Source organism: Aristolochia californica, unplaced genomic scaffold, assembly GCF_029961685.1.
Source record: "Aristolochia californica isolate CCGP_79_NKW_82.1479 unplaced genomic scaffold, dmAriCali1.0.hap1 SCAF_5, whole genome shotgun sequence".
In the NCBI taxonomy this organism is placed as follows: Eukaryota; Viridiplantae; Streptophyta; class Magnoliopsida; order Piperales; family Aristolochiaceae; genus Aristolochia; species Aristolochia californica.
In genome coordinates, this window is record NW_027182214.1 from 43790756 (window position 1) to 43912267 (window position 121512).

Here is a 121512-nt window from a genome sequence, read left to right on the forward strand (position 1 = left end):
TTCCCTGTGGGAAACAAGCCTCGGCGAGGACGGGGTTGATAGGGGAGGGAAGATGGCCCAGAATACTTGACGAACTCAAGTCATCCCTTATCCCTATTTAACTAGGCTAGCAATTTTTACTTGAGTGCTGTAGGTTAGGATAACAATCAGAGGCGTGCACTTACATCAGAGATAAAAGAAAAGGAATGAAATGATTTCTCTCGACTGTGCTAAAAATTTGAGTATTTCTCAACTTTATCAGAAGCTGTCTGTGGTTACCATGAAGAGCTCGAGCTCAACCCAGATCTTTCATGGAAGATGGTTTTTTCCTGGTTCCTGGTGAACAGATCTTTCATGGAAGATGTTTTTTTTCCAACGTAACCGAGATCATTTCATGGCTCAACGTAATCATAACAACTAACATTTTCAGATAAGTAATAAGAAACCATACTTTTCGAAGGATTTGCGAATTATAGAAATCTGCTATACTCAGAAAACAGGTTATTCCACCCATTTCCACCGATACAACATGAGTGCGACGCTTCAACTTTAGAAACTCTACGGCACAACGAGAAATCTCTGCTCTCTTTTCCATCATCTCATCCATGGCCATTTAGCTTCGGGACAAGTTTCAGATAGCCATTTCGGCTATAACTTCAATTTCAGAATTTCTTACGTAAGACGTCTCAGAAGCAACTACTGAAGAGTTTCCCTCCAAATGATCCCTGTTTCTCTTTCTTGAAGAAAGCCAAAAATTGCTAGCCAAGAAAAAAACCCTTATGATCACATCAAAATAGAGAAGAAGGCACATTGAAAAGGAATACAAGCCCATGTCTTTTACTGGGTGCAGAGAACATTTCCCACCCATTTAAGCTATTAAACAGCGCAAAGAGAAGCAATTCACTAACAGCAGCAAACATATAACAGAAGTAATTACTCTCTTCAGAAAGAAGGTAAAAAAACTGAGAGGGCTCACTGAACAGCTTCTGTTTTTAAGTCAGTTAAGGGAAAGTCAATACCCGAACCAATACCCTTGCATGTTGGTGAACTGCAGAGAGGACCCTCGGATGCTTGCCTGGTCAAGCCCCTCAAACAAACACCACATTGCAAGGAGCATCTGAGGTGCGTTCTTGACTTCCCACTCTCAAAATTCACTCCAATTCAGTCTTCGATCTCTACTGCAACGAAGAAGATCAACAGAGAGGTCATCAGTATTCAATTAAGGTATAAAGATCTCCTGAGAAAGGAAGCTGCGTGCAGTTCTTGTAGTTTGAAGCTGTGATACCTGGTTCATGCGTTGTTGCATGAGACAGCAGCCTTGATCCTATCCACAGTACAGGTGATGAGACTGTTTACAGTCGCAACAGAGCCAAGGGAGAGTTTCGCAGTCGGGACAGAATCCACCAGTATCTGAAACGCCACAGTCAGGAGAGAACCGCCGGAGCCGACCTCCCCGATCTGTCCGGCATGCAGAGCCTGGTTGGGCCCGTCGGGGAGAATAGCGAACCCAGAAGGCAGAAGGGCAACATAATCCGGATCTCCGCCGTTTAAAACTACATTCATCGCAACTACGTCGACAGGAGCATAAATTACATAAGACCCAGTTGCATCTGTGCAGCTCTCCTGTAGTATCAGCATGTTGCTCTGGTTTGAATTCGAGCTCTGCGATTAACAACAAAGAGAAGAGAAGAGATCAGGATTACAGTTCAGAGCGAGATGGGTCTCCTGAGAGACACTGTTAGATAATGGGGACTTACATTTACCCGCAATAGGGAGACACAGTTGCCGGGATCTCTGCCATTTGCGATGTGAGTCATTTCTTGAACGCATCCTCCGTTGGAGAGGATGTCCCACTGCAGGAATCATAACAATTGCAACAACAGATGTATCAGTAAACTTGATTCTCAGTTCTCCATTTGAAATGAACAGTTCATTATATACCATTTGTAAAACGCTAATTCTCCTCAATAACTAATTACTACTGAATTAACTTGAAAGCCTATTTAATAAAAACATAAAAGAAAATACATCAAAAACCACACATGCACTCGAAGAGAAAATATCTGAAAATATAAACATATTTTTACCTCATTACGAGAATGTTCATCGCGAAGGAAATCAAAAACTCTCTTGGGTGGGACGGGTAGCCAGAAAGAAGTGGCAGCACTGAGAACAATACCAGGAGGCCTGCCAGGATCATCAACGCTCTTTCTGGTCATAACTCTTACTCCTTCAGCTCCACTTCCAGATAGTGTTGTCCATGTATGAGCTGTTGAAGCGCTAACGCCAGCACAGAAGCTTATAACCATCCTCTCTGCCAGCTTCAGCATACTCTTCCTTCCTTCTTGGTTGGTTATAACTGAGCAAATCAAAACATCAACGAACTCATTTATGAAATTGAGTTCATCAAGGAAACCTCTTCTGAAATTATTAGCATATGATCATTCTAATCCTCATCCATTCAAGACTATTCTTAATACTTCCCCTAAATTGTCGAACTTTAGTGGAAAATTCTTATTAGTCTATTTCTTTGATTCCATATTAAAGTTAGTTTTTAAGTCTACCTAACCGAAGTTAATGAGCTTAACATCTTTCCTCGAATTTAACTTTAACATAAATAGATTTGAGTTTTTATTAGAGGATGTTAAAGAATAGTCCCACGTGGATTAGTTAGTACAAAGATCTAATTGGCTAGTTATTTTTAAGATAGGCCTTGGACCAACTTCACAAAGGAAAGATGAGTCTTACTAGCCATATCGCCGGAAGGAATGTGGCTAGCCATTGCACTAGCAAGCCGTTCACATTGTCGATCAAGTGTTGCAACCCATCTCTGTGCTCCGAAGGCAAGGCCTGAATTCACAAGCGGCTTGTAGATGTTGTGAACAGATCTATCATCTACTTCAACGTGCTCGACCCAAGTCACCTGGCAATGGATATCAAGAAACCAAGTCAGAATGAAATCCAGGAGAAATGCAAGTAATTTGAAAGCTTCTAGTACGACTGTGATCAATCATTAATACACCTTAGAGTAGCCATTGGGCATTTCTTGAATCAAACAGCCTGATGGCCTTCTGCGACATCTCATCACAGGACTCGGGCGCAGACTGTCAAGTGAAACATCTACTACTGCCCAGGTTCCATCCGAATGCTGCTTACAGTACCTTACAAAGTAACTCTCTCGGGTTGGAACCAGTGGAGAAGCTACCTGGAACTCCGCCGTCATCTGGGGAAAACATAAAAGAAGATTTGATTAGAGTGAACAAGATCGTTTCTTGGTCCAAATTCATGTTGGGGAATTGCAGGAACCAGCGTGTAGAGAGAATCAGTTACCACTTGCAGAGCTCCGTTGTAGTTACCAGCTACTCCCGTTGATAGCACTTCCAGTGTTAGAGCTCTCGAGACAATTCCGGAGAAGATAGTTGACCATTGATTCTGAGAAATTCATGAAGAAGAGCTATTAATTTAGAGATATTATATGCTTAAGAAATGAAAAAGATGAATTGATGAGATTTATGAAGCCAGTTTATTGATCTTACCACATCCATTAAGATCTCAACCAGGTTAATATGGTTCATAATGACAACGGCTGTCTCCCGAGAAGCTTCTGATTTGAGGCCAAAAGGTTTTGGACCAATGCCCCTGGGAAATGTACGAAAATATTCTTCTTCGCTCAAGATCTCAATATTCTCGTCGAGGCCTGGAAGCCATAAAGGTTCCCCAAGCTGTGCCATCTGAATGAGCTCTTCCATGGCAGCCACAGCGAGCTCAATCACCATTGGCTTCTCTACCTCGGACTGACCACTGGATACAGATCTGAGAAGCTCGCCGGCTCCGTACAAGTCTCCTCCCATTCCCGGCTGAACTCCGAAGTTTCCTACCGCGAGGTCAAGGGATGAGCGAGAAGGAACCGAGGGGGGAACAAGAGGATAAGGCACCATTGGCTTCCCAACGTACTTAGCTGCAATCCCTGAAATTCGGTCGATCTGTAGAACCCAGCAACACAAGAAAGGTAAAGAGTACCCAAATGGAAATTAATGAACTAGAAGCAGATCGATAGCTCTGTAATACTCAACTACCTCTTCACGTAGACGAGCATTTTCAATCCTCAGGTGATGCTCATCGAAGGACATCTCTCCGAGAGCTGTTGGACCGCCGCAGTTGGGACAAGAGGCATTGCTGAGGGCATCTTTATACCGCAAGTTTTCTGCTCTGAGTTTCTCGTTCTCGGCTCTGAGCTGTGTGTTCTCATGGCGCTCGTGATGAGTCTGGCAAAGCCGAAAAAGGGGAAAACGCAGTTAGATAGAGGAAGAAGAAGCGTAGTCCAGTCACGACTGTAGAGCGGCAAACCAGAATAACATCTAAGCCATGAATTTAGGACTAGATAGCGTAACAGTACAGTAAATATTATCTTTTCGAATATCACAGAACGTGTTGAGAGGCTAATATGAAGCCAAGCACCACGGTGGAAGCGTTTTACCTTCATCTGAGTGCGCTTGTTTTGGAACCAGAACTTTACTTGCAGAGGTTCTAACCCTAACTCACGGCTCAACTCTTTCCGCTGCTTGTCGTCCGGGTGAGGACACTCTTTGAAGAAGCTACAGAAAAGGAATTAACCCATTTAGTAGAAGATGGAAAGAAGAAGAAGAAGAAGAAGATGAAAGTTGATTGGAGTTCCAATCTTACGATTCCATTTCCTGGATTTGGTGCTGGGTGTGGCGGTGGTAACGCTTCTTCCGGGGCCGTTGATTGGGATCTTGATCGTCTCCGGAGGCTCCTTCGATGTTTTCACTCCCGGATTTGCTCTCAAAATCTTCGTCTCTAATCTTCGCCATCTCGCTTTCTGGAGTTTGGCTCATCTCCAAGGGGTGGTTCTGACCGTCCAACATGTTTGGCTGGAACATTACCTACAGATCCTTAAGATTCCCAGGCTATAGATATTTCAATCTATCAACAGAAGGAAGATAACTATATTGAGAAAAAAGAAGACGGAACCAGGAGCAGATGATGATAAAAATGTAAATGAAGAGAAGGAAACGATAAAAAATCATCGAGAAAAGAATCTAAGGGAAGATTAACTCTCTGACTCTCCCTCTTCTCCTCAGACTACCCAACCGATATACTGTACACAAACAGACCGAAGACTACCCATTAATGGATCCAAAATTATTTGTTTCTTTCTCTTGTCTTTCATCAGAAAGAAAAAAGAAAGAGCGCGGAAAGGTGCAGATTGCTTAGAAATCTCTTCAGGGGAGCTGAAATTAAGAGATCCACTTACAGTAGATCAAATGATAAGCGATAAGAGGGTTGTTGGTAAGAAACTCCTCTATTGTTCAAATGGATCTCTTGCTTTATATGTCAGTAGAGAGCTCCAGCTCTGGCTCCCATGGAGTTCTCTTTTGGATCGCTCGCAATGGAGGTCAAAAGTATTCAGTATCGAGTTTATATATAAAGGGCAGCAGCGACCTCTCCTCCGCTGCACACACACCCACTTGCCAGAGAAGACCTTAACGCGCTTCCCGAATTTCGAGAAGGATTTTCCTCCAAAAGGATTAATGGTGTCCACTTATACACAAAGCCCCAGTATTTAGCCTAAAAGAAAAGAAGAATCTGAGGAGCGCAAGAGCAGAAGCATGCAAAGATGCTCAACAACTAAAAAATGGGAGAAAGTTTTCAGGGCCCTTGACGCGCTGACCTGACCAAGCGATAGCCCCGACGACCCAAATCCTGCTCCGACCTTCCCCATCATCGATGGCGCGTGTCTCGCCGGAATCACCATTCCGGCCGGCATGCTTCGGTTGACACAACCCAGAAACCCTAACAGGCTGATGGCCTCGTTCAAGTCTCACCCACTGCTGCTCTCTGTCGCTCCCCTCTTTATTTGTAGACAGATAAATTTGTCTTTTTTCTTTTACTGGAGCAGGTTTGATTAGATTCTCTGATGCATTGACCAAAGGAGAGGAAGTTTTGCCCTGTAATGAACTAGCAGAGGCGACTCAACGCCTTGTTTTCAAACGGGTCCAAGAGTTTCTCTGGTTCCCGTTACGTGCCAAGCAACGAGAGAAGGAGCAAGAGCAGAATAAGCTGGCAAAGGTTGACGAAAAGATCAAGAGAAAAAGGTCTCACAACAAACACGAAGCAAAACCCACGAAAGTCTCGGAATAATTTTCTTTTTCTTCCTCTTTAAACCTGCAAAAAGCCAGCATCAAAAGAAATGTAAGAGCTCGTTAGCAGAAGTGACGGGGAAAAAATGGTGGCTCGTCAAACTGCCACTCGCCTTACCCTTCTGAAAGCAGCGATCATTTTTCTTTTAAATACTACTTACTGATGTGAAAGTTTTGAAAAAAATTGCAACAGATCCTTTTGGAACTCTCGTCAGATCTGCTCTTTGAGCGTCGGAGTCACCGGAAAACCACCTTCTTCTTTTCTGAAGAGATCTCCGTAAAGAGCAGCGAGGTGGGTATGGTTAGAGGGAGAAAAAGACAGAAAGTCACCGGAAAAACGGAGGTGGGAGGAGGGAGAGAATAGAAAAAAAGAGGTTTTTGAGGAAGAAGAAAAGCAACAGGTGGAGAAGATGTGCCAGCGAGGAGTAATTGCAGAGCGTATTGAGAGGGTGCAATAGCATTTATTGAGAGGGAGAGGTGTTATTGCGAAGGTGAGAGAAAGAGAGTGAGAGGGGGCATCTGATGTTTAATTTCCCTCAAGGAGTCGGGTGAAACGAATGACGGCTACCAAACTCCACATTTCTCTACCATTTTTACTACATTATCAGAATCATTCTTATCATTTACCGTCTTCCTAATTCGCCTTCTTATTTCCATTACTGCACTCTTCTACAAAATCGTTTTCCTCCTAGAGCCTTCACAGTATTCTCACCATATCATCTCCACAATTAAGTTTTTTTCAAAAAAAAATTCCAATTTGCTGGTGAATTGAATGCATTTACGAATTACAACTGAGATTAAAGTTAATAAAAGTCATGTTTCAAAGTAGATTCTTTCTCCACAGATTGCATTTTAAACTTGGCAGCTCGACCGAATCATGATTTGATTCAAAGGTAACACGAACTGATCAGAGTATATTACTTAAATAGTTATTACAGCACCATGCGGGAAAATATTCAATAAAACCAGTAGCAGAACCCCAAGCTACCAGCCAAGATTCATTATTTCAAAACCAGTGCAGCCGCACTTCTGTATCTGTTGCAACTCTACGGACAAAACTTCATCATCTTCTTACCTTTAATAAACTTTAAACAAAACCCAGAAATATCCGTCCTACCCAGAATACAATCACATACGTAGCGCAGTAAAAACACGAAAAAGGGTTTCTTACTTCCGGGCTAGGGTTTCTGGGGAGAGAGAAATTGAGAGCGGAGGTAAGGGGTGACTGTATTCAGTATCGGGATTGGAATGGAGCCGAAGCAGAGGGAGAAAGCTGTATCAGCGTCTCGGCAATCTCCCATTAAATGAGCCTGACCACTCAGTGCCTGCATGGCTACTCCTCATTACTACGTTCATGCCTCCCTTGCATGTCCCAAAATTTCCTTCATTAATTACTTCCTCCGTTTAAGGCTCCCTCCATGGCCGTAAAACAACTCCTCCCCAGGAACGACGCAGGAAGCCGCCCCTTCGTCTTCGTCGTCGCCACCATTTGAAACACTTCCCACTGGGCCCCACATCATAACCATTTTCTCTTTTAGACTTTGCTTTCTCTGTATTAATGGCACTCTTATCTTAAACCTTCCCTACTTTCTTCAATGAAGGGAGAGTTTGGAATTCCAATGGGACCCTCGTTGATAGGGTTTACTCTATTCGTATCTGATACTAAATCACATAGGTTATCGAAAAAAATTATTTTCTGTTGTTTGGCATAAGAGAATCATTGAGAGAAAAGAAACATCTTTTCTTTTCTTTCTTTTCTCTTTGTCTTCCTCTTCCGTTCCTTTTCGTTTCTATCCACTTTCTCTGTTCCAAACACAGCCTAAGAAATGAGTTAAAAGCACATTTTTTAATGATGAAAAATATTTGTCCCAAATGTAACTGAATATTTTGTAATAAATATATGTAACATATCCCCGTTTCATGCTTCATCAAAACGACATTAAATAATGGTAATAGCAGGAAAAGGATTTATATCTCTTTCCAGGAAGAAATCTGCTCCGAAAGAAGCAAACTGATACTGGGTTTCTTTTTTCTTACGGTAATTAGGGTTCCCTTTTCTCGCCTAGAAAAGACTGATGGGAATGTGAGCATGTCGCCTCTCTCTCCCCCTTCTTTTGGATTCTCGCACTGAACTAAAGCTTTAACTTCGGAGGGAAATAAATGAGAGCTCTCGTGATCATAGGCTCCACTTTCCTCTTCATTCTCGCACGATCTTCAAACTTAAAACTGAAATAAATATGAGTTTTTGTCATCATGAAAGGTACTACACCCAGTACCCTCCTAGTGCTTAAAATTTTCAGCACAGGAAACCACCTGGCTTTTTTTGTGATTCAGTAATGTTCTTATTAAAGATAGAGCTCAGATTTGTCGGAAATTAATGGGAAAACCTCACTTATCCGGTTAAAAAGGATTAATGGGAAAACATTTGAGAATCAAATGAAAAACGATGTAAAAGTCATGAGGATTGGAGGAGAAAGAGGGTGCAATCACCATCCATCACACCCTGGTAGCTTGTTCTTTCAATACGGTGGGCTCCATTGAGCCACACGCATGTGTATTTCCATGAATGTTGAAATGAAGAACGAAGAAAGGGTCCTGGATCAGAGAGTCTTAGCTCGAAGCAGCTTGTTTTTTTTCCCAAGGCAAAACCCTGAAAGAGAACTGCTTTTCATGGCGGACTCCCCTCCCCTGTACTGACCTGTTCTTAATTTTCTTTTGTCCAACAGAAAACAAACCCAAGTAATTCCTGTGGGCCCCGGCTTGATGATTGATGAGGGGACGGGATTAACGGCAACCCAACTACCCGATGAGAGGTGGCGAATTCATATTCCCGTGGAATGGTTTTCTGCCGATTTTGATGTCTGGATTCTGACCGCGCTTCTCTCGACCGGTTTGACTCTGCTGAAAAGCGACTTGGTCAAGTCAAACGCGGTGGACAAAGTTCCCTTTTCCCTCTTGTTGGGGGAACGGAGTCAGGAATAAAGCGGTCCGGATTTGGTGGCGGTGAGTGACGGAACGGAAAAAGTCCAAAAATACCATCTGGTGTGGGCCTGCCTAGTAGTGGGCCCCGTAATTGAATAATAAATAATAAAGGATTAATTAACAGCCGTAAACACAAGAAAGGCAGGCTAGAAGCATCCATGTTTAATGGGCCCTATAAAGACCATCACACAACCGAGAGAGTTGGTTAGGCCCTCTAAATAAATACCCACTCTGCATCGAGCTTGTTCTTCCTTTCTATCCTGCCCTGAAGCCGGAGGACGATTAGGAGACTGCACCGGCAGGGATTCTAGCAGCCACTAAACTGTTGTTGCAGCTAGTTAGTATATCGTATTTCTCCTTCTAACTGCAACACAAGATCAAGCTCAAATTCTTGCAACGGTTCTCAAGATTTGCATATGGGCGATTGGGATAGAGAGAGTAGGAACGGACTACTTGGCCTGCTCAAGGGCAACTGGAATGAGTGAGTTGGAACGGGCAAGTAGGACCGACTCAACCCGTCCGATTCGACTTGGAAATTAAATCTCGTTACCACTTTCCATATGCTTTCAATTTTTATTTTTATTTTGATGTCATCTTCGACCTCCAACCATACACAAAGAGAGAGTACCTCGATGGCATCCACTTTGGGGTCTCCGTTAGTTGAAAAATCAATTAGCTTACTCACTGAGTTACTTCCATTGGCGACACTGGTTACAAAAATCAATTGAGATGAAGATCAAAGAGGAAAAACATCGAATAAAAAACAAAAACTTACCTCAAAGGGCAGATTGCAGTCCCATTCGCATCGCCAACACCGATTTATGTCCGATTTTCCCCAGCCCGAATCCCTAAATCTTTTCCCCGAACTTCGAAGTTGTCGCTGATGATTCCTTGATTCCCGTATCCCCAAACGCCGAAGTGTCGCTGCTGAATCCTTAATTCCCAAATCCCTGAAACTTCGTTAACGAGCCAGTTCGCGAACTTTTGAACCAAACCGTGATTCGCTTGAGCTCGGCTCGTTAACTTAAACGAGCCTCAATCTCGATCTCGAATTCAATTTGAGATCGAGATAAATCAAATCGAATCGAACTGTGCCAAGCTCGAGCTACTCGCAAACCAACTCAGTTTAATGCCACCCCTACATACATGTGAAGAGGAGTGTTAACGAATTGTTCGGCATGTATTAGTAGTGCTAAGATTTAAGTTTAAACTAACTTAGAAATAGTCTCACATGGATTATTACACATGTGAAGTTAGGTTCAAGGTCATCACAAAATGACTAGCAACTTAGTAAAAAAAAATTCTCACTAATAAACTCAATATCTTTTTACTTATTAATCTATGTAAGACTATTTCTTAACAACCATGTCTGCATCACGTACCGTCCCCAGGAGTGCCCTGTTTATCTTCTTCATGTATCTCTTTCCTCTTTTTTTTTTTTTTGTTTTTTTGTTTGCTTTCTGTTGGAATTTGTGTTTGTATCGACCGGGCCAATCCTTGTATAAGATCCGTGGGGTTGCTTTCCTAAAAGGTTCGAGCCTTTTAGCGCACTGGTTTCAACATGGTATCAGAGCAGGTTGGTCCCAAGTTCGAGTCCCGCTCCCACCGAATTTTGTCCCAGGTATTTCTGGTGAATTTGTCCTGGGTTTTTCCAGGAGTTTGTCCCGGGTTTTTCCGGTGAATTTGTCCACGGGTTTTCCCGTGCGGGGGAGTGTTGGAATTTGTGTTTGTATCGACCGGGCCAATCCTTGTATAAGATCCGTGGGGTTGCTTTCCTAAAAGGTTCGAGCCTTTTAGCGCACTGGTTTCAACACTTTCCAACGTATTTCGAACTAAAGCTTTGAATTTACTTCAATGAAAGCTATTTTTTCTGCTCAATTCTTTTGCTTGGAAATATCACAGTATCAAAAATGCGCTTTCCTCACGAGGGACTGACCGACGAGTGGCTATAGAGAGCTAACCCATACCCATATTGGATTCGAGCAGAGCGCATACCCATATTGGATTCGAGCAGAGCGGAGGGAGAAACGACAACATCAGTTAATCAATCAAGCAGAAGAGGTAATCTGCATTATCAGCATCAGAGCGACCATTTTTGGGCATTTCTTTCTTTGCAATTTATTCCTCCATTTTTTGCTTCTTCTTAACTGCTGTTTTTTGTTTCTGGAATTTGAGAAACTTTCGTGTGTCTAGGTGACTTTCTAGCAAACATGGCAAGAGCAGCAGTGTTGATCGACGTCGGAAGCCATAGAGTTGCTATCATCAACATCTCCAATCCTCCTATTAATATGTTAGCTCCGTCAAGCGAGCTCCATTTTTTGCTTCTTCTGAACTACTGTTTTTTGGTTCTTATCTTGAGACCAACTCTTCCTTCTCTTTTATGAGAACATTGAAACAAAAACAATAGGACTCAGGGTTTCTTGAGCCGCCACGGAAAAACGCGTATTAATCTTTGTTGAATTAAAAAATCGATATTGGCCATCCATTTTGGTTAACGGTCCTGACTCGTGAAATCAATCAGCTACCCAGCTGATTCCATGGTGGCATGTTACTCTTTCCTCTTCTCTCTGACTGGTAAGATATAGAAGTCAAAATCTGTTCGTATGAAGTGTCTTGATCGAATAAGATGCTTTCCACGAGCTTAAATTGTCGCTCCACAACATGTAATGTTCTATGCTCACCAGACCATTCTTCCTCCTATCAAAATCGTGTTTTGTACCTCAAAATTTATGATTTAATTGAACCACATTCATCTCTGGTTTTAATATGATTTCGTCACTCTCTGTCCCTCAAATGATAGAACTGAAGGAAGATCCAAGGATCGTTTTTGCAGACAACACCTCCATCGCTGGATGAAGAAGAGTCAGACCGGAAGTGGAACAGTGAAAGTAACATCCCTTACTTCGCCCCTCGACCAGATTCCCGGCAGTGTGAGTGTTGCCTCTGCCTCTTTAATACTCGTAGCCATCAATAACCATGCACATCCTCGACATTTCTTGCGGTCACTGCTGTCTACGGCCTTGGTCCATCAGAAGGTGAGGTTTTCACGAGGGAGAAAGAGACAGAAGCAGAAACAAAGGAACAAGAGTACCGAACGGCCTCTGTGGATTGTTGGCAGCTTATTCAACTTTATTTGAAACAGATATTAAAGAGCTGATCAGGGGAGTTCTACAGGCCTGGATAAGTTCAAACTCGTTTCATGGTTTTGCCAGTTAATTCCATGAATGGGACTTCATTTGTTCGCTAATCGAATGGTACCTCGAATCCGGTTTCAGAAATTTCCGTTTCGTGGAGATTATTAATACTTTGTGAGTTTGATGCGACGGCCATGGTTATGGAAAAGTGAAATTTATGCATTCAAACATATTCGTATCTCGAATCAAGGCAAGGAAATTGATTGTCATGTTTCATTTTGCTTTCTGAATCTCATTCCCCAGAGGCCACAGCGAGGGTGGCAATCTTATTTTATTCGTGCCTTTTTCTGTCTTCAGTCTTCCCTCACACCTTATCGTAAGTCTCGATTCTTGAAAGCCAGATACTGGACATGAGGCCGGGCTGTGGCGAGTGATTTCGAAACGACTCACCGTGTTGTGGGTCGAGAGAAGAGGCGAGGAAGTCGTATCAGAAGAGAAAGAAGGGACGGTGGACGTAGCGAGGTCAGAAAGACATAATGTCGCCGGAGGTCGGACGTTTGATATGTACCTGTGTCGGGGGTGGTTAAATGACCATCTTTTCGTCGCAGGCGCATGTGCACGCATGTGCAACTCCGATCTTTCTATTCCTCATTTCCTCTCCTCCGCCACCACGTGCACCGTATCGCCAACACCCTCCGGCCTAGCCCACCTTGATTGAGTCTCCAACCCCACCTTTCCTCCCCTCTTCAAAGACCACGGTCTTCTCTTGATTTTCCCTTTCTCTCGATTCTGGCCCGGCCAAAACAAAATATGCACAGATAATGTTTGTTTTAATTCCCCAACAAGGTTGATGGCTCCCACTTCTTTAAAAACACATGCTGACCCATCAGGTAGTTAGTTTCCGCCATTATCTCTACACTCCACTTCTGATTCTCATTCCGTCTGAGGGGTTGCTTTACCGAGTAATTTGGTGAAGCGGACGGAACCCATCTTGGATTATTGAAGCTGAAGATGTCAAAAAGGTCAGCTACTTGTGTCAATCATGGCTGGAGATATAAAAGAGGATGCTGATGTAGTCTTGTCTGTATACTAAAAGGTAAGAGGTGTAACTAGGGGACATGGTAGCTAGATAAAAAGATGACAGAGAGGATGTTTAGATGGAGCAGGGCAAGGGTGGGTCACGAAGAGACATGGATGGACACCAACCCCTCGCACTTATTGCCGCGTTTGTGAGCCTCCTGCAATGGTGACAATCGGGATCAGTCTCTGTGAGAATTAGAAGAGCTTTTGAAAGCCATTTATTGATTCAATAGAAGAAAGATTAACGAGTTTGAATAGTTGCAGTCCTGGTTTGAATATCACTAAACAACCTTAAATCATCTGCTGTCCTAATTTCTCCAGCCGAGGAATGAACTGTGCTGTCATTAATGTAAGCAAATCCCATCGTTTAATAACAGATTTCGAGAACTCCATATCCATCAAAGATTATGTTCTCAATTAGATAAACCAAAGACATGGCAACAGAAGCATTAACTAATAGTGTTGTTTCTTCAACACCTCCCATGGCCTAAGGTCTTCTCCAATCATGAACCTCAAAAGTAAAATAATATAAGAATCTCATTCCAAGTAATGTGTTTTTTCATTAGTTATTTCCTGCCCCAAGTCAATCCAAATGGATGGTGGGGGCGGAGCAGTGTTTTTCAACGGATTAGAAGAAAGAAGCCACCCTCTTCTGCTAAGAACTTTCTTTGGAATTTCTTGTGGCAGAGGAGGCTTACTTTGAGACTGAAAATAAATATATAATCACCCCTTTGTATGTTGATGGGGCAGAGTGAGTGGAGTCTCGTGTATATGGCGGGTCCCATGTTTGACATGGAAACAACTGGTGAAAGCCAAGCTTTTGGCCGTAAAGCGTGAACCAGGTTACAGTGGCTCCACAGAGTCCTTTCATGGCAGATAAACAGAAGGTGAAAATTAAAACTCAGAAAAGGCATCGTCAATGGCCGCTTAATGGGTTAATGGCCCCTCTCTTGTGCTTTCTTGTGGTACGTTTTCCTGCTTTCATCGTCAGCCTAGTCTTTTGTTTCAACTGCTGATTTTAACTTCCCCAACTCCCAGGGGACCCATGCAGTTTTCTTTATAGTTTTTTTTTTTTTTTTCTTTTTTCACGGCTTCTTCATCCTGTGTTCCTCCTGTTATAAAAGCCCAGGTCTTCTCAGAACCAGGCGAGGCCGCTTGCATATATATACCTCTTCTCTTTTCGTTCAGGGCTCTATGGATCCATCGAGAAACAGGGCTTCCCCATCTTCCATGGAGAGAGGAGCAGCTTGTTCTGAGGAGAGTGGATGGACTATGTATTTTGAAGATTTCTTGTTTTCGGGAGAGAACGATAGAGCATCAAGCGAGCGTTCTTCTGGGCTCTACGGAAGCTCTTCTTTAGTCTCTGATGCCGCTTCTTGTGCTGCATGGGAAGTATTGAATCATCAGAACGAGCCTCTGGGCCTGCAGGAGAGCTGTAAGAAGTTGAGCTTCAAGAAGAAGAGAACTAGAGGTGCGCGGAATGATGAGGATTTGGAAGACACTGCTAGTTCTCCTGCTAATAGTCCCAAGGTCAGGGAAAGAAAATAATGATTTTATTTATTTTTCATTTTGAATCGAAGCCCAAAGCTATATCTCCCGTTGATGCTTATTCATTACATCTGGTTTAATTTTTTTCTTACCAGGTCAGTATTTTGAAACAATTTGACATGAATCATAGGAAGGGAATCCATGTTTCGAAAACTTCTCAGGTCTGACTGCATGTTAGTTCTGCTTTGGGTGTTTTGATAGTGCTTATGTTCTCGCTTTCTTTCCATTGGGTAATAATTATTTTTTTGGTTCCGCAATTGCAGGAAGAGATTGGTTATGCTAAACCTTCGGAGCTGCAGATGGATGGGAGAAGCAATTTGGGTTTTGCTCAGCGAGGAAATGAATTTACAGAACTAAAGAAAAAGGGTCTTTGTCTCGTGCCCATATCAATGTTAGCAAATTATATCAGATAATCTCTATGATCTATAAAGTTTTCATTATCAAATCTCTCTCTTTTCGTGATGATCTGAAGCTCCTTCATGACTGCAAGACTGATTCCCTGTTGAAACCATCCAGAAAAAAATTCTTTTTTGATCTGGGATTGAGCCTTACCAACTGGAAAAATCAGAACCTTATCCAAATAATCATCATACGCAGGAAGCAACAGAACGCGTGGGTTCTTGTGTCATCATAAAATTTTGTTGTTCAACTCCTAACTGACTTTTTCTTCCTGAGAAAAAAAAAAAAAAAACAATAAATTAACCTCTCTTTTGTGGATCACATCAAAGTCCCTTTTTTCATCTGTTCTCTCCGTATGGAAGAAGACGAAAAACCATTCGTCTTCATACAAGTAAATAAGCATCGTCCTCTGAAACACAATGAATTTCAGTACTCCTGTACTTTTTTTTTTTTGTGAAACAAGTAAGAGCTTTTTTGGTTATTTAAATCTATCGCAGAATCAATACCAAAAGACGTAACCAGATGCTTCCATCGTTGTTTGCAAAAAGAAAACTGATTCTTTGTAGCTTAGGCGTGTTTACCAAATAAAAACTATTGCGTGATTAGAGAAGCAAAAGCTTTATCGTAAGATTAGTTCAGACAGTGCTTTCAGTTAGGTTTCTCACATAGATACTGTATTCTTTGCAGCCGAGACAAGTGGCAATAGTTTTTTCTTTTGGAAAATCCTTGTGAATTCTTCCATTCTGGTTTTGATTCCTATGTTTCTAGCCTCGCAAATTCGGCCGGTTGGTGAACAAAGAAACCGTGATCTTTACGTTAACTTGACATGAAGGAAGAAACAAAAAGTAAATCCATAAAATAAAAGACCGAATATGTATTCCTTGAAAGCGAGTATACCAAATTCAGAACTGATGCCAAAAACAGTGTTGGGTGAAAGAAGAACATCTTATTTGCTTTGCGTAAGCATGTAATCAGTACTTTTTAACTTAATTGAGCAAATGATAGTCGGTTTCTTTCCAGGAAATGAAAATGAAGAACGAGTCCATCATCCTCAGTCCCAACCGAGCACTACTGAAATCTAAACTAGGCTTTTACAAGAAAATGATATGAAAAAAATGCAACACTCAGAATTATGCGTTTAACCTAATACTTTTTTTTGTTTGTGTAAATTTTAGGCATTGGGAGAATTTTCACCCCAATTCTTTCTCTTAAAATGGGTCAAAAAAACATTTTTTGATAGAAAAACTAATTTATATTTTTACAATAACACAAACGGTCTCCTTTCTGTAATCTGATAGAAAGTAGAAAAGATATAAAAAGCACAAAAACAACCTAGTATTTTAGACAGAAACATCGTCTTCATACCATGTTTAGTCGTCTGAAAATGTCTGCTTGCACTGTAATGGAGGAGAAGAACAGGAAGGGGCGTCGTTTTTATATCATTGAAGTGCTTTTCTTATTAGCAGAAATAACTCTTCTTGATACGGAAATTCATCTGTCTGTACCAGGCCTTTTAATTTAGAGCAGGGAAGGGAAGACCCCTCCATGTGCAGAGGCATTGAGTCAGGCTTGTACGAAATTGGAATGATTTAAAATTTCAAGACATTGGGTGGGAATCCTTTTGAGTTCTCAGCTTGACTCGTCTTCCTCCCTCTTGTACCAAATTTTCTTGATTGAAGAATCATTCCATCGTCTACTTTTATTATATTGACTTATATGACTTAGCTTTCCATATTTTGCCATGTTAGAGGGTCCAACTTTGAGTTTACACTGGACCACAGTGAAACAGGGAATGGTGCCCTTATTAGCCGTTTACTATTTTTCAGGATTGACCTATTATTCTCTTAGATGTAGAGATAGTCTTCAGTTTTAATCACTCTCTATTTTGATGGTAAAAAAAAAAGGGTTTAAGGAATTGGGATCTATGATTCTCTATTGAAGAACTTCTGAATAGGCAAGACACTGAAATTTGATCGCCATGGCTAGAGGTTTCATGAGCCACAACTCAAAATGAGAAAGAATAAGATTCTTACACACATGAAAGAACAGCTTTATGTTCATCTTGAGATGCAGCTTAGGAGATGTTACAGGCCATTTTTTACCACATGAATGAACACCTCTGATTTGGTTTCTCTTCAAGGGTTATTCAGTGGACCGAATAGGTTTCTGAAGTGCACTCTTTTTTTATTTCAAAATTTCCCTGCTCTCAGTTGGGCTAGTCAAAAGGGTAATGAAGTACTAAACAAACTGGTTTTAGTCAATCAGATGATCAAAAGGGTGATTTTTTGTTTGATTTTAATTGTCTCTTGTCTGAAAAGCTATTAAAGAAGAAATCACTTGATCTAATGATGTTTAAAGAGGATCACGATAGCTAAAGTGTTTAAACGTAGGAAATTTACATCAGAGTTTGCTAATTAGTTTACGGCACCAATCTGAAGCTAAAACTGTATGATGCACTATGGAAGGAGCAGAAATAGTTTTTTAGAACTGGTATTGGCCAGGCTCCGACCACCTGTTTGAGGAAACAAATAAACAACAGAAATGAAATCAATGTTCTACTCCGATCAAATCATTGCCACACAATACATGAATATAAAGAAGAACGATTTCCAAACATGTTTTCGGGAAACCAACTCTTCAATCATACAAGATTTATTCATCCATCCATGCCGACAGCTAAATTCGGAGAAAAATAAATGGAGATACAGAATCTTAGAGCAAGCTAATACATCTGAAACCTACCCAAACCACCCAAATCCATTTATCAACATCAACAGATCGTTAATCATCATTTTCAATATTATCTGCAACTACTATCTGCTTCGAATAATTAATCTGAAAGGCGTCTTGAGTCGTTCTCTTTCATGGTGTACTTCAGTAGGACTCGCTTTTTATGCATTGAAGGCGTTCATACAAACACGAAGCTGTTTTCTTCTACGAAGCTCTTTGATCTTTAATGGTGATTGACGCCAGTAAAAGCATTGAATGCTGCACATGACTGCTTTTATATGGTTTACTTTGTTCTCATCCCGTGACATCGTAAGCAATCGGGAGTTGAAAACGAAGACATGATTGTAACAGAATGGGTTTCAACTACCCACTGAATAAACAAAGATGAGACAGAAGTCGCAGATGACTGACAGGAGTTAAATCTGATTTTCAGACTTCAACTAGCTTTGGGCACATGTGGTTCATATGGAGGAAGAAGATGATGAACTATTATATTTTTGAAGAAAGCTCCAAAATGAACTCTTCACTTTGGGGCCACTGTGATGCAAACCAGACAGGCCAGCCACCGGACCTTACCATGAACGGACCATGACGTGATTTCTATACAAATCAGGATGGTGATACCCCGCTTTAACGATATGGCCATGGCCGCACCACCCAGAGACGGTACAGAGGAAGAGGTTCCTTTCTGTTTTAGAATACTGCTGTTTTCGTCATCTTCAACATATCAAAAAATTATCTGGTGGATTGCAGGGTTCGGTAGTGGAATGATGTAAGCATGTAAGGGTGGAGGAATGATGGGCGGAGACTTCTTTTCTGGGTTCATCGGAAAATGAGAGATTTAAGGCAACGATCAAATCATCCAGCTCTCTTCGCGATTGCGGTTGTGTCTGTCCTTGTTTGGATTGCAGGCGTCGCACTGAAATCTACCATGCAGGGAAGGTTGGGGTTGCAGAATTGTAGGTATGGCAGCTAGGGAGGACGAAGCCTGTTGAAAAGGATGAGAAAGCTTGCTTGATAACAAATATATTATTAATATATAATAATAATATTACCTTTATTTTTCATTAAAAATAAAAAATAAAAGAACTCAAATCAATATGAATTCATGAACATTACAAGGGATAACAAATAATTATATAATAAGTTTAAATCAAAAGGTTTGAGTACAAGTATAAAAAATAGGGTGCACTTAGCTTAGATAAACTTAGATCTATATTCCTTTTTTTTAAATAAATATAAGTAAAAGTAAAAAAAATTAGCTCTAGAGTAGGGTGGATATGGGTCAAGTTAAATAGGAAACCAATCTAACCCCACTTAACCTAATTTTAGGTGAGTAGCCAGGTCCAAGGAGGTTGGTTTAAGAGATTCTTTCTCACCTCCTAGTGAAGGGATGGAGTGAAGAGAAAAAACTCCATGTCATATATGGACATGCTTCCTTGTCCATAACCTAAACTTGACATGAAAGGTCTAATCATAACTTATTCCTCATATTTTATGAATGATATTTGTGTTTAGAAAAAATAATATTTTTTATGTGTATATGCCCATTTAATTAATATATTTGGATGTGTTAGAAGATAGGTTCATGCCCACAAGTCCAAGGAAGAAAGCCCACACGTCCAAGAGGTTGCATATTGCTCATAAAGATGACATGAAGATGTAATTACTTGTCTATTTATGTCTTTTCTCTTGTAATGTTGTAGCCCTAAGGAAATTGTAAAAACTATAAATAGAGACACTTGGGTAAGAGGTAGAGTTTTCTCCTTACTTCTCAATCTCGTCCAAACTATCATCTCCCTTCTCTTGGAATCTGATCTCTAAACTCTCTCTCATTTATCTCTTATTCTCTTTTTCCTCTCCTTCTTCTCCTTCTCCTCTCCCTCTTTGGCTCCAGATCAATATGAAGGAGTCCTAAATTCTACACGGTATCAAAGCTAAGGATTTAGGACTCCCACGTTGAAGTCATGCTTAAGTACCTTTGAAGGTTTTATGCAAGGTGTTCTTGAAGGAAGAGATTTAACCATGGAAAGATAAGTGATTTTTGGTTATTTTTTCCATACATTCACACTATGTACTGAGTCATTAATATTTATATTACATCAAGAAATAAATGGCCTTCGTATGAAAAGTTGTGAAAGCTAATACTTGGTGTTTAAAGATATTATGACCTGATATTCTTGTACTCAAATATTGCAAATTTGATCAAGATCAGTTGCCTACAAGGTTATGAAGACTTATTGATTATGAAGTTGATGCTTATATGTTGGAAGAATTATTTGCGACTTGCACGAGACTTAGCTTGATCTCTCATTATTCAAGATCAATAGTTTATTTGATTTTTTTGGATTAAATCAAGTTGTTTTATGATTTATGGTGCTCGAATTCTCTAAACATAAAGAAATTGTTTGTGAGACTTTTCCGAGCTCAAAGAGCAATTAGTTTTGGTGATTTATGAATTTTAGAAATTTCTAATTCCTTCTCCAAGCCTTTAACACTTATGACCAATTTCATTGCCTAAAGAATTTTTGGAAATGAGTAAGGGAAAAGTATTTTTTTAAGTGATAAATATGACACCTATCATTAGGAAAAATTAAGCCAAGCTTGGGTGACGAACCAACCACGAGTTCTTGAGTTTTTTAAGGAAAAAAAATTGAATTAATATTGAATGAGTAATTGATTTACTCCACTTAAGGCATGATTTTGTGTGTGTTTGGAAGCTGGTTTAGTGGCTAATATAGTTGATAAGAAGAACTTATCTTTATTTGAAAGTGGCAAGTATTTGAAAGAAGATTAAGAACTTATCTTTATTTGAAAGTGATTGGTATTTGAAAGAAGATTGCTCAAATTTGATTAAAAGGACTATTTTCAAATTTGAACTATGGATTTTTTTGGCAAACATGAGCCTCTCGAGATTGAGGTCACAGTGGATTATAGAAATTGGTGTCATCTAAATTGGGATTTTAGTTTGATTAGATCTCAATTGGAATTACAGCTCTTCTTGTTTGTATTTTGCTAAGCATTTGTTAAATTAAGATGGTTGAAACAAATACAAGTAGTAAGAGTGACATACTCAAAATTACTACCATTCCCTTAAGAGGATGATCCAATTATCTTAATTCGTCTCAATCGATTAGAAGGTTTCTTATTACTCGAGACCTTCTCAGTCACTTAACCAAGCATTCACCACCGATTGATGAAGAAAGTCAATCCTATCTAAAAGTGGATTAAGGATGACGATTTGGTGAGTAGTTGGCTTATTAATAGTATGGGAGAGCATGTAGCTAACAATGTTGTCTACTTAGAGTCAGCTAAATAGATTTGGGATGCTTGTACTAAGTTATACTATAGTACGATAACTTTACAAAAGTTATTTGATGTATTACAAAACATATTTAATACTAAGCAAGGAGACAATATTCATAAATATTTGATACTTCTAGAGTGAAAGATCACTCAACTATACTCCACCGATATTTCAGTTCAAGAAAGGCAAAGGGAAACTTTAGCAGCAACAATTTGTTTGACAAATATCAAACCATATCTTGAAGTTGCTAAGATCCAACGTTTTAGTTCCTCTGCACTTCCGTCATTTGATGATACAAGTGTCATATTGTTGTGAATCTCCAATTTGTCTCCTAATTCAAATAATGATGCTTCATCGACTATGTATTTAGGTAATAGAAGTACATCATCCTCTAACCAAGGCCGCGACAAAAATTCTAGAGGAGGTCCAACAAGAGGTGGTAGAACTAGTTGTAGCGACTCTCGTACAGAGCCTAAAATATGCACTTATTGAGGTAGTCAAAACCACCTTATGGAAAGTTGTTGGAAACTTCATGACAAAGCAGAATGGCCACAACTACTCCAGCCTTTGTTACCATTGATAAACGGGACGAAAAGGTTGAATCAAAAATTAGGAAGATGACTCTCACTCATGAAGACTATGAAACATTTCAAAAAATGAAGTCATACATGGGGCCTTCCCTTACATCTTTACCTACGGTTGCTACCACTATTGCTTCAGGTATACTTTCTTCCACTTCCTCCTCTTCATCTTGGATAAGACTTTGAGGCCTCCGAACATCTCTTAGGTAACAAACATTTACTAATTTTTTTATCTCCATGTATTCCCGATAAGTTTGTTAATATAGCTAATGGTACCCAAACCAAAGTACTTGACAAGAAATCATCTTCTATTACACCCTCTATCCAGCTTCGAGATGCTCTATTTGTTCATCAATTCCTTTTAAACTTACTCTCGATAAGTCAGCTCACAAAACATCTAAATTGCTTTGTCACCTTTTCACCATCTTCTTGTGTATTTCAGGATCTAACAACGAAGCAGGTGATTGGTGGAGGCCATGAAAAGGAGGGTTTGTATTACTTGGATCTGGCTCCATTAGTTGCACTTTCATTATCTCCATCTCAGGAGCAGCTTTGGCACAATTGGCTTGGCCATCCTTCTACATCTTCTCTTTGGCATTCATTTCCTTCTTTAAATTATTTGTCTACTTTAAATTGTGAGGTTTGTCAATTAAGCAAACACCAGAGGAGTACATATTGTCCTCGCCCTACTAATAAAAGTATTGCTCCCTTTTCTCTTGTACACTTTGATGTATGGGAACCTTTGAGTGTCTCCAATATTTCTCATATTAAATATTTTGTTACTTTTGTTGATGATTTTACCTGAGTTACTTAGTTATATCTATTTAAAGAAAAAATTGAAATATTTACTATCTTTAAGGCCTTGCGTGATATGGTATTAATATAGTTTGGCAAAAAAAATCAAGTACTTAGGTCTGATAATGCTAAAGAGTACTTGTCTAGTGAGTTTCACTTCTTTTTGTCAAGACAGTGGCATGATCCATCAAACATCATGTGCTTACACACTTCAACAGAATGGTATTACCGAAAGAAATAACCACCATCTCCTTGAGGTTGCTCGGGGCCTCCTCTACTCCATGAAGGTACCTTACTTTTATTGGCCTCATGCCATACTTATGACCCGTTTCCTTATCAATAGGCTACCTTCATCTGTACTTGGTCATAAGACTCCATATTCTGTATTATTTCCTAGTGGAGACCCATTTTCTCTTTCGGTAAAGGTCTTTGGGTGTGCTTGTTTTGTCCATCTCACATCTCCTCAGAAAAGAAAACTTGCTTCTCTTTCTATGAAGTGGATTTTCTTGGGTTAGTCTCGTACCCAAAAAGGATATGTTTGTTACAATCCTATCCTTCGATATTTACTTGTGTCTAGTGATTCAACCTTTGTTAGGACACCTCACTCTATTCCTTGAATGATGCTTCTCCGGTTCTTTCATTCCCTCTTACCACTCCTCGTCCATTTGTTCCCTTCAATTCCAATGTCACTCCGCTCCTTGTAGCATCGGCTGACACCACACCTGTGGAGTTTTTGGATCCAACCGAGGTAAGTCCTTCCCATATTCCATTTGGTCCCTGGATTGATACTCCACCAATTGCTCTAAGAAAAGAACCTTATACATGCACCAATTCTCATTCTATCTCCAACTTTATGTCTCACCATCAGTTGTCTTCTGCATGTTATCAGTTCCTTGCATCTTTTTCTTCCATCTCTATTCCGTAATCCCATCAGGAGGCCTGAAACATCCAAGATAAAAGGCGGCTATGAATGAGGAAATGCAAGTCTTATATGAAAATCAGACATGGAACTTAGATAGGTAAGAAATCAATAGGTTGTAAATGGATTTTTACTGCCAAACATATTTTGGATGGGTTTGTTGCTCGCCTTAAAGGTTGCCTCGTTGTTAAAGGGTACACTCAATGTTATGGAGTAGATTATGAAGAGACCTTCTCTCCTATTGCCAAGTTAAATTCGGTATGTATCCTGTTATCGCTTACCACTAACTCTTCATGGCCCATCTATCAACTCGATGTAAAACATATTTTCTTAAATGGTGATCTATGTGAAAAAATTTATATGATTCAACCACTTGGTTATGTGGTTGAGGGGGAGTTCGTACGCCGCTTAAAAAATTCTTATATGGTCTTACACAGTCCCTTGATAAATTTAGCCAAACACTGCTAAGGTTTGGATTTTGTTGTACTCAGTAGATCATTCGATATTTATTAAAATACCTCGAAAGGAAATATATTATTGGTTGTGTGTGTTGACGAATTTGTCTTAATTGACAATGATATGAATATCATACAAGAAGTCAAAAACATGATATGTCATAAATTTAAAACTAAAGATCTTGGACTTCTAAATTATTTTCTGGGCATAGAAGTTCTTCGGTCCAAGTATGGGATAATATTATCTCAAAGAAAATATATCTTAGACCTCCTCGAAGAAACGAGAACAATTGGGTGCCGCCCAACTGACATACCTATGGATGCGAATATTAAATTATGTGTAAGTCCTGAAAAAGATATTGATATTAGCAAATAACAAAGAATTGTGGGCAAACTCATCTACCTCACGGTAACTAGACCAGACATATCATATGATGTAAGTGTGGTGAGTCAATACGTGCACAAACCACAACTTACCCATTGGCAGGCGTTGGAAAGGATATTACGATACTTAAAAGGAGCCCTAAGAAGAAGATTACTTTATATGAAAAATGGCCATTTCAACATAGAAGGTTTCTCATATGCAAATTGGGCTGAATCACCTGATGAAAGGAAGTCCATTTTTGTATATTGCACTATTGTTAGAGAGAACGTGGTTACATGGAGAAGCAAAAAATAAAATATGGTTGTGAGATCTAATGTAGAAGCAAAATACAGGGTTATGACTCACATAGGCAGTGAACTCCTATGGATCATGTCCCTTCTTACCAAATTAGGATTTTATAAAAAAGGTTCTATGGGTATATATTGTGATAACCAAGCAAATATTAATATCACTTCAAATCTGGTCTTCCATGAAATGACCAAACACAATGAGTTCGGCTCGCGAACGGCTCGAGTTCGGCTCGGTTCGATTCGTTACCTATCGAGCTCGAGCCGAGATCGACTGAAACCAGGTTCGATTCGTCGGCTCGCGAGAGCGAGTGGGGAAATTTTTTTTCCTCCCCTCGTCACCCCGAGCCCCTCCCGTCGGTTGTTGTCGCCGCCTCTACCATCGTCGCAGTTGTTCGCCGGCCGTCGCAGCTGGTCGTCGACCGCCTCTATGGTCATCTGTTCAATTGCTTCCTCTCCTCGTCGTCGCCTCTGTTTCCGTTGCCGCCGCTTCCTTCGCTGCCGCCTCCGTCGCAGCCGTCATCCCCGATGATAGGTCCTCCCCGGTGCCGTACCCCCCTTCCCTCCGTGTCGTCTCGGCGAAAAACCTCAACCTAAGTTCAGGGGAGAAATTAGGGGAGAAATAATCTCCCCTTCCCTAGCGCGAAGTTGATCTCGCACGTGCGAGATCATAAAGTAAACAAAAAAAAAAATTTCCTCTCAAAAAAATTAAAAATAAATTTTATAGAAATAATTTTCTATAAACTATTAGTGTCTCTTTTTTTTAAAAATATTTTTCTATTTAATTTTTTTATTCAAAATCATATAATATTCAAAGTAAGATTTTCGTACCAAGATGGGGTAGAAAACTGTGTAGAAAATTTTTGAATAAGTATTTAATAGTTGATGTTGTAATAATTTTAGCATGAAACAATTTTCATTGCAATTTTGTGTTTGATATTTTATTTAATTAAAAATTTATCGATAAGTATAATAATATATTAGATTGATTATTAATTTTTATTTATTTCCCTAGAAGAGACAATAAAAGGTCCATTTAACTTTCCTAAGAAAATTTTAAAATATTTCTTGTAATTTTCTAATAAGTCACTAATAGTAATAAGATTTTATTTAAAGGTTTTTTTGGGAATATATATCATAGGAAAAATATTTTTAGTTTTTCCTAAAATATAAATTTTCATCTAGGGCACGAAGGAGGTCATGATAAATTATGGTCAGATTCAAAACTTACAAAACAAGCTAGACAATACTTGGAGTAAAAAAGATTAATATTGGTGCATTTTAATCTATCATTGAAATTCAATAGCCACTTAAGCAATATAACTTAGACCTACAAAGGATTCATAAGTAGCTAATCTATAGCCACAAAGGTTTCTCTCAATCTAATTGAGATAAAGATCGATCTTGCCTACACAAGGATTAACCAAAACTTGTAAGGAATACTCGGTTATAGTTCAGCCGTTTATAACAACCTCTTTTACGGGGCAAATATTACAATAACAACACGAAAAAGAGAAGCATAATTGATCCTATGTGTTATTATATGTTATAGTAGTTCAAGTAGTTCTAATTTGACTAAATTCTAAAATTAAAGCTCAATACCAATTTTGGATTTGTTTTTAAATCTTTAGGGCTTTTTGTGTTGTTAAAGTATGCTACAAGTGCATTATTGGTGACTTAAAACCCTTAGATCACAAATTCCTTAAATTTGACCAGGCATAAATAATGGGAGTTGTTTCTATTTATATTATACGTGCTATAAAGCATAAGCCACGGGCCGGTATTTTTCTCCTAAATTCTTGATCCGTCCTAAAAAACTATTCGTCGACTCGCTTCTCATGCTGACCCACTTCTGAATCCTGGTTTCGTGTATAAAATGAAAAGCGGATCTAACTTTTTTTTGAGACTCGATTACGACTGTTTCGGGGGAGAAATTTATAGAACATTTGATTTTTCACATATCAAAGCGCGAAGCGGGCTCAGATTCTCTCCCCTCTGCCTCTCCTGTACCCTATTCTCCCTGCCACCATGATCTCCTCCGCCAAGCTCAAATCCGTCGATTTTTACAGGTCTGATCTCTCTCTCTCTCTCTCTTTTATTCTCTATTCCTATACGCGTTCCACTTACTGTCAAGTGTTAGAGTTTTCTTTTTGAATTATCGGAAAAGAAGCTGTTTTGGAGTTTCTACTGTATCCTTCGTTTCGTTTATGTTTTGCTATTCCAAGATTGTTGAGGTAGACTCATAGAGCTCCCAATTTTCTGCGCAGAATCGATGCATCTGACTGCTTTTAGGATGAACTTCAGGAATTTAATCCGTTTCCGTATCTGTGATTGTCATATGCTTGATACTTGTTGTGGCCATGATGTTTAGGACGGTGAAACACTTAATTTATTTCTGTAGGAGTATTAGAAACGTTAAATGGTTAAGATCGAGCCGTCATCGAAGATCTCTGAGAATGCGGTTTCACTGATGTACCTGAACTGAATTTACCTTGCAGAAGATATTATCTGTTTCAGATTTCACTGAGGTATCTAGCGGTTACATGGACCGACGCAATGGTTGTCAGGGAGAGTTAGGGATAGGGAACGAAAGACTTATGGGATAATGCGTTATGTACTGGCAAACTTAGCTGCCTGTGGTTATTGCTAATAAACTGAGGTTGGTTCAATAAGTAGCGCAAAAATGATCTTGAATAAGATCCTTTTCAAACAAAACAAAAAAATGATCTTGAATAAGATACTTGAGCTAATTATATGCCTTGACTTTTGTATTACTTAAATCTGTAAGTTGGTCATACCTTTGAACAGTGAGAGGTTTTTTGTTTTCTTTTGTTTTCTGAGCTTTATACTGGGGACTAGGAATTGGTGAAGCAGTTAAGAACAGGGATTCACTTTTCAATTCTTTGGAATTGTAAACACACTAAAACAACTTATGATTGGATGGATGGATCGAGCCTGGAAGCTCTGAGAATCCAAAGATAAAGGTTCCACTATGAATCTGCATGTCTTATCTCCTTGTACAACCCGTGCAATCATTTTTTTGGCAACAAATTTAAGGTGGTTTTCTTTATGGAGATGATCATTCTAAACATAAGACTCTCTTTATTGACCTCTGTAGAAATATGCATCTTCTGTCCATGTGAGTCCTTCATTCTTTGAGATGACATTTATAAAAATGTTCTGTGTGGACTAACGCAAGCTTTAAGTATAGTAACACTTAAAACCAATGCTCTATGTATCTATGTAGGCTTTGCTGCCAAAAGCATTATCCATGAGACAAACATGTAGAGCTTGTCCAAATACCAAATGAGCCTCATGGTGTTTTAAATAAAATGGAGGCAAGCCACATAAGTTTTTAATTTCTAGCATTAGCTTAAAATATGAACTAAGAATGGATGAACAGCCCCCCACCCCATGTAGAACTTGTTTTGATCCTAGGGAAAGGAAGCTTTATTGCTGCAATTGAAGTTCAAGCTTACTGGTTTTACTGTCCTCCTACAGATTTGAAGTGAAAATTTGACCTGTACGGTGTGTTCTTTTTCCCAGACCTACATTACTTAGGTATTTGAGTACCTGCCAAATAGCAATTCCACTGTTAGAGTGACTGAAACTGCTGTATTATAGGAACTACTTTAGCAAGTAGCAGTTAAATACGACATTCTTTTCAAACTTGCAGAATTCCATTTTCGTCTGAGATATAGGAGATCGAATTCTGGAGAGAGAAGATCTCTCTTCTCCTTTTATTTCCATTCGTCTTTCTTTCTTTCTTTTGCTTTTATGTCTTTTTATCATGGATTTTTTTTTCTGGAAAAGATTACGACAGAATGTCGTTGCTTGGATTATAGAATTGAATAACATATATCCCAGTAATGCAGTTCCATTACTCTTAACTCCCCCAAAAGTATGGGTCTTTCAGCATCCATTGTTTTGTAGAAAGTCTTCTCTGTCCCAAATAATTGTTTAAGAGGATTTTAATGCATTCTGGTTTCTGAACTCGGCTAGTTGGTCTAGGTTGAAGAGATGACCTTAGACTGGCCTGACATATAGTATATTATGTAATGATATTAGTTGCACGTGTAAACAATATACCTGAAGTTGTGAGAATCAAAACAAGCTTCCTGTTAAAATTGTTAAAACTTGATGACAACCAAGTTAAGGAAATGTTGCTCTTAAGTGTTGTTTCACTTATGACTTTGACTTACAGCGGTTAATACTTTTGAAGGGATAGTGTTGTTTTTGTTCACTAAAATGCATGATACATTTCAATCTCAATAATGTTGGTAGAGCCTATATTATATGATTACTGTCCCTCCTTTCTGTCTGAAATGCAGGAAAATACCAAGAGACTTGACTGAGGCTTCATTATCAGGTGCAGGGTTATCCATTTTAGCTGCACTTGCCATGATGTTGCTATTTGGAATGGTAAGATTTTGTTATTCCTAGGAACATTTCTTTTTAGAAGAATCTCACCATTTTCTTTCTGCGGTCATTACAATTCATGTTAAAGATTCAAGTTCAAATGGTTTTGTTTTGATTTCTGTTGATGTAACTTACAAATTAGATCTTTAATACTTGTTTGTCAGGAGCTGAGTAATTACTTGTCTGTCAGCGCAAGTACATCCATAGTTGTCGATAAAAGCTCAGATGGTGAATTCTTACGAATTGATTTTAATTTAAGGTAGAGCATGATCTCTGTTGTTACTGATGCATATCCTACTAGTTTTTTTTTTTTTCTCTCTCTCTCTCTCTCCCCTTGTGAATTCATATATTCTTGTTAAAAGCCTTGCTGAGTTTCTCCTTCTGAGTGGAGATCGAGGGGGAAAAAGCTTTTATTATTAATCAGATTTAAAAGAAAAGAAAAAAAAAGCTGCTAGTATCAGCTGGATCATATTAAATAGGACAATGATAGACAACCAAAGTGTCAAAATTTTCTTTTCTCTTGCTTCTGTCATTTATACTTTAATTTAAAACATCTTTTTTATTTTTGGACATTAATTAGGTGAGTAATGATGTACTCCCTCTCTGTTAATCTTGAATATTGACCCTTTATGTTAATGCATGCAGTTTTCCTGCTCTTTCATGTGAATTTGCATCTGTGGATGTGAATGATGTCTTGGGGACTGTAAGTTTCTTTCTATTTCTTTTGGTGCTTCTATTGCTACTACTTTTATTATTGGTGTTTCTAAAAAATGTTTGCTGTCTGTTTAGCTAATTTTAGTTTATCCAGTGAACCACTTCCATGCATATTGTTCACTCACTGTTTTTTCATCAGTCGGCTGACTGGAGAGTTAGGCTGTTCTTTATATTGTGATCGATACAAGAATTTGTTTGGAATATTTATTCTAGTTCCTTAATCTAAGTTGTACTTGTTAATGTGGCATCGGTCTTGCATTGTATTACTTTCTTAAAATTCTAAAAAACTTAATGAAAGTTTTACCTTTTCTTTGAAACTACTAATACATGGATTCTTTGGAACTTCATGGCCATAGTTTGACATCATTCTTGATGCAAACATTTTGTACCATGTCAAAAAGAGAAGTGTTGATAAATAAAAAAAATACCCTAGTCTAGAGTTGTGCATGTGCTCCATATTTCATGCTAGTTGTCTAAGAATGAAGATTGATGTGCGTGGGACAATAGCCTTGCATGAGTTGAGCTTAAAAATATCATATGTTTATTTGTTGGGAAGATACCTCCTACGACGGCTAGTTATTTATGTAGAATATTGAAGTACTTAAAAGAAGCACTAGGGAAAAGTTTATCGTATGAACCGCATGGTCATTTGCATAAACTGAGGGTTTTTTAGATGCTAACTCAGGATCCAATCTAGATAGGAAGTCAATTACTGGGTATTGTGTACTAGTTGGAGGCAATTTAATTAGTTGAAAAAACAAGAAGCAAATTGAGTGTCGATACAGAATATAGAGCTCTATGGCCCATGCAACAATGAGTGAGCTTTGATTGGATTTGTATTGCAGGAGTTAGGGTTTCCAACTAAGGGTCCTATGACCATGCCGTGAACAACTATATTCATATCGAGGGATCGTGTGTTTCATGAAAGGACCAAACACATTGAGGTAGATTGTCATTTTATGAAAGGTGCAATAATGAGTGGAGCTGTAGTCACTCCATCCATATGTTCGATCTACTAAGCAGCTTGGTGATATGTTTACAAAAGCTGTAGGAAAGTGTGTTTCTGAGAATTTTTCTAACAAGCTGGGGCTTTATGATATATATGCTTGGAGTATTGAAATATATGGAGAAGGGTATTTTGGTAATTTTATATTTTCAGATTGCCCCTCTAGGACAGCAATAAAGAGATGTATATAGGAGCTTTGTTTTCCAATTTCCATTAAATTTTGATGTATATATAGGAGTCTGGGAGATATAGGAGTTTTAGTGGAGAGGGGCATTTTTTACGTTTTTTCACCTAAGTGAGTTATTACTAGAGAGAGGTCGACCCCCAGACCTCATTGAAGTGTGTGCAAACTGCTGCACACTTTTCTTCTCTCTCCTCTCTCCTCTCTTCTATCTTCTTTCTTCTCTCTCTCTCTACTCTTTAAACTCTCAAGTTAACAAAACTGAAGGGTGTGTAAGTATGTTTTAGGGGTATGAATGCAGTTAACCTACATCTTCAGATAAGTTTCAAGTTGTGCTGACCTTTAAAATATTTGAATTTAAGGCCCTATCCTATTTTCCTGTGTTGAACTTTAGTAAAGTTTGCATCTAATTGATATGTCACTTCACTCTAGATGATTCTTAAATATTGAGTTCTCCACTACTCCTGCAACTTGTTACTAAGTTCCCATTTAAGACGTGTGTTAAGTGATCCACTGAATTTTGTTCCTCTGATCCGCAGAACAGGTTGAATATAACAAAAACAGTGAGGAAATATTCAATAGATCCCAATTTGAATCCAACTGGTGCTGAGTTTCACCCAGGCCCTATTCCCATCGTTAACAATCATGGAGATGAAGGAGAGGGGGAATTTGGTGAAGGATCTGTTCTCCTAACAGGAGCTAGTTTTGACAAATTGTCTCATCAGTAAGTTTATGCATCCAATATCCTTGTTTAATATTTTAATTTGAATTTAATCTAATAGTTATCTTGACTTGAAAAAGCTTGTGATTTTTGCTTTACCATGTTTTTATGTTTCTTGAGTTTCATTTAACAAAAAAATCTTGATTTTTTATGCCTAACTGTTTGTAAGCTTGGAGGGGGTAAATTTTGTAGTGATCTGGGTGCTAGAATCTTTTATCTCAACATCAATCATTGGGTTTCAGCTGTCAGTTGATTTTAGCATAAATCGTTTGTTTGTTTGTAAGCATGTTAAAACTAGGTTATCATCATTTTATAAACATGTTATCAATTTCTTTCCTAGGTCGTAAATTGGAAAAAATAATCTAAAAGTCGAATAAATAGATAGTCTACTATATTGTTCTACTTTTGAAGTGGGCTCCTTTTGTTTCATTTGCTAGTAAAAACTAAGTGTCCTTTGTGACCCAAAGGACTTACATTTTATATAACTGTCATTGGATATTTGCATTTTGACGTTGTGCTCCATTTTTGTGGTCTAATAATCATATGGTTGCAGATTTCCTGTTTTGGTTGTCAATTTTTATGCTCCATGGTGTCCTTGGTGTAACCGTTTGGTAAGATTTTCTACACCTTGAATTGTATATTTACATCTCTTTGTTCTAAATATTTTGCAATGTAGCTTCATATGTGTTTTTTTTTTCAGGCACCTTCATGGGAGAAAGCATCTAAAATAATAAGAGAACGGTACTGAAGAAGGATTTTTTTCCTTTGTTATTTTTCATTGATTTTCATAAAATTTACTTTGCCGAACAGCAATGGCTTCATTAGTGTGTAATATATATATATATATCTGCTGGTTCATGCTTCTTGTTCTTAGGTGTTGAATGGATAATTGTTAAAATTTTTGTCTTTCAGATATGATCCTGAACTTGATGGACGAATTCTCATGGGCAAGGTTGACTGCACTCGAGAAATTGACTTGTGCAGAAGGTACTTTGAGATATATTTAGAGAAGAAATTTCTTTTCTAGGTGACAAATTAACCTAATCTATGAGACTTAGAAGTTACGTGCTGTTCTCAGCTTTCAGTCAACTTACCTATAAGAATCATCTCTGGTTAGTCTTTTTGTAGCATTACAGTTAGGTCCTATAATAGAACCCCTAGTTTGGGTTCAAAAGATCTAGCCTTTGTTCTGGATAAGATTTGTCTGTGTATGTACCCAAACAATTGCAACAGTTGTTGGTAGAAACTGATTTGGCTTTTAACGTAAATACCATTATATAATGAGAGAGAGAGAAACTGAGATCTCGACAGCAACAAATTTTGTATATTCTTCTCTCTGAAAGAAATTCTCATCTTTTACAAAAGCACAAAATAGAGATCTTGACCCAAACTACATACATCTACCTCCATATTTTGTGCAGTGTATGAAAGAATAAAGTAATTGAACTTGAACTTTATCTGTCCTTTCTCTTTATTTTTATTTTTTTGTGTCTGAAAGAATTAATTAGAAAAACTTGATCTCAACCTGGCCAATATATGTCTTTTTATATTTTCAAATTTTTTTTTCTCAACCCTGGAATGCTTTTCTCCTTATGTTTTGTCTTCAATATTTTCCTTCTTCATCCTTGAGCTCAATGCTTGCGCAAACAACCTCAACCACATGGGCAAACACAAGTAATTTTTTTTGGATGTTGTCCTTTACTGCACAAGTTTGGAACATATGGAAAGAAAAGAGCCAGGAGACTTTTAAGGGCAAGCAAAAATCCAAAGGAGTTACAGAAGCTATTATGCACCGTGTACTTTCTGGGCTAGAAAATTTCATGAGACCTCTCACCTTTGTAGCTCTATCCTCAGAAGAAACTGGAGGGTTGACTATTGATCACACCATCCCCAAACTTACAACTTAGGCTCTTCTTGTTTGGGGGGTGTAGAGGGGGTTGTTAAGGATTCCTCAGGTAACATCCATCTTGTCTACTTTGGACTATTTGGCCAGTGTGAGGCTATTACTGCGGAGTTGAGAGACCTCCTTCAGAGTCTTTTCATTCTACACAGATAGGTTCTTCAACCCCCTTGTCATTGAGGGGGACGTAGCCGTTGTTATTAGTTGGGCCAGCAGTAGCACGCATCCTTCCAGCTTCTTCTTGATGTACTTTGATGATATACAAGGGAACTTTGTAAAATCTGAACATGTCTTGGTTGCACACTCTATGGAGCATGAATAGCTAGGAAGGAGTTGCACATAAACACCTTGCTGTCAGCTCCTCACTTCCCATTTGGGCATTTTCTTTAATCCTTTGTGACCTTTGTAACCATTCTATTGTACTCTCCGTCCTTTGGGATTTCTTAATGGATTCCTCTTTTGCATTCTTAAAAGAAAAGTTTCAATTTCTCCAAAATATATAATGTTGGTCAGATTAGGTCATGTGGAAGGAGTTTGTTTCGCGAATTGTCTATGCTAGTGGGATCTTTAAGCCTCTCATCCAACTAGGTCACTAGGTGTAGAAGTAGGTTGAATTGCAGTTACATTTCAGTAAATGACGTTAAACATGGGATTTTGGTACTTTTTGCAGGCATCATATCCAGGGTTATCCATCAATTCGTATTTTTCGCAAGGGAAGTGATGTTAGGTCAGTTGCACTACATGATCTTCATTCTTATCCCTTATGAAATTCTTTATGATGTTATTTATTACTTTTTCAGACAGTTTATGAGACACCAGATACATAGATTGTATTGATGAAAATGGTTGCTTCTCTTTGCTTACCACCTATAAGTGGTTCTCACCATTTTTTGTTTTTTCATAATATGCTTTTCTTTCTCTTCTGTTTGAAAAAGTATTTGTTGCTGACTATTGTGTTTTATATTATACTTATGTATTCTTGACACAGGGACGATCATGGGCACCATGAGCATGAATCTTATTATGGAGAAAGAGATGCAGATACTCTAGTCTCAGTATGTATTCACTTTACAATTGGACAACATGTTTTTTTCTTCCCCCTCCCTCTTTCTTCTTTTCTCCATTTGATATAGAATTTTGGCTATTAGCATCTTAGTTTGAAAGTACAGATGCGATGACCAGCATTGGCTTCCCCCAGATGCTGCCCCATCTCATGCATCTAGCCTTTGGGAAATCTGTTTGCAAGCTTAAATCCACCTTCATCAGTATCTAAGTGGAAAACCTGAAATATTACTTGGTGGCTCACCCCTAGAGGTGGCATGCAGCACGGTGATTTAGATTCAAGGAGTAATGAGTTCAATGCTACCTCTAGAGTGTGGGTAACTGAAATTTCAACAACTACGATAACAAAAATCTGAAATTCAAGTTTGACGGCTAAAACTTGAATGATACAAAGTAGGGTTTCTGCAGCTATTAAGAAAATAACAAACTGAGAAAAAAAACAAAGAATAAGTTTATCCTAGGGAGAACAAAAACTAGAACTTTATTCAACAACAAAAGAGTTAATTTTTTGTTGTATATGAAGGCCTTTTATAGGTATAAAAATCAACAAAATAGGAAACTCTTAGGGGGAGGTTAGTCCAAAATGAAGTGAGATGAATTACTTAGTTCATTAGATTAAGGGGTTAGTGTACAATGAATTACACATCAAGTGAATCACCTCAATTCATTCGCTCAGGCAAAAAATGGGGAATTTGGATTCAGACCTGTTTTGCAAATCAAACACTTGAAGCGCGCGGGACGCACGTTGCTCCTTCCTCCCCCTGTCGGCTTTCCTCCCTCTCCTCTCCCTCTTAACCTCCGTCGCAGAGCATGGGAGGCCGAGCCTCTATCGTAGAGCCTCTCGACTTCTCTTCTATCTCGGCCTCCCTCTCTTCTCCCTCTCGGCGTACCGTCGCCGTTGCCCGCTGGCCCTCCGTAGTCTCCCGCCACTGAGGAAGACGATGGTTTAATTTTTCCTAAGTTAGGACAAATTAACCATTGTCATAAAAATAATAATTTATGTAGTTTATTTATTTTATAATTATTTTTATTTATTTAATATATTTATTTTATAATTACTATATTAAATTAGTGATTTAATAGTCATAATTAAATTATTGTTAAATAAATATTTGATAAATTGTTTTGGTTTAATTATCCCATTGCTATAATTAATTAAACCAATGGTTTTAAATTTTGTGACAATATATGATTAATTAATAATACATAAAAATATATATTATGTTATTGATATATGTTAAGGAATAGTCCTACATGGATTAATGAGATAAAAAATCTTTAGTTTATTAGTTGGGAAAGAGGTTTCTTAATGTGACTGGTCATTTTGGGATAGGGCCTTGGACCCAATTTAACATGGTATCAAAGCCAGGTACTTATATGTGGGCCTCCATCCAAATTATCCACCCAGAAGACCAACACGTGAGGGGGAGTTTTAAGGAATAGTCCTACATGGATTAGTGAGATCAAAAATCTTTAGTTTAATAGTTGGAAAAGAGGTTTCTTAAGGTGACTAGTCATTTTGGGATAGGGCCTTGGACCTAATTTATGTTATTAATATATATATATATATATATTTTATTATTGTATTAAATTAGTGGTTTTAAATGTTAAAACATATCTTATGTTATTAAAAAATAATTTATTTATTTATTATATTCGCCTATGTTATTTTTTATTTTTATGTATTTATTTTAGTCACACGTAATTATTGTATTAATTTATAATAAACTATAATCATTAAGTAATATAATATAGTTTTTCATTAATTAGGATATTAGTATATTCTAATACTACATGTTAAATCACTTATAAGTGTAGTAGCCATGTTTATTTTGGTTAATTATCTATTTAGATATATGTTCTATTTAAGTATATTATAAAAGGTTATTCATTCTCTTGTTTATATCATACTTTTCATTTGGGGGCATTAACACTGGAATCTGTTTTCTGGTGCACTTGAACTCGTCTACACTAACACCCAAGGATGAGTTGAAGTTGAATCAATTCATTTAAGATGAATTGAATTCTTCACTTCATTTCAAGTTCATATTGGACTAACCCCCCCGTATGTTGTCCATTCTAAAAAATAGACCCTAATTAGGACTTACTAAATCTAGTTCTACTTGTTGGAAAAGAACCTCAAGAAAAGGAAACAACTTCTAATTTCTAGAGTTGTGAACTTTAGACTTCTCTAATTTAGAAACAAAGACCCAAGCTAAAAAAGGAAACTATTAATTGAAAAGATTTTCTAATTGGAGCTTTTAACTGAAATACCAAGTTGCTATTTGAGTGATGCTTCCCATAAAATCAGTAAGTTATTTTTCTGTGAAAGCTTCTAACAACAAGGTTGAAATAGGAAAATGCAATTTAGAAAGACTTTCTATTTTTTCATCCTTTGTCCACATTGTATTTTACTGCATCAAAGTTTCAATAGCCTAGTTAACACTTTAGCTACGGAGGGGGTCCCTAGACAGACAGACCTCTTTGTGGGATCATCTCTTCCCCTTTGAAACTCCCTTCCTTAGTTGATTGTTCTGCTTTCATTTTTATTGTTCTCCTTTTATTTTTGTGTTGTTGTTATTCACATCGTTTACTCTTTGCTCTTGCTCCCTTGGGAGGTTCTTCAATGGGTTCTTTCTCACTGTTACAAAAAAAAAGATGCTTTGTTTTGGCGTACTGATTGAAGAGTCCATTCCCCACATTCTTTTATTGGCTAGCATCTATGCCAAGCCATTTTCTGAGCTGTGTTATTATAACCAATTTGCGATCTATTACCTCCTTTGATGCTAAATTTTCTGAAGTGTATGCCTTCCATGGATGGTGGTGGTTGGGGTGTTGGATGGGACGGTTAAAGCTCTACTTTTGAAGGTGGTTCTAGGGGTAGACCTGTGTTTGTTGGTTTTATCTGAGACTTGGCTGGTAATATTCGTTTGTTTACTTTACCTCTTGGTCATTGTTACTCCATAGGGGTAGAGTTTTATCTGTAGGGGTAGTTTCTCTCTTCCCCTTGTGATGAAGGAGTTTTGATAGTTGTCACCAATTGAGACACTGGGATAAAAGACATTTGGTTGCTTCCTGAGGATATTTTATGAGTTCAAAGAGTATTGTAGCTCCTTGTCCAATACTTTGACTCATAACCTGCACCAACTGCCTTGGTGATTTCTTGGCTTGGAACGATACCTACTACATCATAGAGAATGTTTTTCAAACTGATTTGCCTCTTTTTGTTGCTATGTTTAGTTATCTCTTCTATTTCTTTAGGAGTGCCTTGTTTGTTTTTGCCTCTTCAGGGAGCTTATTGTAATCTCTTGTATCTCTTCTCTCTTCATTGATATAACTTCTCATCAAGTTCCAAAAGAAGTATTTTTCTTTTTCATAGATTAGGAAATGACTAGAATGTATTCAAGAATATTTCTACTATGGGTTGAGTTGTTAGGAATTAGATGCCCTAATTCCAAACTAACGAGAGCAATAATAATAAACGTGGAAGAAGGGAAAAGACAAACACGAAAAAACACTACAAGATTTATACAGGTTCGCTTCAAGGTGAGACTATGTCCTGTTTTTCGCCGTTGCAGTAATCCACTGTGAAGATGAAATACTTTACAAGAGAAATCGCACATTTACAGGTGTTTCTCTCTAACCTCTCGGGCTGCTCGAGATGCTCCTCGGATTATGGTAATCTGTTATGGGCATCTTGTGCCATAGAGGGATTATGGGATCCTGGGTTATGTACCTATGTCTTCTGCTCCTGACAGGCCGGTCTTTTGGGTAGTATTGGCTAGGTGCATAACATTTGGTATCAGAGCTTCGTCCCTCCGTCGCGCATTCGAATCCCGGTGGCAGCGACCCAATGTGCAGAGGCTAGATTAAATACAGGTAGGGTCGGGGGAAACACCAGGTAACGGAACCCGGGTCGGGCCTGTGTCGCTGTGACGACGAGTGAGCCGTCGGGGCCGTCGGCTCGCGAAGGGGGTGTGTGATGTTATGGGCATCTTGTGCCACTGAGGGATTATGGGATCCTGGGTTATGTATTTATGTCTTCCGCTCCTGACAGGCCGGTTTTTTGGGTAGTATTTGCTAGGTGCATAACATAATCAAACCCTAATAGCGGCGCCCCTCAATTATAAAGAGAAAATTAGGGCAACTCAGCGTAGGGCGTTAATTAGGCTCCACAACTTAACATGAGTTGGCCAACCTACTATCCTAGTTGCAGTTATGTTGGCTACAACTATAAGATCCACTCCACAGTTCACTCAGTTTTTTTTTTATGCAGGCTATGCAAGCGTTGGTTGCACCAGTGCCATTGGAGACTCATAACGTTGTTCAGGAGAATAATAATAGTTCAGGCCAGACCGCAGAGACTGCCAAACGTCCAGCACCATTGACTTCAGGGTGTAGAATAGAAGGTTTTGTTCGCGTTAAGAAGGTGGAATGATCAATTGATTTTCTTATTTTCTTTAGTTTCACTGTCTTTCTAAAGCAAAAATAAATATATTTGTTAATAATGTTAAATATGATAATCATCTGCTTACTTTTTTTGACACTTTTAGCCTGTAAATTATTATTGTTTGGGACAATGTGCTCAGATAGTAGTAGTTGAACTTAGGATTTCGTGGTTTCTATCACCATTTTACACTGCAATACAGAAGTTGCAAACATAAGAAACTCTAGATTTCTTGGGGGAATATCACTTTAATTTTCCTAGAAATAATTAAAAATTCTCTAACAAAAAATAAGACTTGCATGATTCTTCAGCAAAGTAGTATTTCATTATTTCTTGAATTCTAATAATATCTACTTCTAATTTTTTTTTCTCATACATTTTGAACAAAATCAGGAATATATCTCTAATTGGTTACACTTACAAAAAAATTAATTTTTGAGAGTCAAATGTCTCCAATTTCTTCTTTATGTCTAACTCTGAAAAGCTTAATTTTTTGTGCAATCTTTCTTTTGAGTAATTACTGAAATTCCTTGATTTAACAGTACACATGATCTGTTTGATCTCTATTTCATTTATTTTTATCAAAGTAATAATCTTGATTACGGTTAGAGTTTTCAATTTTTTGTCAACAATTTGATTAATACTGGGACATGACATGGACTCTATATTTTCAAGTTTTTGAGTGAATATTCTAATTTATGATCTTTGATTTGTTTAATTTACTTGTTTGGTGTCGTATGTTGTTATGCTGCAGGTCCCTGGCACTCTTGTAATAACTGCTCATTCTGGGGCTCACTCCTTTGATGCTTCTCAAATTAATGTGTCCCATGTGGTATCTCATCTTTCCTTCGGTAAAAAGCTTAATGAAAGAATTCTGCGTGACATAAAACGACTTACCCCTCATCTTGGTGAGAGCGTTGATCGGTTGAGAGGGAGTGCCTATGTAACCAATCATGCTGATGCCAATGCAAATGTGACTGTAAGTTTTGAATCCTATCACATGTGTGTTCACTGGAATTTATAAAAAGAAATATAGGAAGATTTTACTATGTTTTCAACACATATTTTCTGGGGAAGTTTTCTGAGGATACGGTTGATTGGAACACTATACATACACTACTTGCATTGGCTTCTTTCTATTTGCAACTGATAGAAATTATAAGTACTTTTGTGTTCACCCTATCAATTGCAATAAGCACTTTTGTCTGGACCTGTCCACTTAGAGCTTTTTTTAAATGATAGGCTATGTTGTAAAAATCCTGCATTGAGAGTCAAAAGAATTTGAATCTGATAAATGATTTTTCGGTTGACAAAGTATTATTACAATGTCACTAATTCTCCATGCAAGGTCAATCTGGTAATATAGGTTGATCTTCTAGCTGGCAGAGTTTTGTAAGGGACTGCACTTTCCTGGGATGAAAGCCTTTCATACGCAGCTCCCAAGTGATTGGTATATGTTGATGACTAATTAGAATGAGGCTAAGAATTTCTTAGGAACATATACCGTGAAAAATTTATGAACCTAAGTGTTCTTCTAAACTAGCGAAATTAGTGAACATTATCTAACTATTTCTTCATATTAGCCAACGCACTTGGTTTGATTGAGTACCTGTACTTGGATTTATGGGCTTCTACCTATTTTTTTTGCATGCCCAATTCACAGACTATGAAATTGCCTTATGTCACTTTGAACCTTGCTAATCAAATATAAATCCACTGCATTGGCTGTTAATGATGGACATTAGATTTTGCCTTGCCAAATGGATTTTTGGGTGTATTTTGCTACGATCGTCTATATGTAGATACCTGACTTTTATTTTAGATGAAATATATTTGTTTGAGATCTGCATGATCAAGCTATATTTACATAAAGAAAGTCCATTTTCCTTGTTATTATCAAGCAAGCGATTTATCACATAGGAAAGAAACTAATAAATTATTTTTTGATAACGAATCAAATAAGCCATTATGAAATAAATTAAAAGAATAAAGTGAAAATGTCATAATTAGCTACAAGTTTGTGCTATTTGTTGCACTCGCATTTACTTTAGTCCACAGTGCTTTAGATCTATGCAAGGGCATTTTATCAATTAAACTGATGGTAACCCAGAAATGATTGGCTTGAAAATGTCTTGTTAAGATATTATTTTTATTATTTTCTGAAATATTTCTAGAATATTATTCTGATCAATAGTATGTATGGGTTTTGTTGGTGGATAAAAAAGTCTCACCAATTACCATTCTGTGGCTGTGAGTGTGCTCTCAGACTAGTTGTATGAGAACAATCCCACATTGATTTGGGTATACAATTTTTTTTTCTGTATTTGAGCTTCTAGAAACAACCTGGTAGTCTGAGAAACACCATTTACTCTTCTTTTATAATCTCAAAATAGTACCTCCCTCTAGCTCCCTATAGTAGACACTAGATCTTACAAATAAGATGAACCTTTATATGATTGAACACGCTAATCAAGTCCTTGCATGGACTGGAAATTTTCACTCAACAAAAAGTGTTAAAATGACTGCAATTTGATTTGACTTAGAAATTGGTTATGAATATGTTGTTCAACTTGCCAATGTTTGACTTTCTACTTAAGAGATCGGTCCGTAGGATACTCCCTAATATGATTAGGAACCACTCTACATGATACAGACACGTTACATCTTTTAAGATAAAAGATGTCTGGATTACTGCATTGATAATTTTATTCACTTCTCAATTAAAAATCCCATCCGTGTTCCTGCTGATAGAAATTACAGAAAAGAAATCCTATGGCTGTTAAAGCCTCAGAAGTACTTGCCTTAAACTTGATTATAACTTATGTAGAACTCTCCGACAGTTCAATCTTTATTTTATTTTATTTTTAAGGACAATGGTGTTTGTTCACTGATAATGGCTAAACTATGTCAGCATTCCCATGGGTTGCACCAATAATGCTTGGTCTGATCTCTTTGACTGGTCATCAAACTTCCCAAAAGATGCTGAGAATGATTTATTTCACTTGGTTCTTTTCAATGTGCAATACTTTAGTCTGAGTGACAAAAGATCATCTGATCTTCTATGCATTTGCAGATTGAACATTATCTTCAGGTGGTGAAGACTGAGGTTTTATCTAGAACATTCCCAGAACAAAAGTTTTTTGAGTACGAGTACACAGCACATAGTAGTTTGGTGCATAGCATTGACATTCCAGCTGCAAAGTTCCATTTCCAGCTCTCTCCTATGCAGGTTTCTCTCTTTTCTTTTTCTAGAAGTCTGTTTCCTATATTATTATTATTATTATGGTCATTGTGATTGGTAATGGAACTGTTTTTCACTGCTAACCAGATTATTCTTTTCTGTCCTCTTAATCTTGTTTTTGCTCTTCCTTTTCCTTACTGAGAACAGGTCCTAGTAGAGGAGAATCCAAAATCATTTTCTCACTTCATAACAAATGTTTGTGCCATTATTGGTGGTGTTTTCACGGTATGCATATACTACTCTTTTAGGTCTTTGCAAACCTTTTGGGACCTCTAAGAGGTGATTTCGTTACTGGGTTTCCTGAAATAAATATTTTTCTCTGGCATAATAATATCAGGTAGCTGGAATATTGGAGTCGATACTGCAAAACACAATCAGTCTGATGAAAAAGGTTGAGTTAGGGAAGCAATTTTGATTTTTCTACAGCTGATCCATGCTGTATGGTTGGTTTGATATTGTAGCCAAGCCCAACAGGTTTGACGTAGATGTAAGCAAAATTACTTTATAGGACAGAAATTGGAAGTTAATATCCAAATTCCAATCACTACATGTTTCAAGAGAGAAAAAGAGAAAGAAAGCTGAAGTGTGGCACAGTAGATGAACGAGGAAGAGCTAGAAGACCAGCACTCGTGTCGATGAGAGAGAAGGTTTTTCCCCGGGAAGACTGTCTTAAATGTTAACGTTTTGTTGTTTATTTATTTATTTACTTATGTATGTATTGGGGATCATTTGCTATTTACCTGTTGATGATTTAGACATTCTTTTAGTGGCTCAGCCTGCAGTGAACATTTGAATATGTTTCAGTGGCTTCACTGGGAGGCATATCTTGAACCGGTTCCCATAATTCTTTGTCATCAGAAAGGTAAGGTAGAGTGAATTGAACCTACAATTAAATAAATGTACTCACTTATTTAAAGAAGTCCAAGAACTATGACGCAAACATGTAGATGCAGCTACTCTGCTAATGTCTCTTGTTTCACCTGAATAACAATAATTTCTTCCCTTCCTGATCTATGTAGTAAATTACATATTTTAACTTTAAATTACTGAATTATTTCATTTATATTTACGCAAACAAAAATCGCCAACAGCCAAACAAGAAGCACCAGAAAACCTTATTTTTCATTTGTTTACAAATTAATAACCACGATCAAGCCACTCGTGAAGAATTTATTCTGCAGTTAACCAAAGATGAGAAACAAAGAAAAAAAATATTTTTCCCATGCAAATCTGCACTCAATCAGTCTGGCCAGACTCTTCTTCAGTCCAACGAATAGCCTCTCTACAAGGCTAAGAGAAGCGATGTTCCAAAGAGAACTCCGATGGAAGCAACAGAACTCATCATCAATGAAGAAGCTCCATTTCCCAAGGGAGGGGAAGGTGGAGAAGGGGATGCTTCTCCTGCAGGTGCCGTCGCCGGGACCATCTCAGGAGGCGTCAAAGGTGCAAACATTGGTGGACTTAGAACTGGAGCAGCGGCAGGAGTGGGGCTTGTGTTGTTTGGCATAAAGGTTCTTTTAACGTTGCTCCGCTTAGCCATTACTACCACCACCATCTTCTCATTGTTCAGGCAGTTTCCATTAGCTCCACTGATGAAGTAGTGATGACCTGATTGGTTGAAAGTTACCAAAGTGTTTCCGTCCTGGAAAGATGCAATTGGGTCATCTACGATGCAGTTTTTGTACTTGTCCATGGTGACTTGAAGCACCGAGTCCTTGTCAGGTGGATACACAAACACTGCAACCACAACAGTCAGTAGAACAGTTTTTTAGATTAAAAAACAGAAAAATGGTTGCTGGTTTTCAGGAAAATGTGATAGGAAGAAACAGAATGATGTACAAATGCAATGGAGATCTGGGTATCCTCTTACACAGGGAGTCTCCAGTTCGGAATCTCTTCATTTCTGCCCACTGATTGTATGGATTGAACTTGGGGTCCGGAGGTAGAGTCCACCCATTGGCGCCCCCAACTCTGAACTCTGTTGCAGCAGCTCCATGCACCAACAGGAAAAGAGCAAAAATCCCATATGCATGAGCTGGTTTCAAGTGGTGGCTCATTCTTAATGTGAGTTTAACCATGAAAGAAAGTACTGGAAAATTTGTTGGAAAAAGGACCAAGACCTTAGGGCTGACAGGAAGGCTCCCATGTTGTGGGTTTTTGTAGACTTCAGTCTCAGCTTTGCAAGTTGTGGCTTTGAAGATTTCACCTTTTATGGTTATTCCTCTTCTTTAGATATCTTAACTTCCAGTGCAAAGCATAACTGGGTCTGCTTTTGTGTCAGCTTTTCTGCTTTGTATGGGATTATACTTTACTTCAGATGTTAAGAACATTCATAGCTTGGCTGTTGGGTTAAACTATAACATTTTATTTTATTTTTTTCACAAAAACAAGGACTCTGATGAATCTTCAGCGTTTATACATTTCACATTCAGAATTCAAGAAGAGTGACACCCATAATATAAATTACACTATCTTTTACCCGATTTTTGAGCTTGCTTTGTTGCCACGATACGGATTCTATCCTAATCTTTACTTTCAAGTTAGCAAGCAATTAAACTTGAATTTAATTGCAGCGGAGAAGATGAAAGATTTAGTCTCGTCGTACTTGAACCTTCCGTAGTTCCGGTTTTTTACTGTTACAGACACGAGTAACGTCAAGTTCAGCTTAAGAAGGGGCAAGGGTTGAAATTCTATTCTTTTCAGGAGAACTGGATGGGGTTGGATTTTTGGTTGTCTGGGCTTGAAGACCGTGAAGAGTATGATGACATGATCAGAACTACTACAAGGAGGATGACGACGGCCGCGGTTACCCCACAACAGGTTTTCAGACCTCCGCATTTTGCCATAGCTTCTGCACTGGTCTTTTTCCGAAGCGCTTGGAGCGATGGAAGGTAGGAGGTTCGATGTGAATGAAGTGATTAGCGATGCGAGGGAACTCAGTTCTTATTCTGGTCTTGTTTGAAGCATGGCTTCAGTAATATTATTGTTATCGTGGTTTTTGTTGTCTTCACCAGAGGAGTAGATGATAGCTTTGCTCATGTTTACTTTTTGTTCCATTAAAATAGACGAAACGGAGTGAATTGTATTTCTTCGGGATTCTGAATGTCTCTTCTGTTTAACTTAAAAGAAGACGAGGACCTGTTCATGGAGGCGAACGATTATTCATTTTATGAATTTCTCAAAAATATAAATGAAACTCATGAAGAAAGTACTTCTTGGTATGGCGTCAATTTCATGCGAACAGAGTGTCTCGTGTATGGCAAAGGCTCGTCGATGACAATGTTTAGACTTGCCTCTGCTAAATCAGACCCTTTCTTATATTTCTCCTTTACATCAAAGGAGACCACTACCAGGAAGGGGAAACACCAAACGACGACGGGTCACTTAGGTGACGGTTCATAAACCATCTAACATTCTCCCACTTGACCCATGCGCATACTTAATATGTATCATTGATTATCGATAATTGTTGGAATTTGTGTTTGTATCGACCGGGCCAGTCCTTGTATAAGATCCGTGGGGTTGCTTTCCTAACAGGTTCGAGCCTTTTAGCCCAATGGTTTCAACATGGTATCAGAGCGGATGATCCTCATCCTCTGAGTATTTTCGGCCGGCGACTCTTCTCTCGGCGATTCCGGCGACATACCTTTCGGCAACCTATTTCCGGCGACTGGTTTCGACCATTTCGACGACCCATTTCGGCGACGGTCATCGGCGACCTGATTTCAGCTCTCCATTTCAGCTGATCTCCTAACACAGAGGTTAGATTTCATCTTCCTCCTAAATTTTTTTTTTTCGACAGCAGCTAAGCTCCTGTGTGTTTTTCCTTCTCAGCGAGATAGCGTCTCTGCTGTGAAGAAGGGCTGTTTTGCCCCTGTTCTGGTCGTGGTGCTCTGGCGCCATTGCCGTGAGGGCCGTTTTGCCCCTGTTTCGGTGGTGCTCTGGCACCGTTGCCGTGAGGGCCGTTTTGCCCCTGTTTCGGTGGTGCTCTGGCGCCGTTGCCGTGACCAAAATTTATCTCTGCATTTGGCCGAGAGCTGGTGCTCTCTCTAATTTTTTTTTTTTCATTGCTTTCGGTGCTGGTGCTCTGGCGCCATTACTGTGACCTAATTTGCCTCTAAATTTGGCCGTGAAGGTTAAGTTTGTGGCTGGCCGAACGGTGTGTTGTGCTCCATTTGTTGTTCAAATTTTTTTTCTGTTGCCTTCTTAGGTTACATCCCAGACCTTCATTAGTACCTTCTTGGGGACTCCATGGAGACTTATTCATCTACGGGCGTTTCCGATTCTGGTCTTCGTACCAGTTCGACTCGTTCCACTTTTGACAAACCTTCATACCCATACTATCTTCACCATTCGGACAGCCCCGGGCAAGTTCTTGTCTCCCAGCTACTTACTGGTGAAAATTACACCAGTTGGAGCCGTGCAATGTCCCTTGCCTTATCTGTGAAGAATAAAGTGGGTTTTATCGATGGTTCTATACCTATACCTCAAAGTGCTGATCCTCCTTTGTTGAACTCTTGGACCCGGAATAACAATATTGTCATCTCTTGGATTTTGAATTCGGTTTCCAAGAAAATCTCTGCGAGTGTCATGTTTGCTGCTTCTGCCCGCGAAATTTGGCTCGCTCTTCGGGATCGTTATCAACAGCGCAATGGTCCGCGCATTTTTCAACTTAAACGGGAATTGATGAACTTGCGCCAAGACAAGGATTCTGTAAACACTTATTTCACGAAGCTGACGACCCTTTGGGAAGAACTGAACAATTACCGTCCTCATTGCTCTTGTGGAAAATGTTGTGGTGGAGTTAAGGATCTTATTGATTACCACAACATGGAATATGTCATGTCCTTCTTGATGGGCCTTGATGACTCTTTCTCCCATGTTCGTGGTCAGCTGCTCCTCATGGATCCGATGCCTCCTCTTAATCATGTTTTTTCTCTGGTTGTTCAAGAGGAGCAACAACGGAGGATCCCTCAAGTCTTGAGTTCACATACCCCCACCGACACAATGGCATTCGCGTTTAAATCTGGGCAGCCCGATGTTCATAAACCTGGCCCCCACACCTCTCAGAAATTTCCACCAAATTACAATGCTCCCCGGAATCCGCATCCCAATGCTTCTCAGAATCAGAATTCCCATGCTCCTCGGAATCCGCACAAGGATAAGTATTATTGTACTCATTGCAAGACAGTTGGCCATACTATTGCTCGTTGCTTCAAGATCCATGGCTATCCGACTGGACCCGCCTCCACACCCACGCCACATTCTCATACTGCTGCTCATCAGGTTTCCATTGCTGCTGATGGCCCAGGTTCTAGTTCTGTTGGGAGTCTTGTGCAGAATCTTGACTCAGCTCAGTTTCAACAGCTCGTGTCCATGCTTTCTACACACCTGAGTAGCTCCGCACAAGTCACCACTGCTCCGGAATCTTCTACATCCCACTGCGTGGCATGTATTTGTTTTTCTGTCTCCTTAAATCCTTTAATTTCTTCACCTCAATCATGGATTGTCGACTCAGGAGCTACTCGACATATTTGCTCTCACGCTCCTGTTTTTGTTTCTTTGCATGCTATCCCTCACACTACAGTTACTTTACCCAATAACACTCAACTTTTAGTCCATCTTGCTGGTGATATTCAATTGCATTCTCACCTTGTCCTTAAAAACGTACTATTTGTTCCTCAATTCAAATTCAACTTGATCTCTGTTAGTGCTTTAGTTACTGACTCTGACCTTACAGTAAGTTTTCTTCCTGATTGCTTTGTTATCCAGGATCTATCCACCCAGAGGACGATTGGCAAGGGTGACAGAGTCCAAGATCTTTATGTCCTCAGTGCTCGAAGCTTGAATTATATTTCTCCTGTTTTTGTTAACAATGTTTCAGCCCATGTTTGGCATAATAGGCTAGGACACATTTCTTTCCAGCGACTTGATTTTTTGAAGGATTAGTTGAATTGCGATGTAACTAAATTACGAAAATCAAATCCTTGTTATATTTGTCCTCTTGCAAAACAACGTCGACTATCTTTTGAATCTCACAATAACTTGTCTCAATTTCCTTTTGATCTTGTGCACTATGATATTTGGGGACCCTATCAGACCGTTTCTCATACTGGCCATCGTTTCTTTTTAACTCTTGTTGATGATTGCACTCGATTTACCTGGATCTTTCTGTTAAAAACTAAATCTGATGCTATCTCTGTGATACCGCGATTTTTTCATATGGTTTTTACTCAGTTTAATGCTAAAATCAAAGTTTTCTGATCTGATAATGCCCCTGAGTTATCTTTTGTTGAGTTTTTTCAAGATCAAGGAGTCTTACACCAGTTTTCCTGTGTTGAACGACCTCAGCAAAACTCAGTTGTTGAAAGAAAACATCAACACCTCTTAAATGTGGCTCGCTCCTTGTTCTTCCAATCTCGTATTTCCGTCTCTTTTTGGACAGACTGCATTCTTACTGCGATTTTCTTGATTAATAGAACTCCATCTCCTCTCTTGCGACACAACACACCTTTTCATTTACTCTACAACACGGCTCCAGATTATCCTTCTCTTAGAGTCTTTGGTTGTTTAGCTTTTGTTTCCACCTTAGCTGCTCATCGCACTAAGTTTCACCCTCGTGCTCGCGTTTGTGTGTTTCCTGGTTATCCTGCTGGTGTCAAAGGCTATAAATTCTATGATGTGGAGACCAAACATGTTTTTATCTCTAGAGATGCAACGTTCCATGAGGAAGTTTTCCCTTTTCATACTATCACTAGTTCACATACAGTTCCTGATCCCTTTCCTGATTTGGTTCTGCCCCATTCCTTTCTACAAACTCCTTCTCTGCCAGACCTTACTTCTTCCTCCATTCATGATTCACCAGCTAATTCTGATACCCCTGTTGCTGATATTCCCCCTAATCCTCTTCCAGTGCTTGTTCATTCTACATCTACTGGCACTTCTCTTCGCAAATCTACTAGGACGATCCATCCACCTTCTTACTTGCAGGATTATCACTGCAATTTGCTTGCTGGTTCTTCTTCGTCTGTTTTCCCCTCCACCCCTTACCCGATCTCTAACTACATCTCTTATCATTCCCTTTCTAATTCGCACAGATAGTTTGCACTCAATGTCTCTACTAAACTTGAACCTCAATACTATCACCAAGCTGTAAAGTGCCCTGAATGGCGGTTAGCTATGCGGGACGAATTGAACCCTCTGGAAACCAATAACACCTGGACCGTCACTTCTCTCCCTCCTGATAAACATTCCATTGGTTGCAAATGGGTCTATAAAATCAAGCTTAAATCCGATGGTTCTCTTGAGCGGTATAAGGCTCGTTTGGTAGCCAAAGGCTACACCTAACAAGAAGGTTTAGATTTTGTTGACACTTTTTTCCCTGTGGCCAAATTGGTCACTGTGAAGGTTCTTCTTGCCCTTGCCGCCTCTCATAATTGGCATGCAGCCCAGCTTGATGTCAACAATGCTTTCTTAAATGGTGACCTTTTTGAAGAAATCTACATGGATCTTCCTCTTGGCTATCTTCGACAGGGGGAGTCCTCTTCATCCCACCGCCGGCTCGTTTGCAAGCTTCACAAGTCTCTCTATGGTCTCAAACAAGCTTCGCGGCAATGGTATTCCAAATTTTCTCATGTTTTAATCAATTTTGGTTTTCTCCAATCGAAATCTGATTACTCCCTTTTCACCAAAGGTCATGGTTCCTCTTTTGTTGCACTATTGGTTTATGTGGATGATATCATCCTTACTGGCCCTTCATCTCGTGCTATTGCTGAACTCAAACAATTTCTGCACACTCAGTTCAAGCTCAAGGACCTCGGTTGTCTTAAGCACTTCCTTGGCCTTGAAATTGCTCAGTCCAAAACCGGTATTGTGCTTTCTCAACGTCATTACACCTTACAATTACTTGAAGACTCAGGTTACATAGCTTGTAACCCCACTAGTGTTCCCATGGATCCCAAACTTCATTTAACTGCCACTGATGGTGACCTGCTTCCTGATATCACCCACTATCGGCGACTTGTTTGGAAACTTCTTTACCTCACCTTATCCCGTCCTGACATTACTTTTGCCGTTCACAAGCTCACTCAATTTGTGGCAAAACCCCGCCTTCCTCATCTCCAGGCAGTACATCACCTGCTTCGTTATCTCAAGACCAGTCCTGGTCAGGGTTTGTTGTTTTCTTCTACTTCTTCCTTGCAGGTACGCGCTTACTCGGATGCTGATTGGGGATCCTACCTCGATTCTCGCCGCTCTACTACAGGCTTTTGCATCTTCATTGGTGATTCTTTGGTCTCTTGGAAGGCTAAAAAGCAGACCACCGTCTCTCGCTCCTCCGCCAAAGCTGAATATCGCGCTCTCTCTTCCACCGCCAGTGAAATCATTTGGTTGCAGCAACTTCTTCAAGATTTTCAAGTCAAGGTTGCCTCTCCTGCATTGCTCTATTGCGACAATCAAGCTGCGATACATATTGCCTCAAACCCCACATTTCATGAGCGTACAAAACATATTGAGATTGATTGTCATTTTGTTCATGAACGTGTTACTTCGGGCGTCCTCAAGTTACTTCCTATTCGTTCTCAGTACCAGTTGGCCGACATGTTCACTAAACCTCTTCCTTCTACCCACCTTTTTTCTTTGTTGTCCAAGATGGCTATCAAGGATATTTACAAGCCACCTTGAGGGGGAGTATTAGAATGTAATTTAATCTATTCATTATTTATTTTTTGCATTTTACCATTTTACCTTTTTTTACATTTCACTGTATAAACTTACCTGTTATGCGCAACAGTGATTTCAATAAACATTTTATCACGAAACAGTCTTCGTCCCCTCGACCGTTGCCAACCCGACGAACGAGAGCAACGACTCTTTTCGATCCAGATTTCTAATATCGTTGCCAACCCGACGAACGAGAGCAACAACTCTTTTCGATCCAGATTTCTAACATGGTATCAGAGCAAGTTGGTCCCGAGTTCGAGTCCCGCTCCCACCGAATTTTGTCCCAGGTATTTCTGGTGAATTTGTCTTGGGTTTTTCCAGGAGTTTGTCCCGGGTTTTTCCAGTGAATTTGTCCACGGGTTTTCCCGTGCGGGGGAGTGTTGGAATTTGTGTTTGTATCGACCGGGCCAGTCCTTGTATAAGATCCATGGGGTTGCTTTCCTAACAGGTTCGAGCCTTTTAGCCCAATGGTTTCAACAATAATCTTCAAGAATGTTTCCCATACATATAATATCCATATACTCAAACAAAGAATATTAAATTACATGAATCGTGGCAGTAAGTTCTTTAAAGCAAGTATTACCTTCCACGTATTACAATGCAACTGTCTCATTTGAATGGGAACCTTAAGTGACACATTTCTTTATGAATGAACTTTCATAATACTCATTCAAGATCATTTTATATTGTCATTCTCTAAACTTTATGTATGCAACCAAATAATAGAAGACACAAATAAACTTAATGGAGTTTTTCAATTGACAAATTGCGATACAAACATAAAGGGAATCTCAATTACATAAATTACTTAATAGAATTGAGTCCCATATGTTCAACATGTCCCTTATAAGCAACGGGTGGTAAACCCACTTAGTTTGCTTTGACATGTTCTCGAATAGCTAAAAACTTTATGTCAATTTGCTTACTACGGCTTCCGCTCTTATTGTTCTTGGCCAAAAATACTGTTGCGGAATTGTCGCAATAAATCCTTAATAACTTAGAAATTGTGTCAACAATTTCAAACCATGACGTAAAACTCCTCAACCATATAGCCTATTATGATGCTTCAAAACATGCTACAAACTCTACTTCTGTGGTAGAAGTAGCAATTAAAGATTGCTTTGCACTTCTCCAAGAAATGACTCCTCCATCTAAGAAGAAGACGTATTTTGACTTTCTCTAATCAAGGAAGCTAGCAAAATCAGAGTCTTAATATCCAATCACTTCCAAATGATCAGATCGGCTATACGTAAATTTGTCGTCTTTAGTCCCCTAAAGGTATCACATGACTTTCTTTGCAGTTTTCCAATGGTCCAAACCAGGATTACTTTGATATTTGCCCAACATTCCAACTGCATATGCTATGTCAGATCTTGTGCAAACCTGAGCATATATTAAACTGCCAATTGCGAAAACATATAGAATGTTTTTCATTTGTTCCCTCTCTAAATTATTTCGTGGACCTTGTTCCAAACTCAATTTGTCACTTTTGACAATAGGTGTAACACTAGATGAACAATTATTCATACGATATCTCTTTAGAACTTTGTTGATATATGTTTCTTGAGATAATCCTAATGTCCCTTGGGATCTGTCTCTATCACTCTTTATGCCTATGACATAAGAAGCTTCGCCCATATCTTTCATATCAAATTTCATGGAGAGAAATCGTTTAACCTCATAAAGTAATCCTAAATCATTTGAAGCAAGTAGAACATCATTTACATATAAGACTAAGAAAATTATTTGGCTCCCACTGACCTTATGGTATATATATTGATTCATGATATTCTCCGTAAAACCAAATAAAAAGATAACATCACGAAATTTTAAATACCACTGACGAGAGGCTTGTTTTAGTCTATATATAGATTTTTTAAGTCTACAAACCAAGTGAACATTTTCCTCTGAAATTAATCCTTCAGGTTGTTTCACAAAAAAAACTTCTTCTAGGTCTCCATTGAGGAAAGTCGTTTTCACATTCATTTGATGTAACTCCATATCATAATGAGGTACTAATGTCATGATTATCCAAAATGAATCCTTCTTTGAAATAGGAGAGAAGGTATCGTGATAATCAATTCCTTCTTGTCGAGTAAATCATTTGGCGACAAGTCTTACATTATATTTTCAATATTGCCTAAAGAGTTTCTTTTGGGTTTTAAAAACCCATTTACAACTAATGACCTTCTCCCCTTTAGACAATTCAACAAGATCCTCGACTTGGTTTTTAGCCATTGAATCCAACTCTTCCTTCATGGCATTATTCCATAATGTGGATTTATGTCCACTCAATGTCCGTGAAAACGTAATAGGATCATCTTCAGCACCAATGTCCATGTTACACTCTTAGAACACAGTGGGGTTATCAGGGTACTCCCTAATGCCTTATCGGAAGTCTTAAACTGTTCTTAAATAGCTCGAAGATATTATTTGGCTTTGGCACATTCAAGAATGGATCCACGAATACCCTTCCCAATATGAGACTTAATAAACATTAAACTTAATCGATTGGACAACTCCTAAAGTTCAAATGATGTTTTCTCAATTTGGGTACTGGATTCCGTTAGATTTGGAGGTTCATCCACTTGAAGTGCCAAGTCAAAATCCATGCACCCTAATAACAGGAGAATTTTCTCCTTCCACTCAATATAATTTTCTCCACTCAGGGGAATAATAAAGGAATCAAAGTTTGGGACAAACAATTTGAAGAACTGCAAAAAAAATAACAAACTTACTAAACATGTAATGAAGCCAATTTTTTTGAATATTTACCCATGTAAATAATTCAAACAAATAAATCAGTGTATCATTATAATCTTTCATGTGTGCTTAGATTATAACACATGCAATTTATGTTTCTTTATGATGGGACCCATAATTTTGATTGAAAGGAATATTCTAGGCCTATGGGCAATTAGATTTTTTTTAAAAAATATTTCAATCCCATCCTGATTAATCACTTAAATATAACATTTACTTTGTGTTAAATTATTATATCTCTATGATTAATCATAATTTTTATGTCATTAACTTTATGTGACTAAACTTAATATCACTAGACATTTGCATAATTAAGAATGTTGTGACAATTACTCAATTATTCAATCGTATACCCAAAATATGACATAAAAAATAATTGACTAAAATTGATGTCAATTATTAATTCCTTATATTTAGGTTAACTTAAAATATGCATAAAAATGAAGTATACATAAAACCTAAAAAAAAAAATTCACAATTGAAAAATTATCAAAATATGCATAGGATACAACTATATGTGCATGCACGATTATTTAATTCATATGAATTGAAATTGCATAAAAAATAAATACTGTAATTTTAAATATGTATTAAATGTGTATCCAATGATAACACATGATGGCGAGTAGGCCTAATGGTCACTGGTGCCAGAGTTATTTCCCTCGTGTGGGTTTGAATCCCTGCTGGCTCAATTTTTTTTTTTTGAGAATCGAGTCGGCTCGGTCCTCTCTCGGGCGACTCACTTCAGTGGGTTAGAATGGGTGAGCCGACTTAACCTGTCCGAGTCGACCCTAAATGTCCGAGTCACTTCAACCTGTCCAATTCTACTGAGTCGACTCGTTATTTAAATGAAACTTAACCTAAATTTCAATTTTATTTTTACTTTTGCACGCACTGGAGGTCGTCTTCAACCTCCAGCCACGCGCAGAGGGGGCGCTCAATGGCTTCACCGTCGCCCCTTCTCGCCGGACGTTGGCCTCCTGTCAGATGTTGGCCGCAGTCGTTAGACGCACTGCAACGTACACATAGAGCATCGTTCTCCATGGAAATGAAGCCATATTAGAGAAGGCTGCTATGATACCAAATGAAGGATTATTTATTTCATGAACTTCTCAATGAAAATGTAAATGAAACTCATGAAGAACGTACTTCCTGACATGACATCAATTTTCGGCGAACAAAGTGTCTCGTCTATCATAGAGGCTCATCGATAGTAATGTTCAGACTTGCCTCTGCCAGACCAGACCCTTTCTTATATTTCTCCTTTCCATCAAAGAGACCACCAACTGACGGGAAGGTAAGAGGTTACAACCGACGACCACCTTGAAGGGGAAACACCAAACGATGATGGGTCACTTAGGTGACGGTTCGTGAACCGTCTAATAGTAGGTTGTCATGGTGGCCATTGTGATCTATACAAGACGCTTGTATTTGGCAAAAGAAGTAATCCGTTTGTGCCACCTAAGGGAAAAATTACAATTTTTTTCCCTTTGACATATTGAAAAAAATTCACTTTGACCAATTTTCTTGTATTTGTGCCGTTAAAAGAAACAACGGGAAAATTAGTTATAATATTTGTATGTACATTAGAAATAAATTAATCTTTTTATAAAAAATAAGAAATAAATTATCAAAAACCATTTTAGTGCTTCTTTGTTTATTTTTCCTAACATGAAACAAGAAGAATCCATAGGAAAATTTTCTAATGCTAGAAAGTTTTGGTCAAAGAAAAAAATATCCTATGATATTTTTTCCTACACTTTTCCTATTGGCATAAAAACAACCTAATAAAGACCCTAGGGTAGACACTATGAATGGCAAGAGAGTCCTACATTTATGTCCATTGACTCTTGTAGATGCCTTCTAACAATATTCGAACTAATATCTATACACATTTGACTTAGTATTTTGGTAATTTAAGTAAGACCCCACTAAGTTAAACAAAAGAAACTTGGGTTGATCACTTCTTGCATAACCATGACCAAGTCTCTTATTTATTTATTTAAAAAAGTAAACTTGTTTTAATAAATGTTATTCAAATCGATAAGGGTTCTTACGTACTCGATTATAGGTAAAAGTAATTAAATAAATTTTTATTTGAGTTAATGTATGTTTGAGATGAAACATGATTCAACTACCGTGTTCTAATAATTTTATAAAATTCTTTTAACAATTTTTTTATGTATTAAAATGACATTGATCTTAGATTTTTCTATAAATGTTTTATAATTTTTTTTATATTTTATTTTCTCACTTAAATTACCCACCCGTTCTATCGTTCGATAAATAAATAAATACCTTATTTATTTTTATATATTATTTACACCCATATATTTGAGTCCCAAAATTTTGCTCCCTACTCCATTTTTTATTTTTGAATATTTGAAAATAATAAATAAAAAAATTGGGTTATTTTAATATAAAAATTTATTTAATGGTCCATCAAATAATGTGGTCCACGTTAAGTTCTTAAAGACTCATCAATGAGTTGGTTACAAGATAAATCGTTTACACCGACGATAATTACTTGGAAATATCTCCTCTTGTCCTTTTCTTTAAAATTAAATAATATTCATGCCCTCTTTTGTAAATAACCCAAACGCAAACCTGTCCTTCCAAAATCCCAACTTTTGTTACAGTTTCCGCTTTCAACAGAAAACGGAACTGCCAGCCCGTTTCAGCACGAAGAAAGCGTTCCGTCTTTGAGTCTGGCGGACAGAAGTGGGTCCCATCATCTCGACGAACGAGGTTGGCACGTCCAGTCTTCGCGCTGTTCCTGCGTCGAGGAGAGAAATAAATAGTAAAATAGAAAGAAGAAAAGGAAGAAAAAGGAGGAGCTCGGTCGGAGACGTTGACGCCACGATCTCAACAACAGCAACAACAAAAAACTGGTTCAACGACCGTTCCGTGTCTTGAGCTTCGTAATGCCTCTTGCCGGCTTCCTCTCTCCATTTTTGACGGTAACATTTCGCTTGCTCTAAATCGTTCTTCCGACTCCGGTGCACGATCTGGATCCCTATCCGTCGACTTGAACAATTCTGTTTTTTTTATCGGTCCCAGGGGATCCAGCTCGGAAGCGCCGCCCGTAATTTCGATATTTCTTTTCTTCTTTGAGAGCCGAGCTGGATATTTCGAATATTGGTCCGGGTTTGGGAATGTGGAATACGGCGGGAGAGTCTACTGACTCGTACTATGAGGTTCGGCCGGAGTGCAGCGACGTCCCCAAGACTCGATTCAAGATCAAGGTCTGGAGTGATTTTATCTTCTTCATTGGTTCTGTTTCTTACATGACATATAGCATTTTTATTGATTCTGAAGTGATTTTGCTCTGGTGGATGCTTTCGGGGGGTAATTTGTTATACAGAAGTTCTGTCATGAAATCATACGCACTTTCTGAATTATATGTACAATTGTTTCATTTCCTTACAGTTGATACGATGAATTTGATTGTGTTTGTGGATTGTTATTCTTGGAGCTCGCTGTTTTTGTGTTTTCTTCACAATCTTCTCTTCTTTGTTTTTCGTTCGTTGTTTATGGACGGCGCGTTCGATACCACATAATTGATTATTATACTTTTTGGTTTTATATTTGTCTATATGTTTTGCGTTTACTTTCTTGTCTTTAACAGCGAAGTCCATCGTATTGATAGATTCCGTGCTTTTTGTACAATCTGGAGATTCATTATTGAATGTCGTTGAACGGTGTTTTTTTTTTTAATATTTCTGATGGCACGAAATTTGATTTTTTTTTTTCGTGTATATTTTGGAAAGAGTAGTACGTATTCTTTCTCTGTTGTTTGTGCCTTCTGCTTTTTCTTCCTTTCTTCGGCTTCCTTAATTTTCAGGTCTCATCGATATGATTGTACAAATCGTATTAACTAATTATAGTTAATCCTATCCTATACTTCAAAGGTCTTCCTCTGTTCTATCTTTAGGATTTAGTTCGTCTTTATAATCCAAATAATCCAGTGAGACACACATGTTGAGTGTTATGCAAATTAACCTTTAATAGATTCTTTTGGAATAACCACTTGGGAACAACTACATGTTGAGTGTTATGCAAATTAACCTTTAGTAGTTAACATTTGAACTAGTCATAGCACTTGGGAACAACCATTAGTGCCATGTGCAACTTTAAAAGCAGAGAGTCCATCATGAACCCCCTAAACGGGAAACCCAAAATTCATCTTTGTAGATGTATAACAATGTTTGTATATATAACTCATCAGTCACTTCAATTTTCTGTAACTTATCACTATCAGACCAGTTTCTCTCTCATCTAGGCATCTCTTTTTTCCTTCCTATATTCTATTTTTTGTTGTCGTCATGTGTTAGGCTCTCTACTTTGCAATATTACAATTTTAACTATCTTGTATAGGCTGGTAAAACTCTTAGTGCCCGAAGGTGGCAATCCGCATTTACACCAGAAGGTTACTTGGATTTAGCCAAGATACTAGGTCGAATCCAGAGGGGGGTAAGTTTTTCTTGTCATCTCTCCACTTCATTATGAGATTTATATCATCATAGTTTTTCCAAAACCGTAAATTCTGATGAAAAATTTTCAATTGTTAGTTTTCATCCATATTCAATGCACTGCTTTTTCTGTTACACCTGTATACTGCAACTATATCAGGGTATCCATCCTTCAATCAGAGGTGAGGTTTGGGAGTTTCTTCTTGGTTGTTATGATCCTGAAAGTACATACGAGGAGCGTGATCAGAAGCGAGAGAGCAGAAGGTAATAGTTTCTTAAGTCTTGTTGGTCAGCACTCTCATTCGTTTCAAATTTCTTAGTCTCCAAGGAGGGAACTTTACAAGCAGAGTGGAAAGGCTCCGTCACAATGGTAACAGTTCATGGTAGCATCCTGGCTGTTTTCTAATTCAGACCTAGTGAAGGGGTATTGAGGAGAAGAGATCACAGTTTACTTATTGGATGGACGGGGCTTAGAAAAATTTGAAGGGCTCTTGATTAATATCAAAATAACTTGTTCTTGTGACTAATTTGCTAATTTACTTTTGAAAGTAGAACTTATATAAGTGCTTTTTTCATTCTTATTATGTTATTGCAGACAGGAATATGCTAAATGGAAAGAAGAGTGTCGAGAGATGGACTCTCTTGTTGGCAGTGGCAGGATTATAACTGCACCCATAATCAATGAAGATGGTGAACCCATTCAAGACCCTTTGGTCCTTCTGGAAGCAAATCCAGACAAAGGACTTGCTTCTATCATGCAGCAAAATGAGCGATCGGATGTTCCCAGTGCTGAACTTCAAGAAAAGGTTATGGAGCCTGCACCTCGTATTCATGATAAGAAAATAATCCAGTGGAAGCTTGTCTTACATCAGATAGGTATCCCTCATTAGCTTCTTATATTATTCTCTCTTATTTCTCCCTTATGGTAAACTCAATAATTATTTTTTATCCTGTAAAAACTTCAGCTCAAGTTGCATCTGCTTGCTAACAATGCCTTGGGGTTTAAAGATCTTAGTTTTGGTTTTGACTTTTATGCATGAATTGACTATTTATGGTAGGTCTGGATGTGGTTCGCACTGATCGGACATTAGTGTTCTATGAGAAGAAAGAGAATTTGTCGAAGCTTTGGGATATACTTGCAGTGTATGCTTGGATTGATAAAGATGTTGGTTATTGCCAAGGTATGTGGTCCAACATACATAGGTCTTATATTCTGAAATTCATTATCATGGCCTTTATCTTGTCTTAAAGGTATCTTTCTCTTGCTTGACAGTTTTGAGGTACCGTTGTTGGTAGTTTTTCTTTTATTCCATTCTCTCCCCAATTCTCTCTTCTGCTGTTTTCTCATGTATTAATCAAAGTAACCTCATACAAGAAGGCTTTTGACGTAGTTCCAACTCTTAGTTAACGTTGGCAATTGCCTATGCTACATTCTTCAATTCAGCAGTTCTCACAAATTGTGAAATTATTTTTTTCTTTATTTATTTGCTAAATTGATCTAAGTCAAACAATGTTGAACAGGAATGAGTGATCTTTGTTCTCCAATGATTATCCTCCTTGATGATGAAGGAGATGCTTTTTGGTGTTTTGAGCGATTAATGCGCAGATTGGTATGTATTTTCTGCTCATAATGTTCTTTTCCTTCATCTTAAGAAATCTCTAGGTTGCATTTTTCTTTATTCATTCACCATTATTTTAATTTTGGTATACCTAGCCAAGTCACTGTTCTGATTAATATGTTTCTCAAACTTCATTGATATGGTCCTTTTTTTTTTCTTTTTGTAGTCGCATTGAGTTAGGATACAGTAGTTATGGTTCAAATCCTTCTTTAGTTTCACATAAATAATTGCTATAAGAAAACTTAGTACTGAGTAAAGAAGGGCATATCAGGTTGAAAGTTTGCATAAACCTTGTTAAACATGATAAGAAATGAGCCCGAACCCATTATTACGTGAGAATGATAGGTTGTATGTACGTTGCATACACCAAGGGCCTGATGTGAGGCCCATTGAAGAGCCCCCCAATGGAACAATTCCATGTAACAGTGACACCTACGCCTGAAAATGCATCTAGGAAATGATTGAGCAGATGGAGGAGTCATTTAGCCAAGTATGATGCAGTTAGGATAATTTTCTCATAATGGTGTGATTGAGTTAACATTAGAAGCTTTTAGTTAACCTCTCTTGATTCCCATGTGGTCAAGAGTTCATATTTCAGAGCTTTAGTTATCCCAGTAGTGAAGAAGGCAAGAAGCTGGATTGCAACCTTGAGATTTTCAGTGCTGTGTGATTCTATCTCCCAACTTTTGTTTTATGTCAAGGTTGAAATTTCATTCTGAGACCCTATACCTTTTCTTTGAGTGACTTAGACATTATCCTTGTATATTCATACCCCTAGTAACCCAGAGAAAATAAGTTTCATCAAATTCTGGGCATAGATGATTTTTTATGCTGATCATTTTGTCTGCTTATCTGTAAGTTATACATTCAAAATGAAAGAATTTGAGGCTTCTTTCATCTTCATCCAGATTGTAAAATCTGTCAGCCGACCATCTGCGTCTATTTGCTAATACATCACGGGCTTGATATTGTTAGCAACTTGGTTTAAATTATCTATGATATGTTGTATAAGAGGGCTGATACAAATAATTGCATGCTCCTTATTAGTCATACTGGACACATATAGGGTTTCTTGTTGCCTGATTCAGTGAGACGAACCTTGGCTTATACCGTTACAATCCTTTCAATCATTTCTGCTCGTGTAAAACGTCACTTTCATCTTATGTCAGTGTGTTAGAATTGGCCATGTGGAGATATTCCTTCTTGTTCTTTTTGAATCTGAGTAGCTTGCTGCGTATTATCTTTTTGAAAATAAGTTGCTTATTTATGTTATTTGAAAATTTAAAGCGAGGAAATTTCAGATGCACAGAGAACTCTGTTGGGGTGGAGAGTCAACTCAGCAGTCTAGCTTCAGTTACTCAAGTTCTTGATCCTAAACTGCATCAACATCTTGGTATATTCTACATATTCTTGCAATTCAAAATATATAGATCAATATTTCTTACTCATTCATAATAAAATGTTTGTATTTATGTTGGAGTACAGAAACTTTGGGAGGTGGTGATTATCTATTTGCATTTCGTATGCTTATGGTTTTGTTCCGCCGAGAATTCTCATTTGGAGATTCCTTGTACTTGTGGGAGGTAAGCTAGTTTTGAATCTGAGACTTAACTGAAAGTATAATTAACATGGCCAGTTTATCTTTCTGTGATCTCTTGACACTATGTCAAGAAATGACATGGTTTGATTCTCTGACATAGATGATGTGGGCACTAGAATATGATCCAGACCTCTTTTCCATGTACGAAGAGGCAGAAGCAGCCAGTGAAAAAATTGAAGGATCTAAAGGAAAAGTGAAATCATCACGTCAATTTGGCAAGTATGAGAGGGAAAATTTGAAGAATGGAAAGAATCCAGAAGGAAGCCTTCCTATCTCAGTTTTTCTTGTTGCCAGTGTACTAAAGGCAATGAGCTCAAAGCTACTGACTGAAGCTCGAGGATTAGATGATGTTGTTAAGGTATGAACTCTTCATTTAACTTTTTAAGTTGTACTTCTATTGAGAAGCTCTTCCTTGAACTAAGATATGTAGTTCGCCTTGGTAGGAGCAGACATAGCCAACTACAGACCCATTGATTTTGACAATTTTTCATTCCAGACTAGGTTTATGTTTTACATCTTCCAGCTTCAGCATGTTGACTGATTCACTAGTACCCACCTGTAGAATGCTTGGGGTTGATAAGTTACTAGTGGTAATTTGATGCCAATCGTTTTAATAAGCTGAAATAAATGGAAGCTTCATCATTCAGCCTGTTAATGACATCTGAGCCCAGCTTAGTATATGGCTCTTGACTAGTTAGACAAAAGAAGTCCTTTGATTCTTATAAAAGGTGTTTTGTATGTACACTTTTACTGAGTCACATAGTCTCTGCCTTTCTAATTGTCTACCTTTGCAGATCTTAAATGACATAAGTGGGAGTCTTGATGCAAAAAAGGCTTGCACTGGTGCTATGAAACTTCATAAAAAGTATCTAAAAAAGGTGAGGAACTCTCTCTCTCTCTCTCTCTCTCTCTCTCCAACTCACAAAGAAACTTATTATTTTCATCTCCCGGATTTCTCGTCCCCCCTTTTTTCCATCTCTCTGCTGAAACCAGTCATCCATATCTCTTTCCTTTCCCTATGATTCGAGCCACAAAAAAAGATAGTTGGAGAAGCAGACTCAAGCTGTAAGTGTCAACTGCATTAAGGGATCAAAGAGAGCAGTTGCAAGCGAGTGAGAAGTAGGAGGAATTGGTTACAGGCAAAAACAAGCTCAGAGTTCTGTGCATTTAGAAATTCTGTTATTTGTGGAGACGTCTTCAAAACCTGAGCAAATCTACTTATTAGATTACAAATAAAAATGAAAAAGAACAGTTGGTTTCCTCACAGGCTCTACTTGCATGGGCTCTTTGGATCACAGTAGATTGATTATAGTGGACCAAAACAGTCAATCACTCAGAGAAACATTTCTGCACTTTGTTTGCCGGGTATAGCTACATGCATTTGCACCTTGAAAAAATCAACCTGTAGTTGGTCAAGGTCAACAGACTCTGAACAGAAACTTATTTTGTGGAATATTACTGCTCTTGAACACCAAATAATTGGTTATTCTCTCAAACCCAGATCAAGATAACTCAGAATTCAGTAGATAGTTACATCTGGAGAACCACTAAATAAGATCTCAAACTCTCCCCTAGAGAATATCTTATGAGAATCCATGTCTTTTTATAATTTTGGCAATGAGGACTTTAAAAACTTTGCATCATTTCTTTTTTCCTTAAAAAAATGTCATATTCCAATCTCCTTGGGCCTCATTTACTGATAAGCCTTTTAAATAATAACCTTTTTAAGAGAGATGGATAAACTTTTGTATCAGAGAGAATAGAGAGAGGCTCTTGACCGCTTCAGTCCATAATGAGTCTCCTGATTCATCTTGACGCACTCATAGATTCATATTTGCAATTGTCCCCCTGATTCAGTTTTTAGGCTCTCGTTCTCACACTCGAGACTGTTTCTATTGCAGGCGAAGAAAGTATAGTACTGGGTATTGCAGAAAGACTTTATAATTTTTCCAGTACTGGAGCTGAGTGTGAGAAACCTCATTAATACTTGCAGAAAGGCTTTCTTTTTGCCTTTTAATAAATTTTGGTCGAACATTTCCAGCCATTCAAGAGAGCAGCAGGGTGCAGTCTATATAGCACAGCTGGAAAACAAAGTCTCATATGAGCTTCTTTATCTCCGAGGGGTTTCTCTATTTAATATTCTTCTCAGGGTGTATATTTACACATTTGTAATGTATTGTTATTGTTATTGGCATTTGTTGTGGTTTATTACGCACGGAATACACAATGGTTGCAAAAGTTGCAGCTTCTTTCTTAATTGAATAAACTTTCAGTATTGGTGTACAGTGGCTTCAGTTTGCCAAATAAATTTCCTGCCCAAACGAAAACAAGTTTGAAAAAACAAAGTCCGGAATGCAATCTTCTGGTTAAGAGTAAAGAACAGAGTTGCTTTACCTTGAAGAAGACTGCAATGAACTCTATTGCTAGGTATAGCTGATATCAGCAAAACTTCGGTATATTGAATTGGTTGAAGCACACACTGGAAAAAATAGAAAGAACAATTATATGTATACCTTCTTGAAATATAAGGTGATTTCCTAATGTCCTACACTTTGTCACCTTCTCATCATCATCTTGAGTACGAATTTTACTTTTTTTTTTACTTCTGATAGATTTTTGTTGATTAAAGAAGCTGCTTTTTTCTTTTTTTTTTCTTTTTTTTGTTGAGGCAATGCATGTTAGATGCGAGTAGTCATATCTCTAAGACAACTAAGCATGAGATCATAAATCAACTTTGCTATCAAAACAGGTCACGCAAAAATGAAAAAAAATAGCCTATACCAGGTTAAGCTGATTTGGGTTGATCATTATATTATCGCAAATCACAATTCTCAACAGGTGGATGATGAAACGGAGAGAGTTCGTAGAACGATGGCAGGCAGATGCCAATTTCAAGGCTAAATATATCCCAAATATACAACAGTTCTAGCTCTAGTTCAAGTCCTTGTACAGTAAGCAAGTTCAGATGTATCACTCTGTGGTCTCCTGTTAGATTCTGCACAGCAGAATGAGTTGACAAGTATGCTGAAAACCACACATAAAGTCACCATTTTTCTTCTTTTTTTCCCATTCTCAATTCAGAAGTTCTTGCACAAGTTATGCAACTTCAATGCCCTCAGAATTGCCAATTTCTTCCATGTACTGCAACTTGGACTCCAAATCGATGAACTGATTAGATTTACTGGCCAGATGTGCGATGCTAACCCTACCCTGACGCTTGATGTACTCTGCAACAGCTTTCATTTCCTCATTTGAGATATATATGTACTTTCCTCGGTCGTCCATAACACCAGACAGACGGCCTGTAATCCGAACCAACCACATCCATGAGTAAGTCTTCCTTTTTTTTTGTTTTGCATGAAATATTTCATATCGAATAGAAATTAAAAAAACATAATTGAACAAGAATTAACTAGTGGAGGACATACCCATGCTTTCGAGTGAGTTTATACGATTGATGCAGTCCTACAGAAAAACAATTATCAACAACATTACCATAAGTAAGAAGAGAGTATAGTAGAAAATGGAAAAGTTAAAATACATAGCAGGTCAAAAGATGGCTCTGTGCAAATCTCCAATTTACATTGCCATTGAAGCATAGTATTGCACTAATTAAATTTCAAAAGATTAATATTGTTGAGTTTTTTGGGTTAAGCCTGGTTCCATCCCAAAATGACTAACCACTTAGGAGGCCTATTGCTCAACCTTATAATCCATTAACTTTTCTTCTTATTTTTCAATATAGGACTTTTTCACCAATTTCCTTCACGTCCAAGCTTACACATAATGGGCCCGAGACAGGGGCAAAAACCCTCTAATGGGGCACACGGACTCTTTCAAGTAGCCCACAAGACAGAAACTCCTCCCTCATGGAATCCACAACACACAAATCATATAAGGAGCACAAACTAAGCCTTAGCCATGTTGAGTTTTTTGGGTTGAGCCCGATTCCATGCCAAAATGACTAGCTACTTAGAAGACCTATTGCTCAACCTTCATATTAACTTTTCTTCTCATTTTTCAATGTGAGACTTTTTCCCACTCAACAAACATAACAAAAAAGATTCCTATGAAGTATTCTTGTTGAAGGAAATTATGAGTCTATCATGAATAGCTACCAGTTTTCAACTCTTAAAATGCATGAAACTCACTTTGGTTCTCCCCTTAAATAAATTCCTAGTCAATTTATTTTCAACAATTCCTAGCATGGTGACAAGACAAAAAACCTTAGAAGATTGATTCTTCGCAATAGAGAAAAAACATTCTAGATGTATATAGTGGTATTATTATACACATCTACTAGCAAAGTTCCTTAACTAGTCTGGTAACCATGCCACGACACAATTACTTATCCTAACACTTTAGGACAGACCCCTTTTACATTGCTTCAGAATGCAGTCTTATTGATTGATAAATTCGGAGTGATTGGAAATTCAAGTGCAGAGGCATGTGTTAAATCCAAAGGTTCAAAAGTTCGCTAATCTAGACTAAATGTCTGAGGATTATTCAAGATACTCATCTTAAATTGCATATCGATGGTCAAGTTAAATCTGAAAGACTTCCCATCAATTTTGAGCAGGATGTATTATCAAGTATAAAATGCTGGAAATTTGAAGTAAATTGGAAGCTTTGATGTTATGCAATAGATGCATATATGAGGGTAAATTTTTTCTCTTGTTTGTGCTATTCCCCTTCAGGAGCATTCTTATTACAATCCCTATCCTCATTGTTATATATTGAAAAACAAGGACGAAGGCAGAATTTTCAAGACAGCTGTTAGATTCGCAATGACTATTTGGTTGGATTGTTGGACAATGAAAATGCACCATTTTACAATTAAGCTAATTGATTAGATAATTGCTCCAGATAACAAGGAGGTATCAGGCAATGTCGCTTTTGGCTAGAGAGTTGGACATGTTTTTTGTGCTCTTGAGACCATACTTCTAGGAGATTGTCAAGGGCCTGCACATGTCCTCAAGCTCACGAAATATCTTAATAAATGATTAGAAGGAGATTTATTACCTAAAATCTAACAGATGACAGTAGAAAATCAACTCAATAGTTAGATGGTTGGAGAAATTATCAGCATAGATCTTGAGACACAACACTGCCTCCATGAGATTGCAACAGCCATGGGTGAAGAGTAAACAAGAAGTCATGGATGAGCCCACCCCCTAGCCAGCACAAGCTTGTGGTTATAAATACCATCAAACTTGAGTTCAAGCCAACCAACTAAAAGCCAGATCACACTATTGGGTTTCAATTGTGGAGTCAGTATAAGACATCACTGCTCTCCAGCTGTCCTTGATGACAGAACTAGCTATATGAATGAACTTACGATGCGAACTGGCCCAGAAAAGAATATTATGTATAATTTTCTCAGACCCATTCGACCATGCAGTTTCTTCCATCACATGTTCTTCTTTATCTCTCTCTTCCCACAAGCACCAAGGGAATGCAGCAAAGAAGTGAGAGCTTCTTTCCCAATTCACCAAAGGAAATTGCTATGGGATGTTCAAGGAGAACACTAAAGAAGAGGGGATACACATGTCCAACAATAATGCACCAGTGAGAAAGATTCTGTCAGTGGTTGAGGATTTACAAGAAAATTTGGAAAACAAGGGGACGCACATATGCAACAAAAATGAACTAGTGAGAACTGTCCATGCTTGAATGATTGAGAAGAAAACTAGCAAAGGAAATTGACATGCTAGAAATAGTAAGGCTTTCAATAAGCCTGTACTCTCAATGGAAAGAGCAAACCAAAAGCAAAACGGAGGATACATATATCCAACCAAAACAATGATAATACGAGGATAGGCTACATAAACCATTACCGGTATAAGAATAAAATTAATAGAAGTAAAACTTAAGTATAGACAATGTTGCCCCCATAAAAAAATGTCAAAACTTCAACTATGGTGTTCACACAAACAACTCCATCTTTTGATAATAAAAAAAAGCTGGCAAATATGCTTTTTGAAAGAATCAGGAATACCAAATGAAATTCAAATTTCATGCCGATCAGTAGTGCATTACTAGCACAGAAATGGATTAGCAGCACAAAGATCTGAGGACTTTGAATGCTAAATGCAAATGGAGTCTCATGGCCTACCTGAGTGCGCAGCTTGAACTCTGCTGCAAGATCTTCTAAAGGAACACATTTGTGTTTCTGAGCACAACAAAATTGCATTTAGCAAGAATTGGTGATAGCTAAATATAAAGCAGAATTTTAATACTTCAACTAGAACAAAACCTAGTGATCAAAAACCATTGGAAAAAAATATGTATAGTGACCAAAAAATATAAGGGGAAGGCTACCTTGATATATTCCACAAAATCAAAGAGCAAACCCTGGCTCCCATCTTGCACTTCACTCTCTGTTGTACCTTCAGCATCAACAGAGAATTCACCTTTCCATTTCTCAAACTCTAGAGCAGTAGCTTCCTCCTCCTTGGCCTGCTGAGCCTTAGCTTCTTCTTCCTAGAAAAAGAACTCTATAACTAACTTTAACTTTAATAGAGAGATAGAGGCAGCACGGATTACGGCAATAAAATTTGAAAGGCAATAGCATATGATAAACTAAAACACACCATTTGACGTTCCAGCGCTTCACGTTCATCATCTTTCCTCCGTCGCATCTCAGCATATCTGTCTTGTTTCATTTGCCTTGACTCTCTTCCTGCTTCAGTGGCCTTACCACAGAAATGAAGATATAAGCTTCTTCTTTCGATGGAGAAAAAGTAAAACTTAGAAAAAAGACCAATGTTCACTACCTGCCGTTGTGCTTCTCGCTCTTGATGTTTTCTTTCCCTTTTCTTTGATCCTTTTGCAGCATAATACTCACCCTCCAGAATGTCTTCATCACTTTCATCAACAGCCTCTGAATATGGAAGTTAAGAATCAGAGGATCCCATAGTAACAACCATAAGAATTGAATAACAGAATGATATTATATCTGATAATGGTAACATGTGAGCATTAAATTGCTCAACCATTTAATGAAGCTCCACTATGTTTTCCTTTATTTGAGTTTGTAAGTGGTTAAAAACACATTCAGCTGAAGGAAAATCCACTGAAATTTCTTCCAGACAAAATCAACAACTTCATGCTTAAAGAGGTAATAGAGAAACCATAATTGTTAATAACAACAGAAAAATTGAAAGTCAAGACCATAGAAGACAGATCTCTCTTGAGAGACTGTAAAACCACTCCACCCACGGTCCAAATCCAAATAAGAAAGAAAAGAAAGCAATTAAACCCTAGGTAAACATGCCCCTTAAGTAGAAACTTTCAAGAAACTTGCTGTTCAAAAAAAAAAAAAAAAAAGATACTCCTTCCTATCTATCACAATTATCCTAATGGTAATCCACCATTATTTAGTGACTATGTCCTCGGTTCTCCATACCAGCGTGCACCCTCCTTCCCTGAATGTGTTAAGACATAATTCACACTCTTCCCCATGAAAAGATTGGTCCAACCAAACTATGACCGCCATGATTTCAAACTATTATTTAAAAAAAATATTATTCTGAATCTGAGGCTATGCATTATTGAATTTTCTTAACATTGGTTAAACAATAAATATAAATAAGTTTAGGAAATATGATATATATACAACAAAGTAAATGACTACTGCATATTCGAGTAACTTGTATATATATTAATTGTTTTACAAACTAAACCCTGTATTCCACAATGGGGTTGTGGATGGAATATGGTCAGGTTTAATGTTTGCTTTACTAATCAGTACATCAAAATTGCAGAGCTGATGGAATGCAGAAAACTAGGCCCTCAAACCTATTGAATACTAGGTTTTCTCAATGTGATGCCCATGATCCAGGTTGGGCCTTGGAGACATGTAATGTTTTAGAGTTTGTAAGCATGAATTCTGAATCTTTACCACAGGTACTAACAAGAAAAAAATGAAAGAGAAGAGAGAAGTCATCATAGTAACATCTGACCTTCTACAGTTGCTGCAGCAGATGTACTAGCACCACCACCAGCAGGCCTCCTTCTCATACGCCGAGTTCCAGTAGCACGGACTACCGTGTCTGCCTCTGGGATCTGGAGTGTATAGGGTTAATCAAAGCTACAGATCATTGGACCATATACATTTACAAAAGCCATGACAAATCTCAAATATCAATACATATGAAAGATGAGATGTTTATGAAATCTTATATAGGAACTAAGCGCCATCTTTTGCACCTTCTTCCTCAGTTACCAATAATATTGATCATTATCCACAGCAGTCTAAAAGACAATGTTCTCTTGGTTAACCATTGCAGTTATTCCTTGACACTTTATTAGTGAACTTCTGCCCTTCCTCCATTACCACCCTTACCTCTGTTTATCGCATACTCTAATGCCCAAGCGAAATCTGTACAGGGTTTACAAGTCGACACTTGGGGAAACCATGGAATAATGAAAAATAAAATAAAAACTTAAAAAGCGAATTTATTTTTCCTCGGAAAGGATTGCCTCTGACAATAAATACTCAAGCTAATCAATCTCTAGCAACCCGAAAACGAACTATGAACCACTGAAATGTGGAAATTCATCGTGAAAGGGGCTAAGATTCCAATTTTTCCTCACTTTTACAATACTCTTCTAATTTTTCTCCAATTTCACGAAATTTATAAGCCATAAAATTTCTCAGAGCTACTAAAAAGAACAACATTAAAATGCTAGAAACATACCCATGTCGTATGTAATATTTTCCCCAAAATAAAACAAAAGGAAGTTTATAAAACATTGAAATGAGTAGAAGAAAGGAGACAAAGAAGAAGCCAGTTGACAAATTCCTCAAAACGAAGACCCAAAAGACCATGCAACGTGAGATCAACTCAGCTCAGAGGTAGATTAATAACAGACGAATAATCCCCAGATGAATAAGTGATAAGCAAACGAATTACCAGTCGTTGCCGTTCCTCTGCTTCAGAACGAGAAAGCTGACGCCGTTTCCATAGGTATAATGGGAAGATGGCAATTACAAGGAGCATAAGGGCGACAGCAGCAAGAATCTCCTCCATCGTGGAGATCTCTGCAACTTTCTGCGACCAGGTATAGAACGATAGTTTTTATTTGTTTTAATCTCAAGCAACGGTCTTTATTCTAAAACGCCCTATTGGTATTGTGGCCGTCGATATTGTGGCCCTATTGATATATCAGGAGATGATGTGCTAAAGAGGTCCTTCGATAACATATGCCACGAAAAGATCCATTTGATTGGCCATGTTCATCCATATGCCACGAACAAATTTATGATGAAAATCTTTATTTGGCTTGCTAGAGTTCGGAGACGACGAGGAAGTTTCATAATTTTTAGATTCAAAGACCAAGATCGATTTGCAATTCTCATGCGTAAACAGCTCGGTTTCCTTCCACGAGACGGATGTGTGTACGAATCCAATTCGAATTGCCTCTATTTGTGCGAAGAACAGTTCCACAACTCGAAATTAACTTAATTTACAGCAACCGGTTAACAGATATATATCATTTTCGTTTCATCTTTCTTTTCTTTCCATACTATGTTTTAGTTTCTGCTTCATGGTCTGACGTCAAGCAGGTTCGACATCCTTTCAGCTTCAACTAATGCGAAAGACCCTTTCGATTTGGACGATCTGCGCGAAGATCTGGAAGGCGAAGAGGGAGATGCGGCCTTCGTCTTCTTCCGCTTCGTTTTCTTCGGAACCTTTGGTAGTTCCGGCGGACAATCTGCGAACATCCCCAAAAGTGGCTCTACTCCTCCGGACTGCTGAAAATCTGTGGCACGAAGAAGCTGTTAAATGTATAATCGATTTCCATGGGACGACCCAACTGTTAAAGATTCCAGAATGATTGGAAAATGACTGAAGAGACCCACCATTGTTTCTTGAAGGCTTAAGAGTAGGTTATCATTTGAGAATTGAATTGACTGAACGGAAATTATTAAGATTGTCTTGATACTGGTTTCTGGATCGTGACATTAGGCATTTCTTTCAGGTTGCAGAAGGTGGTCGATCAAGGGAAAGATGCGCTGTCGTCTCTGCCTACCTAACCACAAGCGTTTACATGCGATTCTTCACCTTCTTGAGTGCGGCCATTTTACCTACCTCAAGCTTTGCAGTCTCGTGCACCTAGTTTTCTTAAGGTTATTATCTGCTGTTATTCATGGGGAAGAGACTCGTTTTCAGATAGAAAAGAAACAGACCTTGGGAAGACCATGAAGCTACTGCAAGTGGGTTCGTGTCCTTTGATTGGTTAAAGCAGTTCAACGAAGTTGTGGAGAAATCCGATGATGTCTTGTAGGCATTCATCTAAACGAGGAGAAAAACACGAAAGAAAATCAAAATTTTGTTCAAGAACAAACAAGATTGGTAGAACCCAAGAAGGAAAAGTTAAATGGATCACCGAAATTTGAGAAGAATCTTGAATGGAAGAAACGAAATTAAAAAAGGTGTGGGGAACTGAAACATGGCTTTTCTTACCCAACTTGGTGCATTTACAGAGGATCCGTCCCACCCTACATGAGACACATGTTTCACATCCGTCGGGTAGCCAATCTCCATTTCTTGCTCCTTGTAAACTGCAAATGACCCAATGACCCATCTCTCAAAAAATCGAAATCTCTCAAACGAAAAGATTTCTGTCTCAGAAAATTAACATACCAAAAATCTGAGAGATGAACTTGAACCCCTTGATGATGCCTTTCATTTTGGTGGCCATATGAGACCCTGCAGTGGTTCCTTCACAAAGTGAGAAATACAGAAGAAGATGGACGAATCTGAACTCAGACAGAGTTTATGACGTCTTGACGGTTTTCGCGATTTATCCTGAGTAGCAATGCCCTGATATAAAAAAGAAAGCAACTAGAACGTTTCCATTTGTTGAGGAAGAGACATATAGAAGCTTACCTGAAACTGGTTTTGAGATTCAAAAAGGAACTTCGCATCACCATACTCCATTGTCAGTCATCTTTACAAGCAACTAATCCTTCGTCTGAATGAGATAAGTCGAAGAAATATCTGTAGAAGTCTTATATTAGATACCTGAAAGACAGCAAGATTGAAGAACTGATATATCCAGGAGTTGCAGAGAGACAGGGACTTTCCAGTGGAGAGAAAAGAAAGAACTGCAAGGAGAACGAGCCATATACTAACCTTCCAATTTGCAGGTTCGTTGTGTATTTAAAGGCGAGAGTAAATGCCGGCAGCGATTAGAAATGAATATGAAAATGACCCAGAATGCTCTTAGCTTTGTCTCTTTGTCTCTCTCTCTCTCTCTCTCCAGATCTCTTCTTCCTTCCTCCAGAAAATGGAGATAAGAAAGGGATGGCCACGGGTAATAAAACTAAGAACAGAAGAATCTAATATCTATAATATAATATAAAAAAAGTTAAAACCAGGGACACAGACCTCTGAAACGGATTTGAAGGAGAGAGAAATCCAAGATCGTCACTATTAATCTGGATGAAACATAAAATAAATGCATTCAGCAGCCTCCAACGCCTCGGACTTGAGAAATAACTTGGTTGCATAAGTACTTCGAGGTTTCATTTTCAAGATTTCCGTCAGGGTTCTGTTCAGTAAGTCTCCTCTTTACTGAAAATTATCTCATTTCATTAAGTTTTTAGTTTATAAAGTCAGGATTTGAGGATTATCGACCAAACCAGAACGAGTAAGCGAATATTAAAGTCAAATGGATTGGCATAATCTTAATCAGTCAGGAACAAATCAATTAATTGAAGTCTACACCATAAACATAACAAAATACAACAAGTCATAAACCTGAGTTGTGAACAGTGCGTCGAGTCACAATCAATTAAACATCAAATCATGAATTAATTTGCTGGTTTTTTGTGATTTCAAAAACTTTTTTCAGTCAACCAAATCTCGAGACTCAAGATCATACTTGAAATGACAGCTTACCGGTTGAAGACTGCCTGAGATTTCTTGAGACGTGTTTAGTTCATACTGAGAGGCAACTCAGAAGACCCAAGATGGTTAAAATCAACTAAACGATCTGCTATTGGAGTCGGATGAAGTAATCTGCAGCAGTTTATCTGAATATTACGTCAATTAGTCCTGCAGATTCAACGATGTACTACTGCATCTCTCTCTCCCAGCCAATATGGCGAAGATCTCGACTCTGCGTGCTAGAATCTGTTCATCAAAATTAAAGAATGGTCCGGTTGTTTGACGAAAGTCCCGGATTCACTTTCTTACCACAACAAAATCTCTCCCGGTCGTCTCTTTACATCTTTCTATTTGATACTGTGTCTTTGTAATTCTGGTTGGTGACTGCAGTTAGTGTCCGGAATGTCACTGAATGTCCCATCTCCGATTCTTTATTCAGAGACCCATCTTTGGAGGAATCCGTCCGCTTCCGATGCAAATCCCACCAGCATTTTGAATGTTGCCGAGGCCCTGAAAACAATTTTGTAATCCGTGAAACTGCAACCCATTAAGGGCATTGAAGAGAGATCGTTGGGGACACGTTTAATGAGGTTTCGCCTGGCGAAGAGACAGCGCCTCTGGCCAACCTTTTTGCTGTATGTGGAAAGCATCAACGTCTCCTTGCAGAGAGGATCATGGGATTCAGTTCTGCTTTTTTAGGAGACGACTAAGCTCAAGATGTGGGATGGTGGAAGCAACGAAGTCTGATGAATCTTGATTCTCGAATTTAGGTACTGAGATAATGAATTCAGGAGAGTTTTCGCTTAAAGAACTTGATTGTCCCTTCTCGACGAGCCAATCGAGCTTGTCTATGGGGAACAATGAAGCAAGCGGATTTCGGAAATTGATTCTTTGCGCTTTTGATGACACAGTCTGTGTCCAAAATGTTCCATCACGTTGTTGCTAACTGGATGGAACTGATTGGATTGAAAAACCAGAAAAGAAAATCGATGTTTATCTCGCCGTTGTTATCATTTACAGAGTTTCTTATTGAGAGAGAAATCGGGATCGTTTTATATAAAAACAAACCAGGATAGAGAAATAGAGATAAACATATTGGAGAGAAAATCGGGGCTAATAAAAATTGGAATGGAATGTGCTGGGATTAAGAGAGATAAAAGGATTATCTGCTCTCCCGTATGTTCTATGTTAGGTAATGTTATGTGTTCCTTTCTCTCATTTTGTTTCATCTTTGATTCTTCAATTCTTTCTACTGCATGAAGGAGCTCCCTCACCCAATGGCCTTGTTGCTAGGCGAAGAAGATGGTGAAGTCCAAGAAATGAGAATAGCCTAGTCCCCCTCCGGCCTCCACTATGGGAGGGGAGGAAAACCTGAAGGGAGCTACCCCATCTTTGACTCGTCTAGGAGGCATAGTTCCCTTTCCATGCTCTTTTAGAGGGGAAAAAGCCTCCCCTTCCTATTGCAGGGCGCTTGCTGGAGGCGAGGTGGACGGCTACAAGGGATAGCAGAGACACTGCAGAGGGAGTAAATAGAAGGGACCTGCAATGAGTCCGGCTCTTCGGGTGGTTTCTCAATCAACAATCCGGAGACCAATTCTCTCCCATAAAAATTCTAAAAAGTTTCGAATAAGAAATAAATCAGGGCTTAGTTTGAAGCTTAAAGTTTATTGATGTTGTAGCAGAAACAAATCCAATCCTCTGTAAAGTTCAGAAAGGAACAAGCACAAGGTTTTACAGTTTCAACGAATCCTAACACTTGCAACCGTTGTAGCCTGAGGACATTGCTATATATGCAGCCAAAGGTCCATATCGAATAACTACGAGAAATAAACAGAATGATTAATAAATCGATGCCTCAAACAGAGAAGGATACATCGAATATGCATCTGAAAATCAAAGAATGAATCAGAACAATGGGCTCCTTTTTTGTCCCCCTTAGGGCATTCTTCAATCCCAAGGAGACAAGGAGCACTCTTCAGGCGTTTCTGGGAATCTCTCCTCGTCTTTGCAATAGTCATAGGTCACGAGGTTCCTACCAACCCAAGCAAAATCTTCCTTCTGAGAATCCGATAAAACCCAGGCATCATTCTGGTCCCACCAGTTCTTCGTGGTGGTGGAAACGCAGGCCGGGTAGGGATCTTCCCACTGGCAGCCTTCCGCATGGAAATCTTTGTAGGATGACACAAATGGAGCTTTCTTCCAGTCAGTCTTCTCCAACCCCCCTCGTGTGGCCCAATCATCTGCATTCCATATGCTTGAGTACATATACATTGGCTTCTCATTGGGGAAGAAGCCATTGGGCTTGTCTGTGTTCTTGTAAACCCTGATGGGAACTCTGTCCACAAAGTACCTGCAGATGAGTTGCAAGAGAAAGGGACTGTGAATCATCAAGCGGCGGATCTTCAATTGTCAACTACTTAAACAGAGTCTATGAAGGAGTAACGGGAATGGGTCATCACAGGAATTGTAAAAGCTGTCTAAGGCTTGCAGCATTTGTTTAATAGGATACTGGATTGACAGATCTACATTACCAGGTCTTCTCCATTTTGTTTTCTTGCCGAAGTTGGGAAAATTGAGAAGAAGGAATGAAGTTGACTTACACAATCTGGTGGTTGTTCCAAAGAATGGAGTAGGTGTGGAAATCCTCGGTGGGATCGAACCACAGAGTGTGCCTCATTTCTCTGCCTCCAACTCCACTCTTATAGACATTGGTTTGTATTGTATATGGCTGCCCAGTTCTATTCCCCAGGAACTCGAAATCGAGCTCATCTCTTTCTGGGCCTGTATCGGAACACATCTGCAGCAGTAAACGCAGTGGATACGAAATCATTCTCAAATAACTCACAAACCATTAGAGGATTCATTTTTCAAAAATTAGAAGGTAGAAGCCATCCAATATCAGTTGGTCAGAGAAAGAGAACTCACATAGTAAGCAGTGACGACACCAGCTGAGTCTCCGCCAACAAGTTTCAGTTTCATACTAAACCACCCAAATCTATACCTCTGTTTTGTTTGGAACCCACAGCCTACATTTGAATAAAAGACACAATGTCACAATGAAGAACATTTCTAAGCATCCAAATCCTGACAATCACAGAATGTTTCTTCTTCAGTTCATACCTGTTTCCTTGTCCAACTGGAGGTACCAGACCTGCCCGTCTGCAGACGTCTTGAAGTGATCTTCCGCCCACATGATATCAAAATTGTCTTCGAAGGAGAAGGAACTTTTAGAATCTACTGCTTCACCAGAAACCATGAAACCCGCGATGCCCAGAAAAAGGGCCACCGGAACCCATTTTTCCATCTGTTTTCCAAGCACTGGAGAAACGAGAAAGGAGGGGGGGTTGCTTGTGGCCTGGGAAGCTTACCTTGAAGAGACCACCAGTAAGCAAAATTTATGGAAGCAGAACGAGGGAACAGAGTACAGAGCTTGTCGTTGCCCAGCAGCTGTAGCATCAAAGTTAAATGACCTCTGTACCACATCCAGGATAAAAAATACCCAAAACATCCACTAATCTTCTGAACACTTGGATTCATACACCGATGCCTGGTATATTTCCATCCCCTCTCCGTATCGCAGCCCTGATTCTCTTTCCATGTTTTACATAAATATTCAGTGTCATCTCTATCTTTTTAGAGCCGTTTGGGAAGGTATTAGGTGCGATAATGTCCTCAAGTAAACCTCAAAGGCCAGAGCAATGCATATAAAACGTTCATGCACCAATATTTGGCGTGAGATCTTTGAAAAAAAGCAGAGTCGCATGAACTGGGTTATGTAGTGTCGGTAGATCCAGACGAAGCAGGACCGTTTAGAAACTTCAAGCCCCTAGCTGGAAGTTGGAACACAGACACATGAACATAATAAATAATAGAGAAAGGAGGAAGCGATGGAACGGGAATTCCAGGCTGCCTTTCATTGGCTTTACTCTAAAAGGTCGTGGGGGGGACAGTGGACGAGAAAGCAAAGAGGGGGACACAAGCTGTTTGTGAAAATGGGTGAATGATTGGTAGTAAAATAATCCAAACATCATTGGGTCTCGAGAGGACTTTACCCAAGAGTGAATCTGTTTTTTCAGATGGAAAGAGCCAATAAAAAGGGACTGTTAATGCCACAGGAGCTAGCAATGGTCAGGCTTTTCATTCTCACTTGGAAGAAAGGAAAATGCACATGCCGCCCACATGGAGAAGGGATGAAAAATAAAGGATTAGATATCGTGCAGACTGCAATCTTATAAATTTACAAGTTTCAGTCAAGTAAACGAGCAATATAACTCAAGTTGTAAACGTGGATTGATTTAAAATAGGGGAAACGGACTTCTTTCTCCCCTTCTCGGAGAGATGGAGAGCAGTCACAACATCTCTTCATAATTTGGAACAGAAATGCTTAACCCAACCTGAACTTATGCGAATATACCACATGAATGGGTATCTAATTGTTTCAGGAGTACCACCCAGAAGAAATTGACAAAATCTTCTGGTTTATGGTGGAAGAGAGCAAACGAGACATCTCCATCCTACTTATTTCTTTGGCTAGCACTAACAATTGGTATCATAGCGAAGTTTTTCAGCGATGGCGCCGGATTTTCGTTTGTCGGGAAGAGATCTCTCTATCCTGAGTTTCCGTTTGGTGGTTTTCTAGAAGTGCCGAAAGGAGAAAGAAAAAAAAATTTGGGGGGCACTGTTTATGGTTTCTGGAAGTGTCGAGGAGAAAAAAAAAAAAATTTGGGGGGTGGGAGACACTATTGGGTGTTGGATTCTGGAAGTGAAAAGAGAAATATTTTGTTTATCAGAGAGGTCAAAGAAGATTTAAGTATTTTTTGTGATCGAGGGTATTTTGGTAATTATGACTGCGAAATATACATTAGAGAAATTTGATGGGCAAATGAGTTTCAGTTTGTGGCGCGTGAAGATGCGTGCCTTGTTAGTACAACAAGGATTTCACAGAGCATTGAATAAAAAGGATAAGTTTCTAGTTACGATGTCAGAAAAAGCCAAGGAGGATCTTGACATCAAAGCTCTCAGTTCCATTTAGTTGTGTATGGCCGATGAGGTTTTGCGAGAAGTTGCAGATGAGATGACAGCATCTGGTTTGTAGCTGAAGTTGGAGAATATTTATATGACTAAATCTCTCACGAACAGGCTATATTTGAAGCAACGCCTTTACACTCTTCGGATGAAGGAAGGTACATCTCTCAAAGAACATCTTAATGAGTTCAATAAGATTGTTATGGATTTGAGAAATATAGATGTTACCATTGAAGATGAGGATCAAACACTGATTGTGTTGTGCTCTTTACCCCCATCCTATGAGCACTTTGTTATGACTATACTCAATAGGCACGATACCATCTCTATAGAGGATGTCAAGACATCTTTATACTCTAACGAGTTGAGGATGTCAAGGCATCTTTATACTTTAACGAGTTGAGGAAGAAGGTATCTACCAGTGGGAACGAGGAGCAAGCAAATGGTCTGTTTGTTCGAGGGCGAACGAAGGAGAAGGATTTTGGAGGCAGTGGCCGTTCTAGGCCTAAGTCAAAGGAAAAATGGGGCAAGTACTATTATTGTCATCAACCAGGTCATTTTGCAAGAGATTGTCCAAAACTCAAAGAGAAAGAGAAAAGAGAAGAAAATGAAGAGGTTGTTGGGGTTGCTGAAGATCATTCTGATGGTTCAGAATATGTTCTTACAGTTGAGTGTTGCACACTCACAGGATGAGTGGATACTTGATTCAGGCCGCTCCTACCACATGTGTCATATCAAGGATATTTTCTACGACATATCAGTCTGTAAATAGTGGTACAATTTTGATGGGGATTTTTTGCGCTGTAAAACTATTTGGGATTGCAACGGTTCAAATCAAGATGTATGGCAGTATAGTGAGAATTTTGTACGAAGTTTGGCATGCACCAGTTTTGTTTTTTCTCTAAGTTCTCTTGTTTCCCTTGGCTGCAGATATACAACTGAAGGTGGAGTTTTTTGAAGGTCTATATGGGTACACTGGTTGTGATGAAAGGGAAAAAGGTTGGTAACCTTTTATGTGCTTCAAGGCAGTACAGTCATAGGTACTACATCAGGTTCCTTATTTTTCAGATTCAAATATTGACACGACTTGTTTGTGGAATATTCGGTTAGGGCATATCAGTGAGCAGGTGGAGTTTGAGGGTGATGAGTACGGCTACGCCGATATGGTCGCTTATGCATTACCTGTGGCAGAAACCGTTCAGTTTCCAGAGCCCTCTAACTACCGTGAAGCTGTCACGGGTAGTGATGCTGCTCAATTCAAACTTTCAGGTTCTACACTCAAGTTCAAGCACGGTTTGGACTTTCGTTTGGTGTTCGCAGTACCTGAGGAGGATAACCTAAGAGGCAAGGTGGAGAAGGCGATAGACAGGCTCAGTTTTTCAGAGAGGAGTAATTGAATTCAAGCTAAGCTGGAGATTTGTTAATTGGGTGTCTTGAATCCGATTACCCGACCCAACCCGGTTCGGATCCTCGTCGGGACCCAATTAAGAAGTTAAATCGGGAACCCTAATTTGGGGTTTTTTGAGGAGAGGTCGAGACGATGAGGGTTTTAGAGATTCTCTGTGCAGAGAAAGAGGGGTTCGTCGAGGGAGGAATCGGACCTCAATTTTGTATGCTTGAAGTCGCCAAGCTTCACCCCTTTTTTATTTTAGTGGATTCTGTTTTGAGTTGATTTACTGATTTTGCATTTATTTCATATTTCTCTCTTTGATTATATACTTCATGGTTAATTATTCTTAGTTTATTGTGTTCGGATTTGTGCCTTCCTTATAACAATTGGTATTAGAGCAATTTGTGTCTTCGGATTTTGAATGCAAGAAGTTATTTCATACATATCTACGGCCCACGGGAGTAAAACCCAGTAACAGCGTCGGCCATTGGCAGGAGCAGTGGTAAACGTCAAGTTCTGCAAATCTCCTTCTGTTCCAGTTGAGGCCTTTTGAGTTTTAACCAATATGTCCTATCGCAAGATATTTCTCTTCCGATTCCTGTCACAAAATCTGTCTGCAAGTGTTAGTATGTTTATCAATCAATCAAGCGTCAACATTTTTAATATTATCTTTGATCTATAATCTTTCAGTGAAACGGTGTTAAGGTCTATGGGACCTCCCTGAATGAATCAATTTGATTTTCGTCTCTCATAAAACCTTGCCAAATCACGATTAGCCACCAAGAGTCCCCTTCCTCTCAGCCAGCTAATTTCCTCTTTCGTTACATTAACTCTGTAACTGTAACTTATTCTCCATTAATGTCGTTCTTATCTTCTTCCTCGTTTTCAGCCCGACGAATTCATCACTCACACTGCTAAGGCCACTTGTGAGCGCTTCGGCTTTCCACCGTTCATCGTCTTCCACTCCCACTGCTTAGGCCACTTGTGAGCGCTTCAGCTTTCCACCGTTCATCGTCTTCCACTCCCACTCACCCAGTCTGGGCTTCCACCGCCCTCCAAATATTATCTCTTGCCACATGTCCATCTCACTTTTCCAGATTTTTTCTCCTGCTTCCCTTCATAAATAACCGCCTCGTCCCTCTTCACTCGCCAGACCGGTTTCGTACCTCTCCGCAAAAGCAAAACCCCAGCAAAGCCCTAGAGGCCATGGCGAGCATCTCCACGACCTTCACTTCTCCTCTCTCTACCAAGCCCAAGGCCATCTTCTCGGGATCCTCTTTCCATGGCCTTCCTCTCTCCTCTCGCGTGCAGGTCGGTAAATCTTCTACGAGCCCTAATGCTTCGGTTTCTGTATCTGCTTCTGCGTCCACGTATGATCTGCAATCTCTTAAGTTTGAGCCCATCAGGGAATCCATTGTTTCCCGTGAAATGACCCGCCGATACATGATGGATATGATCACTTACGCCGATACCGACGTCATCGTTGTCGGCGCCGGCTCTGCCGGTCTCTCTTGCGCTTACGAACTCAGCAAATACCCCAACATCCGCGTCGCGATTATCGAGCAATCTGTCAGCCCCGGCGGCGGAGCGTGGCTGGGAGGCCAGCTCTTCTCGGCTATGGTGGTGAGGAAGCCTGCGCACCTCTTCTTGGACGAGCTCGACATCGAGTACGATGAACAGGACAACTACGTGGTAATCAAGCACGCCGCCCTCTTCACTTCCACCATCATGAGCAAGCTCCTTGCTCGCCCTAATGTCAAGCTCTTCAACGCCGTGGCGGCCGAGGATTTGATCGTCAAGGGCGGCAGAGTTGGGGGTGTTGTGACCAACTGGGCGCTGGTGTCCATGAACCACGACACACAGTCGTGCATGGATCCCAATGTCATGGAGGCCAAAGTGGTGGTCAGTTCTTGCGGACATGACGGGCCTTTTGGTGCTACTGGTGTCAAGAGGCTTAAGAGCATCGGGATGATCGACAGCGTCCCCGGGATGAAAGCTCTCGACATGAACACCGCCGAAGACGAGATCGTGAAGCTTACCAGGGAGATCGTCCCCGGAATGATTGTTACAGGAATGGAGGTTGCAGAGATCGACGGTTCACCCAGAATGGTATTTTATTATTTCTTCTCCCAAGTTTTCCCTTTCATCTATTTTTAATCTGACGCAAAGTTTTATCTGCCTCGACTAATTAAAAATCTTGAATTGTTGATGCAGGGACCGACCTTCGGTGCCATGATGTTATCAGGACAGAAAGCAGCTCATTTGGCCTTGAAGGCCTTGGGCTTGCCAAACGCCATGGATGGAACTTACCAACTAGGAAGCGCTCATCCGGAGCTAGTCCTTGCTTCAACTGAGATCGATGAAATAGCGAAAGCTTAGAGAAAGGAAAAGAAGAGAAAAAAATGAACAATAATTCAGATGAGAAATTTTACATTTCATGCCTGTTAGGTGTTTGTTTTTTTATCTTTTCTGGGTTTTTGTGAACAAACGGGTCGCAAATTAAGATTTTTGTTACCGCTTTCTTTCCTTATAAAAAAAAAAAAAAAAATCTTGTAGATTTCACTGTATTCGACTGATGGTGTCTCATCTGTTACTTGGGGATCTTCTTGACGTCTCCCATGGAAACCCTGTGACACCGAGGATGAAATATCACGGAAGAAATATCACAGTCTCTACTTTATGCAGGGCAAATTGGTTCAAGCAGCCGGTGGTTCCTCTTGCTCCCCTTCGCCAAGATCCCACGAGGTTCCTCTTGCCTCCTCTCAATCTTCTCAGCACCCCTTACAAGCCTTCTCCAACAAGCACTCCATTCACACCCAAATTTCAGCCTTCCTCCAAGACGTCTAGCCCAAATTATTTCTTTGAAAATTTCAGCCTTCCTCCAAGACGTCTAGCCCAAATTATTTCTTTGAAAGTTGAGAAGATAAGACCTTGGAGAGGTTCTTAGAAAAGTGGTCTAAGAGCGGATAAATATAAAAATCGACCACCATGTTTCAAGTTTTTTTGTTAGAGAGGAATGCAAGACCTTCTTCCATATTAGATAAGCTACGGATCACTATGCTTCTTATCTTCTCCTCTGCCACTAGGGGTGGCATTGAGCCGAGCCGAGCCCGAACTTGCAGCCGAGCTTCGAGTCGAACCCCATCTCGAGCCTAAAATTGTTATCGAGTTCGAGGCCAAAAATTTTAACTGAGTTCGAGTTTCAACATACGTTTAAAACTTTTCAAAAAATATATATAAAATAAATTGTATATAAAATTATGCATATATTTTACATAAAATTGGGTATGACCTCTACAAAAAAATTGGGCATAACCTATATATATATATATATATAATACATGTATAAGATTGGATATGACCTCTACTTAAAATTGAGCATAATCTATGTATATAATACTTATATAAAATTCGGCATGACCTCTACTTAAAATTGGGCATAATCTATATACATAATACCTGCATAAACACTCCATAAAATTGTCTATACATTCCATAAACACTCCATGAAATTGTTTATACACTCCATACACTCCATAAAATAGTCTAAACACTCCATACAATGCATAACATTATGAATAAACTCCATACAATAATCAAACACAACAAAATTAAATGAAATATCACTATCAATTTACAATCACCCAAATAGAAACTATAATCCTTTAAATAAAATCCTATTACTATACAAGAAATATTTTAAATTTTTCTTAGGAAAGTTAAATGGACCTCTTATTACCTTTTCTAAGGAAATAAATAAAAATTAATAATTAATCTAATATATTATTATACTTATCGATAAATTTTTAATCAAATAAAATGACAAACAAAAAATTGATATGAAAATTGCCTCATGCTAAAAGGATTATATCATCAACTATCAAATACTTATTCAAAATTTTCTATACTGTTTTCTAGCCCATCTTGGTAAGAAAATCTTACTTAAAAAATTATATGATTTTTTAACAAGAATTTATAATTAGAAAAATATTTTCAAAAAACATGAGGCACTAATGGTCCCTATATTTATACTAAAAATGTCTTTTCAACGTTTATTGAAAAAAACCACTAATAGTCTCTAGAAACGTATTTCTACTAAAATATCTTTTCAATTTCTTAAAGAGCTATGAGGAAGGGACAAAGAGTTATTTTTTTATTTTTTTATGATCTCGCACATAAGGGTGACTTCAAAAAAATTATATATAAAATTATGCATACATTTAAAAAAAATAATGATAGGGGAGGTTCAGGATTAAATTTCAATAATGGATTAAAATACACCAATATTAATCTGTTTTACTCCAATTGTTGTCTAGCTTGTTTTGTAATTTTTGAATCTGGTCATAAATTTACTATGGCCTCCTTAGTGCCCTTAGATGAAAATTTATATTCTAGGAAAAACTAGAAATATTTTTCCTTTGATACATATTCCCAAAAAATCTTTTAAATAAAATCCTATTACTATTAGTGACTTATTAGAAAATTACAAGAAATATTTTAAAATTTTCTTAGGAAAGTTAAATGGACCTTTTAATGCCTCTTCTAGGGAAATAAATAAAAATTAATAATCAATCTAATATATTATTATACTCATCGATAAATTTTTAATCAAATAAAATGTCAAACACAAATTTACAATGAAAATTGCTTCATGCTAAAAGTATTACAGCATCAACTATTAAATACTTATTTAAAAATTTTTTATACAGTTTTCTACCCTATCTTAGTAGGAAAATCTTACTTAGAACATTATATGATTTTTAATAAGAATTTTCAATTAGAAAAATGTTTAAAAAAAAACATGAGACACTAATGGTTCACAGAAACTTATTTCTATAAAATGTATTTTTAATTTTTTCAAGAGCTATGAGGAAGGAGAGTTTAAGGATTTTTTTTTTTTTTTTACTTTATGATCTCACGCCTACGAAATCATCTTCGTTGGGGGGGGGGGGGGGGGGGGGGAAGATTATTTCTCCCCTGAACTTACTGGTTTAGGTTTTCCGCTGAGACAATGCGGAGGGAAGGGGGTTACGACGTCGGGGATGACGGCGACGACGACGGAAACAGAGGCGACGACGAGGAGAGGAAGAAATCGAACGAACGGCCACAGACGCGGCCGACAAGCAGCTGTCGACGGCGGTAGAGGCGGCGACAACAACTGATGGGAGGGGCTCGGCGGTGACGAGGGGAGGAAAAAATTTTCCCCTCCTCGCTCTCGCTCATGCTCACGCTCCCCCGCTCCCTACCTGATACCGATCCCGACTCACCTCGAGCCAGCTGGCGAGCCGACAAACCGAACCTAGCTTCGATTGAGCTCGGCTCGTTAAGGTAAACGAGCCCATTTCAGAGCTCAAGCTCGGCTCGAGCTCGATAGTTAACGAATCAAACCGAGCCGAACTCGAGCCACCAGCAAACCGGCTCGGTTTGAAGCCACCCCTATCCGCCACCAATCCTACCTACCTCTTGTCTTCTAAATATTCTCCCTCATCACAACTCTTCCACCTTTCATCATCCTCTCCATTACATGACTACGCTATATCCCTACCCTCTTACCCTTTGCCACCATATCCCGCTTCCTATCCTCTTGACCACCCTCATGCTACACAATCTATACCCCATCGATATTTCACCCATTTCCCCAACTTACCTTTTTTTGACCACCAGTCTTCCCTACATGAAACCATGAATATAAGAGAAGATCTATACAAGCCTGCATGACCTGAATGGATTTTCCAAAATATAAACCCAAAGAGGACCGGATGGAGTGGGCTTATATGGCTTAACATTTTCTTTTCTTTTCAACAAACATCAATAAAAACCAAAAAGTGCATCTAGATTCCTTTCATCTAGAAGGAGATCCAAAACATTGGCTCCAATGGCACAACCACATTGTCCCTCTACTCACTTGGCAGAGTTTTTACAAACTTTATGCACATGGTAACCAATATCAAGATTTTGATTATCTTCTTGTAAAGCTCAAGCAAACCGACTTTCTCAAAGCATACCAACCAGAGTTTGAACGTATAGCCAACCGAGTCCATTGAACGAAACATATTTAAGTTAGTAGCTTCATTGAAGTCCTTAAAAAAAATTAGTAGCTGAAGTAAGGGTGTTCCATCCTAGAACCCTTATTGAAGAAATTTACCAAGCTTGCGTATAAGAAGAAAAATTATCCCTCAAGGACCTCTATTTCTCCCCAAGCCCTTAAAATCACAAATTCTCACTATGCGAAATAACACTTCTTTTAGGGATGGTCAAACTCGAAGGTCATTCAAAAATCTCTCTTTGAAGAAATGGATAAAAAGAGAAGCAAAGACCTATGTTTCAATTGTAACAAAAAAATCACCCCGAGTCACACATGCAAAAGATTTCAGTTGTACTTACTTGAGGATGAAGAAGATGACCTGAGTCATCAATTTAAAATCATGGAAGAAAATATCTCAAATTCCAAAGTATCCTTCCATGCCATTTTCAAGGTTCTACAACCTTGAACCATGCAACTTAAATGTCATAAAGTACACATCTTGGTTAATAATGGAAGCACTCATAATTTTATGTGTGAAATTTTTTTAAAACATCTTGAGCTTCCTTTATATCAAAGTTTGGTGTTTTTTCGTTATGGTGGGAGAAAGGATCAAATTTAGAGCTATGGATGCAATGGTTACACACCTTAGGGGAAGTTATTTGGGATTTTAAACACATGACATGGAATTCTCAGTTGAAGAAGCTAGAATTAAGTGCAAGGACATAATAAAAGGTGAGCATGACTTGATACAATTACACCCTACAAAATGTGGCATCTTGCAAAGTTTAGGCCATCATATTCTAAATGGTCAGCCCAACAATATCGAAAGGTGAACCTAAAATTTCTCCCCTATTACAATATCTGCTTACTACCTTTAAAGTTGTTCTCTTTGAACCAAAAGGTCTACCACCAAAGCGGCTCCATGACCATCGGATTCCGATTCAACGTGATGCCCCTCCTATGAGCACACGACCCTATCGCTACCCACATATTAAAAAAAGTGAAATTGAAATGCTAGTTAAGGAAATGTTTCAAGAAGGTATCATCAGACCATGTAACAATTTGTATTCCTCCCTCATTTTGTTGTTAAAAAAATGGATCATGGAAATTTTGTATGGACTACTACTCTCGTAAGAACATCATCGTAAAAGGGTTTAGGGTTTTCTGATGCTTGTTATTGATGTTCCTTGATGAATTTAGTGCAAAATTTTTTCAAAACTAGATCTTCATTCATCAAATCTAAGTAGTTGATAGTGTCATCAATCTGGCTCTCTGACCCATGATGGCCACTATGAGTTTTTGGTAATGTCCTTTGGCCTAATAAATGCACTAGTTTCCTTTTCAAAGCTTGATGAATGATGTGTTATGTCCCTTCTTGTGAAAGTTTGTGTTAGTATTTTTTATGACATATTGGTTTATAGTAAGACTTTTGGAGAGCATATGCACCATCTATGTAAGGTCTTAAACACACTTCAACACCACCACCTCTATGTCAAAATATTCAAGTGCAATTTTGTTTTATCAAAAGTCGTCTATCTTGGACATGTAGTCTCTCAAGAAGGTGTGTCAGCCGAGCAAGACAAGGTACAATCTATACTAAAAACCTTTAAATAACTCTGTGGGTACATAGGTTTAATTGGATATTATCAACAGTCTAAAGGATTATGCCACAATTGCTAGACTTTTGACTCCCTACTAAAAAAGTGTTGAAAAAAAACACTTAAACGGATAAAATTCTGAAATTTGCCAGAGAAAGAATGAAATCTGGCTCTGAATTCTACTGTAACGACCAATGATTCTTTCGGCAACCATGAACAACATACTGCAGTCTCAGATTCTCGTTCCAAAGTCTCGTACGTGCATGAAGCTGGGATGGAAGCTTCTCTTTATCTTCAATCGCTCCACATCTCCCCCTACTCCCGAGGTGATTGCAATTCCCAAGACGGATCATCCACTACTCCATCTTCTCCTCTATATTTCACGTGGAATTTATAATGCGTACAAGGAGGATTGGCTCTGCGGAAATGAATGGTAGGCTTGTTCCGATCGAGATATCTTCTTAGCTGACTCATCGACAGACAGATGAACTTCCTAAAGGATGGCTTATCCTCTTCTCGGGAGTCCAAACCCCGAAAGAAAAAAACAATTTCTGATCATCACTGTGACTGCAGCATTGTTAGGAAAACACGCAAAGGATAAAATCCCTGAATCAGAAATTGGAACAAAAAAGAAATTACCTACAAAGAAAATCCTTCTGTATGTATTTAATATACAAGAGGTAATCGTAGTGACGCTCTCTTTCACAAATGGGATCTATCTGAATCTCCGTAACAATTTGATATTCGGGTTTCAGTTCGGAATAGTCATTTTGTTCTGTACTTGAATCGAGGAGATACTCCGGCCAATATCAACTTTTAATGTGATTACTAGTTGCTCTGTTCATCTCGCAGCAAGACAAATAAACTGTAATCCTTATCCGAAGAAGAAAGACAAATAAACCGTAATTCTTACATTAAGAAGAAGACAAATCTAACTGTAAACGTTTGAGACCAGAATAGACCGATTTAATAAAAATGGGTGGAAGAGAAAAGCTTCAAAACCTTAACTTGCACGAGAATGACTCTAAAAATAGCAAATTTCCGAGGCGGCAACCGACGCAGTGATCAACCTCATTCAACAACCTAAAAATAGAAGCAGGGGAGGTTACAGAGAAAGGAAGAACAAGACAAGGTTGGCGATAATCTCCTCGAGGCGCAGGATAGTTGGAGACTGATCATCACCAACGTGCCTTCAGCAGCAGATAGGAGGGTCCACCTTTCATTATCTTGATCAGAAAGAAACAAAAAATAACGAATGCGAACACTAGTTTTATTTCTTCTTCAGTTGAATTTGATTCCTTTGCGTGTGTTATCGGGGAAATAGATAGTCACCAGGCCATCGTCCTCTATCCAAAACTCTGTCCAACCCTGATCCGTTTCGCTTATAAATTGACGAATTTGGAGCGGCTATTGCATTAACTTGTTTTAGTTCTTACAAGCTATTTTTTTTTCTCTCTCACTCAAGGTTCTTCCATGGCTCCCTCATTTTCAGTCCCTTCAATGGTTAGTAAGCATTCAGTTCGTTTTTTTCCTCGATTCTTCTTGCTGATTGAAACCTTGGGAGCATCTACATTCCTTTGCTCGAGTTTGTTTTCGTTGTAGCAGGAAGATTTGCAATTTATTTCCCCCGCTTGTTCTGTCTAGTCCAAGATATATAATCGTTTTACTCCAACTTCTTATAAGATCAGTATGTTCCGCAATCTTGCAAGATATCTCGATTTAGCTAGTATCATTGGGTGTCTGGAAGGATCAATGGCAGACATGAGCTTCAACGGTTCTATATGCTATATGAAACGATTTTCTGTGTTTTCAGTTTCTGCGTGTTCTCGTGAGGGAGAGTCCTTCAGCCTTCCTTGGAAAACGAATTCTTTAGCGGACCATTTTGCAATTTTTTGTTTTGATTGATCGGCTCTTGTTTTTCAGAATTATAACATTGTCTGGATCATTTCGCATGTTTGCAAAAAATGAGTTTTTATCAATTAGATTAATTGACTTTAATCAAGCCAACCTTTTCTAGGTTTAGAGTCAGATATGTAATATATATGTACTGACATTAGGTTGGTTCTCTTAATTAAGATAAAAATGGGGTGAATAGGACCTACTTATATAGAAGAATTAAGGTTTCATTCATCTTCTCCGTCACAAGGAAACATGGATTCTGTTAGCATTTAGGTCCGGGTCCCCGTCAAGGACCCAATTGACTTGTGTCTCAGAAATGCCAGATTTGCTGTTTGATCAGCAGATTCTTGTACCAGTTTGAGTCTTAGTCGAAAATGTCTGATTCTGACTAAGGCAACTGAACCGACGCTTCTGCAGATTCTGGAGGAGGAAGGGAAGTTTGAAGCAGAAGTTGCAGAGGTCCAAGCATGGTGGAACACTGAGAGGTTCAAGCTAACTCGCCGCCTCTACACTGCGCGAGATGTGGTCGCACTCAGGGGAAACCTCAAGCAGAGCTACGGCTCCAACGAGATGGCCAAGAAGCTCTGGAGGACCCTTAAAACCCACCAAACCAATGGGACTGCATCAAGAACCTTCGGTGCGCTTGACCCAGTTCAAGTCGCCATGATGGGCAAGTACCTAGATTCCATCTACGTTTCCGGCTGGCAGTGCTCTTCCACCCACACTAGCACCAACGAGCCCGGCCCCGATCTCGCCGATTATCCCTACGACACTGTGCCCAACAAGGTCGAAAACCTCTACTTCGCCCAACAGTACCACGACCGCAAACAGAGGGAGGCTCGCATGAGCATGAGCCGAGAAGAGAGAGCTCGGACTCCTTATGTTGATTACCTCAAGCCCATTATTGCCGACGGGGATACTGGTTTTGGGGGTGCGACCGCGACTGTTAAGCTCTGCAAGCTCTTTGTGGAGCGGGGGGCCGCCGGCGTCCACATCGAGGACCAGTCGTCGATGACCAAGAAATGTGGACATATGGCTGGAAAGGTTCTGGTGTCCGTCAGCGAACACATTAATCGACTGGTGGCCGCCAGGCTGCAGTTCGATGTCATGGGTGTGGAAACTCTCCTGGTTGCCCGAACTGATGCAGTCGCCGCGAATTTGATTCAGACCAATGTCGACACCAGGGATCACCAGTTCATTCTGGGTGCAACCAATCCGAACCTGAGGGGAAAGAACTTGGCTACCATCATGGCCGACGCCATGGCGGCAGGCAAGAACGGTGCCGAGCTTCAAGCGATTGAGGACGAATGGCTGGCCATGGCCCAGCTGAAATCCTTCTCTGACTGCGTTAAGGATGCCATTAGAAGCCTCAACATTAGAGAGGAAGAAAAGCGGAGAAGGCTGAATGAGTGGGAAAGGGTTTCAAGCTACGACAAGTGTCTCTCCTACGACCAAGGCCGGGAAATCGCTGAGAGGTTGGGCCTCAAGAACCTCTTCTGGGACTGGGACTTGCCCAGGACAAGAGAGGGTTTCTACAGGTTTCAAGGCTCGGTAGACGCTGCCATCGTCAGAGGCTGGGCGTTTGCTCCCCACGCCGACCTCATCTGGATGGAAACAGCCATGCCAGACATGGTCGAGTGCACGAAATTTGCACAGGGGGTTAAATCCATGAACCAAGAAATCATGTTAGCCTACAATCTTTCACCTTCTTTCAACTGGGATGCATCAGGAATGACTGACGAACAGATGAAAGATTTCATCCCGCGAATTGCCAAACTGGGTTTCTGTTGGCAGTTCATAACACTGGCGGGATTCCACGCCAATGCTCTCGTGATCGACACTTTTGCGAAGGATTTTGCCAGGAGAGGAATGCTGGCTTACGTCGAAAGAATTCAGAGGGAAGAAAGGAAAAATGGGGTGGACACTTTGGCTCACCAGAAATGGTCCGGCGCTAACTACTATGACAAGGTGCTGAAGACAGTTCAGGGAGGCATATCTTCCACAGCTGCCATGGGCAAAGGTAGGATTAACAGTTCAAGCTTCAATTCTTTAAACTTTTTAAACCATTTTTTAGGTTTTTCTAAGCTTTGGTTTCGTTTCCGCTGCTTGCAGGAGTGACTGAGGAGCAATTCAAGGAAACATGGAGCGGAGGTGGAGCCATTGGAATGAACGAAGGTGGGGTGGTGGTAGCCAAGTCAAGAATGTAGAAAGAATTGTGCCTATTGCTTGTTGAGGGCCATTAAGGAGCCTTGCTTTTTTCATCTAGCAAATAGATTTGAATTAGTTATCACCAGAGCAACTGAGGTGAATAATTGCACAATAATTCGTGGGGATTGGGGTCGTTGTTTTTGTCATCGAACCCTACATTGTTTCTATTTGGATGTTATGTATTTGCTTCTTAACCTTTATATTCTTCGTCTATAATGTAAAACCAAGCTATGAAGTTGTCCCGTTCAACTCAACTGTAACACCTCTGCAGACTGCAGCTAATCAGTTCAGTGAAAGAGAAATGAACAAATATTGATACTAAAGATCAATGGTTAGAGCTTACAAGTTGTTTTTCCCATCTGCAATTGTAAGTTTATAGAGAAGGGAAACTCGAGAAGGCCTTAACGGTGTTGAGTTCCGGAATGAGTAGTTCTGGGTCATATAACTTGGTTATAGAGTATTACTCTACGAAAGAGGAGCTTGCAGAGATTGGATGTTGCCCTTTACAATGTTCTTCTTGATGGTCTCTGTCTAGGAAGCAGGATTTCAGAAGCGATTAAAGTGTTTGATCATATGACAAGTAGAAATATAGTGAATGCTGAGAGTTTCTCAATGATGATAACTGCTTTGTTTTGAGAAATATATGAAGAAAGCTTCACGAGGAGATGATTAAAAGTGGGCTAAAACCTGAAGAGGACACTTACAAATGCTTAATATTTGGATTTATGTGAAGTACTATTTGAACTACTATTTGACTTGCACCACGGGATCATGTTAGATTTTCCAAATATGAGACCATTGTCATACTTCGAATTTGGACTCAATTGGTGGTATTCTTGTTAGCATGAAAAGAAGTGACAAAGGGATAAACATTTTATCTATTAAGTTTTTTAAGTAATACAATCCCTCAACTGTTTACTATTTATCATTTCAAAAGTTATGAGGTTACTGTTAAAGAAAAATGTTGTAGTCAACTATCAGGTATTTCTGATGAAATTGTATATAATGTGGTGGGAACACTGGTGTGTCACCGGTTACACTCGGAGGTGTCGGGCCCCACCAGGACCAGCCACATTGTGGTTGGGTGATTCCATATTTTTATTTTTTATTTTTTAATTTTTTATTTTTCTGATTTTAAGAGATTTGTGATTTATCTCTTTCAGAATTTTGAATTTTATTTATTTATTTATTAATTGATTTTAATCGGATTAGTGAAATAGATTTATGATGAATTAAATGTTTCTTTCTAATGCTCTTCCCTTCCCGATCTCTCTTCTACCTCTCTAATCTTCTCTTTCTTCTTCTTCTAATTTTTTCTTTTTTTTCTCCTTTTCTCTTATTTTTTTCTCCAATTTCACCGTCAAAATTATCAAATCATGCTCGTCCCACATCAGTTTGGTATCAGAGCCAAAGATCCCTTCGGCGAGTCTTCGACTTTAATGATACCAACCATTTTTTTTCAATTAAAACCACATGCTCGTGATTCGATCAACTGTCCATCAACCCATCACTTCCTCTTCGAGCCAATTCTGGAAGCTAGGCAGCGGCGATGCACTGCCCAAGCAACTATTGAAGCACCGACCAGTTCTCCTCAGTCAACCTTCCCTCCCCATCACTGGTCTCATTGATCGTTTTCCTCCTCCAACTTTGTTGATACTTGCTATTGATGACATTTTTTCATAGACACAACATCAGACACAACATCGCTGTCGAAATTTCCAAATTTTGCCATCGCCCCTCTTCCTTTAGACTTTCTCACAATCCCCACCGTCTTCCATCACTGGTCTACTAGCAACACCATCTGTTGATGTCCCACACTAGATATGACTTCAATCTTCCCTTCTATCGTCGGTAGTTGTGTAACGTACCTCTTCACTGCTGAAAGTGCCGCCTCCACCATCACTACCTCTAGGGGTGGCTTCGAACCGAGCGGCTCGGTTCGATTCGATATCCCTAGATCTCGAGACAAATTCGAGATTAGGAATCGGCTCGTTTTAATTAACAAGCCAAGCTTGACCAAATCTAGGTTCGGTTCGACAGCTCACGAGCCAGCTCGTTAACGAGCTGAGTCAGGATCGAGAGTGAGAGCGAGGGGGAGGGGGGGATTCTTCCTCCCCTCGTCACCGTCGAGCCCCTCCCGTCGGTTGTTGTCACTGCCTCTGTCGCCGTCGACAGCTACTCGTCGACCGCCTCTGTGGCCGTCCATTCGATTTCTTCCTCCCCTCGCCTTCGTCTCTGTTTCTGTCGCCGTCGCTTCCGTCACCGTCATCCTCGACGACAGGTCCTCGCCGGTGCCGTAACCACCTTACCGCCGCATCGTCTCGTCAGAAATTAATTTTCTAAGTAAGATTTTCTGGACAAGATGGGCTAGAAAATTGTATAGAAAATTTTTTAATAAGTATTTGACAGTTGATGCTATAATACTTTTAGCATGAGGCAATTTTCATTGCAATTTTGTGTTTGACATTTTATTTGATTAAAAAATTATCGATAAGTATAGTAATATATTAGATTGATTATTAATTTTTATTTATTTCCCTAGAAGAGACAATAAGAGGTCCATTTAACTTTCCTAAGAAAATTTTAAAATATTTCTTGTAATTTTCACTAATACTAATAAGATTTCATTTAAAGGTTTTTTTTTGGAAATATGTATCATAGGAAAAAAATTTCTAGTTTTTCCTAGAATATAAATTTTCAACCAGGGGCAATAAGGAGGCCATAGTAAATTTATGGCCAGATTCAAAAATTACAAAACAAGCTAGACAACATTTGGAGTAAAAAAGATTAATATTGATGCGTTTTAATCCATTATTGGAATTCAATCCTGAACCTCCCCTATCATTCTTTTTTTAAAATGTATGCATAATTTTATATATAATTTATTTGACATATATTTTATATAGAGTATTAAATGTAGGTTAAGCTCGAACTCAGCTAGAGCTCAAGCTCAAACTCAGTTAAAATTATTAGGCTCGAGTTCAATTACAATTTTAGGTTTGAGGCTAGGGTCGGCTCAAGCTTGAGTTCAAAAAATTTAAATCAAGCTCGGCTTGAACAAGGTTCGGACTCCTGGATTTGATGCCAACCTTATGTCCAATTTTAAGTAGAGGTCATTTCCAATTTTATGTAAAATGTATGCATAATTTTATATACATTTTATTTGACATGTATTTTTTGAAAAGTTTTAAATGTATGTTAGAGCACGAACTCGAGACATGTATTTTTTGAAAATTTTTAAATGAATGTTGAAGCTCGAGCTCGACTCGAACTTAGTTAAAATTATTAGACTCGAGCTCGATAAAAATTTTAGGCTCAGCTCGATGCCACCCCTAACTACCTCCGTCGACACTGCCCGTCGTTGTTGATCTCTAGCGATCTGCCACCGGCCAGTCAACGATGCCGTCTGCTCTCATAATTTCCCCTTGCCCTTGGCTCGCCTCTCGCTCTGCTTTGATTAATCAGAATTTCTGTTTAATTGGGCACCGTAAAGAGGAGCCCAACCACATGCAAAACTAGAAGTAAAAAAAAAAAAAGACGGAAGAGTCATCATCAGCTTGTTCGCTCTCACTTTTGGTCACCCCAACCAGTCTACCAGGTTACATCGTTCTACACAAAATAAATGTGGTTTCTTTCTTCTTCTTTTTTTGGCAAGGATTTTTTGAGGTACAAATTTCGAGATTTAATTATTTTGGTTCAACTAAATACCATCACAAAAATAAATATTAATACAATTTAAGACAAACTGTGTAATACCAAAGAAGGCTAGAACCTTAAGCAAGACATTTTAACAAGCATAGAGTTTGTTTGGGCTTACTTGTAAGAACTCAATAGTACATGTATTTACGTAGTGATCGCATCATGTCGGGAAATACATCATCCTCCGTTATAGACACCATAGATGATACCTTCAAACAAATTTTAGAAACAACTTGACACTATTAATGATAGGTTCCTTGCCCTAGAAATTCAATCAGCCAAAGGAAAAAGCCTTGTAGAAGTTAGGTCTCCTAGGGGTTATGATACCGAAGAGAAGACTTCCCTCAAGCTCATGCTCACATATTCCCTCCTAAAAATCATGCATCCTACCACCAACTCCATGAGAGACCCGAAGACAAAATTTTGAAACACATAAATCATGTGCATAGTTTGGCATTTTGAACACATAGTCATGCTTGTGGTGAAAGAATACCCCTTTTTTTGTTTCCATTTATACAATTATATACAAGGGAAATATAACCTTAAATGTTTCATACATATACTCATGCAATTTGAGTTACCAGATTATATTTAGTGGAGTTCTACTATTTCTACTCTTTTGTGCTGCAATTTAATCCCTTTGTGTCTTAGTTCATTGAGTTTCTCTGCTTTGCTCTTCTTTTTTTTTTTTTTATTTGCTTCATTTCTTACTGGGTATTTCTGTCTGGTGACCCCAAATTATAAATTCCAGTTTCCTATAAGTGATGTGAAAGTTGGGTACTAGAATCAACCCCCTAGTAACTCCTCATTAAAACATTGGCTTCTGGTATGTGTAGTTCCTTGCAGAAAACATCCTGCTTTTGATGAAAGTACTTTGACATGAGGTAACTTATTCTTTGGCACAGTTAGAGATTGTCCAGGGCAGATTTCATTTCAAAAATTTGGATATTTTTTGTTTGTTTTCTAAAGTTCATCTTGTAGAAGCAAGCAAAACCATCATTGTTACATTACAAGCCAATAAAATTCTGCATACAAGACATGTCCAATTTCTTGCTGACAGATGTTGGTTATTGAAGCAGAAGTGTATAAGGCCTCCTGATGATCTTCTTTGCTACTTCTTCCATGGTTTTAAGATTGAAAGAACGATTATTATCGCGATTATAAGAAGGAGTATAATAGCAATCATCATACACTTCCTAGACTTTTTCTGTAAGCTCTTTGCTGTGTGAAGTGCCTCTGTTCCAGATTGAACATGGTCCACTGTATTCATCACCTGTAAGTAAAAATGATTGTATGATAAGAAAGAGATGCTCTAGAAATATTGGATTGCTATTAGCTTTCGCATGAAGGAGAATCGAACCTGGGTCTCTATATTATCTAAAATATCTCCTTGGGCTTCTACTAATACTGCCATGTCCATGAAAACCTGAAGAAAAAAAAAAGATTATTGAGCATGAGCTGATGATAAACAAAACTTATAGAATTGGAGTTGGACATTTTGAAAGCAATGGTAAGAGATTGAGAAGGAAGTAGGCTGTACCTGATGCAAGTCAAGAAGTTTCCTCTCAATTTCTTTCACTGCATCATGTCTTTCCTGTATTTCTTGTAAAGCATCCAACACCTATGAACATGAAAGTAAGAATATTTTACCTTTAGCTCTTGTATTCGATTAGAATTTATAAAAAAACAGATGCTTCAAGTGGACCAACCTGTCCTCGACCCATTTCCTGAATAGCCTTGTTGAAGATTTGCTCGCTATTTCCAGTCTCAATTAGATTCTCAATCATCTAGGTTGATCGTAAATGGTTACTATATGGCATGTCTCAAGCTTGCAAATTATGAACTTTTAAGTACAGCTTTGTGATTGTTTAGCTTCAGATACTAACCTCTTCATCAGGTTTTACACCAGTCACTGCACCATTGCAACATTTGGAGCCACAGATGGAGAGAAGCGTTTGAAACCAATATGTTATGCATTTCAGGAAGTAAACAGAAAGATAATGAAGGCAGAAATGACATCAAATTAGCAATAAAACCTGTAAAAATCCTTCTCTCAACTATGGCGCGGTACTCATCTTGAATGTTTTCTCTTAGAACCTGAAAAAGGATTTCTGGAGTATAAATGGAAGGACATGCACAGGGGTTTTGACTGAACCGAAGAGACTAGCATGAACACCTGGAAATCAGTGATTTGATCTTTGAACTTTCTCTTTAAGGCTCTGCAGTAAAGACCAAGTATCAGAACCCATGCTCGCATGTCTCTAAAGAATATGTCAATTTATAAACCGTAAAAAAAAAAAACCAAAAACTGGGTTCTGCAACTTACATGGTTGTTGCCATTCTTGATCGATCCACTCCAGTTCCTTTACCACAGCCAGGCTTTTGGCGATTGGTTAAATTCTTGAAAGCACAAGTCAGTCAGTAACGCAAGAACAAGAAAGTGCTCTATCAGACAATAGACTAAAAAACAGGTAACAGATTAATACATCTTTATCTATTTCTTCGAGTCTTGCTCTTATGCTTCGTGCAATCTTCCCCACTTCATCAACATCTTTCTCCATTCTTTGCTTGATTGCTGGAATTTTTTTTATTGAAAAGGTTAATCTCATCAATCGTTATCCGTTTTGAAGATTGACGTGTAAGGGAACTACCTTTCATTGCAGAGGCTTTTGTAACAGATTTGGACTCCTCGTTGGCTTCCTGTGTGTGAAACAAGAAAAGGTTCATGGGATTGTTTTTACCAGATTCAAGAATGTTGGTCAGGAAAACGTATCCAAATGTAGGATGATATTTACCTGAAGCCTCTGAAACAGCTTGGACAGCTTCTCTATCTGTTTCTCGACATCCTCCACCTGAATGCGATGGAAGTAGAGCGCAGATAGATGATATCAGTAGTTAGAAATACTAAGTAACGCAAGGAAGAATTATACTGGTTATGCTTGTAGGAAGGACCTTCTTAAAGTACGACTCCATTCCCAAATCTGAATTATTTGTTGCAGCCCGTTTTCCTAGTTCAATATCTTTCTTTTCAGAATGCTTATTCTTGCCGCCGACGAAGGAATCCTGGAAGAACCCATGATCCTATTAAACCAGAACATCTTCTGAGAACCTTCAGAGAGAGGAAGCTTCCTTTCTACCAAACTGAATTTCACATCACTTCGCTGGTAGATAGAAAATGAGATATGCTTGATGTAACCATGGCTTAATTCCTACAGAATCTCCCATTTAACTCTTAACCGGGTTCAGTTTCAATTCCAGCCATTTACTTTATCGATGAACTTTATTAACCGTTCTTGACATGAACTTAATTGATACAATCTATTGCATAATATGGGCAGTTCACAAACCTTTCAAAGAGTCCCTGTTTTACAGGTTATTGAAGGAGATGTATACGGTTAGAAACAGGAACAGAGCCAGCAGAAATCAATTTCAGTTCTCCTTCAAAATCTATTATGTAAATGACAAAATTACAAAGCGAAACAAATGGTTTCCGGTTACCGTGAGAAGGTCGTTCATCTTGGTTGAACCGTAAAGCTTTCCTGCGGGGACTAATTCGTACAGAGACAGAGATTGTTGAAGGATATGCAGAAATGGGGGGAGAGGTGAAGAGGAAGAAGAATAAAGAAAGACGAGAAAAGGTGAGTTTTGGTTGGGGGATCCGACGGGTCTTTGGTGAAGGTGAAGTGTAGAAGAGATGCCTTTATTTTATTGTTGCATGGATTTTTGAGAGTGAGAAACAGAACAAATCGGGTCCTTGCGTTTCGTTGTTTAGAACTGAAACTTGGCCGGCGATCAGCAAATTCTAGACAAATCGCTGAAAGCAACATTCACGACGTTGATAATATCCAAATTAAATACAGGTCGGTTAGATTTGCTATTTTATGTCTTCACATACCTCACAACTATGGCAGACAAGGGTTCTTTCTTATTTCGACAAATAAAATACAAACAGGCTCATCTCCATAAATCAAAACAGAGAAGAAACCAGAAAAAAGAAAAATAATTCGGATGATAACACTTTTTTTCTTTTTTCCTTTTGGGTCTTGGATGATGCTCTGATCACCCATAGTTGAGGCGGAATATGTCATTCTGCACGAAAAAGCTTCCATGTAGCGTGGGAATCAAGTGAAACATCTGCAACATGCAAAAGAAAGACTTACTGTTAATCATTTACGGAACAATTCATGTAAATGAAGAACAATTTTATCAGATAAACTGAAAAACTACAACCGGACTAGATTTCTAAGCAGCCAGAACGGAAGGGAGTTGAAGTCAATTGGTTATTGCAAAACCCAATTTGTTTCGCATTAGACTGCTGACACCCCAATCAGACAAGAGTAGAAAGAGACCCATCAAATAGGTTTCTGCATTATTCTACCCAGTAATCTGATCCTCACAAAATAGCACCGTTCCAAGAAATATTACAGAACTCACCTGGCTGAACCTCAACTGGTGCTCTTCCCCCTGTAACTGAAGGCTGCCGCTGACAAAAACGATGATACCGCCAGCGAATGGAGACGGCTGACAATCCATGGTCGAGATGAAATGTTTGCAGTGATCGAAGGGCAACTGTGTGAGCTTCATCGAGATGTCTTCTGCTCCTTGGATCTTCTGGCCTTCAAAGGTAAGCAACGAGGTATGATGGTAGAGAGAAGAGAGCGATGGACGATTATTATCGAACAGATGGTAGTAGTGATCAACAAAAGCCTTGGCTACCAATTCCAGTTGGTCCTCCATGCTCAGACTAGCGTCTTTCTCCATGCCTCTCCTCAGCAGGTTTTGAAGCTCTCTCTGCTCAACAGAAGGAGGCTGCCTATATATAACGCACTCACGGAGTACTTTTTCTCCTACTGTTACCTGCTCGATAAAGATAAGTAATACAGGAAAGCTTCTGCCTTGTGCTGACGAGCATCTTGTACAATCTTTTGTTAAAAGCATTCAGGTTAGATTGTTGGTTTCACGACTGAATGGTCTCCTTTTTTACGCTACCAGTATACACTGCAAAATCCACAACTGACTCACGATCTTCTGGACTTAATCAAACTCATTACAGGAAATCTCGTAGTGGAATCCATGTAACATTCATTAAAAATGTTTTGGTTAAAAGCAAAGGATATGAATTCTTTTGGGGCTTTAAAGCGGACACTCTGCTGCAGTTGTACGCTGAGAATCTGATCAGCTGAACAGAGATTGGGTGAGATCACGTTAGGGATTTAAAAGGAAACAGGTACAGTGGATACTGCTTTCTTTGGTATCAGCTCATGTTAGAAGGAATCAACCGAGACCAAAAGAGAAGAAACGGTGGTTGAGGGAGGGGGAGATGATTGATGAAGCAAGGCAGCAGCTGACTTACCCACAGATCACGACCGAAAGTATGAAAATATTCTCTCTTTAGGGGCAACTTACACATCATAAATCGGTGGACGGAAATAAGGGCGGTGTGTGGAATGATTTCATGGAATGAAAGAAAGGAGTCCCGAATCTAGGTAGAGGAACTTTGATCCCCGGGTAAAGCTTTGCGATTCAAGAAATATTTGCGCTGTCACCGAAATATTCCTCCCCGAATGTGCTTTAGTGATTATCTCAGTCGAAGAAACCAGATATCCAAGCTGATCCAAAAGCTCTTACAACATAAGATTTCTATGTTTCATTACCATATAAGAAAATTTCAGGAAAGACGAAGAACAATGAAAAACCAGATCACATTACGATAATTAAGAACGGGAGATTCCCCCATTGTCAAATACTACAAGTTTATTATTAACTAGGAAAGGACAACAACTTCCAAAGGTCCTAACAAGGACCACAAACACATTAACCAACAACTTTCTTTTTTCAGAGACCACCACGGAGACGGAGGACAAGGTGAAGGGTCGACTCCTTCTGAATGTTATAGTCGGCAAGAGTCCGCCCATCCTCAAGCTGCTTGCCAGCGAAGATGAGACGCTGCTGGTCCGGAGGAATTCCTTCCTTGTCCTGAATCTTGGCTTTCACATTATCGATCGTATCGGAGCTCTCCACCTCCAGGGTGATCGTCTTCCCAGTCAAGGTCTTCACGAATATCTGCATACCGCCGCGGAGGCGCAGGACAAGGTGGAGAGTCGACTCCTTCTGGATGTTGTAATCCGCCAGGGTCCTCCCGTCTTCCAGTTGCTTCCCGGCAAAGATCAACCTCTGCTGGTCCGGAGGAATACCCTCCTTGTCCTGGATCTTCGCCTTGACGTTGTCGATCGTATCGGAACTCTCCACCTCCAGAGTGATGGTCTTGCCCGTCAAAGTCTTGACGAAAATTTGCATGCCTCCCCTCAAACGCAGGACAAGATGGAGCGTCGATTCCTTTTGGATGTTGTAGTCCGCGAGGGTCCTACCATCCTCGAGCTGCTTCCCAGCAAAGATCAACCTCTGCTGGTCCGGAGGAATACCCTCCTTGTCCTGGATCTTGGCCTTGACGTTGTCGATCGTATCAGAGCTCTCCACCTCCAAAGTGATGGTCTTGCCAGTCAAAGTCTTGACAAAAATCTGCATCCCACCCCTCAATCGGAGGACAAGATGGAGAGTCGATTCCTTTTGGATGTTGTAGTCCGCAAGGGTCCGGCCATCTTCCAACTGCTTACCAGCAAAGATTAATCGTTGCTGGTCAGGAGGGATGCCCTCCTTGTCCTGGATCTTCGCCTTAACATTGTCGATAGTGTCGGAGCTCTCCACCTCGAGGGTGATGGTCTTACCCGTAAGGGTCTTGACGAAGATCTGCATCCCTCCCCTCAACCGAAGTACGAGATGGAGGGTGGACTCCTTCTGGATATTGTAGTCGGCAAGGGTTCGGCCGTCTTCCAGCTGCTTACCGGCGAAGATCAATCGCTGCTGATCAGGAGGGATTCCCTCCTTGTCCTGAATCTTTGCCTTAACATTATCGATGGTGTCGGAGCTCTCGACCTCGAGAGTAATAGTCTTGCCAGTGAGAGTTTTCACAAAGATCTGCATCTGTGATAAAAATAAAGCGAAAAAGGATCAGCAAAAGCAATATAAAGTTGCATAATTTATTCACACCATAGACTAGTAAAGAAATAAAAATATTCTTGACACAATAGAAAGACGAGATCTAACCATGTTTAAAACACTATATACGAAAAGAAAAAATTTCCGATCCAAAAGAGGAAGAAACCTTCCAACTGGTAAACTCTAATACGGGAAAGGTCATAATTGGGGGAAAACGAGAACAGATACCCAATCTCTCAAAAAATTATCATCACGCGAACAGAAGAAAAATTGCATACGAATCAAGGAATATTAGAAGAAAAAAAAAACCAAAGAAACGCCTAAAGGATCTGAGACGATCCATGAAAAACAAAAAAAAAACTACAGCACAACCAAATTTTACGACTGAAACAAGGGAAAAACAAGTGCACGAAACAAACCTAGAATCCAAGGATTTTTATTCGTGAACGACTAATGAATACAAAACAAGACATCACGAAGGTAGAATCTAAAGAAACGAAGAGAGGGATTAGGGAGCATACCTTGAGAGAACGGCTGAATTTTTTTTTTGAACGATAAATCAATAGACAATGAGAAAGGTTGGGAAGGAAGCTCAATTTATAAGAGCGGTCGGCGACTTCTTCAAGGGCAGATAAGGGTCCGCGGCGGAACAACCGAGAAGTGTGGCTAATAAACGTCCACGTGGCATTTGTTAGCTGGCATCCGTTACCAGCACGCCATGACTGGAATTCCAGAGCCTCCGGATTTGGTAGACGTTAGTCTACACGTTTAACATAACGACCGTTAACAGATATTTTCTCTCTTGACCAGATCAAATCCAGTAAGTCTTTGGCCCATATAAAATGGGCTTTCTGGAGGTCCACATACCCGCTCATCAGAGGGCTCGATTGAGAGGTTTTCACAGTAGATGACAAGTCCAATCATCAGCGTCCAGCAAACTTGTGCCCAAGTCCAATCACCAGGCCCAACGTGGTGATTGGCTACGTGTAGGCCCTATTCACATCCAACCTCATGAACGATACAGCTCCATATTCGCGCAAATAGCCGTCGTCTTCCATCGCAATGCCCGAAAAAGACGAGTATCAGTCTTTTCATGGGAGGTCTGTTCTGCTTCTGTATCTCTTCCTTCACGACAGTTCGCTCCAACCTGTAGCAGGTGGAGCCTTCTCGTTTCGATCGTCACCCACCACCTTATTTTGCTCATTGTGATGGAAACATCAATTTGGGTTCCTTCACTGATCTCGTAGAAGCCCATATCGAATTCATCTATCAACTCAAAATCACATACGAAGAGGGTCTGTCGACATAAGAGTAGTTCTATGGGCAAGCATGCATATATTGGGTAAATGGCTACTGAAAGCCTAGTGACGCGACCAGTTTTCGTTTGTTCAAACATTTTCTGCCTGCTTCTGACATTCAGGTGAGTTTCACATAACGAGTTTCAGGAAAATAAATAAATTCTATGAATATGGAAAGTAGTGTTTGGCCTTGCTTTTTCATGAGACCATTTCATGAAGGAATCGGCTTGAATAAGGAAAGAAAATGATAAGAGTAGTTTAGTTTCCTTTCTGTCAACAGCTCAATAGCGTTAAAAACATCTAAGAGCGAGGTGGCCAGATTTGCCCATGGACATCTTTCTTGAGGTATCTCTTGTCCCAAGACCATGGAACATCTGAAAAAGAAAACAACAGAAGGATCACATTTACGATAAAAGGTGGTGTAGACACGATCACGAGAAGGATTTTAGTGAAATTATTGCAATACAAAGGCAAAACTTAAGTCTTGCATGACTCATAAGATCATAAGGAGGAATTACAACAAATAAGACACCTGGGCCAGGGATGTTCTCTGCCTCACCTTCAGATGCGTATGGAAGTGGAGGCAGTTGATATGGGACTGGTAATTTTATTACTTCAGGAGATGAATTGGTACTCCCATTGCCTTGCCAACAGAGAGTCACCAGCTTTACTTTGCTCCCTTCAGAGGTCCCCAGCTGTTTGCTCGCTCCCTGCATCAATTTCCGGCACAGGACAGAACATTTTGACTTTTCTTTCCAAAAAGCAGTAAATGCTGTAGATTTGCGTTGAGTAACTACCTGAGAGCTCCCACCATTATCAGTACAAGAAAATCCAGGACTTTGTCCCCTAACTGTAGACGGCAAAAATAAAACTCCCAGCTGAACCATTGAAATCAGGCAAGAAAGTATAAGGCTACAGTAGATAAAACGTAATTTGCAATAACTATGTAGTTTCATGAACCCCTACTATTGAAAGGCTTATACTTTCTACAGATTTAATGTCAGTAAATTCACAATTATAGAACAAATAAAGAATTACAACATGTCAGAAACTAAAGTCTCTAAAATTGGTTTTAGTCATCTTGACCATCTGAAGTGTTCGTTGAAAGGAGAGACGGTTGGCATCTCCCCAGACAGGGACGGGAACAGCCTTCAGGCTTACCTGTTACCACACTCGTTTAAGGCTACCCACCTAACAGTGGATCTTACCAAAAAAATCTTGACCATCTGAGAAGTCTGCTATTGGTTTGTGAGAATCACATAAAAGTCCTTTAGTTGTCGAAGCATGCTGTACCTCATAAGAGCGTATCATAAGTTGGGAATTGTTCTTCTGCAGTGCACCCCAAGCAGCCTTGCTTAGATTCGCAGAAGTCAGAAGAAACCAGCTGTTGAAAACTCAAAACATTTCCAAAAAACAATAAATTACATTCCTCCACAAGAAAACAGCATTAATAGGAGAGATCCAATCCAAGTGTTATGACAACAGACAAACAAAAAGGGGTAATTTTCTTACGCAAGATTTTGGCCATTGTATCGCGTGTATGTTTTTATGTGTGGCATTGCCCGGCTAGGAGACACACAAAAAAAATAAAAGTCAGTTCCAATTTGAATTTGAGATTTTTCTTATAACAAAATAATATGAACAAGAAACACCTATCTCAATCCTACATAAACCTCAGAATTCTAGAAGAACAGTTCATTTTAATGATAATCTATTGAGAAAAGTCCAACACTTGTAGAGTAATCCACAAGCCAGTACAAGAACTTGGTTTAGGCTCTCCTTTTAAAGCTTGAGCTTTTGAGTTGGATATCTTTATCAGAGCAACTTTAATAGCAAAAATCTAGGCATCTACCCAAAATTGTCCACGTGTTCAGAGCCATATGTGAGGAGCACACAACATGGACAGTGTCAAGCAGACTTTTTCATAAAATGCAGAGCAAATCCACAAACTAGTCTAAGAGCTTGGGTCAGCCCTATCTATTCAAGCTTTTGAGCTGGATGTCTCTCCATAGTCTTTCTTCGCAGCATAAATCTAAATCTACATTATGTATTACAACAGCAGTGTCGAGGAGTAAATGGAGAAGCTCCAGATTCCAAGATGGCAAATGGCCTTACAACACCTGTCATACATAGCAAAGGTGCATAATCATGATTATTTGGAAATACCTTTCACCTCAACAGACAATACTTCATATCCTTCATTTACCAAAAAGGTGGGGAGGGGAGAGCAGTGTATCATGGGTCACATAGGTAGGGTCTCATGATCAGGTCAGAGGAAAATAGTAGAGTTGGCAATGGTCTATGCACTGGGGAAATTTGGAACTTTTAAAAACCCTCCAGGAGCTGCCACGTTCATCACTAGTAATAATGTCAAAGTTTAAAGGGTCAGGGTAACCTAATAATTCTTTATTGAAGCTTCTCATACAGATAAGATTGTGGATCAAAGAGACTTTGATATGGAATTCTTAGAAAAGGCACAAGAGGAATCACATCAGAAGTGACCCATCTAGAAGTTAATTAAATTGGAGGAGAAAAAGTAAGATTAGAAAGAGCAAGCAAAACAAAAAGAGGGGTGGGGTGGGGTGGGGGGGGGCGTAGAGAGAGAGAGAGAAAGAGGTGCAAACCAGCGGCCTGTATGTTTTGCTTTCCATTTTGCCCAGTACTTCTTCAAGAAATCCTTCTCAACGTTCTTCTGTGGGCTTGGGATGCAACTACCAGCAGCATAACCCTATGGAACAAAATATAAGGAACCATTACTTGGGGAACTACTTAAAAGAACAAAAGATAAAATAGAGTACGAAAATTGTGTCCATGTAAAGAGGTAATCCATGCATGTCCTACAAACGGGCATAAAAACATAAAGGAACCTTAACATGTTTCATCTTGTTGCATCATTTGTCATGAAACTACTATATTACCTCTAGAGAGCATCTGACATCCTCAACTGTAGGCCATATTATTTGGGCTTTACCCAATCCAAGTGGGCTTTTATCATCTGACAACCCAGATGATGTAGATGATGCAAATTCAGCCATCCATTTCTCATCTAACGAACCAAGGGATGAAAACTGTAATAGAAAGAACAATTACATCTTCTGTGTGTGACAGAAACTACAGTCTTGAGGACACTACAATCCCAGTGTATTACAGCATACATTGGTAAGAGAATGAGGTCAAACAAGGATAACATAAACAAAAGAATAAATGTAGTTGAATACCTTTTCTGAAATATTTTGAGATAAAATTGATCGAAATCATATATAAAGCTGAAATATTAATGAAGTATAAAGCACCATTTCTTTTGCTGTGCTTATTTACCTGGTAAACAAGAGGTGATCGAATAAATTCATTTCCAAAACTACAATCCTGAAGAACATCGCGTAGTTTCATATGACCCCATTTCTTTAAGTTGGAACCAGAGTGATATCCAGGGACGGATGCAATTAATCTAACCTAGCAAAAGACCAGAAGGGAATATCTCAGTTGAAAAACAAGCTGCACACTATAGGCAATCCACAACCCCCTAGGTATTATACAAAATAACATCATTCAAGTCCCAAAGAAATTAAAAAGTTTTCCACGTGGAGTAACCCAAACAAATTAGCCAAAAATTTCCGAGATTTAAAGACTCATATCCACTTTTTTTTTCCTGTGTATCAGATTACATATTTTGTTTACAGTGAAACCATCCATGTGATGAAAGTAATAAAACCAAATGTGCATTTGATGTGGGCCAATCATACTTTGTTTTTTTTCTATGAGACCATTCTCATGATGAGAGTAATATTAGAAAACCAATCAAATCACAAGATGTAAAAGTATGGGAATAAGCATAAAGTAAGCATGCTTCAATCAATATCTTTAGACAAGAGATAGGGTATTTCTCAGAGGAGTTTCAACACAATATGAAGCAATGACCCCTTAATGGCACTTGCTTAGCAATATACTGCAATGCTAGAGGAGATGCAAAATAAGATTCAACAGAAATAAGCAAATTACACAATCAAGCACAGCACTGTGGACCGGACCTATTCCATTAGCACAGTCATCCCAGAATTACAATCTGAAGGATTTCCCCGTGATAAACCCAGATCCAAATACTTTACTTATCAAATGAACTCCTGGAAACTTGTAAGTATTACAAACTAGAGACAGACACCCTGGTATGGTCCAAGCCACTCAGCGACAATTTGTTCATGGCAGCGCAATAGAACAACTTGAGTAGGGAAACCAGATTTACTTATGAATAGGAATATACCTTTGTTAACATGTTTAACCGCAAACATTGGAACATGTCTACGAAGCTATTATTACATAGAAGAATCAAGTTGAACTCTACAAATTCGCAATAGTATAGCAATTATACGGCAGCAAAAGAGTACCATGGCACTGCTGTAGTCGAACTTCTTAAAGAATGATGCATTAATGCTGACATTGCCAAAATCTGGATGTTTAACACTGAACTCTGCCCACTGCAGGCAATGAAAGGATTTGAACACATAAACACCAGTTAGATTGTAATAAGAAAAGAAAACAAGTCTTCAACCTCCAAACGTCAATCTTCTACAAATTCTTCCACTAAGGGTGTCCAACAACCACTAATTGCATTAACCATATTGGCCTCTCTTTTTTATCTTCCTACTCGTTTTCTTCTTTTTTCTCTATTTTAATGTTTTTCCACTGACTTTCAGAAATTAGTGAAAGAAAGGACATACCTTAAGTGCACTCAGATATTCAACTAAGTCAGTTTCAAAATAACACCTTCCCTGTAGATTAGTCTCATCTTTTAAAGGGAAATCTTGCATCCACAAGCCTTGGCTTTTGTTATTCCAGTCAACATAGATCAAGTTTGCAGTATGTACAACAACACGGATGCCATGAGGATATACTAGGAACATGGCCTTTGAATGGTGGGTACCATATGAAATGGGGAGTGGAGGCTTGTGCAGAATCCAATTTTGTGGCTTCTTTTCCTAAAAGGATTCAAAAATTGACAGTGATGGAGCTCTGTTAGTGCAACAAACATCAACACATGTAACTTGAAAATTAATCAAAATCATACCTTCATCTGCTCTAATGAATGACCGCTTTCTCCATGAATAACAAGCACATGTGGAACCTTTCGGAGCACTGGACAAGCTACATAAGTAGAATAAAGAAATTTAGAGAAGTGGTGGGCTTTCCAAAGGTGACCGGGATTTAAAGAAAAAGATATATTTAACAAATGTAACACAAAAATCATGTCCAGGAAGAAAAATAAAAATCCAAATAAATAATTTGGGACGTTAGCTGCTACTGCATTTCCCATTATCAGGAATCATATCCACCAGGGAGACAAATTCAATCCTAACCGAACAGAAGAGAACTCTTTATGAAGCTAACAAAAGGATAAAAAAATTTTACTCCAATAACACCTTACTCCAAATCTTTCTGGTAGACCCCCAGTCGCCCAAGTCTACTGTAGGATGGATAAAAGAGGAAATAAGATTGGAGGACGTATGGAAGGAGCCTTGGAGTCCACTGGAGGAGCTCCACCTGGCAGCACTGGTACTGTCCTATGAGGGACAGTTAGTTACGGCAGCAAAATATAATGGGAATAAGAGAGGAAGGGAAGGTGGGAGAGGCAAGGAAGATAGTAAAAAATGGAGGTTCTAGACCCTTGAAGTCTAGCTGATTCAGAGCAACTTCCTACAGGTATGTCCTCGGTACTCTGGTTTCCATCACTTTCATAATTAGATGAGAGCACCAAATTAATCAGCAAGGCAGTTGTTATCTTCCAAGCACAAATTCTTCAGTAATTTGAATGGTAATATGACAAACTGATAATTAATTGGCATCATATTTAAATGGAAATAGAACATGAACTCACCAGACATTAACCAGTCTATGTCGACCATGTAATTTGAAAGGACTGCCATGAGCACATTTCCCTACTAATAAGTTAAGAATTAAAAATAAACATAACAATCACAGTAAGATTAGCTCCTCTCCTGAAGATCTCTCCAAATGGTAATTATAATGTTTTAATGTGTTTACAGAGTTATACTCAAGAACAAAATCTGAAAATTTCTCTATAGGGTGATGAGAACTATCCACTAATGAGAGCCTAGCAAGATATAAAATTTTACAGCAATTCTTGCCTGTATCACATCTCCAATTGAAACAGAGGAGGTATTTGCCCATGTGGGTATTCCTTGAACTTGCAGGAGTTGAAAGGTAAAAGATATCTTTTCTTTGGGTACATTAAAATGACAAATGGGCTCCAATTGATCGCAGGATAGAGCAAGGTCGACTGGATTTGATGAATCACGATTTGCTGTCACTGGAACATCATTATTGGTCCAAAACTCTTCCTGTACAAAATAAAATGAAAACGCCAAAACCTTAGTTTAGAGCAAACAAAAAATTCAATATAAATACAACAATTTCCACAAAGTACAAGTATAATATGGAAACAACATGTTAGGAAGCCTAAGCCTGAAAATCACCTGCAAGGATTGTGCTAAAGCTTCATCATCAAGAATCTGCCGCTTCCTTTTCAAGGTTGTTCTCTCTTCACTATGTTTTTCCGGAGATTCATGTTTCTCTGATTCTAGAGTTTTGTATTTATAACTGAAATTACCAGGAATCATCTCTATGATATCACCATGACAAATTGTCGCTTTATCATGACAATTAAGCCTCTTTCTCTCTAAGCCAGACTGAACAATCACAGGGTTTGACCCTTCCTACAAAAAGTGAAAGATGTCCGACACAAATCATTTCAAACAAGATTAACCCACAAGCTAACAATTTGCTTCACTTATTTTTGAAGTCCTTTAATCAATCGCATGGATAAAGAACACTACAAAAAGTAACAATTGCATACCACAACCATTTCAATGGAGCCATCAGCGCTGGTATTGAAACTGACATGCTTCCTGCTCACCCTTTTGTCGAGCAGAGAAAGATCACTCCTACCTAAGACGTTTGGCCCTTTAAAAACTGGTATACTTGATGGCTCATCTTCTTCTTGACTGTTCCTAAGAGGCACCAGAAATCCTATCTTCGGCTGAAAATCATCGAAATTCAACTCCAGAGAGAAATGCATGCAATAACAAAACATCAAACGAGAACAATATCCACAGCGGAAATATACGATTTTAACATGTTCAGGCTTATGATCAAAGTTGTCAGCTTTTTCCCTACTCAAATTGAGGCAGTTAAGTTTTTCCTTAGTTTTTATAGAGAAGAAAGAAAGCAAAAAATAAAATAAAAAATAAACCCACACTATTAAATGGTTCCGTTGCTCTAAGATCCTTCCCGATTTCTTACCTGTAAATTTACTTGCTAAAACTCCATAGTAGCAAAAAAAAATTATCCTTTTTACCGTCACTGATTCAGAATTCTTCCTCAAACTAAACAGGAAAAGTCTCTCTCCGGAACGGAAAGAAACGGTTTGCATTAATTGAAGAACCAAAGAACAAACTGAAATGTACGTTAATGTTCTTCTTTTAACAGATAAAACCCATGTAATCACCTTCCTTGAGTAAACTACATTTAGAGCAAACGAGTTCCATACGACGATGAGCGTCTTCTCAGTTCACCCACTACCTTTTTCTTATCAGAGAAATAACAGATTACTACTGCAGGAGGAAGAGGTAGTACCCGTGATTCAGCCATTGATGAGCGTAGCGAATTCAAAATCGGCCTGGAGAAGCTCGGCTGTGAGACATTGGGGCTTCGCGCTCTCGGCCTGGGAGCAGGGCGGGTGTCAAGACAGATGGCATGCTTACTGGGGTATTATTATATACATATTTGTCCTACAATATACACAAAACATGTTAGATTATTATCATATAATACAATACATTAAATACAAAAGGAAATTATGCATTAAATATCTTAGATTATTATCATATAATACAATACATGTTTGTATATATTCTAATTCCAGGAAAAATAATAAAGTTAATGTTAGGACTTGTATGATCGAATAAGAAAAAATTTAAATACAAAATATATTTTTGCAGCAATAACAGGGCAACTGAAAAGAGCTACTTGAAATGTTGATTCACTACGATAGATTAAAAAGAATCTCTCTTCAAAAGAAAGAACGTGTTGTAGATCACCGTGCAGATTATTATGATTCAACTTGCCTCCTTTATGTTAAGGAATAGTCCTACATAGATTAGTGTGTAAAAAGATGTTGAGCTTATTAATTGGAAAAAGGTTTCCTAAGTTAGCTAATCATTTTAGGATGAGCCTTGGATCTAACTTCACACTTTGGATTTCAATGAGAAACAAAAAATTGTCACTCCCCATGTGGTCAGCCATATTTTGTGTTTTCCTTCTTTCTTATGTCTGTTTTATTTCACCCTCAAACGCTTTTCTGAGTTCATCCGTCACTGACACGTCTGAATCGCAACAACCAGATCAAATGAATTAGAAATGAAACAGCGAGTGAAACAACGATGATTGAATAAGGGATTGCGGAAATAGAATAAAACATTTTAGGTTCTGGAGCCTGTCTATAGTCAGTACATCTCATTGGGTTGGGATTAGTTAAAACGAAAACAAAATGTACTTTTGTGAGTAAATCGACTCTTTCATTAACAATCCTGTCTTATAAAAGGAAGCATATATCCACAAGCCAATAAGTCAACTATACTCTCCTTATTAACTTTAGTTTCTAATAGAGAAACATTTTTTTTCCTATTGTATACATATGAGTTAATCTAATCAACGTTGAAGTTTTGGGTCAAGTTAGTGAGGTCCCTTCATTGAAATTTCCCCACGGGTGTATGGGTTGAGTCATGTCTTTACAAGTGTATTGCTTAGTTCCACATAGCTAACTCATTAAACCGTTTGTTTCCATCACTTCAAAGCAATGCGCACCACTACTTGATAGAACAAGAGTGTGCCTAAATCTAGCATGAGTCGAGTCGAGTTAGTTTGTTTTCCACCCTTAAAAGTGGGTAAATGTGGTGTTACCCTTAAAAGTGCGTAGGCTCTCAAGACTCCCTAAAAGGTAGGTTGTTCCACCTTTGTGTGTCTTAACTTGTCTTAGATCTAGGACTATTGGTGTATGGAGTCTTGTCATTCGGTGGGGAGTGATGATTTCTTTTCTCTCATATGGCATTTGTCCAAGCTAGGTTTTCTTTATGTCATGGTTCCCAACTCCAGGGGAGAAGTATAGAAGTTGTAGATGAAAAGTGTTAAATTAACACATGGGGTCTACGAGGGTTAGATGTATATATTTTATGTTTCATTCATATTAAATATGAAAAAATTATTTTTCTTATTTAATAAACAATTCTCTTGTGGTTTATTTACTTTTTTGTTTTTTTCTTCAAATAAAGCCTTCTTAGATGTTGTATTTTCAAATATGATTGACTAGATGAGGTCTTTTCAATTTTGGTCTGGATAAATATGACCTCTAACATAGTGAGGAGTAACAATAAGATTATAGAACAATTAAATACAAGGAGCACCTCTTACCACCACCTTTTATAGGGAAATATATGGCAGGGAGGTGGCCTCTCCCAACCCATCTTTTTATTCAACAAAACTAACTCACTGGCCTATCAAGTAGATGAGAAAGCAACTTCATAGAAGTAAACTTAGTTTCAAAACAGATAAAAAATATAAGAAAAATTTGTCTCTTACTCTTCATAAAACAAATACTTTCTAATACGGTGTCTAGGGAAATTGAGAGTGAAAAAGAGAAAAAGTAGAATTTGTGTTGTAATCTTTTGAGAGGATTGCGCTCTCTGAACCCATGCAAGGTAGAGACAAGCTATTGTTATAACAATGGTTAAAGAAATAATTTATAATAGATCCAGTATGTCGAGGCTAAAATCCCTCCCCTAACTATTCAATGACAAAATAACCTAACTATGATATTATAACATATAAGAAGTTTGTCTTGAAGGTTCAAAATTTGGGAAATTACTTGTGGAAAGTGTCTTCATTCTCCCATGTGGTGTTAGACTAGGGAAGTTGCTACAATTAACCAAAACTTCAACTCAAGTCTACTATTTGTAAAGTTGGGACCAAGATCCATCCCAAAATGACTAAAAAGTTAGGAAAACTCTTTATAAAGCCAAGATATTTATACTCATTAATCCATGTGATACTATTTTCTCACACTCTAATCCACATGTCGGCCCTATATTGTGGCTTTGCACGAATGGTTTCGTATGAGCTCCAACTTTAATACTATATGAAGTTGGGTCTAAGACTTAGGAAACCTCTTTCCTAATTTATAAAATCAAAAATTTTACTCTGTTGTTGTGTGTCTTGAATTGGGTCGACTCGACCCAGCATTTCGTCCCCGACCCAGGTTACTCTATCGGGACCGACTGTATTTGGGGGGTTTCGGGAATAGGGTTTCATTGGGAGTCGAGACATTTGGAATTTGGGGATTTCTTTCGGGAGATAGGGGTTCGTCGAGGTGAAGAAATCCATTTTCGTTTTGTATATGCTTGGAGCCGCAAAACTCTTCCCTTTGCTCTTGATTTAGTGGAATCATCGTCTCTACCCGTGGAGTAGGCTATTGCCGAACCACGTAAACTCTGTGCCTCTTTCTTGTGTGATTTATTTATTGTTTCTGCACATATTTTTGTTTCTCATGTGTTTTAGATACTTCATATTGTGATAATCTCTTGATATATGCTCGAATTATATAGTCTATGTTCCAACATACTCAATAATTTATGTAAGACTATTTTTTAATACTCCTTTCACATTTAAACCACTCTTTTGTTATTTCTACATGCAGACAGAGTACCTGCTTTGATACCATGTGAAATTAGATCCAAAGTCCATCCCAAAATGATTAACGGTAAATATTTTTTTAATTAATAAACTCAAAATATTTGTACTGAATAATCCATGTGAAACTATTCTCTACCACCGTTTACTCATATATTACATATACATAGATTCTTACAAAGCTCCTTCTAGTGGGAGTCATAGCCTTCCACTAGGGTAGAGTGGGTGGAACCAAAATCCTAGCACCTATTTTCGACTTCAATTGAGAAAAGTGGAAGATCAGATGGACAGTAGCAAGCTTGGTAGTTCCAATTGTTAGGCAGCCGGATCAACTCTCTCATCCGCTTGGTAGTGTTTCTGAATCCGTTGTGTAAAAGGAATCGAGAAAGAACTGAGGGAGATCCCAGTATTTTTGAGGAAAAAATGGCCAACTTTAGCTACAATTGGGACACTCCTCGGGTTAGAGGAATGTCTCTCCGTTACCTCTATCACGTCAACTCACCTTTTCCTTATCACTCTTTCCTTCTTCCATGTGAGAGAAATGGCAACCAAACAGGTATTCCATGGGCTCTTAAGAGAACCAAAGCTCGTTACGGAGACTGGACTGAAACGAGGGATAATTGACGACCAAGAGTCATACCAGGTAGCCACCATTAGCTAAAGATAGATCACGTCCCATCTGTAATCCAGTTTTATGCGGTAGAGAAGCGATGGCCTGGAAGGAAATGACCCAAGCGAGCCTTGAACCGTCTACCCCCATCCGTGGAAGGGAATGTCATTCGGATTCTAGAAAGCCTATTATTTCTCCTGTGTTCCTTTGTATTCGACTTTTCAACCCTAATCAAGTCTCATCCTGATACTCCCTTGGTTCTTCCGTGAACTTGACGTTTAACTTTCTTTCTTCTGCCTTCAAATGGCAGTGCCGTGAACTTGACGTTTAACTCGCTTTCTTCTGCCTTCAAATGGCAGTGCCTGTCTTTATGCTGGAACTTGCATTTCTACGGGACAAAAAACGAAGAAAACGATGGACGGCAAAACCAGGCCGTTCGTCTGCCTCTGTTTCCTTCTTTTTCTTTTTACCTCGAAATGCCATGTTTCTCGTGCAGCTGAGACCATGAGTCTCGGCGAATCCCTCACCGGAAAGCAGACCCTGATTTCGAAAGGCGGCAATTTCGAATTGGGTTTCTTCAAACCCGGTCCCTCCCCCAAGTACTACCTGGCGATTTGGTTCAAAAAGGTCTCGAAACCGACGGCAGTTTGGGTGGCAAACAGAGAAACGCCGCTCTCCGACGACTCGTCCCAAGCTAGAATAGCAGAAGATGGCAATCTGGTCATCCTCGATCAATCGAAAGGACCAGTTTGGTCAACCAATTCTTCCTTAATCGGCTCCAATTCTACTGTTGTGGAGCTTCTTGATTCTGGGAATCTTGTCTTAAGGCATAGATCAAATTCGACTGCTATTTTTTGGCAGAGCTTTGATCATCCGACTGATACTTGGCTTCCAGGAGGTTGGCTGGGCTTCGACAAACGCACCGGAGAAACTCAACTTCTGATATCCTGGAAAAGTTCGGAAGACCCTGCTCCTGGGCCTTTCTGTCTCGAACTAGACCCTAATGGTACCAGTCAATATTTCATTCGCCGGAACAGGACCCTGCAGTATTGGACAAGTGGACTATGGAATGACCAGAGTTTTAGTTCAATCCCAGAGATGGGACCCGCTCATTACTACAACTACAGCTTTGAAACGACGGACAAGGGTAATTACTTCACCTACTACGCCTACGACCCTTCGTTAATTACTCGGCTTGTGATGGATTTAACGGGTCAGATCAAGCAATTCGCCTGGTTAGAGAGTAGTCAGCAGTGGAATAAGTTTTGGTCACAACCCGAAGCTCAATGTGATGTTCTTTCCCTCTGCGGACCTTTCGGTATCTGTAACGCTGGCGGCTTGCCCCCCTGCGGCTGCGCTCAAGGATTCGAACCTACATCTCCCAATGACTGGAATTTGAGCGACTGGTCCGGTGGGTGTGTGAGAAAATCTCTTCTTACTTGTGACGACAAAGATGGCTTTTCGTTGCTGACCGCTATGAGACCACCTGCCAACGGTCAGTCGTTGTCAGCGGTGAGCAGAGAGGAGTGCGAATTTGCTTGTCGGAGTGATTGTTCCTGTACTGCCTTTTCCTTTTCAAATAGGTGTTTTGTATGGAAAGGAGATTTACTGAATCTGCAGAACCTCTCTGAAGGTGATCCAGGAGCTATTGATCTCTCTCTCCGTCTTGCAGACTCGGATGTAAGTAAGTCAGAAAATAGTGGCAGCAAGGGTTTGCTAGTTGGGGCTATTGTGGGTCCTGTGGCAGGGATTGCAGCTCTATTGGGTGTTGTCTTCATGGTGCGTCGTAGAACACAAAGAATAACGACGACGTTTAATTCAGGCTCCGGTTCTCTGGTGTCATTTAGCTACAGGGACTTGCAGAGAATCACCAAGAATTTCTCAGAAAAGCTGGGATGTGGGGGCTTCGGTTCTGTTTTCAGAGGGACTTTACCCAATTCAAGTATCGTCGCAGTGAAGAAACTTGAAGGTCTAGGCCAAGGAGAGAAGCAATTTCGAGCGGAAGTGAGCACCATCGGTACCGTCCAACATCTCAACCTCTCCAGGCTTCGAGGATTCTGCTCGGAAGGTAGCCAAAGGTTGCTGGTTTACGATTACATGTCAAGGGGTTCTTTGGATTCGCATCTATTTAATAAGAACTCCGAGGCTCTGAAGTGGGAGACGAGATACCAGGTGGCACTTGGAACAGCAAGGGGATTGGCTTATCTCCATGAAGAGTGCAGAGACTGCATTATCCACTGCGACATAAAGCCGGAGAACATACTTCTGGACGAAAGCTTTTGTCCCAAGGTGGCCGATTTCGGATTAGCAAAGTTAGTAGGCCGAGAATTCAGTCGGGTTCTGACCACCATGCGAGGGACCCGGGGCTACCTGGCGCCAGAATGGATTTCAGGCCTGGCTATCACTACAAAAGCAGATGTCTACAGCTACGGGATGATGGTTTTCGAAATCATATCAGGCAGGAGGAACGTCGAACAAAGCGGGGACGGCAAGGTTCTGTTTTTTCCAACCTGGGCTGCGAAAAGAATCATGGAAGGTGAGGTTCTTAGCTTGTTAGACAATAGGCTACTAGGCGAAGCTGATATGGTGGAATTATGCAGAGTTTGCAGAGTTGCTTGCTGGTGTATTCAGGACGATGAGGAAGATAGACCATCCATGGTTCAGGTCGTTAAAGTTTTGGAGGGGCTTTTGGAGGTGAATATACCTCCAGTGCCGAGGTCTCTTCAGCTTTTTGAGTTAAATTCTGATCACATAGTGACCATCACCGACTCAGAGTCATCGTCCAATCAAACTTCTCAGACAGTGTCCAGAAATTCCAAGGCCAAAAGCTCGAAAAGCTCGTCGTGGGCATCGGCATCGGCACCGTCGAGCTAGTCAATTTTGGTCTCGATAAATGACCTCTAACATAGTGAGGATTATCAGTATTCTAGTATTAAAAAATAAGACATATCTAATAAAGCCGTGTATGTGTGTGTACAAGGATAAAGTTTTCTTTTCTATTGCTCTCTCCCTTCAGGCTACTTCCAGCTCTACCTACGATTACGATTACGATTAGGGAGGTAAACCAAATTCGGCAAACAGTGAAACCCACAAAACGACTGCCATTTTAGACGAGAAAACAGAGATAGTTCTCACAATGAAATGTTTTACTTCGGACATTTGGTTTCCTTTGTTAAATGCCTAATTCACTTGTGCACTTGTTCTCTACGTTGCACTCTTAAGGTGTTTAATGCCTTTTGGGGTAGATGGAAACGGAGAAACCCACCAAAACAGTCCACGTTGTTGAATTAATTTTCACAAACACAACCATAAATCTGTTAATCTATTCAATCCACATATAACATCTGACAAATACACTTCTCATAATAAAATACACAAATCGAGTTTACAAATAAAGTATTAACATAAATGAAACTTGAGAGAAAAGGGAACCTCCTTTCTGTGCACACAGATACTGTTCAGCAGCAGCGTCGCTCCTCGACCCCTCTGTCTAGCAAAGGCGAGTCACCACGGCTCTCTCATCTCCGGTACAACGTCAGCGTCCAAACCTGACTTCTTCCGACAACAGTCCCAAGTCCCGAGTTCCAGCTAAAGCAACAGCAGCAAACAACACTTTGTTCTCTGTTCCGGCAACTACGACGGCGATGACACGGATAGCAAGACCTTCCCCTCCGGCACCGGCGACGCAGGTCTCTTGCCCTAGCTCCCTTTTTTTTTGCTCTCTCGCATATTTTCCCCCTTTCTGTTTCTCTTCATTTTTCTGTCCCGTAATTTCTTTCACCTTTACTGTGTCTAACTTATTCCCGACGCATTGTCTAACTTAAAAAAAAAACATAAGATGGGCCAACACAAGTTGGCCCGCTAGTATTGATTTTCAACACACATTTCAGATGAGAATGGTGTTTTTTTTCAAATTAAATTGGTGGAATATTGGGTTGTTAGTTGATGCAAATTTTATGGTCTCCAATCCTTGTTTGCAAACTTGTTCTGGATTTAATTACATCTTATTCCTGTGTAGTTTCAACCTGAATAAAATGGAGGATTTTTATTTCCTTCCGCGTTTCTCTAAACTTGGCCGGATTGGCGTCAATTTCGTTTTCAGATGAAGACAGGATATGGAGTCAGTTCTGATGAGCACTGTGCCCCAAGAAGGCTATCAAAGGCGGTGAGCCGGGATGAGCTTATCTTCAACTCTAATAGTTGGAGCTTTTTTTTTAAGGAATTTTACCAAAATACCAGTTTGAAACAACTTATTTATGAAAACAACGAAGATCTCAACTTATTTGTAAAACTACCGAACTTTGACCGGTCCACTGTATATGTGGACAGTCAAAGGCGACACGTAAGCTTTGACTGCTTACGCGTCGCCCCTCAGAGCTATATTGTAAATAAACACATAGGCTGCCACATCATTATTATTGACATGTCATCTGCCACGTCATTACATGATAAAATTTTGAATAAATTTAAAAAAAATTAAAAAATCAAATACACTTTTTATTACCTTATATCTAAAATAAAAAAAATTATTAAATTTTTTAATAAATAATTAAAAAAATAACTCTTACTTATTTAACACCATTTAATATCAATTAAAATATTTATTAATTTTAAAAAATTATCGTTACACTTTTTATTACTTAAAATTTTAAAAAATAAAATAAAATAAGTAAAATAATTAGATTTAAAATATTTATAAAGAAAAAAAAATACAAAAAATTATTTTAGAGTTTAAAAATATAATTTATTTGTAAATCGTCATTGATTGATGATACGTACGATGCATACGGTGTCTACGAAGAACTCAAGCTCTTCACAGATGCAGTCGAGAGGTATGCGTGCATTAATTTCGATGAACACCGATTAATCTTGTGAGTTATAAATGGACCATGTTTAAAAGGAACGAAATCCCCTGTACTTGCAGATGGAATGTAGAGGCTGCGGAGACGCTGCCCGAGTACATGAGACCTCTTTTCCGTGAGCTGATTAATTACTCCAAGGAATTTCACGACGAGATTGCTCCAGAAGGGCTCTCCTACCAGATTGACTACAAGATCGAAGCGGTAGGTCCTTTCCTTGTAAACACTTGACTAGTATATTTACGAAAAATAATTGTTCACAGCAACAATATGCATGAGTTGAAGCAGAACTAATGTTTGCTTGGCATTCCAGATGAAGGATCTATGCAAGGCCTTCTTCATTGAAACAGAATGGTATGTCAAAGAATATCAACCAGGAACAGAAGAGCATATGAACGTTTCGTTCACCAGCTGTGGTTATCGAACCATCTTCCTCCTCTCTATGGTTGGAATGGGGGAAGTCTCCCGTGATATTTTTGAGTGGTTGAAAGCCCAACCTAGGATCACCATGGCTGCTGCAGAGATCTGTAGGTTCATTGATGACATAGTCACCGGCAAGGTAATTCATTATACAGACGCAATTTTGACGCCAGATTGATGCTTAAATTAGAAGGGAGTGCTTATGAATGGTTTTGTTTGATATTGCAGTTCGAGCAGCAAAGAGGGCACGTAGAGTCGACAGTGGAGTGCTTCATGAGGGAGCGTGGACTGTCGGAAAAGGAGGTTGTCGATCTATTCAGACAGTACTACAAAGTTGCATGGAAAGACATCAATGAAGGCTGCTTCAAGCCCACTCCTTATGCGGCCAAGCTCATCACTCGTCCTGTCAATCTCGCCCGAGTGATGGAGGTCTTGTACGAGGACAACCAGGATAGGTATACTTTCTCCCATGGCCGCACCAAAGCCATGATCGCCTCCCTCGTTGACGACCCTGTTCCACTCTAAATTCTTTGCGAAAGAGAGTGTTTTATGTGTGGTTGCTTCGACCCTAGGCATTTGTAACTCTTGTCTTTAATTTACATTCAGCCACACATCAACAATTGATCCTATTGGGTGTCTTGTACAAAGACAAGAACATGGGTTTGTTGATATGTGGAATTCAGAGCAGGTTTCGCCTATCTTTTTATTCAACAATCTTTCGTTTAATGAACAACTGCTAATCAGATAATATTAACATTGTTCGGCACATGGGTGAAGAGGATTAAAGAGCTAAAGAGAAGTGTGAAGAAGATGCTACGTGATGCTAAGGGATTTCACTTCCATGAAATGGATTTGATACAGAAATTATCAAGAAGATGACCTCCATCTTGTTGCATTCTGCTTCAGGCTATTCAGACGACACCCTTCTTCTCGTTTTCCCTTTAAAATTCTACTGCAAACTTGGTATGTGGGATTAGGGCTACTCTTTCTCTAGTCTCTTTTATGTCTACTCAAATTTTGTGGATTCTTCCATGATGAAACAGATGTTTTTGACAAGTTCAAAATTAGTCAAGGCAGCTTTGATTCTAACATGTGAACCAACATAAAGGGTCTCTTAAGCTTGGATAAAACATCATTTTTGGGCACGAGAGACAAAGGTAGCAATTTTGGGATTGTTTAATTTTGTAAAAGAAATCGAGGAAGAACGGGCTTTGAGAGGGAG

General features: G+C 39.0%; 16 protein-coding genes and 1 non-coding gene across 26 annotated transcripts; 8 read left to right on the forward strand and 9 right to left on the reverse strand.

Annotated features, from left to right (window-relative positions):
• Positions 1-734: 734 nt before the first annotated feature.
• On the reverse strand, positions 735-6546 carry LOC137965659 (homeobox-leucine zipper protein ROC2-like). Of its 9 annotated transcripts, XM_068811948.1 has the most exons (14): positions 6302-6546; positions 6103-6165; positions 5672-5948; positions 4663-4883; positions 4457-4574; positions 4056-4244; positions 3516-3962; positions 3310-3411; positions 3002-3202; positions 2728-2902; positions 2067-2338; positions 1737-1832; positions 1265-1641; positions 735-1157 (listed from the first exon to the last, which is right to left on the reverse strand). In XM_068811948.1, the coding sequence occupies exons 3-13, from the start codon at positions 5765-5767 to the stop codon at positions 1270-1272; spliced, it is 2289 nt and encodes a 762-aa protein (XP_068668049.1). In that variant the 5' UTR covers positions 5768-5948; positions 6103-6165; positions 6302-6546; the 3' UTR covers positions 735-1157; positions 1265-1269. The 9 variants fall into 9 exon arrangements, with proteins under 9 accessions (XP_068668049.1, XP_068668054.1, XP_068668052.1 ...); XM_068811953.1 differs by lacking the exon at positions 5672-5948 and having other exon boundaries at positions 4663-4923; XM_068811951.1 differs by having other exon boundaries at positions 4663-4871; positions 5672-6165.
• A 7963-nt stretch (positions 6547-14509) lies between these two features.
• On the forward strand, positions 14510-15297 carry LOC137965404 (vascular-related unknown protein 1-like). The gene is made up of 3 exons (XM_068811695.1): positions 14510-14866; positions 14980-15045; positions 15148-15297. Exons 1-3 carry the CDS (start codon positions 14531-14533, stop codon positions 15295-15297), a joined length of 552 nt encoding a protein of 183 aa, XP_068667796.1. The 5' UTR covers positions 14510-14530.
• An 11274-nt stretch (positions 15298-26571) lies between these two features.
• On the forward strand, positions 26572-43221 carry LOC137965887 (protein disulfide isomerase-like 5-4). The gene is made up of 15 exons (XM_068812266.1): positions 26572-26811; positions 29074-29164; positions 29326-29420; positions 29807-29864; positions 31602-31786; positions 32337-32394; positions 32484-32524; positions 32696-32770; positions 34354-34410; positions 34672-34738; positions 39022-39174; positions 39947-40171; positions 42266-42421; positions 42581-42658; positions 42771-43221. Exons 1-15 carry the CDS (start codon positions 26771-26773, stop codon positions 42846-42848), a joined length of 1458 nt encoding a protein of 485 aa, XP_068668367.1. The 5' UTR covers positions 26572-26770; the 3' UTR covers positions 42849-43221.
• Positions 43222-43533: 312 nt separating this feature from the next.
• Positions 43534-44545, reverse strand: LOC137966700 (early nodulin-like protein 9). Its single transcript, XM_068813387.1, has 2 exons — positions 44304-44545; positions 43534-44170 (listed from the first exon to the last, which is right to left on the reverse strand). The coding sequence occupies exons 1-2, from the start codon at positions 44509-44511 to the stop codon at positions 43716-43718; spliced, it is 663 nt and encodes a 220-aa protein (XP_068669488.1). The 5' UTR covers positions 44512-44545; the 3' UTR covers positions 43534-43715.
• A 12148-nt stretch (positions 44546-56693) lies between these two features.
• On the forward strand, positions 56694-63816 carry LOC137965815 (rab GTPase-activating protein 22-like). The gene is made up of 12 exons (XM_068812169.1): positions 56694-56877; positions 56978-57162; positions 58295-58390; positions 58550-58653; positions 58985-59265; positions 59448-59570; positions 59911-59999; positions 61296-61401; positions 61494-61591; positions 61709-61966; positions 62403-62486; positions 63510-63816. Exons 2-12 carry the CDS (start codon positions 57073-57075, stop codon positions 63522-63524), a joined length of 1344 nt encoding a protein of 447 aa, XP_068668270.1. The 5' UTR covers positions 56694-56877; positions 56978-57072; the 3' UTR covers positions 63525-63816.
• Positions 63817-64365: 549 nt separating this feature from the next.
• On the reverse strand, positions 64366-70675 carry LOC137965966 (DDRGK domain-containing protein 1). Its single transcript, XM_068812383.1, has 8 exons — positions 70527-70675; positions 69573-69675; positions 68385-68491; positions 68202-68303; positions 67930-68091; positions 67724-67780; positions 65037-65073; positions 64366-64910 (listed from the first exon to the last, which is right to left on the reverse strand). The coding sequence occupies exons 1-8, from the start codon at positions 70641-70643 to the stop codon at positions 64705-64707; spliced, it is 891 nt and encodes a 296-aa protein (XP_068668484.1). The 5' UTR covers positions 70644-70675; the 3' UTR covers positions 64366-64704.
• Positions 70676-71023: 348 nt separating this feature from the next.
• Positions 71024-72801, reverse strand: LOC137966607 (CRIB domain-containing protein RIC10-like). Its single transcript, XM_068813286.1, has 6 exons — positions 72753-72801; positions 72507-72617; positions 72261-72326; positions 72081-72178; positions 71804-71909; positions 71024-71376 (listed from the first exon to the last, which is right to left on the reverse strand). Exons 3-6 carry the CDS (start codon positions 72316-72318, stop codon positions 71159-71161), a joined length of 480 nt encoding a protein of 159 aa, XP_068669387.1. The 5' UTR covers positions 72319-72326; positions 72507-72617; positions 72753-72801; the 3' UTR covers positions 71024-71158.
• A 2352-nt stretch (positions 72802-75153) lies between these two features.
• On the reverse strand, positions 75154-76886 carry LOC137965649 (probable xyloglucan endotransglucosylase/hydrolase protein 8). The gene is made up of 4 exons (XM_068811931.1): positions 76629-76886; positions 76434-76534; positions 76109-76305; positions 75154-75858 (listed from the first exon to the last, which is right to left on the reverse strand). Exons 1-4 carry the CDS (start codon positions 76810-76812, stop codon positions 75456-75458), a joined length of 885 nt encoding a protein of 294 aa, XP_068668032.1. The 5' UTR covers positions 76813-76886; the 3' UTR covers positions 75154-75455.
• Positions 76887-80966: 4080 nt separating this feature from the next.
• Positions 80967-82446, forward strand: LOC137966464 (thiamine thiazole synthase 1, chloroplastic). 2 transcript variants are annotated; one of them, XM_068813085.1, is made up of 3 exons: positions 81113-81234; positions 81330-82032; positions 82138-82446. In XM_068813085.1, exons 1-3 carry the CDS (start codon positions 81206-81208, stop codon positions 82300-82302), a joined length of 897 nt encoding a protein of 298 aa, XP_068669186.1. In that variant the 5' UTR covers positions 81113-81205; the 3' UTR covers positions 82303-82446. The 2 variants fall into 2 exon arrangements, with proteins under 2 accessions (XP_068669187.1, XP_068669186.1); XM_068813086.1 differs by having other exon boundaries at positions 80967-82032.
• A 6573-nt stretch (positions 82447-89019) lies between these two features.
• Positions 89020-91692, forward strand: LOC137966721 (isocitrate lyase). The gene is made up of 3 exons (XM_068813412.1): positions 89020-89049; positions 89863-91465; positions 91558-91692. The coding sequence occupies exons 1-3, from the start codon at positions 89020-89022 to the stop codon at positions 91650-91652; spliced, it is 1728 nt and encodes a 575-aa protein (XP_068669513.1). The 3' UTR covers positions 91653-91692.
• Positions 91693-96463: 4771 nt separating this feature from the next.
• Positions 96464-98926, reverse strand: LOC137966638 (syntaxin-132-like). The gene is made up of 13 exons (XM_068813322.1): positions 98851-98926; positions 98305-98415; positions 98148-98204; positions 98004-98052; positions 97839-97927; positions 97679-97752; positions 97529-97571; positions 97389-97449; positions 97239-97264; positions 97062-97139; positions 96893-96973; positions 96713-96778; positions 96464-96625 (listed from the first exon to the last, which is right to left on the reverse strand). The coding sequence occupies exons 1-13, from the start codon at positions 98866-98868 to the stop codon at positions 96464-96466; spliced, it is 915 nt and encodes a 304-aa protein (XP_068669423.1). The 5' UTR covers positions 98869-98926.
• Positions 98927-99211: 285 nt separating this feature from the next.
• On the reverse strand, positions 99212-100131 carry LOC137966603 (nuclear transport factor 2B). Its single transcript, XM_068813281.1, has 2 exons — positions 99787-100131; positions 99212-99486 (listed from the first exon to the last, which is right to left on the reverse strand). The coding sequence occupies exons 1-2, from the start codon at positions 100111-100113 to the stop codon at positions 99412-99414; spliced, it is 402 nt and encodes a 133-aa protein (XP_068669382.1). The 5' UTR covers positions 100114-100131; the 3' UTR covers positions 99212-99411.
• Positions 100132-101035: 904 nt separating this feature from the next.
• Positions 101036-102971, reverse strand: LOC137966602 (polyubiquitin). Its single transcript, XM_068813279.1, has 2 exons — positions 102870-102971; positions 101036-102333 (listed from the first exon to the last, which is right to left on the reverse strand). Exon 2 carries the CDS (start codon positions 102331-102333, stop codon positions 101188-101190), a length of 1146 nt encoding a protein of 381 aa, XP_068669380.1. The 5' UTR covers positions 102870-102971; the 3' UTR covers positions 101036-101187.
• A 692-nt stretch (positions 102972-103663) lies between these two features.
• Positions 103664-111380, reverse strand: LOC137965937 (tyrosyl-DNA phosphodiesterase 1). The gene is made up of 16 exons (XM_068812342.1): positions 111294-111380; positions 110515-110697; positions 110135-110374; positions 109787-109999; positions 109516-109576; positions 108709-108785; positions 108362-108619; positions 108029-108118; positions 106965-107099; positions 106565-106714; positions 106271-106374; positions 105159-105212; positions 104940-105030; positions 104444-104524; positions 104206-104356; positions 103664-104020 (listed from the first exon to the last, which is right to left on the reverse strand). Exons 1-16 carry the CDS (start codon positions 111306-111308, stop codon positions 103947-103949), a joined length of 1977 nt encoding a protein of 658 aa, XP_068668443.1. The 5' UTR covers positions 111309-111380; the 3' UTR covers positions 103664-103946.
• On the forward strand, positions 104741-104865 carry LOC137966764 (U6atac minor spliceosomal RNA). Its single transcript, XR_011116256.1, has one exon. It is a non-coding gene; the product is annotated as a U6atac minor spliceosomal RNA (small nuclear RNA).
• A 4045-nt stretch (positions 111381-115425) lies between the features above and the next one.
• Positions 115426-117958, forward strand: LOC137966405 (G-type lectin S-receptor-like serine/threonine-protein kinase At2g19130). Its single transcript, XM_068812999.1, has one exon. The coding sequence runs from the start codon at positions 115426-115428 to the stop codon at positions 117883-117885; it is 2460 nt and encodes an 819-aa protein (XP_068669100.1). The 3' UTR covers positions 117886-117958.
• A 1942-nt stretch (positions 117959-119900) lies between these two features.
• On the forward strand, positions 119901-120815 carry LOC137965407 ((-)-germacrene D synthase-like). The gene is made up of 3 exons (XM_068811696.1): positions 119901-120074; positions 120184-120429; positions 120519-120815. The coding sequence occupies exons 1-3, from the start codon at positions 119901-119903 to the stop codon at positions 120813-120815; spliced, it is 717 nt and encodes a 238-aa protein (XP_068667797.1).
• The last annotated feature ends 697 nt before the right edge of the window (positions 120816-121512 follow it).

Excerpts from the sequence above, each read along its gene's own strand:
- LOC137966602 (XM_068813279.1), bottom strand. The coding sequence starts at position 102,333 with ATGCAGATCTTTGTGAAAACTCTCACTGGCAAGACTATTACTCTCGAG.
- LOC137965966 (XM_068812383.1), bottom strand. The coding sequence starts at position 70,643 with ATGGAGGAGATTCTTGCTGCTGTCGCCCTTATGCTCCTTGTAATTGCC. Across the intron at positions 68,092-68,201 it reads AAGCGCTGGAACGTCAAATG|GAAGAAGAAGCTAAGGCTCA; the intron begins GTGTGTTTTAGT and ends TTCTTTTTCTAG. Across the intron at positions 67,781-67,929 it reads ATTTTGTGGAATATATCAAG|AAACACAAATGTGTTCCTTT; the intron begins GTAGCCTTCCCC and ends TGTTGTGCTCAG.
- LOC137966607 (XM_068813286.1), bottom strand. The coding sequence starts at position 72,318 with ATGGCCACCAAAATGAAAGGCATCATCAAGGGGTTCAAGTTCATCTCT. Across the intron at positions 72,179-72,260 it reads GTTCATCTCTCAGATTTTTG|TTTACAAGGAGCAAGAAATG; the intron begins GTATGTTAATTT and ends GGTCATTTGCAG. Across the intron at positions 71,910-72,080 it reads CTGTAAATGCACCAAGTTGG|ATGAATGCCTACAAGACATC; the intron begins GTAAGAAAAGCC and ends CTCCTCGTTTAG.
- LOC137966638 (XM_068813322.1), bottom strand. Across the intron at positions 97,265-97,388 it reads TGAGAGAAGGATTTTTACAG|TGACTGGTGTAAAACCTGAT; the intron begins GTTTTATTGCTA and ends GCAATGGTGCAG. Across the intron at positions 96,779-96,892 it reads AACTTCTTGACTTGCATCAG|GTTTTCATGGACATGGCAGT; the intron begins GTACAGCCTACT and ends TTTTTTCTTCAG.
- LOC137965815 (XM_068812169.1), top strand. The coding sequence starts at position 57,073 with ATGTGGAATACGGCGGGAGAGTCTACTGACTCGTACTATGAGGTTCGG. Across the intron at positions 59,571-59,910 it reads AGATGTTGGTTATTGCCAAG|GAATGAGTGATCTTTGTTCT; the intron begins GTATGTGGTCCA and ends AATGTTGAACAG. Across the intron at positions 61,592-61,708 it reads ATTCCTTGTACTTGTGGGAG|ATGATGTGGGCACTAGAATA; the intron begins GTAAGCTAGTTT and ends TCTCTGACATAG.
- LOC137966405 (XM_068812999.1), top strand. The coding sequence starts at position 115,426 with ATGGACGGCAAAACCAGGCCGTTCGTCTGCCTCTGTTTCCTTCTTTTT.
- LOC137966700 (XM_068813387.1), bottom strand. The coding sequence starts at position 44,511 with ATGGTTAAACTCACATTAAGAATGAGCCACCACTTGAAACCAGCTCAT. Across the intron at positions 44,171-44,303 it reads CCGAACTGGAGACTCCCTGT|TGTTTGTGTATCCACCTGAC; the intron begins GTAAGAGGATAC and ends TTGTGGTTGCAG.
- LOC137965404 (XM_068811695.1), top strand. The coding sequence starts at position 14,531 with ATGGATCCATCGAGAAACAGGGCTTCCCCATCTTCCATGGAGAGAGGA. Across the intron at positions 14,867-14,979 it reads CTCCTGCTAATAGTCCCAAG|GTCAGTATTTTGAAACAATT; the intron begins GTCAGGGAAAGA and ends TTTTCTTACCAG. Across the intron at positions 15,046-15,147 it reads ATGTTTCGAAAACTTCTCAG|GAAGAGATTGGTTATGCTAA; the intron begins GTCTGACTGCAT and ends CCGCAATTGCAG.
- LOC137966721 (XM_068813412.1), top strand. The coding sequence starts at position 89,020 with ATGGCTCCCTCATTTTCAGTCCCTTCAATG. Across the intron at positions 89,050-89,862 it reads CATTTTCAGTCCCTTCAATG|ATTCTGGAGGAGGAAGGGAA; the intron begins GTTAGTAAGCAT and ends ACGCTTCTGCAG. Across the intron at positions 91,466-91,557 it reads CACAGCTGCCATGGGCAAAG|GAGTGACTGAGGAGCAATTC; the intron begins GTAGGATTAACA and ends CGCTGCTTGCAG.
- LOC137965659 (XM_068811948.1), bottom strand. The coding sequence starts at position 5,767 with ATGCCGGCCGGAATGGTGATTCCGGCGAGACACGCGCCATCGATGATG. Across the intron at positions 4,245-4,456 it reads ACAAGCGCACTCAGATGAAG|ACTCATCACGAGCGCCATGA; the intron begins GTAAAACGCTTC and ends CGGCTTTGCCAG. Across the intron at positions 3,203-3,309 it reads ACAACGGAGCTCTGCAAGTG|ATGACGGCGGAGTTCCAGGT; the intron begins GTAACTGATTCT and ends TGTTTTCCCCAG.
- LOC137966464 (XM_068813086.1), top strand. The coding sequence starts at position 81,130 with ATGGCGAGCATCTCCACGACCTTCACTTCTCCTCTCTCTACCAAGCCC. Across the intron at positions 82,033-82,137 it reads TCGACGGTTCACCCAGAATG|GGACCGACCTTCGGTGCCAT; the intron begins GTATTTTATTAT and ends TTGTTGATGCAG.
- LOC137965649 (XM_068811931.1), bottom strand. The coding sequence starts at position 76,812 with ATGGAAAAATGGGTTCCGGTGGCCCTTTTTCTGGGCATCGCGGGTTTC. Across the intron at positions 76,535-76,628 it reads CCAGTTGGACAAGGAAACAG|GCTGTGGGTTCCAAACAAAA; the intron begins GTATGAACTGAA and ends ATTCAAATGTAG. Across the intron at positions 75,859-76,108 it reads TGGAACAACCACCAGATTGT|GTACTTTGTGGACAGAGTTC; the intron begins GTAAGTCAACTT and ends ACTCATCTGCAG.
- LOC137966603 (XM_068813281.1), bottom strand. The coding sequence starts at position 100,113 with ATGGAGAAAGACGCTAGTCTGAGCATGGAGGACCAACTGGAATTGGTA. Across the intron at positions 99,487-99,786 it reads ACCAGTTGAGGTTCAGCCAG|ATGTTTCACTTGATTCCCAC; the intron begins GTGAGTTCTGTA and ends TGCATGTTGCAG.
- LOC137965887 (XM_068812266.1), top strand. The coding sequence starts at position 26,771 with ATGATCTCCTCCGCCAAGCTCAAATCCGTCGATTTTTACAG. Across the intron at positions 29,865-31,601 it reads TGAATGATGTCTTGGGGACT|AACAGGTTGAATATAACAAA; the intron begins GTAAGTTTCTTT and ends TCTGATCCGCAG. Across the intron at positions 34,411-34,671 it reads CGCAAGGGAAGTGATGTTAG|GGACGATCATGGGCACCATG; the intron begins GTCAGTTGCACT and ends TTCTTGACACAG.
- LOC137965937 (XM_068812342.1), bottom strand. Across the intron at positions 108,620-108,708 it reads ATTCATTAGAGCAGATGAAG|GAAAAGAAGCCACAAAATTG; the intron begins GTATGATTTTGA and ends GAATCCTTTTAG. Across the intron at positions 104,357-104,443 it reads ATAATGGTGGGAGCTCTCAG|GGAGCGAGCAAACAGCTGGG; the intron begins GTAGTTACTCAA and ends AAATTGATGCAG.
- LOC137965407 (XM_068811696.1), top strand. The coding sequence starts at position 119,901 with ATGTTTAAAAGGAACGAAATCCCCTGTACTTGCAGATGGAATGTAGAG. Across the intron at positions 120,075-120,183 it reads TTGACTACAAGATCGAAGCG|ATGAAGGATCTATGCAAGGC; the intron begins GTAGGTCCTTTC and ends TTGGCATTCCAG. Across the intron at positions 120,430-120,518 it reads ATGACATAGTCACCGGCAAG|TTCGAGCAGCAAAGAGGGCA; the intron begins GTAATTCATTAT and ends TTGATATTGCAG.